Here is a 136,455-nt window from a genome sequence, read left to right as displayed (position 1 = left end):
CATAGTCCAATTTGCAAAAGTCTCCACAAAGAATTATATCCTGCGTTTGGCAAGGGAGGGTGGAAGCGTTTTGTGGAAACAAGATAAAGTCATGTTATTTCCGGATTACATCAAAGAAGTGGTGAATAAAAGAAGGCAATTTATCAAAGCAAAAAATATGGCAAAACAAATGAACTTGCAATATTACTTAAAATATCAATGGACAATGGAACCAATTACCTGGGGAGGTGGTGGGCTCTCCCACACTGGAGGCCTTCAAGACGAGGCTGGACAGCCATTTGTCAGGGATGCTCTGACTTGGATTCCTGCAATGAGCAGGGGGTTGGACTCGATGGCCTTGTAGGCCCCTTCCAACCCTACTATTCTATGACTCTATGACTCTATTCTATCCTGCTACACTTTGTATCATGTCTGAAGGTCAGATGAAGAAGTTTATAAATAATGAAATGGTGGAGGCATGGTTACAACCCCATGAACTGGTTACAACCCCATGAACTGGAATCTTTAAACAAGCTTTGTTAACTGTTTGTGTTTAGTCTACATGATCCAGGCTAGGTCAGAAGATAAATGATTATATATATATATTTGTTTATTATCTTTCACCTTTTGTTTTTTCTTGCTTTTCTTTATTTTTTTATTTCAAAATAGATATGGTATGCTGTATTTAAATTAATTGTTTGCGGGTACAATGTGTACTTATGTATCTAGTATAAAATATGAAATATTTCAACTGACTGTTGAAGGTTTATTTTAAGTTTTATTATTATATAACAGTATATTCCTTTAAAAAATTAGTAGTAGTAGTAGTAGTAGTAATAATCTAGGCTACTGGGAATGAACTGTAGACCTGTTTCTTGGATATAAGATTGATGATATATTGAAATATAAGGTTGTTTATTAAACTGTAAGATTGTTAAGGCTATAGATACAGTTTGTAAAACAGAATGGCATCGGAGGCTGGGGGGGTATTGGAGTTTAAATTTAATTCTTTAAGGGGGAGGGGGGAAGGGGAAAGAATCTTCTTTTTTCTTCAACTCCTTTCCTCCTTCCTTTGCCTTTTTTCCTTTTTTCCCCCTCTTTCTTTTTCCTTCTCTTTTTGTTATTATGGTGTCCTCATCAGAATATTGGATCGTTGGGAAATTCTAGTATTGATCAGGTTGTTGGAATGTTTGGTATTGTATATTTCATTTACAAAGATAAAATAAATAAAAATATATTAAAAAGAAGAGGAAGAAGAAGTCTTCCCTTGGGCCTCATGGGAAAAGAGCCCATCAGGTGCTGTTGACCACCCACACCGCTTGAAGGTGCAAAGACTGCCTACCTGGATCCCGGCATCCCACTGCAAGAATGTGTTGCCCCCTGGAGACGACGTGCCCCAGAACCAGACAATTCTAGATGTGCCCTAACACAGAGTTCATCAGCCCTTTGAGTCATTTTGGACCTGAAAGAGAAGAACATCTCTGGTCGCCATCTTGGTACTGGCTTGTTGCCCTTTTTCCTGCTATCTTCTTAGACTTTTGGCACTTTGGCCTCCTCTGGATTACAAAATAGCCACCTCTAAAGGACTAGTAGTGAGCCAAGCGCTCGCTGGCAAGGTGAGCACAAGCCTAGCTGAGCCCAGCACCTGATAATGAAGGAAAAGCTGTCTCAGCCTCCACCAGAGGCACACTCTCGTGATGCGGCCCACCTGCATCCTGCTCCTGCTTGACATCTTCAGTTCCATGAAAGCAAAGAACAATTTCCTGAAAGTGGTGAACCAGATTCAAGTAGACTTGAATGTATCCAGCTGCTAGATCTGCAGCCATGTGCCAGTCCATGCTCTTAGATGCACTCCAATGATCCCAATTCCACAAAATGAGACTAAAATGATTAAACCTCACTACCTAGACCTACCAGAAACAGCCACCTAGCAAGCTGTACAATGCAATAAGCATAATTGTTGTTTGTATTGTTTTGTTCCATGTGATCATCACTTTGATTAGATGTTGTATCAGATTCCTTACTAAAACTATCCATACAGCTGAACTGCACCAGATGGTCAGTAGAATGCAAAAAGAAACGTGAAAAAGAAGAGAAAGAGAGAGATAAAGAGATTGAACAACTTATAACAATACAAGCGTAGATGGTGAGCATGATAGTCACAAAGGGGGGATTGTGAAAGTAGGACTGACTAGGCCTTGTAAGTAGTTTGGTTCAGGCGAGGTGCCTGATGGGATTGTGTGTGTGTGTGTGCGCGCGCGCACGTGTGTGTGTGCCTGACCATGAGAAGGTAGTGAAACTTACTCATGAGCAGGAATTCCTATCCACCAAAGTAACTCTTCCCTAAAGATAAGAAGGCCACTGTGCTGATAAGACTGTTGCTGAGTACTAATTAGTTTCTGAGCATGTGAGGTGTGTTTTCTGTGTTCTCCAACTTTCAGTTTGTATAAATGCAACCTGTTTTCTTTTTTTGGAGGGAGACACAGTTTCATCTGTCTCCCCCACAGCTGTGATGTGCTTTAATAAATTTCTGACTGTTCAACCTAACCTGCCTTGGATATTTCCTTAACAGGAGAATTTACGATTTATTCCTACTCTGCTTTCTGTTCTTTAACCAGTTATTGATCCATAAGAGGATGATTAGAAGCATAATAGAAATAGTGGCTAGCATTTTCCTCTCAACCAACCCCCCCCCCCCAGTAATCATTGAGATTTTATATTTACCTAGTTGGCAGGCAGAGCTTAGGTAATTATGTTTGGTAGGTTTCTCGTTCTACCAAGATCTCTATGTTCAACCATGTTGAGATCTCACTGTTTATAGCATTCTGTCTAACATTAGCTCCAGTTTCTTATCTTAAACATACCTGTCTATGCAGCTGGACTTAAACAGGAGTTTCAGACTGCCCATGACCTCAGGAGAGCCTTTCCCTAACACAGCCATCTTTCAGCTATCTTCAGAATCACCCTTGCAAAGATCCATCCCCTCAGGGGGACAAAAGCTATTGACTTCCAAGAACTTACCAGCCCACCTGCACAAGCTCCCTTACATCAGTTACAAGAACACAATTTTGCATTTTGCTAGCTCATACCACATGTAGGACAAATCACTTTGCAGTTAGAGTTAGCACACATAGATTCATAGAATCATAGAACAGTAGGGTTGGAAGGGGCCTACAAGGCCATCGAGTCCAACCCCCTGCTCAGTGCAGGAATCCAAGTCAGAGCATCCCCGACAGATGGCTGTCCAGCTTCATCTTGAATGCCTCCAATGTGGGAGAGCCCACTACCTCCATTGGCTACCTGACAATGTACAGGTAGACAATGTCAATGTACAGGTAGACATTGTCTACCTGACAATTCACTACCTGAATTGGTTCCATTGTCGTATTGCTCTATCAGCCAGCCTGATGCTCAGCCGGAATCTGGCTTCCTGTAACTTGAGCCCATTATTCCATTATATTATAACTAATAACACTGCTATGAAATACAATGTATGTTTGTCAACAATGGTGACAGCTGTTCTTGTTTTTTTACTTCTGGCTTTCATGTGGGCATTGTTTGGGGAAAGCACATCCAGTGATCCTTGGGCAATCATTACTCTTGTGGGACTCTTGTGAGCAGCCAAGGGCCCAAATCTGTTTTGCACATGTGATCTGATCCCTGCAACTCTGGGATGGGACCAGGAGCATTGTTAGAATAGGGCCTGCCTGGGCACAGGCCCTGGATCTTTTGAGCTGTCCTAGTTGCCATTTTTTAACATTTTCCCATTGACTTGCATTGGAAAACAGAAATGGCCATAACTTTTTTTATTTTGTATGATAAATAAATGAAATTTGGAGGACTGGTAGCCCCTATAGAGTTGATTGAAACTGCCCAATTTCATGCAGTTAGGTCCAGTGGTGTTTGTGCTAGTCACAGGTAAATATTGCTATTTTCAAGAAACTATCTCAAAGCAAAGAGCTATTTTTGGGGGGTGCTTCCACATAAGTGCATAGAGTTTGGAGACCTGGCAGTCCCTATAGAGCTGACTGAGCCTGCCAAAGTTCAGACAGTTAGGCCTAGTGGCTTTTGTGCTAGCCACAGGTAAATTTTGCTTTTTTCAAGAAAATCTGTCAAAGCGAAGAAGTATTTTTTTGTGTGCTTCCACACACATGCATAAAATTTGAACACGTGACAGCCCCTATAGAGCTGACTGAGCCTGCCAAAGTTCAGACAGGCCTAGTGGCTTTTGTGCTAGCCACAGGTAAAATTTGCTTTTTTCAAGAAAGTCTATCAAAGTTAAGAGCTATAGTGTTTTTTGTTCTTCCACATAAGTGCATGGAATTTGGGGACATAGCAGCCCCTATAGAGCTGACTGAACCTGCCAAATTTCAGACAGTTGGGTCCAGTGGCTTTTGTACTAGTCATTTGTAAAGTTTCCTTTTCTCAAAGACTAAAACAAAAAGTAAAAACTTTCAAGCCACACAGGGGATTAGAGATCCTAATCAGAAGGTGTTTAAGGTGATCATTAGGAGGTCAGTACCCCTAATCTCTGGTGTTTGTTTTTGAGGTGCAAAAACCTCTCTTCTCCTTCTTTTCTGCTCTTACATGTCCGCTGTTGGGAGCTTGCTTGCAATGAAATTTTGAATAGGGAGAGGGAAGGGAAGAAATGTGGGAATGCTGTGGACATAATATACCTCAAATTCAGCAAAGCTTTCGACAAAGTGCTCCATAATATCCTGATGAGCAAACTAGCTCAAAGTAGTCTAGATGAAACAACGATCCGGTGGATCCACAGTTGGCTACAGAATCGGACTCAAAGAGTGCTTATCAGTGGGACCTTCTCAAATTGGGGAGAGGTAACGAGTGGGGTACCGCAGGGCCCAGTGCTCTTCAACATTTTTATTAATGACTTGGAGGAGGAGGTGCAGGGAATGCTGATCAAATTTGCAGATGGCACAAAATTGGGAGGGATAGCTAATACTTTGGAAAACAAACAAAATTCAAAGTGATCTTGACAGACTGGAGCTCTGGGCAGAAAATAAAATAAACATCTGTTTTTATGAAGAGTTACTGGAGGATGGTAGGATGAGGAGGGATGGTTGCATGGAGGGGAATAGAATTGGTAGGGGGAGAATGTAAGTGCTCAGTGGTGAAAGAAAAGCATTCTGCATATGCTCAGAGGCACTCTATGTCTAAGAACATAAGAAGAGCTGTGCTGCATCAGACCAAGGTCTATCTAATCCAGCATTCTGTTTACACAGTGGCCAACCAGATGCCCATGGGAAATCCACAAGCAGGACATGAGTGCAATAGCACCTTCCTACCCTTGTTCCCCTGCTGCTAACATTGGTGAAATGTAAATCAATGTTACTCATTCTAAATTTGCATGCATGTATATCCTTCAGAACCCTTCATGGATCACTGCCTTGCTGTGGCAAAGGGGCTTGCGTAACTCAGTGAAGCCATAAGCTGTGCCGTGCAAGGCCACCCAAGACGGTCAGGTCATGGCAGAGAGTTCTGACAAAATGTGGTCCACTGGAGAAGGAAATGGCAACCCACTCCAGTATTCTTGCCAAGGAAACCCCATGGAATGTATCACAAGGCTAAAAGATATGACACCGGAAGATGAGCCCCTCAGGTCGGAAGGTGTCCAATATGCTACTGGGGAAGAGCAGAGGGAATTTCCAAGTAGCGCCAGAAAGAGTGAAGCGGCTGGGCCAAACCCGAAAGGACACTCAGCTGTGGATGTGTCTGGTGGGGAAAGAAAATCGGATGCTGTAAAGAACAATATTGTTTAGGAACCCGGAATGTAAGATCAATGAATCAAGGTAAGCTGGAGGTGGTCAAACATGAGATGGCAAGATTGAGCATCGACATCTTGGGAATCAGCGAACTAAAATGGACAAGCATGGGTGAATTTAATTCAGGTGACCATTATATCTACTACTGTGGGCAAGAATCCCTTAGAAGAAATGGAGTAGCACTCATAGTCAACAAAAGGGTGGGAAAAGCAGTACTGGGGTACAATCTCAAAGCGATAGAATGATCTCAGTACGAATCCAAGGCAAACCATTCAACATCACAGTAATTCAAGTCTATGCCCCAACCACTGAGGCCGAAGAAGCTGAGGTTGATCGGTTCTATGAAGACCTACAACACCTTCTAGAACTAACACCAACAAAAGATGTCCTCTTCATCATAGGGGATTGGAATGCTAAAGTAGGAAGTCAAGAAATCACCAGGATAACAGGCAAGCATGGCCTTGGTGTACAAAATGAAGCAGGACAAAAGCTAATAGAGTTTTGCCAAGAGAACACGCTGATCATAGCAAACACTCTTTTCCAACAGCACAAGAGACGACTCTACACATGGACATCACCAGATGGTCAATATCGAAATCAGATTGATTATGTCCTTTGCAGCCAAAGATGGAGAAGCTCTATACAGTCAGTAAAAAACAAGACCTGGAGCTGACTGTGGCTCAGATCATGAGCTGCTTCTTATTTCGGCTTAAATTGAAGCACGTAGGGAAAACCACTAAACCATTCAGGTATGACCTAAATCATATCCCTTATGAATACACAGTGGAGGTGAGGAATAGATTTAAGGGATTAGACCTGACAGACAGAGTGCCTGAGGAACTATGGACGGAGGTTGGACTCCTGCATTGAGCAGGGGGTTGGACTCGATGGCCTTGTAGGCCCCTTCCAACCCTACTATTCTATGATTCTATGATTCTATTCTATGATTCTAGGTCCGTAACATTGTTCAGGAGGCAGCAACTCAATCCATCCCAAAGAAAAAGAAATGCAAGAAAGCCAAGAGGCTGTCTGATGAGGCTGTACAAGTAGCTGAGGAAAGAAGGGAAGCGAAAAGCAAGGGAGAAAGGGGAAGATATACCCAACTGAATGCAGAGTTCCAGAGAATAGCAAGGAGAGACTAGAAGGCCTTAAATGAACAATGCAAAGAAATTGAAGAAAACAACAGAATGGGAAAGACTAGACATCTCTTCAAGAAAATCGGAGATCTCAAGGGAACGTTTTGTGCAAAGACGGGCATGATAAAGGACAAAGAAGGCAGGGACCTAACAGAAGGAGATGAGATTAAGAAGAGGTGGCAAGAATACACAGAACAACTATACAGGAAAGATCTTAATGTCCCTGATAGCCATGATAGTGCGGTCACTGAAATTGAGCTGGATATCCTCGAGAGTGAAGTCAAGTGGGACTTAGGAAGCATTACTAACAACAAAGCTAGCGGAGATGACAGTATTCCAGCGGAGTTATTTAAAATCCTATAAGATGATGCTGTTAAAGTGTTGCACTCAATATGCCAACAAATTTGGAACACTCAGCAGTGGCCACAAGAATGGAAAAGGTCAGTTTACATTCCAATTCCAAAGAAGGGCAATGCCAAAGAATGTTCAAACTACCGTACAATTGCACTAATTTCACATGCCAGCAAGGTGATGCTCAAAATCCTACAAGCTAGGCTTCAGCAGTACGCGAACCGAGAACTACCGGAAGTACAAGCTGGGTTCCGAAGAGGCAGAGGAACTAGAGATCAAATTGCCAACTTTTGCTGGATCATGGAGAAAGCAAGAGAATTCCAGAAAAATGTATATTTCTGCTTCATTGACTATGCCAAAGACTTTGATTGTGTGGATCACAACAAACTGTGGCAAATTCTGAAAGAGATTGGGGTACCAGACCACCTTACCTGTCTCCTGAGAAACCTGTACGAGGGTCAAGAAGCAACAGTAAGAACCGGACATGGAACAACTGATTGGTTCCAAATTGGGAAAGGAGTACGACAAGGCTGCATATTGTCACCCTGCTTATTTAACTTATATGCAGAGTACATCATGAGAAACGCCGGGTTGGATGAATCAGAGGTCGGAATTAAGATTGCCGGGAGAATTATCAACAACCTCAGATATGCAGACGATACCACCCTAATGGCAGAAAGCGAAGAGGATTTTTTCTTTCTTTCTTTCTTTCTTTCTTTCTTTCTTTCTTTCTTTCTTTCTTTCGACAAAGAGCCCCATGATATCCTGATGAGCAAACTAGCTCAAAGTGGCCTAGATGAAACAACGATCCGGTGGATCCACAGTTGGCTACAGAATCGGACTCAGAGAGTGCTCACTAATGGGACCTTCTCAAACTTGGGAGAGGTAACGAGTGGGGTACCGCAGGGCTCAGTCCTGGGCCCAGTGCTCCTCAACATTTGTATTAAGGACTTGGAGGAGGAGGTGCAGGGAATGCTGATCAAATTTGCAGATGACACAAAATTGGGAGGGATAGCTAATACTTTGGAAGACAGAAACAAAATTCAAAGTGATCTGGATAGGCTGGAGCGCTGGGCAGAAAACAACAGAATGACATTTAATAGGGATAAATGCCAAGTTCTGCACCTAGGAAAAAGAAAGCAAATGCACAGTTACAAGATGGGGGATACGTGGCTCAACCACACTACAAGCGAGAAAGATCTTGGAATTGTTGTCAATCACAAGTTAAATATGAGCCAACAATGTGATGTGGCTGCAAAAAAGGCAAATGCTCTTTTGGGCTGCATTCATAGAAGCATCGCTTCCAAATCCCAGGAAGTCCTAGTTCCCCTCTACTCAGCACTGGTTAGGCCTCCTCTGGAGTACTGTGTCCAGTTCTGGGCACCACACTTTAAGAGGGATGCAGACAAACTGGAGAGGGTTCAGAGGAGGGCAACAAAGATGATCAGGGGACTGGAAACAAAGCCCTATGAAGAGAGACTGAAAGAACTGGGCATGTTTAGCCTTGAGAAGAGAAGTCTGAGGGGAGATATGATAGCACTCTTCAAGTACTTGAAAGGTTGTCCCAGAGAGGAAGGCCAGGATCTCTTCTTGATCATCCCAGAGTGCAGGACACGGAATAATGGGCTCAAGTGACAGGAAGCCAGATTCCGGCTGAACATCAGGAAAAACGTCCTGAGTGTCAGAGCAATACGACAATGGAACCAATTACCTGGGGAGGTGGTGGGCTCTCCCACACTGGAGGCCTTCAAGACAAGGCTGGACAGCCATTTGTCAGGGATGCTCTGACTTGGATTCCTGCATTGAGCAGGGGGTTGGGCTCGATGGCCTTGTAGGCCCCTTCCAACCCTACTATTCTATGATTCTATGATAGGATCTAAAGAGCCTCTTGTTGAGGGTGAAAGAGGAGAGTGCAAAAGCTGGTTTGAAACTCAACATTAAAAAAAAGATCATGGCATCTGGCCCCATCACTTCCTGGCATATAGAAGGGGAAGAAATGGAAGCAGTGACAGATTTTATTTTCTTGGGCTCCAAGATCACCGCAGACAGTGACTGTAGCCATGAAATTAAAAGATGCTTGCTCCTTGGGAGGAAAGCTATGGCAAACCTAGACAGCATAGTAAGATGCAGAGACATCACCTTGCTGACAAAGGTCCGTCTAATCAAAGCTGTGGTTTTCCCAGTAGTAACGTATGGCTGTGAGAGCTGGACTATAAGGAAGGCTGAGCGCCAAAGAATTGATGCTTTCGAACTGTGGTGCTGGAGAAGACTCTTATGAGTCCCCTGGACTGCAAGGAGGTCAAATCAGTCCACCCTAAAGGAAATCAGCCCTGAGTGCTCATTGGAAGGACAGATACTGAAGCTTAAGCTCAAATATTTTGGCCACCTAATGTGAAGAGAAAACTCTCTGGAAAAGACCCTGATGCTGGGAAAGACTGAAGGCAAAAGGAGAAGGGGATGGCAGAGGATAAGATGGCCAGATAGCATCACTGATGCAATTAATATGGACTTGAGCACGCTCCGGGAGAGAGCGCAGGACAGGAAGGCCTGGCGTGCTATGTTCCATGGGGTCACGAAGAGTCGGACATGACTGAACGACTGAACAACAACATATCCTTCAGAAACTTTGCAGGTTTCTTGCCTGGGGGACACCTCTAATGACCTGTACATTTTCATACAAATTAACCCAAAAACAACTGGGGAAGGGGTAAAGGGAATTGAAAGCAAATCACTCCCTCCTCCAAATCGGAGAACTCCCTTCTACATGAACTGCTGCACCTATCCTTCTGAAACTTTGCTGGTTTCTTACTTAGGGGCAACTCTAGGCTGTCTGTAATTTTCAGAACAATGGTCCACAAGGTAAATAGGGAGATATGTCCTCTTTTGGAGACCTCAAAATGTCAAGGCCATCATTGCACAAAAATCCTTGTGGCAATCATTCTGAAATTTGGCAGACATGATCTCCTCTGATGGGGCAATGAATCCTGAATTTTTTATCTAATTCTTCCAAGTAATAAAAATGTTATTGGCAGTTCCCTTAAAAAAAAAATCAAAATATAAATGCTGCACCTATTTTACTGATATTGGGCAGGTGTAATCCCCTTCTAGGGGGCTACTATGCCTGAAGTTGTCATCCAGTCTTGACCAAGAGAAAAAGGTTACAGGGTTGTTGTTTTTCTAATTTCCCATGGTAGCCAACAGGAGCATAAAGCCTCATTTTTCCAAACCTTGACTCAGGTTTGGTGCTGAGCTGAAGCGGTCCGACAATAAATTGGCCTGAGCAGAAGTGGGATGTTTTCCAAACTGCTGAACTGGGGTCTGAGCTGAAGTGGGGTGGGGGTCAGTGCACACTTCTTATGCATGTATGTATGTAATCTATACACACATGCAAGCACACCACATGCACATGCACCACACACACACACACGCACACTAGAGGTGTGCTTAGACTTGGATATTATACATGCAAATTTGTGTTATTGGCCTGTGCCCCGGATCTTTCAAGAACCTAGCAATTCCCCTGGATGGGGCGATGACATCACTGGCTGACCCATACCCTCCCCCCACCCCCTATCTGGACGGACCCCCCTCTTTCCTAGATCAAGTTGTGGCTGCAGCTAGCCTGTTGGCCAGTGAACAGCGGGGGGGGGGGGTCCTTAGGCCAGGGGCTCTCAGGCAGGGGATGAGAAGCTGCCACTTCAGAGAGCCCAGTGGAGCGAGCTGGCGAAAGACAAGCAGGGCACCTGCTGTGAGGCAGGGGACAAAGGACCCCTCCCGGAGGGGGCGGGGCAGGGGGGCCGTGCCTGACCCCCAGCCTGCGGGGCTGCGTTTGAGACACCGCAGCGCAGCCGTCCCTGCAGCCGCACAGCCTGCCTCCGCTTGCAGATACCACGGCCCCCAACGGTGGTTGTTTGGGTGGCGGTGGTCTGTGAGTGGGGCTGGGGAGGGGCAGAATAGCAGGTGTCTTCTGGGCTGGCCTCTGCTGCTCAGGCCAAGCGCGCCAAGAGGGCCACAGAGGGACACCGCAGGCCTGGGGGGGGGAGATGCCCCCGCCCCAACGCGGCGCCCCTCTGCCTCCCGCCCCTCCCTACGCGCACCTCTTCTGTTTTACCTGACCCCGGGAGGGCGTCTCTAAATAGCAGTGGAGACCCGCAGCCTCCTCCTGCCCTCCCGAAGGCTGCCCTTGAGCCTCCTCCTTTGCCCCCCCCCCCCCGAGCCCTTTTCCCGTGCAGCCGCTCGCTCGTCCGTGCCTGGACACAGCAGAGGTGGGAGCGAAGGACAGGGAAGGGGCGGTGCTGCGGAGCGGGGAGGGGAAAGGCTGGGCTGGGCCGAGCTTGAGGGCAGCCCCCGGCGAGACTCAGCCCCCTCCCAGCAGCTGTTTCCCGTGTCAACTCTCAGCCCTGAGATATGCGAGGCAGCCATAAAAAGGGTATCCTAGAGCATGAGCAGAGTGCCCTTCCTTTCCCTCTCCGGCCACAGGAGGCTTTTAGGGGACTGCGTGGGACCCTGCACCGCTGCGCGAAGGAAAGGGGGTCGCGCTGCGGCGCGGGAAAGGGAGCTGCAGCAGAGAGCGGGGGGGCCGGGGGCGCTGAGTTTCGGCTGTCTGCGTGGATCGTGTTCCCGGGAAGCTCCGGCTGCGCTGCCCTCCTTCCGCCTGCTCGCCTGGGCGGGGGCGCGCAAAGCCGGACGGGGTGGGCGAGAGGCAGACAAAGGCAGACGAGGGCGGGGGGAGCGCAGAAAAACGGGAGCGAGGAAGAAAGTTGGGAACGGCGAAGGGGCGGGGTGAGGGAAGGAGGGAAAAAGTTCAGCACAGCAAGGAAGGGGGAAGCGGACCGGGAGAGGGAGCCGGAGGCCGCCCGGCGCTCCCAGTCTGTCCCTCGCGAACTAACGGGGCTCCCCGCGCTTCCATGGAGTTGGTGCCGCGCGGGTTGCGGGTCTGACGGCGCCCGACCCTTTCCAGGTAAGGCGGGGGCTGCGTTTTGGAGGGGGGACTTCTGATTCCTTCCAGTGAAGGGCACATGCGGGGGGCCCCTCCCAATCTTCCCTACCCGCCCTTCCCGGGGAGCCAGGAGCCCCAGCCGGCCGAGGTGGGCTCGTCTTTGTTGCGTGACCCCCCCCCCCAGACCAGGGCGGAGGGAGGGGCAGCGAAGACCAAAGGAGTCGTGGGGCCTTAAGGGCCAGCTCGAGCTGTGGGGAGCTGGGACCCAGAGCCCGCAGGGAGGAATTGTGTGTTGCGGGGGGGGGGCTCGATGCGAGCGAGCTGTTGCGGGGGGGGGGCTTGGGAGTCGAGCCTAATTTGAGCCACGAGCTGTTGGTCCCAAATATGGCTGGACTGAGGCTACTCCGCAGGGAGGGCGGGCGCTCTGCACGTGCCCAGGAGGCTCGCTTCAGAGCCCTGGCATCGCAAACAGCTTCGGGGCTGAGCCGGGGTCGCCCCACCCGCGGCTCTTGCTGCTGGGGGCGGGCGCGGCGGGCGGCCCGGCCCGGGTTGACTGGCCGGGCGTGTCGTCGCGGGACAGCTGGCCGGCAGCTGCTCTGCGCTGGTGCCAGGGAAGCCGCAGGGAGCCACGTGGGGGGAGGCGGCCCGGATCCCGCCGGCGGCTGCCGAGCGCTCCACGGCCGCGAAGCTGCTTCGGGGCGGCCCTTGTTGGGTCGGGTCCCTGCGGAGCGATGCGGCGGCGGAGCGCGAGCGCGGACTGCATTACCGCGTGGGTCCCCACCCGTAACGCGCACACAGGCGCGCGCCCCTTCTGAAGCCCTCCTGGGGGGCCTTCCGCCGTCGCCCCCTTGCGAAAGGCTGCATGGAAAACCGGGGAGGGCCGAGGGCGGGCACTGCTGTGGGCACCTCGGCGGTGGCCCACGCCCGGGCCGACGGGCCCCGGGCCGCTGCGGCCTTGGGCTCCAGCGCCCCCCTCCCTCTTCCCCAGGCAGCGCGGCCTCCGGAACCATCTGCCGGGCCTGCTCATCCGTCTGGCCGCGAATGAGGAGCGGCGGCCGAAGGCGGCGGGCCAGCCGGGAAGCCGGGCATGGCTGGAGCTGGGCGGCGAGGGCGAGGGGCCCCTCCGCCCCGCATCGTTTCTGCTCCTGGGGTGGGGAGGGCCGGGGAGGCTGTGCGGTGCGTGCAGCATCCGCGAGGAGGGCTTCATTCCTCAGCCCCGCCTCTCCCGGGTGTGGGGAGATAGTTCGGGGCGGGGGGCTGGAACATTGTCCGGCTGCCTCCGTTTGTCCAGTCGGCCTCTTTCTTCTCCCTCCTCTTTCTCCACGTCAGCCTCATAATTCCCGGCAGGGCAGGGCTGGGCTGTATACAGATGGGGCTGGAGAACTCCAGGTGTGGGGCAGGCAGCTTCGCAGGGGGAGGGGGCATTTGAACTGGCTGGGCGGTTGCTCCTGGCCCTCCACATCCCAGAACTGTGCTGGGGAGGGGGGGGGGGTCCAAAGGCCAGGCTCTCTTCCCCACAACACTTCAAGATGCAACCGCTGAGAGTGCCCCCCCACCCCATGCAGACAGTAGGGAGTAAAACAGTGGGGTGGTTGCAGCAGTGGGATGAGGGGACTCCACCCATGGCTGTGCCCAGGTCTGCTTAAAACAAAAAACAAACAGGCCACCTCACACGGAATAGCACCCTTCAACCTAGATTTGCCTAGGACTGGGGCAGGGGTGGTGGTGGGGGAAGTTGTATGTCAAAAGGCCTCTGAGCTGAGACCCCCCCTCTTGCAGGCTCAAGACTGGGCCTGGTGTAGGTCCCTCTCTGCTGGCCTGGAGGCCAGGACAGAGACCATGGGCTTCCTGGGACCTGGAGTCTGGGGCAGCCTACCGGTGAGCCCTCCGAGCCTCTCCCTCCACCCATGGAGTCTAAAAGAGCAGCAGGACACTAGCGTTCCTTTCTAGGGCACCCAAGGGACAGAGGGCTGGCAGAATGTGGGGTCTAGAGAGAGGCTACAGCTGCAGCTTCCTCTGGACTGGCCTGCTCCCCAGGCCAGAGGACTGCTAACCACGTGGTCTCTCTTCCCTCCCCTGCTCCGTCCCTGCCTCCTCCCTCCCCAAGCCGAAGGATGAAGGCCCTTCCTGGCTGCTGCTGCTGCTGCTGCTGCCCCCGCCTGCAGATGCTCTGGGCTGCTCTGGCTGTCTCCATGGCAGTTGGCTTCACCGTCCAGCTCTTCGGGGTCTCCTTTCAGAAGAGGTAACTCCCCATTACCATTTGCTGTCCCAGACCTCATCCCAGGGCAAAAGTGGTCTAGTCCAAGATGCTCAGCGGTGCCACACAGTGGCCTGCAATGAAGAGTGAGGATGAGAGGGGGCTGAGTAGGAAACAACCTCCCTCCACACATCCCCCAACCCTGCCTTGTGCATTACAAAAGAGGCCAGAGTGACTGCATTCTGCAGCCAGGTGATCTCTGTTCTGTCCTCCTCCTCCTCCTCCTCCAGGGTTTCCTTGTCCCAGCTGCTCCCAATCCCCTGGGCCCCTCCAGCTGAAGCTGAGGCAGTGGGGGAGGAAGAACCCCCCAGCCACCCTCTCCTGTGCCAGCCACGGCAACACCTGGTCTTCCTGAAGACCCACAAGACGGGGAGCAGCACCATCATCAACATTCTGCACCGCTTCGGGGATGCACAGGGGCTGCGCTTTGCTCTTCCTGCACGCTACCAGTTCAGCTACCCCAACCTTTTCCAGGCACGCCGGGTCAAAGGCTGGCATCCCAGGGGCCGCCCTTTCGACATCCTTTGCCATCACATGCGCTTCAACTTGCTCGAGGTGTGTGGGGGTGTCAGAAGGGAGGAGGGTTGAGACCAGGTGGGGCACTGCTTGATGATGGGTGTGAAAAGGATTTCATAGAATAGTAGGGTTGGAAGGGGCCTATAAGACCATCGAGTCCAACCCCCTGCTCAATGCAGGAATCCAAGTCAGAGCATCCCTGACTGATGGCTGACCAGCCTCATCTTGAATTTGGGGAAGGAAGATGCAGAGGAGGCCTGTGTAAGAATCTGTACATCCAGCTACTTCTTGGATTCCCAATTTTATTTTTGCTGGTCCCAGGGGGAGGGTCAAGGCAGAGCTCTGAACTCTTCCCCTGCACCCTGCCTCCTTGATCACTGCATGTCATGCTCCCCACACCCCTCTCACCCTCGCTTTCCCTCTGTAGCCACAAGGGCTTCAAACTGGATCTTTTTAAAGTAAAGAGAACAAACATGATTCCAGCACATGTCTGTGCATCAGATAACAAATCCCACAGATGCTTGTGAACAAAGGCACATGAAATTTACTTTGAATGAGTTCAAATCTCCAGGGCCAGATGAACTGCATCCTAGAGTCATAAAGGAACTAGCAGAAGAACTCTCAGAACCGCTGTCTATTCTCTTTGAGAAATCATGGAGGACGGGGGAAGTGCCAGATGACTGGAGGAGGGCTAACGTTGTCCCTATCTTCAAAAAGGGTAAAAAGGAGGAACCTGGGAACTACAGACCAATCAGTCTGACATCAATCCCTGGGAAAATTCTGGAGCAGATCATAAAGCAATCCATCTGGAAGCACCTTGACAACAATGCCGTGATTACTCGAAGCCAACATGGATTTGTCAAAAACAAGTCCTGCCAGACAAATCTGATCTCATTTTTTGATCAAGTAACCTCCCTTGTAGACCGTGGGAATGCTGTAGACATCATATACCTCGATATACCTCGACTTCAGCAAAGCTTTCGACAAAGTGCCCCATGATATCCTGATGAGCAAACTAGCTTGAAATGGGCTAGATGGAACAACGATCCGGTGGATCCACAGTTGGCTACAGAATTGGACTCAAAGAGTGCTTATCAATGGGACCTTCTCAAGCTGGGGAGAGGTAACGAGTGGGGTACCGCAGGGCTCAGTCCTGGGCCCAGTGCTCTTCAACATTTTTATTAATGACTTGGAGGAGGAGGTGCAGGGAATACTGATCAAATTTGCAGATGACACAAAATTGGGAGGGATAGCTAATACTTTGGAAGACAGAAACAAAATTCAAAGTGATCTGGATAGACTGGAGCACTGGGCAGAAAACAACAGAATGGCATTTCATAGGGACAAATGCCAAGTTCTGCACCTAGGAAAAAGAAACCAAATGCACAGTTACAAGATGGGGGATACGTGGCTCAACCACACTACGAGCGAGAAGGATCTTGGAATTGTTGTCGATCACAAGCTAAATATGAGCCAACAATGTGATGTGGCTGCAAAAAAGGCCAATGCTCTTTTGGGTTGCATTCATAGAAGCATCGCTTCCAAATCCCGGGAAGTCCTAGTTCCCCTCTACTCAGCACTGGTTAGGCCTCATCTGGAGTACTGTGTCCAGTTCTGGGCACCACACTTTAAGAAGGATGCAGACAAACTGGAGAGGGTTCAGAGGAGGGCAACAAAGATGATCAGGGGACTGGAAACAAAGCCCTACGAGGAGAGGCTGAAAGAACTGGGCATGTTTAGTCTTGAGAAGACTGAGGGGAGATATGATAGCGCTCTTCAAGTACTTGAAAGGTTGTCACAGAGAAGAAGGCCAGGATCTCTTCTTGATCATCCCAGAGTGCAGGACACGGAATAATGGGCTCAAGTTACAGGAAGCCAGATTCCTGCTGAACATCAGGAAAAACTTCCTGACTGTAAGAGCAATACGACAATGGAACCAATTACCTGGGGAGGCGGTGGGCTCTCCCACACTGGAGGCCTTCAAGACGAGGCTGGACAGCCATTTGTCAGGGATGCTCTGACTTGGATTCCTGCACTGAGCAGGGGGTTGGACTCGATGGCCCCTTCCAACCCTACTATTCTATGATTCTATGAAATGTGCGCTGCTGTTAGATTGGGCTCCAATCTGCTGCTGGGATTCTTCTTTAATGAAAGGGTTTTACCCTGGCACATGTGCAGAGACAGGCCCTTTGAGCCTTTGCCACCATCACCAGCTTGTACACATCTGGAATTAATGACAAGGAATTCAAGACCAAAAAGTGGGAAGTAATGAATGGAGTGTCGCTGAGCACATGCAGAGAGCATTTCCCTTGTCACTGGGGAAACTTGGTCACATTTGGAATTGAAAGAAGAGGGGGTGAAGCATGGCTTCCAGGGAGGCCTGTGCCCCAACACCTGCCCCCCTCAAATTAAGTAGTCAAGACTCCATTCTTTCCACAGGTTTGCGCTCTCTCTCTCTCTCTCTCTCTCTCTGGAGATGCATCTTCACTCACTTCCATGTTTCCTTCTCCAGGTCCAGAAAGTGATGCCCCCAGACAGTTTCTACTTCTCCATTGTGAGGGACCCTGTTTCCCTGGCTGAATCGGCCTTTTCCTACTACCGTGCTGTGGTCCCTGCCTTCCGCCAAGCTGGCTCACTGCCCGAGTTCCTGGCCTCCCCACAGCGCTTCTACCAGCCTGGCGAGCGAGGCAACCACTATGCTCGCAACCTGCTCTGGTTTGACTTTGGCCTCAGTCCCCCCACAGGACCAGGCATGGCCCCGATCAAGGATGCCTTGGTGGGGCTGGAGCACACTTTCCACCTGGTGCTGCTAACGGAGTACATGGATGAGTCCCTGGTCCTCCTGCGGGATGCCCTCTGCTGGAGCCTGGAGGATGTCATGGCCTTCCGGCACAATCTGCGTAGCCCACAGGCAGTGCATACCCTGGAGCCAGCAGATGCCGCTCGGCTCCGGGCCTGGAACAGCCTGGACTGGCAACTGTATGCCCACTTTAACCACACTTTCTGGGCACGCGTGGAGCGCTTTGGCCATGCCCGCATGGCCCAGGAAGTGGCCGTGCTCCGCAAACGCCGGATGGCACTGATGCAGCATTGCCTGCAGGGTGGGGGCCCGCTGGAGCCAGCCCACATCCCTGATGAGCGCATTCGCCCCTTCCAGTTTGGCCAGGCACCGATCCTGGGCTATGCCCTGCAGGCCAGCCTGGCCCCAGGAGCCCAGGAGGCATGCCGGCGCCTGGTCACCCCTGAGCTGCAGTACAAGGACCTGCTCGATGCCAAGCAGTTCCCCCCAGCCCGGCGAGGCAATGGGTCTCAGGCAGGGCGGGTGAGGTAGCCCCAGAAGGGCCTGTGGCCTCAGCAGGGAGGGGAGGGAACACCAGCACCTGGGCCTGGATGCTCCAGAATTGTGCCAGGCACCTGGAGGGTGCCAAATACAGTACAGCCAAAACTGACGCAAGAGGCCACGCCGAGCCAAAAGTTGCTAAGAGGCCCACATTCTTAAAAGAGCAATTTTGGGATGGTTTCAAAAAATGGTCGAACATTTTGGTACAGTTTTAAGACAATCTTAGTGTGCAACATTCCATTGCTTGTGGTCTGCCTAAATCCAGGAGCAGCTCCCTCCTCAGGTATGTGACAAAAGTGTCCAAATGAGGTGACGTTTTGCTAAGAGATTCAAATGATGAGAATTGGTTAGAGGGTTTCCCTAGCTAAGGTGCCCTGCAGTCCTGCCTTCCAGGGTTTTGCTGGGGTTTCCTTTCCACCCATCCAGAGCACTGTTCGAAATCTTGTCAGGGGTGCTGCTCATAGGATGGTCCCTGGCTGCAGGGGGAGAGAGGGAGACCAGAAGAGGCTGCAGAAACTGGCCCCGTGACTGACTCTTTGTACTTTGTACAAAGTTCTTTGTACTTTTGTCTTCCCACTCATCTGCCTTGGGGCTCACAGTACTCCAATCTCTAGAACATAATAACAGAAGAAGAGCCATGCTGGATCAGACCAAGGGCCCATCTAGTCTAGCATTCTGTTCACACAGTGGCCAACCAGCTGTTGATCAGGAACCCATAAGCAGGATATGAGTGCAACAGCACCCTCCCGCCCACGTTCCTCAGCAACGGCTGTACATAGGTGTTAAGGAAAAATAGATCCAGTGCTGGTTCAGTTGAATAGTCAGGAATTTATTAAAGCCCATCACAGCTGTGGGAGAGTCAGTTGAAACAGTCTTCCCAAATACAAGGAACAGAATGCATTTATACAGACAGCTGGAGAAGAAAGAAAATACGAAGAAAACGACGCATGCTCAAGAGCTAATTTGGCTCAGCAACATTCTTATCAGCACAGCTGCATTCTGATCTTCAGGCATCAGCTAACCTGGTGGATAGGAATGTTTTGCTTATAATGAGAAATTTATAATTACCTTCTCATGGTCAGACACATACACATTCTCTCAATCCCATCAGGCACCTTGCCTGAACCAAACTACTTACAAGGCCTAGTCAAGCCCACCTGCACATAGGCATACTGCCTTTGATACTGGAGGTAGCACATAGCCATCAGGACTAGTAGCTACTGATTTATGAGGAATTTATCTAACCCCCATTTAAAGCTATCCAAATTGGTTGCCATCACTACATCTTGTGGTAGCTAATTCCATAGTTTAACTATGTGCTGTGTGAATCGTAGAATAGTAGGGTTAGAAGGGGCCTACAAGGCCATTGAGTCCAACCCCCTGCTCAATGCAGGAATCCAAGTCAGAGCATCCCTGACAGATGGCTGTCCAGCCTCGTCTTGAAGGCCTCCAGGGTGGGAGAGCCCACCGCCTCCCTAGGGAATGCGTTCCATTGTCGTATTGCTCTAACAGGAACTTTTTCCTGATGTTCAGCCAGAATCTGGCTTCCTGTAACTTGAGCCCATGATTCCGTGTCCTGCACTCTGGGATGAGCCAGAAGAGATCCTGGCCTTCTTCTCCGTGACAACCTTTCAAGTACTTGAAGAGTGCTATCATATCTCCCCTCAGTCTTCTCTTCTCAAGGCTAAACATGCCCAGTTCTTTCAGTCTCTCTTCTTAGGGCTTTGTTTCCAGTCCCCTGATCATCTTTGTTGCTCTCCTCTGAACCCTCTCCAGTTTGTCCGCATCCTCCTTCAAGTGTGGTGCCCAGAACTGGACACAGTACTCCAGAGGAGGCCTGACCAGTGCTGAGTAGAGGGGAACTAGTACTTCCCGGGATTTGGAAGCTATGCTCGTATTAAAGCAGCCCAAAATAGTGAAGAAGTCCTTCCTTTTATCTATCCTGAATCTCCCACCTATCAGCTTCCTGGGATGACCCCAGTTTCTAGTATTGTGAGAGGGGGGAGTAAAATGCCTCCCTTTCCACATTCTCCACACCACGCATATTTTTGCAGACCTCCATCATGTCTCCCCTCACCTTCCTTTTTTCCAGCCTAACAAGCCCAGCTGTTAGGCTCATGGGGGGGTGTTGTGCTCCGGTTCTGCTTGTGGAGTTCTCGGTGGGGTGACTGGTTGGCCACTGTGCAAGAGAACACTGGACCCTTGGTCTCACCCAGCATAGCTCGTTTTCTGATGAATTCAATGGCCCTTGCTTGAAGTGATCATGTGTAGGGTCAGGATGCATGAGTGAGAACCCTGAAGTCCCCAGTTCAAGTCTCCTTAGCTCCCTTGAGGCTAAGGAGGGGGGCAAACTCTTGAGGGGGCACCTGCTCTCTCTCAGCCTCATCCACCTCCCCAGTCTGTAACAGGGAGTTCATGGTATTGTCCTGCTTGCAGGTCTGTTGTGTGGAACAAGGAGAGAATGTGTGTGAACTACTTCTAGCGCTTCAAAACGGATGCATACATGTGATTATTGGGAAGGTTGGCTATACTGCAGAAACCATCTGGGTGAGCATTTTCATACTTCCTGCCCTTGTGTCTTCCTGCTGGACAGGGAGTTGCACCCATGGGGTGGCCCTCTGGTTGGAGGCCCGAGGTTGGTTCCTGGCCGGGCTGTGTGTGTCTAGCGGAATGCAGACATTTCTCGCAACCTGGAGTGGCAGAACTGGCAAACCTAGACTTTTCTCTAGAATCATAGAGCTAGAAGGTGTCACAAAGATAATCTAGTCAAACTTCCTGTCAATGCATCCCTGGAAGGGCCCATACAGCCTCTGCATTAGAACCTCTAATGAAGGAGCATCTCAAAAGAATGTTTTGCACTATGAAGCAGAGAAGAGAACCAGATCAAACTACAGAAGTGCCCAGTTAGCCTCTTCCCTGCTGTCCTCAGGCCCCTTCCCATAGCCAGGCCGGCACCCATCGCAAAAGCTGCTATTTGGGCGTGGAGGTGGGAATGCCCCCCCTGCTTGCCACCCCGCCCCTCTTGGTACAATGGCAATACTTATGAAGGTCACCCCTGTGGATCGGTTCTCAAGCACCAATGGGTACCCAGCCAGTTTCAGCAGTTTCTGCTACCTAACCTGTGCCTCAAAAATCACGCTATGATGCAGCGGGGGTGTGTGTGTGTGTGTTACTCTTTGCTGTTTTTTTACAGGAAAAAATAGGTTTTTTTAAAAATAAATGTAAACGTCTCAGCCGTGCAACTGTCCCAGGGTCTTATTTGCTTTCCCTGCACCTCTCACCCCAACTGTTTCTAAGCTGCAAGGAGGAGCTGCAATATAAAAGGGATGATCTGCTGCCCAAGGAGGCGAACCTCTCGCTGCTTTCTCCATGCTGGGGAGGGCCCGGAATGGACCTTCGGCCATTGACCACAGAGGATGGGGAAGCGTGCGGACGGCTTTGACTCCTCACCCTGCCGGACAGCAAAGCTGCAGCGGCGCTCCGCAGAGCCGCCTGCCCTGCTCCCATCTGGCCTGGGGGTCATTGGCCGGAAGGTCGGCCACCCAGCGCTGCGCAGGCCCCCTCAGCCGAGGAGAGGCGGGGGGGGGGCGCCTGGACCCTGCCACGCAAGGAGCACGTGTTCCTTGGCTGCCGCCGCCCTCGGAAAGGCCCTCTGCATGCGCTCAGGGGCGCTCGCTGGCCACTTCAGAGCTTCAGAGCGCTGTTGTGCTGTGCCTGGACTGCCAGGTTCCAACCTAGCCCAAGAGTGCTTATCAATGGGACCTAGTAATGAGCGGGGTACTGCAGGGCTCAGTCCTGGGCCCAGTGCTCTTCAACATTTTTATTAATGACTTGGAGGAGGAGGTGCAGGGAATGCTGATCAAATGTGCAGATGACACAAAATTGGGGCGGGATAGCTAATACTTTGGAAGACAGAAACAAAATTCAAAGTGATCTGGATAGACTGGAGCGCTGGGCGGAAAACAACAGAATGACATTTAATAGGGATAAATGCCAAGTTCTGCACCTAGGACAAAGAAACCAAATGCACAGTTACAAGATGGGGGATACGTGGTTCAACAACACTACAAGCGAGAAGGATCTTGGAATTGTTGTCGATCACAAGCTGAATATGAGCCAACAATGTGATGTGGCTGCAAAAAAGGCAAATGCTCTTTTGGGCTACATTCATAGAAGCATAGCTTCCAAATCCTGGGAAGTACTAGTTCCCCTCTAATCCGCACTGGTTAGGCCTCATCTGGAGTACTGTGTCCAGTTCTGGGCACCACATTTTAAGAATCATAGAACAATAGGGTTGGACGGGGCCTACAAGGCCATCAAGTCCAACCCCCTGCTCAATGCAGGAATCCAAGTCAGAGCATCCCTGACAGATGGCTGTCCAGCCGTGTCTTGAACGCCTCCAGTGTGGGAAAGCCCACCACCTCCCCAGGTAATTGGTTCAATTGTCGTATTGCTCTAACAGGAAGTTTTTCCTGACGTTCAGCTGGAATCTGGCTTGCTGTAACTTGAGCCCATTATTCTGTGGCTCAACAACACGACAAGCGAGAAGGATCTTGGAATTGTCGATCACAAGCTGAATATGAGCCAACAATGTGATGTGGCTGCATTAATAGAAGCATAGCTTCCAAGTCCAGGGAAGTACTAGTTCCCCTCTACTCAGCACTGGTTAGGCCTCATCTGGAGTACTGTGTCCCGTTCTGGGCACCACACTTTAAGAAGGATGCAGACAAACTGGAAAAGGTCAGAGGAGGGCAACAAAGATGATCAGGGGACTGGAAACAAAGCCCTGTGAAGAGAGACTGAAAGAACTGGGGATGTTTAGCCTTGAGAAGACTGAGGGGAGATGGGATAATGCTCTTCAAGTACTTGAAAGGCTGTCACAGAGCGGAAGGCCAGGATCTCTTCTCCATCCTCCCAGAGTGCAGGACACGGAATAATGGGCTCAAGTTACAGGATGCCAGATTCCGGCTGAACATCAGGAAAAACATGACTGTTAGAGCAATGCAACAATGGAGCCAATTCCCTGGGGAGGTGGAGGGCTCTCCCACACTGGAGGCGTTCAAGACGAGGCTGGACAGCCATCTGTCAGGGATGCTCTGGATTCCTTGAGCAGGGGGTTGGACTCGATGGCCTTGCAGGCCCCTTCCAACCCTACTGTTCTATGATTCTAGCCGGGATCCCCACGGCCGCTCCCCGGCAGGGCCCTCCCAGGGCCGAGAGCAGAGGGAGCCCAGGCCACGCCCCGGGGGGGGCAGAGAAGCACCTGAGGGCCGCCCCGCCGGGAAGCCCAACAGAGACCCCCCCTCGGATCCTCGGCACGGGGTGGGCACATCAGGCCGGGGGGCGGGCTTTGCAGGGCGGGGAAGGGGCGGGGGGCTATTGTCCCCCTCCAGCCACGAGGGGGGCAGCGCCTGCCCCCCTCCCCGCCTTCTCCCTCCTCCCTTCCTCCCCGGCTCGCTCCGCCCCGCAGCCGAGGCCGGCCCTGCTCCTCCCCCGCTGCAGCTGCCCCCCCGCACGGGGCGCCCCTCCGGCGCCTTCCTCGCTCCTCCCCCTCCTCTCCTCTCCTCTCCTCTCCTCCGCACTGGCCGCCCTCCGCCGGGATCCCCCCGGCCCGGAATTGGCCCCTGCCCCATCCTCGGGCCTCCCTCCCTCCGTTCTTCCTTCCTTCCTTCCTGAGCCTCCGTGTCCGTCCCAGGCTACGGCCTCCCCGCTCCGATGCTGGGCTCCTAGCCCCCCCCCCGCAGCGCCTCTCGAAGCGGCCGCCAGAGCAACCCCTCCGCCGACGCCCCTTCCCACTGATCCCCCGCAGCCCCCTCGACCGCCCACTCCCGCCATGGAGTCCCAGTGCGACTACTTCATGTACTTTCCCGCGGTGCCCTTCCCGGGCCGGGAGGTGCTGCTGGGGGAGCCGGGCCGGTACCGGGCCCTCCCGCGGAGGAACCACCTTTACCTGGGCGAGACGGTCCGCTTCCTGCTGGTGCTGCGCTGCCGCTCCGGGGGCGCGGGGGGCGCCCGTCCCCCGTGGGGGGAGCTGGCGGGCTCCCTCTCTGCCCTGGCCAGCGTCACCCCCGGGGGCGGCTTGGCCGGGGACGAGGCGGCGGCGCCCCTGGGGGGGGGCACGGAGGAAGGCCCGGGAGGCGGGGAGCGCCCCGCGGCCTGCGGCGGCGGGAGCCTCTTCCGGGCCTGCCGGGCCCTCCTGACCCACGGACACGGACCCCCAGGGAGGCCTGCCGCAGGGGTAAGGCCGGGCCAGGGCCGGGAGGGGCAGGGACTGAGCCCGAGCGGAGAGGCCCCCTGACACCTCCCTGCCCTCCTGCCCGCGCAGGTGCCCATCCAAGAGCCCATTGTCTCCGCCGACGAGGTGATCTTCCCCCTCACCATTTCCTTGGACAGGTTGCCCCCCAGCACCCTCAAAGCCAAGGTAAGCCTCAGGGCGGGCAGAGTGGGCGGCCAGCGGTAGACCCCCCTGGGATGGGAGCCCCCACACGGCTGACCTCTCTTTCCGCAGATTGTGGTGACTGTTTGGAAGCGAGATCAAGAGAAAGCAGAGGTGCGGGAACGGGGCTACCTCAGCATCCTGCAGGATCGGGCCCCTTCCCAGACCTTCCGGGAGGAGCAGGGGGCCTTCAAGGCACAAGGTGAGCACCCAGCGGCTGCGCCCCATGCCCCCGAGCGTCCTTCTGCGTGGCAGGCAGAGCGCCGGTCCAAGGGGCTCGACGTCCTGCGTGTGGGCCGCTTCTCAGCCCCCCTGGGGCTTGGGGTGACACTCTGACCTTTGACCCCACAGTGAGCACCATACTGACCGTGCTCCCGCCGCCGGAGCTGAAGTGCCAGCAGCTCAGCGTTTCAGGGAAACACTTGGCGGTGCTGAAAGGTGTGTGGGGGCGGGGGGAAACCCGTGTTTGGCCTCCGCACGGTTGGAGGAGGCCAGCCCGCGAGGGGGGGCACACTGGAAAGGAAAGTCTGAGGCGCCCGAAGGCGGACCATGTGTGGAGCAGTTGGGATAGAGGCAAGTCTTGGGTGCCTCTCTGTCTTCTGGGGATCTGCCTTTCCCTGCCCCTCCCCTCCTGGAGGCAGCTGCGTGCCCACCCTGCCCAATAAAGCATGGGAGCATTCATCGGCACGGGCCACATCCTGCACAAGCTGAACTGGGGGGCTGCTGCTGCTGGAAGGCAGTTGGGGAGGTGCATGTGGGAGAAAAGGCACGCAGCCTCCCATCTTTTCCACATCATCTCCTTGGAGGATCGGACCTCACTCCATCCCCCTTTTTTGTGTATGCCCCTTCCCCAGTTTTGAATGCAGCTTCCCAGGAAGAGCTCTCCGTGTGGGACGTGCGGATCCTTCCCAATTTTAATGCCAGTTACCTTCCCATGATGCCCGATGGGTCTGTCTTGCTAGTTGACGACGTCTGGTAAGGAAAACGTGGATGGTGGGCGGTCAGAAATGGGGAAGGCGTGGCAGCCTCATGGTCGGCATGCCCACTCGCTGGCCCTCATGGCCTGGAAAGACCTCACTCTGAGGTCTCAAAGACCCTCCGTTATTCTGGGCGCTCCAAATAGGCCCCCGCCTGTTTTTAAAACAGCGGCAGTAATACGCGCCCGTTCCCCTTCCCTCTGCCCAGTTTTCTCCAAGCCCGAGCGTGTTGGGGCGGGAGTCCGCTGGGGGACTTTGCCTCTCCGTGGCATGCTGCTTGGGAGGACGCAGCCCTCGCTTCTCTGGAGGAGCCCATTGCACGGCTGTGGCCATAGCAGCCCCTACTCCTGCCACGCCTCCAGCATAGCTGGCCGTGGCGTGCTGAGCACCTATGGGGAACCCATCCCTTCCCTCGACCGTAGCGCTGCACTGGCTGCAGCGTGAAGCTGGAGCGCCCCAACGTTGCTGTGGAGGCAGAGGGAGCAGGTCTGGGCAGAGTGGGGCAGAGCCCCAGAGCGCCTCCCTGCAGGCCTTCCAGGTGGCGGTGTGAAGCGTGCTCTCGCTCTCGATGCAAACTGGGGCACTCGGCTGGCCTGTGTGCAAACTCCCCTCATTGGCTGCCCTGGGTTGAACACAGGGCATCGGGGAGGAACGGGAACAGTGTCTGGGGATGTTGGGGGGAGGCTTTCCTCCACAGCTCACCCCTCTCACCCCACCGCCCTGCAGCCACCAGTCAGGCGAAGTATCCATGGCTTCGTTTTGCCGCGTTCCCTCTGCAACCTCGGCTTGCCCCTGCGCCCTCCGTGCTCTTGAAGAGCAGAACTTCCTCTTCCAGTTGCAGGCGCCGGAGCAGCCCCCTGACAGCACCAAGGAGGTGAGGGTCACGAGGACCTGGCTGCCATACCAAAGGAGCTTGGCGGGGCTCCTCTTGCTCCGCGGGACAAGGCCTGCTGCCCCCACAGGCCCTGCAGAGGGGAGAGGCTGCAGCTGGTTGGGGAGGGAGCCACGGGCTGCCCCCTGACGGCAGCGAGTGGGCCAGGCGGGGTGGGGAGGCTGGACAAGGCAGTGGGGAGGCAGTGCCTGGGCCAGCGGGTCTGTCGATTATTCTTGCCTGCCACTCACAGGGCCTTGAGGTCCCTCTCATCGCAGTGGTACAGTGGTCGACCCCCAAGCTGCCGTTCACCACAAGCATCTACACTCATTACAGGTGAGGGTCCCTCTGCTCTTGGCTGCCCCCAGCACCTCCCCCAACGCCCATGCGGGGAACGAGCCCCCTGTTTGGCAGCTGCTGCTCAGGCCACAGTAAGATGACCGGTGAGCAGTCCAAGTCCCTCCCCACCCCCCGGGAAATGCAGACAACATGTCACAGGAAAGGCCATGAGGGAGGGATACTGCAACTGAAAAGCCAGGTTGGGTATATGGGCCACCAACGCAGTGGGGAACCCAGCCCCCCTTTGCTCTTGGTGCTATGTTGGGTGAAAGTCTCTCCAGACTGGGGTGATGGACCTCAACAGGGCAAATGCAGTTCAGTGTAAATGATGCATGAGCCAGCATGATGCAGCGGCTAGAGCGTTGGACTGGGAGTGGGGAGAGCCGGGTTCTCGTCCCCACTTGGCCATGGAAGCTCACTGGGTGACTTTGGGCTTGTCACAGACGCTCAGCCCAACCTACCTCACAGTGTGGTTGTTGTGAGGATAACATGGAGGAGGGTTATGTACGCCGCCTTGGGTTCCTTAAGGAGGAAAAATGGTGGGACATACGTAAATGCAATACATAAAAAATAAATTTGGGGGCAAAAACATCCAACTTCACATAAATGTTGATGGGGTCTGAGCTGGTGGTGACTGACCGACCAGGTAAGGGATCTTGTGGTTGCAGTGGACAGCTCGATGGAAACAGAGACCCAGTGTGCAACCACTGAAAAAGGCAGCTTCCATGTTAGGCATAATTAGGAAAGGAATTGAAAACAAAACTGCCAATATCATACTGCCCTTATACAAATCTATGGTGTGACCACAATTGGAGTACTGTGTACAGTTCTGATCACCGCACCTTAAAAAGAATATTATGCAGCTGGAAGAGGGGCAGAAAATAACAACTAAAATGATCCAGGGGCTGGCAACTCCCCTGTGAGGAAAGGTTGCAGTGTCTAGGACTGTTTTGTTTAGGAAAAAAAGCAAGTAAAGAGAGACGTGATAGATGTGTACAAAATTATACCTGGAGTGGAGAAAGTGGATACAAGTTTTTCATCCTCTCCAATAATGCTAGAACCCAAAGGGTCCTCCCATGAAGCTGATTCGTGGGTGATTCAGGACAGACAAAAGGAAGGACTCCTTCACACAGCAGAGAGTTCAACTATGGAATTTGCTACCCCAAGATGTAGTGATGGCTGCCAACTCGGATGGCTTTAAAAGGGGGTTAGACAAATTCCTGGAGGAGAAGGCTGTCAATGGCTACTAGTCCTGATGGCTACATACTATCTCTAGTATCAGAGGCAGAATGCCCCTCAGGACCACTCACTGGAGAACACAAGTGGGAGGGTGCTGTTGTGCTCCTATCCTGCTTTGTGGGGGGGCCTGAGAGCCTTTGGTCTGATCCAGCACAGCTTTTCTTATGTTCTTGCCTTTGCATGGCTAAAATGAAGGGCTAAAATGGCGGTCCAGTGGCTCCTTTGCAGAATCTGAACCCCAGCGGGACTACAGGAGCCCTAGTGCTCGATGCAGCGCTTGCGGCCGGGGCCAATGACGCAGGGCTGCTTCTCCAGCCCTGTTGGTGGACAGGCCCAGCACATGCCCAGAGGCACCTCGCCTTCCCCATAACTGTCCCTTTGGCCTTGGCCTTCTGTCTTTTGCACACCCACAAACTGTCCCTTGGCTGAGTGAGGCAGCATTTTCCAGGTGTAGCTGGAGGTGTTCCTGCTGCTTCAGCAGAGGCGTCCAAGGGCAAGAGGCCACGCTTCAGCTGGGGATGGGCGCGTTGTGTCTTCTGTACTCTCAGCTCTGCTAATGTGGGTGCTTCCCCCGCCCTGCTCCCCGGCGCATGGCTGGGCCTGAGAACTGCAGAAATGGAAAGTGTCACTTGGTTAACGGAGACACTGGATTAATGCAGCCCTTAGTCGAAACCTTAAAAGGAGGGCTTGTGATTGGTGCTGGTGAAACCTCTGAACAATCCAGATAAGAGGAGGAGCAGCCACCCCTCAGAAGGCGCCAGTCGTATGAGATCTGTGCCCCGACTGTGATGAGGATGTCAAAGAGCAGGGGACCCACTGGAATTGGCATGACCCCATCCAAGACATACATTTTGCGTTTCTGTTAAAGATTCAGACTTTGGCCCCGATTCCTTCAGTTGTGTGCTGCCCCTCCCCTTGCATTCACACAGTCATCGCAGAAACGGCGCCTGGCACGCTCCAGAAACTGTCCTGTCCCTCCCCACGCGTCTCTCTCATTCCCCTCAGGCTGCCAAGCATCCGCCTGGCCCGTCCCCGGTTCGTGATGACAGCAGAATGCGAGTCGCCCGTCGATGCGCAGCGCCGCTTCACGGTCGCCTACACCCTCATCAACAACCTGCAGGACTTCCTGGCCGTGCGCTTGGTGTGGACGCCGGAAAGTGCCGCTGCTGGTGAGTGGCCAGGGGGGTGCGCTGTGGTGAGGGTGCTGGCATTGGGGGAGGAGTCTGCCAGTCTTCGCCTGCCAAGATGGGGGTGGGATGAGCATGAGGAGGACCTGTCTGAGAAAACCTGGATTTATCTGGGGCCACTGGCCGTGCTAGTGAGAAACAAAGCCTCCCCGGGGTGAGATGGGCAACTTTCACTGCCAGGGGATCGGGGAGGGGAGCACACAAGAAGGGGGCAGCTGTGCCACCATGCTGCCTGTGGGCTTGTTTAGGGCCTGGGGGGTGCCTTTGCTCTGGCTCCAGGAGGACGGTGCCTGCCCCCTTTTTCTGAGTGCCACATTCTGCCTCTGGACCCCCTGCAGGCAAGAAGCTATCCTCTGAAGAACAGCGTGCTATTCAAGACACTCAGGACGCCATTGTCTGCCACACGCCCCTCAACAACTTGGGATTCTCCCACAAGGGCAGTGCCCGCACGTTCCGTGTCACATTCCAGGCCCTGCGTGCTGGCTTATACGAGGTAACACCACCATGTGCAGACACAAACCTCTGGGCTGTTGGGGCCCCTGTCCTTGGCAGCTGGGTGTCCCCCTTGCTCCCAACTTCCTGCCTCAGGCCGGCAACTGGGCAGCTCCAATTCCCATAGCTGAAGGGGGCTTTTTGGCAATAGCCAGGAGGCCTTGCCAGCTTTCTGTGCAACCTCCCTACACTGGGCAGACCGGAGCATGGCCAGGAGGGTTTCAGGTGTCTGGAAGGGGCGATTCAGGCTGTGTCAGTTGCTGAAAGGGGGGCTTGCAAAAGCATTCCTTAGGGCCCACAACTTGCACTGCTTCAGGGTGCTGCTGAACACCCCAGAAAACCTTTCTGAACCCAGACGACTGGAAACAGCTTCACCTCCCAAGCTCTCCCTGCCAAAGGAAGCGGCCTCTCCCACCCCGCAAGGCTGTTGTGAATGGCAATTTCGGGACTGTATTGCCCTGACAGCAGCTGTCGGCTGGGCTGGGCAAAGATGGAAACGGGGAGATAACCAGACTGTCTCAATCTCTCTCTTGTTCCCACCCTGCAAAGCTGTCTCAGCACATGAAGCTGAAGCTGCAATTCACTGCAAGCGTCTCCAACCCTCCCCCAGAAGCTCGTCCCATCTCACGCAAGAGCAGCCCTGGCAGCCCCGCGGTCCGAGAGCTGGTGGAGCGCCACCAGGCCAGTCTGGGCCGATCCCAGAGCTTCTCCCACCAGCAGCCGGCACGGGGGCACCTCATGAGGTAGGGGCTTTGCAGAGGAGAAAGACAAGGGCCTGCCCCTGCCTTTTGGGGAGTGGGGAGCAGTGGGGGGAGACTGGCTGAACCCTCAGATGTCTCTCTTTCTCTTTGCTCCTCAACAGGTCTGGTAGCGTCATGGAGCGCAGAGCCATCACTCCCCCCGTGGGCTCTCCGGTGGGCCGCCCCCTTTACCTGCCCCCTGACAAGGCAGCTCTCTCCCTTGACAAAATCGCCAAACGGGAGTGCAAAGTGCTGGTGATTGCTCCTGTCACGTAATGGGGGAGGAAATCCCACCCCCTTTCCCCGCTCCCCCAGACAGAGGTGCTGCGCATCCTCCCTGGCAAGAGAACATCCCTTCCCTTGTGGAATGCCCCTTTGCTGCCACCCGCAATCACCCCTCTGCCCAGCATGTGTCCCCAACCACTCCATGTGTCCCCAACCACTCAACCACAGCATGTGTCCCCCGCGTGTGCCAGGCAGATTCACTGCTGCCCACAAGGGCACCGCTGAATCTTGCAGGGCTGCCCCCTCCCCTCCCCACTGTCCCCCTTCCCTTACAAGAGGGGCTCAGAGTGGGGCTCTCTGCTCGGAATTTCCCCCCACGGTGCCATCCCCACTGCCCCAGTGGCTGCCCCTGCTGCAGCCCTGCTCTCCACCCATTCTCTGGGCTTTGAACAGGAACAGGCATCAAAAGGGAGACGCTCCTTCGCCCCACTTTTAGCCCAGGGGGCAGGGGGGTGCTGGAACCAGATTCCCATTTCCTTCACTCTCCCTCTGACTGTGAAGGAGGCCAGGCCCCAAAGCAAGTGGGAGGGGGGCAGCTTCCTCCTCTTTGCTCCCCCCCCCCATTGTCCCAAGGCACAAGGAGCAGTTGCTGCTGCTACAACCTGGAGACATTGAATGATGGACTGCTATGCTGCCTCCTGCTGGCAGAGGAGCCCCTTCACCGCTGGAGGTCCTGGGCAGGTTCCCCATCACACTTCCTAAGTCTGGGAACAGGATTCCTGTCGCCCTGGCTGGGCATGCAGCCGCCCCGCTGGAAGCTGCGCCTTCAATGCAGGGGTGAGCAGGGCAAGGCATGGCCAGCCCCCTCCGCCATCTCAGGCCACAGTGCCCCCATTGCACTTTATCTAGTTTTTGTTATTTATTTATTTTTTATTTGCCTCCAAGCAGCTCCAACTTTGTGTGTGTGAATGTATGTTTGTGAATAAACTGTGCTGGCTGGAAATTGGGCTGAGCTGGTTGTGGAGCCTTCTCTTGTGGTTGTGGAGACAGTGGAGGCTGAGGGCCATGCTGGGGCTGGACAGGGAAGGGTCAGATAACAGTCCCACCAGCCTGGCCTCATTTATCTCCCCCCACCACACAGGAGGAGGGTAGTCTTTTTTTTTCATACCAATGACCCAAAGCACACACAATGCCTTTTTACTCTGGAGTAAGCAAAGGGGTCCTGATCTGGATTGAAACCCAAGCGTGGAGGAACGGGGGCTTTAACTCTTCCCCCTGCACACCCCTCTATTGCAGGGGCAATAGATATTATCAAATACATCACACCAAAAAGATCACACCTGCAATAGATATTATCAAATAGTGATCTCTTCGCATAATGGATCGCTATTTGGCAAGATAAAGTACAGGTGCAAAGGAGTCCTAATTGAGCTAGACCCCTGCATTTGTTGTTGTTCAGTTGTTAAGTCGTGTTCGACTCTTCGTGACCCCATGGACATTTACACTAGAATAAAAAGACAAGATGGGGGAGACGTGGTTCAACAACACTACAAGCGAGAAGGATCTTGGAATTGTTCATAGAATCATAGAATAGTAGGGTTGGAAGGGGCCTACAAGGCCATCGAGTCCAACCCCCTGCTCAATGCAGGAATCCAAGTCAGAGCATCCCTGACAGATGGCTGTCCAGACTCATCTTGAACGCCTCCAGTGTGGGAGAGCCCACCGCCTCCCTAGGGAATGGGTTCCATTGTATTGCTCTAACAGTCAGAAAGTTTTTCCTGATGTTCAGGCGGAATCTGGCTTCCTGTCACTTGAGCCCATTATTCCGTGTCCTGCACTCTGGGATGATCGAGAAGAGACCTTGGCCTTCTTCTCTGTGACAACCTTTCAAGTACTTGAAGAGTGCTATCATATCTCCCCTCAGTCTTCTCTTCTCAAGGCTAAACATGCCCAGTTCTTTCAGTCTCTCTTCACAGGGCTTTGTTTCCAGTCCACTGATCATCTTTGCTGCCCTCCTCTGAACCCTCTCCAGTTTGTCTGCATCCTTCAAGTGTGGTGCCCAGAACTGGACACAGTACTCCAGATGAGGCCTAACCAGGGCTGAGTAGAGGGGAACTAGTACTTCCCGGGATTTGGAAACTATGCTTCTATGAATGCAGCCCAAAAGAGCATTGGCCTTTTTTGCAGCCACATCACATTGTTGGCTCATATTCAGCTTGTGATCGATAACAATGCCAAGATCCTTCTCGCTTGTAGTGTTGTTGAGCCACGTACCCCCCATCTTGTAACTGTGTATATGGTTTCTTTTTCCTAGGTGCAGAACTTGGCATTTATCCCTATTCAATGTCATTCTGTTGTTTTCTGCCTAGCACTCCAGTCTATCCAGATCACTTTGAATTTTGTTTCTGTCTTCCAAAGTATTAGCTATCCCGCCCCATTTTGTGTCATCTGAAAATCTTATCAGCATTCCCTGCACCTCCTCCTCCAAGTCATTAATAAAAATGTTGAAGAGCACTGGGCCCACAATCACAAGCTGAATATGAGCCAACAATGTGATGTGGCTGCAACAAAGGCCAATGCTCTTTTGGGCTGCATTAACGGAAGTACAGCTTCCAAATCTCGGGAAGTACTAGTTCCCCTCTACTCAGCACTGGTTAGGCCTCATCTGGAGTACTGTGTCCAGTTCTGGGCACCACACTTTAAGAAGGATGCAGACAAACTGGAGAGGGTTCAGAGGAGGGCAACAAAAATGATCGGGACAGGAAACAAAGCTCTATGATGAGAGATTGAAAGAACTGGACATGTTTAACCTTGAGAAGACTGTGGGGAGATATGATAGCGCTCTTCAAGTACTTGAAAGGTTGCCACAGACAGGAAAGCCAAGATCTCTGCTTGATCATCTCAGAGCGCAGGGCACGGAATAATGGGCTCAAGTTACAGGAACCAGATTCCAGCTGAACATCAGGAAAAACTTCCTGAGTGTCAGAGCAATACAACAATGGAACCAATTGCCTAGGGAGGTGGTGGGCTCTCCAACACTGGATGCATTCAAGATGAACCTGGGCAGCCATCTGTCAGGGATGTGCTGACTTGGATTCCTGCATTGAGGTTGGATGCCATGGTCTTATAGCCCCCTTCCAACCTTACTATTCTGCGATCATGCTGGATCAGACCAAGGGTCCACGTAGTTCAGCATTCTGTTCACACAGCGGCCGACCAACTGTTGACCGGGAAACCCACGGGTAGGAAGCAAGTGCAACAGCGCCCTCCCACCCACGTTCCCCAGCAACTGGCATACACAGGCTCACTGCCTCTGGTACTGGAGGTAGCACACAGCCATCAGGACTAGCAGCCATTGATAAGCCTTTTCATGCAGGAATATGTCCAACCTCCTTTTAAAGCCACCCAAATTGGTGGCCATCACTACATCCTGTGGTAGTGAATTCCATAGTTTAACTATGCACCGTGTGAAGGAGTCCTTCCTTTTGTCTGTTGTGAATCTTTCACCAGTCAGCTTCATGGGACGACCCCAGGTTGTAGTATTTTGAGGGAGAAAAATCTCTCCGTATCCACATTCTCCACATGCATAATTTTGTACACTCTATCATGTCTCCCCTCACCCTTCCTTTTTCCATGCTAAACAATCCCAGCTGTTGTAACCTTCTCATAGGGGAGATGCTTCAGCCCCTTAATCATTTTAGTTGCCCTTTTCTGCACCTTTTCCAGCTCTACAATATCTTAGTGACCAGAACTGGACTCCGTATTCCAAGTGTGGTCACACCATAGGTTCGTATAGGGGCAGTATGATATTGTCAGTTTTATTCTCAATTCCTTCTCTAATTATGCCTAACATGGAGTTTGCCTTATTTACAGTGGCCGTACACTGAGTTGACATCTTCACTGAGCTGTCCACCACAACCCCAGGATCTCTTTCCTGGTCAGTCACTTCTAGCTGAGGTCCCATCAGGCTATACTTGAAGATGGGATTTTTTTGCCCCCACGTGCATCACTCTACACTTGTTTATATTGAACCACATTTGCCATTTGGATGCCCATTCTCCCAGTTTGAAAAGATCCTTTCGGAGCTCCTCACAAACCCTTGTTTTAACCACCCTAAATAATTTGGTGTCATCTGCAAACTTGGCTACTTCGCTGCTCACTCTTAATTCCAGATCATTTATGAAGAGGTTGAAAAGCACTGATCCCAATACAGATCCCTCTGGGACCCCACTATTTACTTCCATTGGGAGAATTTACCATGTATTCCTACTCTCTGCTTTGTGTTCTTTAACCAGTTACTGATTCATAAAAGGATCGCTCTGTGTGTGTGTGTGTGCGTGCGTGTGTGTGCGCGCGCACCACATTTTCATGTTGTGTGGATTCTCACTTGGGCTCTTGGCTGGGAACTTCTCTAGCGGCAAGATGGCTGAAGAGAATGACACCAGGAAGGCTGTTACTGAGAAATGGAGTGTGACCCTGTGTGCTGCGTGGGACCACCAGAGAACATCACACTGCCAGGAGGGAGGGGGCAGCAGGAGCTCCAGCCTTGCTTCTGCCCATTAACCGGACCAGTTGCCCTGCAGTCCTTGGAATGAAGAAAATGCAGCCCCAAAAAGAAAGCAGGGGTGGGGGGAGCCCTCCAAAATAGCAGGACTGTTGTAGCGAAGGGGCTTGCGTAACTCAGTGAAGCCATAAGCTATGCTGTGCAGGGCCACCCAAGATGGACAGGTCATGGCGGAGAGTTCTGACAAAATGTGGTCCACTGGAGAAGGAAATGGCAACCCACTCCAGTATTCTTGCCAAGAAAACCCCATGGAATGTATCACAAGGCTAAAAGATATGCCGGAAGGTGAGCCCCTCAGGTTGGAACGTATCCAATATACTACTGGGGAAGAGCAGAGTGTATTTCCAAGTAGCACCAGAAAGAGTGAAGTGACTGGGCTAAAGCCGAAAGGACACTCAGCTGTGGATGTGTCTGGTGGTGAAAAGAAAATCCGATGCTGTAAAGAACAATATTGTTTAAAACCTGGAATGTAATGTCAATCAATCAACATTGTTCAGGAGGCAGCAACTCAATCCATCCCAAAGAAAAAGAAATGCAAGAAAGCCAAGTGGCTGTCTGATGAGGCTGTACAAGTAGCTGAGGAAAGAAGGGAAGCAAAAAGCAAGGGAGAAAGGGGAAGATATATCCAACTGAATGCAGCGTTCCAGAGAATAGCAAGGAGAGACAAGAAGGCCTCCTTAAATGAACAATGCAAAGAAATCAAGGAAAACAATAGAATGGGAAAGACTAGAGATCTCTTCAAGAAAATCGGAGATCTCAAGGGAACGTTTTGTGCAAAGAAGGGCATGATAAAGGACAAAGGAGGCAGGGACCTAACAGAAGCAGATGAGATTAAGAAGAGGTGGCAAGAATACACAGAAGAACTATACAGGAAAGATATTAATGTCCCTGATAGCCATGATAGTGTGGTCACTGAACTTGAGCCGGACATCCTAGAGAGTGAATTCAAGTGGGACTTAGGAAGCATTAGTAACAACAGCTAGCGGAGATGACAGTATTCCAGCGGAGTTATTTAAAATCCTAAAAGATGATGCTGTTAAAGTGCTGCATGCAATATGCCAACAAATTTGGAACACTCAACAGTGGCCGCAAGACTGGAAAAGGTCAGTTTACATTCCAATTCCAAAGAAGGGCAACGCCAAAGAGCGTTCAAACTACCGTACAATTGCGCTCATTTCATATGCCAGCAAGGTTATGCTCAAAATCCTACAAGCTAGGCTTCAGCAGCATGTGAACCGAGAACTACCGGAAGTACAAGCGGGGTTTCGAAGAGGCAGAGGAAAGAGAGATCAGATCGCCAACATTCGCTGGATCATGGAGAAAGCAAGAGAATTCCAGAAAAAGTCTATTTCTGCTTCATCGACTACGCTAAAGCCTTTGATTGTGTGGATCACAACGAACTGTGGCAAATTCGTAAAGAGATGGGAGTACCAGACCACCTCATCAGTCTCCTGAGAAACCTGTACGAGGGACAAGAAGCAACAGTAAGAACCGGACATGGAACAACCGATTGGTTCCAAATTGGGAAAGGAGTACGACAAGGCTGCATATTGTTGCCCTGCTTATTTAACTTATATACAGAGTTGTTGTTGTTGTTCAGTCGTTCAGTCGTGTCCGACTCTTCGTGACCCCATGGACCATAGCACGCCAGGCCTTCCTGTCCTGCGCTCTCTCCCGGACCGTGCTCAAGTTCATATTCATTGCATCCGTGATGCTATCTAGCCATCTCATCCTCTGCCGTCCCCTTCTCCTTTGGCCTTCAGTCTTTCCCAGCATCAGGGTCTTTTCCAGGGAGTTTTCTCTTCGCATTAGGTGGCCAAAATATTGGAGCTTCAGCTTCATTATCTGTCCTTCCAATGAGCACTCAGGGTTGATTTCCTTTAGGATGGACTGATTTGACCTCCTTGCAGTCCAGGGGACTCGTAAGAGTCTTCTCCAGCACCACAGTTCGAAAGCATCAATTCTTCGGCGCTCAGCCTTCCTTATAGTCCAGCTCTCACAGCCATACATTACTACTGGGAAAACCATAGCTTTGATTAGACGGACCTTTGTCGGCAAGGTGATGTCTCTGCTTCTTACTATGCTGTCTAGGTTGGCCATAGCTTTCCTCCCAAGGAGCAAGCGTCTTTTAATTTCATGGCTACAGTCACCGTCTGCGGTGATCTTGGAGCCCAAGAAAGTAAAATCTGTCACTGCTTCCATTTCTTCCCCTTCTATATGCCAGGAAGTGATGGGGCCAGATGCCATGATCTTCGTTTTTTTAATGTTGAGTTTCAAACCAGCTTTTGCACTCTCCTCTTTCACCCTCAACAAGAGGCTCTTTAGATCCTCTTCGTTTTCTGCCATTAGGGTGGTATCGTCTGCATATCGGAGGTTGTTGATAATTCTCCCAGCAATCTTAATTCCGACCTCTGATTCATCCAACCCGGCATTTCTCATGATGTACTCTGCATATAAGTTAAATAAGCAGGGCAACAATATACAGCCTTGTCGTACTCCTTTCCCAATTTTGAACCAATCGGTTGTTCCGTGTCTGGTTCTTACTGTTGCTTCTTGACCCTCGTACAGGTTTCTCAGGAGACAGGTAAGGTGGTCTGGTACTCCCATCACTTTAAGAACTTGCCACAGTTTGTTGTGATCCACACAATCAAAGGCTTTAGCATAGTCAATGAAGCAGAAATAGACGTTTTTCTGGAATTCTCTTGCTTTCTCCATGATGCAGCGAATGTTGGCGATTTGATCTCTAGTTCCTCTGCCTCTTCTAAATCCAGCTTGTACTTCCGGTAGTTCTCGGTTCGCATACTGCTGAAGCCTAGCTTGTAGGATTTTGAGCATCACCTTGCTGGCATGTGAAATGAGCGCAATTGTGCGGTAGTTTGAACACTCTTTGGCGTTGCCCTTCTTTGGAATTGGAATGTAAACTGACCTTTTCCAGTCTTGTGGCCACTGTTGAGTGTTCCAGATTTGTTGGCATATTGAATGCAGCACTTTAACAGCATCATCTTTTAGGATTTTAAATAGCTCGGCTGGAATACTGTCATCTCCGCTAGCTTTGTTGTTAGTAATGCTTCCTAAGGCCCACTTGACTTCACTCTCGAGGATGTCCAGCTCAAGTTCAGTGACCGCACTATCATGGCTATCAGGGACATTCAGATCTTTCCTGTATAGTTCTTCTGTGTATTCTTGCCACCTCTTCTTAATCTCATCTGCTTCTGTTAGGTCCCTGCCTTCTTTGTCCTTTATCATGCCCGTCTTTGCACAAAACGTTCCCTTGAGATCTTCGATTTTCTTGAAGAGATCTCTAGTCTTTCCCATTCTGTTGTTTTCCTCGATTTCTTTGCATTGTTCATTTAAGAAGGCCTTCTTGTCTCTCCTTGCTATTCTCTGGAACTCTGCATTCAGTTGGGTATATCTTCCCCTTTCTCCCTTGCTTTTCGCTTCCCTTCTTTCCTCAGCTACTTGTACAGCCTCATCAGACAGCCACTTGGCTTTCTTGCATTTCTTTTTCTTTGGGATGGATTGAGTTGCTGCCTCCTGAACAATGTTACGGACCTCCGTCCATAGTTCCTCAGGCACTCTGTCTATCAGGTCTAATCCCTGAAATCTATTCCTCACCTCCACTGTATATTCATCAGGGATATGATTTAGGTCATACCTGAACGGTTTAGTGGTTTTCCCGACGTTCTTCAATTTAAGCCGAAATTTTGCAAGAAGCAGCTCATGATCTGAGCCACAGTCAGCTCCAGGTCTTGTTTTTACTGACTGTATGGAGCTTCTCCATCTTTGGCTGCAAAGGACATAATCAATCTGATTTCGATATTGACCATCTGGTGACATCCATGTGTAGAGTCGCCTCTTGTGCTGTTGGAAAAGAGTGTCTGCTATGATCAGCATGTTCTCTTGGCAAAACTCTATTAGCTTTTGTCCTGCTTCATTTTGTACACCAAGGCCATGCCTGCCTGTTATCCCGGTGATTTCTTGACTTCCTACTTTAGCATTCCAATCCCCTATGATGAAGAGGACATCTTTTTTGGGTGTTAGTTCTAGAAGGTGTTGTAGGTCTTCATAGAACCGATCAACCTCAGCTTCTTCGGCCTCAGTGGTTGGGGCATAGACTTGAATTACTGTGATGTTGAATGGTTTGCCTTGGATTCGTACTGAGATCATTCTATCATTTTTAAGACTGTACCCCAGTACTGCTTTTCCCACCCTTTTGTTGACTATGAGTGCTACTCCATTTCTTCTAAGGGATTCTTGCCCACAATAGTAGATATGATAGTCACCTGAATTAAATTCGCCCATGCCTTTCCATTTTAGTTCGCTGATTCCCAAGATGTCGATGTTCAATCTTGCCATCTCATGTTTGACCACCTCCAGCTTACCTTGATTCATTGATCTGACATTCCAGGTTCCTAAACAATATTGTTCTTTACAGCATCGGATTTTCTTTTCACCACCAGACACATCCACAGCTGAGTGTCCTTTCGGGTTTGGCCCAGCCGCTTCACTCTTTCTGGCGCTACTTGGAAATACCCTCTGCTCTTCCCCAGTAGCATATTGGACACCTTCCGACCTGAGGGGCTCATCTTCCGGCGTCATCTCTTTTAGCCTTGTGATACGTTCCATGGGGTTTTCTTGGCAAGAATACTGGAGTGGGTTGCCATTTCCTTCTCCAGTGGACCACATTTTGTCAGAACTCTCTGCCATGACCTGTCCGTCTTGGGTGGCCCTGCACGGCATAGCTTATGGCTTCACTGAGTTACGCAAGCCCCTTTGCCACAACAAGGCAGTGATCCATGAAGGGGTATATACAGAGTACATCATGAGAAATGCCGGGTTGGATGAATCACAGGTCGGAATTAAGATTGCTGGGAGAATTATCAACAACCTCAGATACGCAGACGATACCACCCTAATGGCAGAAAGCGAAGAGGATCTAAGGAGCCTCTTGTTGAGGGTGAAAGAGGAGAGTGCAAAAGCTGGTTTGAAACTCAACACTAAAAAAACCAAGATCATGGCATCTGGCCCCATCACTTGCTGGCATATAGAAGGGGAAGAAATGGAAGCAGTGACAGATTTTATTTTCTTGGGCTCCAAGATCACCGCAGACGGTGACTGCAGCCATGAAATTAAAAGATGCTTGCTCCTTGGGGGGAAAGCTATGGCAAACCTAGACAGCATAGTAAGAAGCAGAGACATCACCTTGCTGACAAAGGTCCGTTAAAAACGTGGTTGTTCAGGCAGGCATTTGGCGTGGGCTAGGGTAATTTTTATTTTAGAAATGTGATGCTTTTAATGTTGAATTGTATTGTATGAACTGTTTTTATTGTTTTACATTGCCCAGAGTGGCTGGGTGACCGGCCAGATGGGCGATTGATAAATTAAATAAATAAATAAATAAAGCAAGCAAGGAAGCAAGCAAGCTATGGTTTTCCCAGTAGTAACATACGGCTGCGAGAGCTGGACTATAAGGAAGGCTGAGTGCCAAAGAATTGATGCTTTCCAACTGTTGTGCTGGAGAAGACTCTTAAGAGTTCCCTGGCCTGCAAGGAGGACAAATCAGTCCATCCTAAAGGAAATCAACCCTGAGTGCTCATTGGAAGGGCAGATCCTGAAGCTCAAATATTTTGGCCACCTAATGCAGAGAGAAAACTCACTGGAAAAGACCCTGATGCTGAGAAAGACTGAAGGCAAAAGGAGAAGGGGACAGCAGAGGATGAGATGGCTAGATAACATCACCGATGCAATGAATATGAACTTGAGCATGCTCCGGGAGAGAGCGGAGGACAAGAAGGCCTGGCGTGCTATGGTCCATGGGGTCACGAAGAGTCAGACACGACTTAACAAATCCTGGAGGACAGACAGCAAGAAGCACTTATCTCCCTCACCCCATCACAGCACCTTTTAAAGGTTCCTGTACTCCACCCCCATCCTGGCAAGGGAAGACAGTTCTGCTGCATACTCCTAGCCTGGCCTTAAAAGAAACTTACTTCTTAAGACAGGGGTGTTGAACCTCATTCCGCCCAAGAACAAATGTCAATTTCAGAGAAGCTGGGGCAGGGGGGAGGAGCATGCAGTCCAGTGGTGGATGGAGTTGACAACAAAAGGGGTCGGGCCAAACATACCAGCATATTTTAGCTTAAAAGATATTCCTGCCAGTAACTCCTTTTTGTGAACCGCCCTGAGAGCTTCAGCTAATGGGCAGTATGGAAATGTAATAAATAAACAAACTAAGCCTTAGGAGAAGCATTTCAATCTTTTAGAAAAGGGCAGGGGAACCAAGCAAAAGCCAGGAAACCACCAAATGATTGGTGGTCAGCAGAGGGTGGGGACAGGGGAAAGGGTGTGGCCTTCTGGAGGACCCCAGAGGACCTTCCTTGGAACCCGGGCAGGCTGGATTTGTCCCTAGCCCCAAGGCTCTACACGCCTATCTTACCGAGTGTGACAGGCATCAAAACCCCTTTCCTGAGATAGAGAAAGCCAGACTTGACTTTCTACAGCACTGCAGGAACTGACATAAGTTTCAGGACTTTCTCTGCAGCCATGACATTGGATATTTGGCTCTTAGAAGCAAGCTGAGGTGCCAAGGCCCCTGTAAGCATTTCTCAGCTTCGGTCAGGGGAAGAGACGAAGCTGGGCCTCCTCAGACAGGGAATGCCCAGGCATTTCCTGAAGTCGCTTGCTGTGTGTTAGTTTAATTGCCATTTTTTAAAAACAGATTTTATTTCATGTGGTACAGCTCTGTCAGGGACCCAGCTTTATGTATGAAACCCCCAGTTTGTGCCCAGTGCTTAACAGTATGTAGAGCATCACCAGTGATCTATCCAACCCCCACTTACATTATATATATCACAGACAGGCAAGCCATGCACACAACAGGAAGGGGAGCTCAGCCCTCTGTCCATCCAAGTCTCAGTAATAGCAGCATCGGTGGGCTCAAGCTCAGACCATCACTGGCTCCCGGGCACTATTCTGTCTCTTCACCACAAACAGCTTCTGGCCAGAGATGGTCACGAGGAAGGAGTGTTCCCCAAACACCACTGTGGGGAAAGAAAGAAAGAAAGAAAGAAAGAAAGAGCACCCACACACGGGCTGTCCTGGGCAGATGTCTGTTTACCCCATTGGTCTCCCACCCATCCCTCCAATGGTAGGAGGGAACTTCTGGTTTCATCCTTGCATCACTCTGTACAGCAGGAGGGGCTGTGGGGCTGACAGGTTGCAGCAGTGGCGCGTTGAGCTCGACCCCGCACGGACTGGGCTGTTTAGTAGGCTGTTTGGCCTTGTAGGCCCCTTCCAACCCTACTGTTCTATGATTCTACCGGAATGGGGGTGTAGGCCGGGAAGGAACCAACCCCTGGCCCTGGTGGTAGGGCAGAGCCTTCTCTAGCTGCCCATCCCATCCACTGTGGGGCAAAGGAGAGAAGCCCTTGAGGGGCCATGCAACAGGGAGGACAGGTCTGCCCTCAACAGCTGCTTCAGCACAGGGATGGCCAGCGTCTCTTTCCTCTCCATCCAGAGGCTTGTTCTTCCAAAGGCTTCTGCATCCACCTGGATAGGCTCTGCTTCTGGGGGATCCAGAGGCCTGCAACCAGGGCACCCCTTCTCTAAACTGAGGCCCCTGCCTTTGCTCTGCAGTCCTTCAGGACATTGGAGAAGCAGCTCCCAATGGGTCCATCCTGCCCTGTCCTCGGCCAGAGCTGCCCCAGGTGGCTGTACTACACTGGGGCATCTCAGGCAGGCAGGGAAAAGAAACAGCAGCCATGCAGGGGTGGAGAGAGAATTGAGGGAAAGGTTGGGAGGGGGCACAAATCCACCCTCCCTCTGCAGACTCCGACCCACAGGAACCCCAACGTGAGATGCTGAGCACACTCAAGTCGACTACGCCTGCCGCCCGACACAGGGCTGCCAAGCTCCGCAGCGTCCTCACCTGAGATGCGGCGGAAGGGCACCTCTGGGCAGCGAGGCAGGCGGAAGGCGCAGGCTGTGCTCACCAGGTCAGAGATCACCCCAGCGGTGCGCTCGTCGTTCTCCAGGTCGCCGGCCGACTGCGGAGGAAGAGGACGCGGGGGAGGATGCAGAGGGGTCAGCTGCAGCCCCACGCAGCTGCTGCCCCTGCCCGGCCAGGCCCGGCCCCTCCCCGTGTGGGTGGGGAGCGCCCAGCCGGTCCCGCCTCGCCCTCCTCGGCCCCGAGGGCTGTTGCCGCCGCAGCCCTTCCTGGCCGGCCGGGCGGGCGGGCGGCTCTCCGCAGCCAGAGGCAGAAGCGCCCCCGGAGCGCCTCTCCAGGTGCAGCCGAGCGGGACCCGCCGACTGATTCGCACCGCCCGCCACGGCCCCTCGGCGGCCCCTCGCGGGCACTCACCGCCAGCACCGCCCCGTCGCAGATCACCAGGTAGCCCGTCTGGTCCGGGACGCGCTCCAGGCCCTGCGTCAGCGCCGTCGTCTGCCGGGGGGAGGGGGAGGGGGAGGGTGAGCCGCGCCCCCCGGCCGCCGCGCCCCCCGGCCGCCGCGCCCCCCGGCCGCCGCGCCCCCCGGCTCCGCCCGCGGCAGGCAGGCCGGGCGAGCGCGCAGCGAGCCCCCGCGACCCACCATGTCTGAGGCGGCGGTCCTCTCCGGCCGCGGAAGACGGGCAGGTGCGTCACGCGGGCCAGCCCAGCCGAGGCCCTGCCGTCGGAAACAGGAAGCCGCGCCAGCCCCGCGTGGCGGAAGCCCCTCCCGCGCAGCGGCACGCGGGGCCCGCTTTCACTTCAGGCCGGAAGTGCCGCTCTCGCGGCTCTTCGCCGCCTCAGTGCCAATCAGGCGCTGCGCGCCCACCTCCTCGGCCCCCATTGGGCTGCGCTCCCTGCAGGGCGGGCCGGCGGCGTTTTCCAGACGGGGACCGGAGAGGGTCATTCCGCGTTGGGCGGCTTGAAAATCGTGGCCTCCCTCCGGCGTAATGCAGATTCATCGCGCGCGACCGGGGCGCAGCAGGAGTGTTAATGTTCTGATTACATTTCTATCCCACTTTTTTTCCTCATGCGAGGAGCCCAAGGCAGCTTCTGTGGCCCTCCACCACATTTTATCCTAAGTACCCCTGTGAGTGCTGAATGATATTAAAGGCAAAACTGAAGTACTTTGGCCACATCACGGGAAGACAGGACACCCTGGAGAAGATGCGGATGCTAGGGAAAGTGGAGGGCAAAGGAAGAGGGCCAAGGGCAAGGTGGATGGATCATAGAATAGTAGGGCTGGCCATCGAGTCCAACCCCCTGCCCGATGCAGGAATCCAAGTCAGAGCATCCCTGGCAGGTGGCTGTCCAGCCTCGTCTTGAAGGCCTCCAGTGTAGGGGAGCCCACCGCCACCCTAGGTAACTGGTTTCATTGTTGTATTGCTCTGACAGTCAGGAAGTTTCCCCTGATGTTCAGCCGAAATCTGGCTTCCTGCAACTCGACCCCATTATTCCGTGTCCTGCACTCTGGGATGATCGAGAAGAGATCCTGGCCTTCTTCTCTGTGACAACCTTTCAAGTACTTGAAGAATGCTATCATAACTCCCCTCAGTGTTCTCTTCTCAAAGCTAAACACGCCCAGTTCCTTCAGTCTCTCCTCACAGGGCTTTGTTTCCAGTCCTCTGATCATCTTTGTTGCCCTCCTCTGAGTCCTCTCCAGTTTGTCTGCATCCTTCTTAAAGTCCGGTGCCCAGAACTGGACACAGTACTCCAGATGAGGCCTAACCAGTGCTGAGTAGAGGGGAACTAGTACTTCCTGGGATTTGGAAGCGATGCTTCTATGAATGCAGCCCAAAAGAGCAGTTGCCTTTTTGCAGCCACATCACATTGTTGGCTCATATTCAGCTTGTGATCAACAACAATGCCAAGATCTTTCTCACTTGTAGTGTTGTTGAGCCACGTATCCCCCATCTTGTAACTGTGCATTTGGTTTCTTTTTCCTAGGTGCAGAACTTGGCATTTATCCCTATTAAATGCCATTCTGTTGTTTTCTGCCCAGCGCTCCAGTCTATCCATATCACTTTGAATTTTGTTTCTGTCTTCCAAAGTATTAGCTATCCCACCCAATTTGGTGTCATCTGCAAATTTGATCAGCATTCCCTGCACCTCCTCCTCCAAGTCATTAATAAAAATGTTGAAGAGCACTGGGCCCAGGACTGAGCCCTGTGGTATCCCACTCATTACCTCTCCCCAGTTTGAGAAGGTCCCACTGATAAGCACCCTTTGAGTCCGATTCTGTAGCCAACTGTGGATCCACCGGATCGTTGTTTCATCTAGCCCACTTTGAGCTAGTTTGCTCATCAGGATATCATGGGGCACTTTGTCGAAAGCTTTGCTGAAGTCAAGGTTTATTTATTTATTTATTTATTTATTAAATTTATTAATCGCCCATCTGACTGGTCACCCAGCCACTCTGGGCGATGTACAACCCACCATAAAACAATTTAAAACAATAAAATTTTACCATAATTTTTTTTTTTTTAAATACCCTAACCCACCCCAAATGCCTGCCTGAACAACCACGTTTTTAATGCATGACGGAAGCTCATTAAAGAGGGGGCATGACGGAGTTCCCTAGGGAGGGAGTTCCACAGAGTGGGGGCCACCACCGAGAAGGCCCTCTCCCTCGTCCCCACCAGTCTAGCTGTCCTGGCTGATGGGACAGAGAGAAGGCCATCTGAGGCTGATCTTGTTAAGCAGCCTGTCTGGTGTTGCTGGAGGCGCTCCTTAAGATAGGCTGGGCCGGAACCATATAGGGTTTTTAAGGTCAAAACCAACACCTTGAATTTGGCCCGGAAAACAACTGGTAACCAGTGCAACTCCTTCAGCACTGGAGTGATGTGATTTCGCTGGCGGCTGCCTTTAATCAGGTGAGCCGCCGCGTTCTGTACCAGCTGCAGCTTCCGAACCGTCTTCAAGGGTAACCCCACGTAGAGCGCATTACAGTAGTCTAAACGAGAGGAGACCAGGGCATGTACTACCGATGGGAGCAGATGGTCGGGAAGGAAGGGGCGCAGCCGCCGTATCAGATGGAGTTGATACAGCGCTGTCCGGCTCACAGCTGACACCTGAGCCTCCATGGACAGCTGGGAGTCCAAAATGACCACCAGGCTGCGGACCTGGTCTTTCAAGGGTAGCCGTACCCCATTCAACACCAGGTCAACATCCCCCAGCCTCCTCTTGTCTCCCACCAAAAGGACCTCGGTCTTGTCAGGGTTGAGCTTCAGCTTATTCCTCCCCATCCAGCCACTCACCGTCTCCAGACATTTGGACAGGGATTCTACGGCCAACCTTGGTGAAGATTTGAATGAGAGGTAGAGCTGCGTGTCATCCGCATATTGATGACACTGCACCCCAAACCTCCTGATGATAGCCCCCAGTGGCTTCACATAGATGTTAAATAGCATCGGGGAGAGGATGGAACCCTGTGGCACCCCACAAGTGAGTGGCCACGGGTCCGAAACCTCCTCTCCCACTGCTACCCTCTGGTACCTGCCGGAGAGGAAGGACCGGAACCACCGCAATACAGTGTCTCCAATGCCCAACCCCTCCAGGCGGTCCAGGAGGATACCGTGGTCAACGGTATCAAAAGCCGCTGAGAGGTCGAGGAGAACAAGGAAGGAGCATTCACCCCTATCCAGAGCCCTCCTCATATCATCCACCAAGGCGACCAAGGCCGTTTCTGTCCCATGCCCAGGCCTGAAGCCCGACTGAAATGGATCTAGATAATCAGTTTCTTCCAAGTGTACCTTCAACTGCACCGCCACCACCCGCTCAATCACCTTGCCCAAAAATGGCAGATTTGAGACTGGGCAAAAGTTGTTCAGAACTTGAGGATCCAAGGAGGGCTTCTTTAAGAGCGGTCTTATCACTGCCTCCTTGAGGGCTGATGGCATCACTCCCTCCTCAAGGGAGGCGTTCACCACCGCCTTGATCCCCTCACCCAGTCTCTATCTGCAGCTCATAATGAGCCAAGATGGGCAAGGATCAAGTAAGCAGGTGGTCGGCCTTACAGATGAAAGCACCTTGTCCACTTCATCAGGAGGAAGAAGCTGGAACCGATCCCACAAAACCGGTTTGCCACAGGCAGCCTCTTGCTCACTAACTGTATCCACAGTGTGCAGAGTAACACACCTAATCTGATCAATTTTATCGGCAAAGTGCCTTGCCAAAGCCTCACAGGAGGCCTTAGAATGCTCCAGTGGTTCCAGAGCCACAGGACCGACCAGGCTCCGGACCACTTGGAACAGCCTCCTGGGGCAGCACTCTGCAGACGCGATGGAGGCAGAATAATATTCCTTTTTTGCTGCCTTCACCGCCACGTGATAGGCTGAAGATACAGCTCTAGCCCGTGTCTGATCGTCTTTGGAGCGAGACTTCCGCCACCGGCGCTCTAGCCGTCTCACCTCCTGTTTCAGAGCTCGTAACCGCGGATTGAACCATGGTGCAGTCCGAGCCCTGTTCAGGGGGAGAGGGCGTTTCGGGGCCACCCGATCTAATGCCCCAGTGATTGCGGCATTCCAGCCACCCACCAGGGTCTCGACCGAGTGGCCGTTGGCATGCCCCAGAGAATCCCCAAGTGCGTTCAGGAATCCATTTGGATCCATAAGACGCCTGGGGCGGACCATTTTAATGGGTCCTCCACCCCTGCGGAGGGGTTGTGGAACCGAGAAGTCCAACATCACCAGATAGTGATCTGACCATGACAAGGGGGTGGTGGATATACCCCCGACTTCCAGATCACTCCCCGCTTCTCCAGAAACAAACACAAGGTCTAGTGCATGACCGGGTACATGGGTGGGCCCAGTTAGAATATGGTGCAGCTCCCAGGAGGCCATGGTCTCCATGAAGTCCCGAGGTGCTCCTGTGAGGATGGCCTCCGAATGTACGTTGAAGTCCCCCAACACCAGTAAGTTAGGGGACTGTACACGCACATCAGAGACCACCTCAAGCACCTCGGCCAGGGAGTCAGTCGTGCAGCGGGGTGGACGGTACACGAGCAGAATCCCCAGACTGCCCTTCGGGCCCAACCTCCAGTACATGCACTCAGCAACCTTGGTCTCCCGGAGAGGGGGTCTGGTGAAGACCAAGGACTCTCGGTAGATAACAGCCACTCCCCCTCCCCGATCCCCAGCCCTCGGCTGCTGTGCATACGAAAATCCAGCTGGACACATGGCTGCAAGGGTTGGAGCAGCAGCCTCGGCCAGCCAGGTCTCCGTAATACATGCCAGGTCTGCACCCTCATCCAGGATCATGTCATGGATGAGGGAGGTTTTCTGGGTAACAGACCTGGCATTGCAGAGCAGCAAACGAAGGCCAGAAGATGGGGTCACGCCTCCCCCAGCCATCCTTTGGCTCTGGACAGGCCCGGAGCAGGGGACAGATACTACACATCTCTCCCTTGTTCCCTTTACCTGGCATGGCCTGCCCCTAGCGCTCCGCCAGCGCCTGCCGCCCAGCCTCGGTATGTTCTGGCCCCCAACACTCCCCCCACTGCCTCCATCAGATGGACACATGCCCCCTCGCTCCCGCCTATCAGGCAGGCTACCCACCCCTAAAAACACAACAAAATCCCCCCCAACAAAATAAAACAAACAAACAAAACAATTAAAATCCCCTTAAAAATGCCAGGCAGGAGTCCACAGGGAAGGCCTGGTGGCGGTGGTAGCGGCGGCGGCGGCAGCAGGCCCAGCAGCAGCAAGCACGCCTCTTCCCCAGTGGTGGTGGTGGTGGCTTCTCCTGCAGGCCCTGGCTCTCCCAGGCCACCTCAGCCAGCCAGCTTATGTAGCCCCTCCAGGGAGGGGAAGGTGGAGCAGCACAGCCGGCTCACGGGGGCCTGGTCCTGCAGGGACTGGCGGTCTGCCAGGCAGAAGTCCACAGGGAAGGCCTGGTGGTGGTGGCAGCGGCGGCATATGATGTCTACAGCATTCCCACAAGGGAGGTTACTTGATCAAAAAATGAGATCAGATTTGTCTGGCAGGACTTGGTTTTGACAAATCCATGTTGGCTTCGAGTAATCACAGCATTGTTTTCAAGGTGCTTAAAATGGATTGCTTTATCATCTGCTGCAGAATTTTCCCTGGGACTGATGTCAGACTGACTGGTCTGTAGTTCCCAGGTTCCTCCTTTTTACCCTTTTTGAAGATAGGGACAACATTAGCCCTCCTCCAGTCATCCTGCACTTCCCCCATCCTCCATGATTTCTCAAAGAGAATAGACAGTGGTTCTGAGAGTTCTTCTGCCAGTTCCTTTATGACTCTAGGATGCAGTTCATCTGGCCCTGGAGATTTGAACTCATTCAAAGTAATGAGGTGTTCCTTGACTGTATGCCTATCGATCTCAAGCTGCAATCCTGCCCCTTCAGCCTGTATTTCGCCTTTGCCAGGGGGGTCATAGACCCTCTTTTGGGAGAAGACTGAGCCAAAGTAGGAATTGAGCGCCTCTGCCTTTTCTTTGTCATCTGTTATTGTTTTGCCATCCTTATTTAATAGCTGAACCACCATTTCTTTCCTCTGCCTTTTACTATGCACGTAGCTGAAGAAAGCCTTTTTGTTGTTTTTAGAATCCCTCGCTAACCTCAGCTCATTCTCAGCTTTAGCCTTCCTGACGCCATCCCTGCAATTCTGTGCTACCTGCCTGTACTCTTCCTTTGTTACTTGGCCTTCTTTCCACTTCCTATATGTGTCCTTTTTTGTCTTCAGGTCATCCCTAAGCTTTTTGTGAAGCCACATTGGCTTCTTCTGTTGTCTTCCATCTTTTCTTCTTGTTGGAATTATTTGTGATTGTGCCTTGAGAATTTCCTTTTTTAAAAGCTCCCACCCATCTTGGACTCTTCTCATTAGTGTCGCTTGCCATGGGACCTTACTGATCATTGTTCTGAGTTTATGAAAATCAGCTTTCCTAAAATCCAGGGTACGCCTTTGACTACACTCGGGTTTTGCTTCTCTTAGAACCAAGAACTCACCAACAACGTGGTCACTTTCCCCCAGAGTTCCTGTAACTGCTACTTGATCCACTAAGTCATCTCTGTTGGTTAGGATCAAGTCAAGGATAGCCGATCCTCTAGTTCCTTCCTCTACTTTCTGTAGGAGGAAGTTATCTGCCACACAAGTCAGGAATTTCCTGGAGGGGCCAAGTTTTGCAGAATTTGCCTCCCAACAAATATCGGGGAAATTGAAGTCCCCCATTACTACTATATCATGCTTTCTTAAAACATTGGCTATTTGCTTTTCAAAAGTTTTGTAGCAGCCATATCGGGGGTCAGACTAAGTAGCCTCATGCAGTCTCATGCTTCATGTTCTTGCTGAGCTCTTTCTCCCTTGAATATATTGTTGTAAGCTGACGAGACACAGGAATTCCTTACCTTGTCAAAGGTCATACAATTGTATATCTTGTTCTCTGCTGTTCTCTTCTGTTCTCTCCTTATCATGGCTACCCTATAACCCAGTTCTTGTATTATAAACAATAGTGCTAAGAGAAGAAATGTTGAGGATTGCAACCCCATGCGGGAGGGGGAGGAGGAGCCGTTTCATATGTGTCACAATGTCTATAAAACCAATGTGCTAATGTAAATCGGGGCTTCTGGCTCTTTGGAAATGATTCCAGCCTTAAGCCCGCGCGTTAAAGAATCTCTTTTTCCTTCACTCCGTGGTCTCTCTGACTCTGGGTTCTGCAACATAAATGGTGCCGTGACTCGGATGTGGCAGGCTCTGAGCCAGACAGGTGGCAGTTGCCTGCTCTTGATCGCCGCACCGGGAGGACGAGCTCGGCGCATGCCTCCCTTTCTTGGCGCCACCGACCTTTTTGTCGAGTGAATGGGAGAAAGCCTGCACCGGGATCGCCCAAACGGCAGCGAGCGGCAAGAGAACCTTGGGAAGCGGAGGAAGGAACTTGAGCCCTGCCTGTATCGCAGCTGCAATTGAGTTGAAACCCACATTGGAAGCCTTCAGGAGAAAGGCAAGTATATGGGAAAAAGAGGGCCCCGCCTTTAGGGAGAAAGGCCACTGGGCAGAAAAAAAGAGGGCCCCGCCTCATGAAGAAGGTCAGTGTTGTTGGTATACGTATACAAAAGAACCTACTCCTTGCGAGTAGAAGGGGGGCCTGATCACACCCCCGAGTGGGCGCCAGTACCCAGCACGCCAGTACTCAGTAGGAAGCTGAGGAAGCTGGGGAAGACGTTTTCCGCTCTGGTAAAAAGTGGGAAAAGTGGGTGGCAGGGACATATGGATGCAGTGGAGAGAATGATTGTGTGAGTGGCTACTGCAGTTTCTGAAGCATACCGTTGACCGTCCGGATGCCCAGGCCAGTAGCAAAGTGCGTGGTGTGAAAAATCCTCTTGTGTCGGCCAGTGAGACCCCTTACTCACTGACCAATTCCCATTCCCTAATTGTGTCTGTCTTCAATTTAGGAGGGAGGCTATGGGTGGTGGGGGAAGCAAACCTTGCACCCCCTTGAGATGTATGTCAAACAAAGAAGGAAAAAGGGTTTTTTTAAAAAAAGATTCAGAATAGAAAGAGAAAACAGCAAAAAGCTCAAGGTCGAGCTGAGAGGAAAAAAAAAAAAGATCTGAGGCTGTTAATTAAAAAAATGTTGCAGGACAGTCTGGCTTTTAACAAAGCGTGGGAGCGTGAGAGTGTAAGGCCGAAGACGTAGCTGTTAGCCTAGTGCGCCGAGAGAGGGGGGGCAGGAAAATTGCCCACAACGTTCTGAGTTGTACAACATCATCACCTCGCCTAATTGAGATAAAATCCCTAAGAAATGGAAACTGAAAATGAAGACCCAGAAGATGAAGGCAAAATAGAAAATAAAGGTGAAGAATCAGCCCCCAGAGCACAGGCTAGACCCCTCTTCGAGTGAAAAGTGTGCCATAAGACTGGCCCAAAGCAGAATGAAGCGGAAAGACCACATTGAAGATCTCTGTCAAGGTAACCGTGTTTAGCTTTGAACTGTGTTAAAATTGCATAGAGCCTGTAGCTACTGACCATCAGCTATATGATTTCTGAAGAGCGTAACCATTAAGCTTTTGCCGTGGGATTCCCTGCAATGAAGAAATCTCACCGATTTGAGTGTCCAGTGTTACACTGCCTAAGTGTGTGTGCTGAAGAGACCGAGAAGCCAGACAGCATGTTCCTGGCGAAGCCAAAATCACGCTACTACCATGCTCCTGAAAGCTGCAATAAACTGTGTAAGCTGAAAGACCCAACCTGATTGAGAAGAAAATATTGGAGCAACTGTCTTAAAAAACAATGAGATCTGTGTAGCTGGCTGGCTGACGCTGTCAGTGATGTTACAACTTTAAATTAAGACTGTTTTCCTGTTTGAGACCCCAGCGAAGAAAGCTGACCCGAGTTATTTGTTGCCCGTGCCAAAGCAAGAATTTGGCTGCCCTGTACCTCATCATGTCCTGTTTTAAGCTTGGGATTTACAAATACAGACAAACTGAGAAGCTTGCCTTTGAAGTCCTGCAAATCACCCCACCGCCTCCCCGAAGATTAATGGCTGCCTGAAAAATGCAAGTATAAGGCGATGCCCATCACCCCCCAGCGTCCTGAGTTTCAGCACTCAGTGTTTCAGTGCTTTCGTGTACCAGGTTAGAAGAAAAAAAAAAAAAAGACTAAGTTTTTAAAATGTCTGTGAGAGAACCTGACAGAAGTAAAATAAAATTTACAGAGGAGTTGCCCAAGTTAAAGTGTCATGGCTAGAGAGCTGAGCTGTGCCGCTGTTTAGACAGAGGCCTTGCTAAAAAGTTAAAGGCCCTTGTCTGTCAGAAGGGGTGTAGGGCCACACTTTCCCTTTTTAAACTGATGCAAAAGTGGAGAGCCTTTGCTGGAAACATCGCATCTTCATTGCCCAGAGCCTTCACTGTTTGCCTCCATCATCATCTGAGTTTTTTAGAGACACTCTGCACATGAACTAAAATTTTAAATTGTCAAAAACTTGCCATGGACAGTGCTGTGAAGCTTTTGATAAACTTGAACTCTCATCGCTGTGGACCGTGTGTCTGTGTTTGTAGTCAGCTCAGTGTACAGCAGGCTAAGTTTGATCTATAACTTTTAGATTTCCTTCTGCTAGAACTCATGCAGCATAGAGTTGCCGATGCAAAAATGGTGACCTAGAACTCTTTGCGTGTGTGGGTATGCCCGTCCCTTAATTTTAATGGGCCCTGAGCTTTCAGCCAGAAGAGCAGTATGATTGCTGGATCTGCTCCATCATGCCTTACCATGCAAAAAGTGTTTTCCATTCATTGTGTTAAATTGCAGAAAAAGTTTGTTGTGTATATTTTATGATTTCTTAAATATCATAAAATATATGTGATATTTACAGATTAGTGTTAGTTGCAACTCCAAATGATACTAAGTGTGGTTCCCAATAGATGACAAGGAGAAAAGACAAAAGCAAGTAGAAAAGAAGGAATAGAGAAAGTAGAAGACAGATAGAGAGGGGGAAAAAAAGAAGAAGAAAAAAAAGGCAAGAGGCAAAGAAAAAACATTTGTAGAAAAGAAGTGTGGCCATAGTTGCCCCGAGGGTAAATTAAAAGCAGCTGATTGTGCCTGGAGCTTATTACCTGGGGTAAAGTAGCCACAATAATGTAATAGTTCTTTAAGATAAAGAAAATCTAACTAGAAGGAGAAGAAGAACCTATCCCAAATGTGTGTCATTGGGACTAGTGTAAGGCAGAAAGGTTTAAGTAAGTGAGTTTAACTTGAAAAAGATAAATAAAGAGACAAGGCTGGTGCATGGATCAGAAAGTTTTATATAAAAAGTTTGAAACATGATCTGCAATACAGGCAGATCAGCAAAGAAAAAGAAAGCAAAAGAAAGAGAAAAAATTTGTCTTCCCATACTAATGAATAAAAGTGTTATCAAGCACTTTGGGAAGCGAAGTTGTTTACAGGAAGCTGTGCCTGAGAACCAAACACTTCTAGCCTATGCTGAAAATGCTTGCTAGTGTTGTGCTGCCTCATGGGTAACATGTATGGTATAAATAACCCATTTAGCCCAATAGCTCGTGGTTCAGAGAAGCTGTCTGATCCAACCATTAAGTACGCCTGTGTGCTGTAAGTTACCCAATAAAGTCTCCTTGTAAATAAATCCCCCCCTCGCTGGAATCCCAAAACACAAGTGGGGCTGGAGCGCCTCACCCAGTATCAAACCCTGCTGTTAAAAGCCATGAAAGCAGGTATGAAGAAGTCAGTTAATATGACCAAAGTGTCTAAAGTGCTGCAAGGTGCCACCGAGGCCCCAGAGCGTACTTGGAGCGTCTTTCAAATGCCTATCGCCAGTATACCTCCCTCAACCCAGAGGCCCAAGAAGACATGGATGAAAGAAGAAAAGAAGAAGACCCGGCAGAGGCAGAAGATTCTTAAAAAAGAACCAGTGTGCCCAGTGTGGACAAGATGGACATTAGTAGCATGAATGCCCAAATAAAATAAATCAAATACACAAAGGAAAAAACCAAAGGGGCCAGAATGGGCAAAAAGGGAGACAGCTTGAGAAGGGCCGTGACATTGACTGTGAGGGGCCGTGACATTGACTTCATAATTGACACTGGAGCAGCATCAAAAGCAAGCAAACGTTAGCCTTAAACAAGAAGTTCAAACACTGAGCAAAGTTCTTCAAGCCCAGCGTCGCTTTGTCTTAGAAAATAAGCCATTCCCATCACAGAAGTTCATCCTTTCCAACCAAGAGTTAAAGTATGAGTTAAAGAGGGAAAAATAACCCTTTGACTCCCAGATGGAGAGGACTGAGAACTGTCATACTTTCCACCCCCGCAGCTATGAAAGCAGCTGGAGTTAAACCCTGGATACATTGGACACGAGTCAAGAGAGCGAGAGGGGGAGAATAGACTGTAAACAGAAATCCTGAAAATCCTTTAAAAATCATTCTGAAAAAGCAGTAAGAAGACTCAGGCTAGACCTTACTGTGGACACACCGGGAGACTGTCCCCCTGCGTACGGTCAGACCTGCAACTGGAGAATTGAAGAAGGGGACTAGACCCTACTGCAGCTTGCCAGGTGAATAGCTGCCCAGCGTACGGTCAGATCCCAAAGAAGATCAAACATGTGTGTTGTAGTGTTAGTAGTGTTGCATTGTGTCTCCTTAATAAGGTGCAAAAAGGGGGGCCAGCCCCTGAAAGAGAAAGTTTGTCCCAGGGATTTGCTGATAATTACTGGCTTCACCTGGCTAACATCACGAGAGTAAAACATTTTTGTTTGCCAAGAGGTATACCTGCAAACAGGCTTATTAGCTCTTGCCTAATACCTGTCTGTAGACATCCTGGGAAAATTCAAAAAGATACCATGTTAAGAGTTTATAGTGTAAGTTTAACTTATTCCCAAAATGCTAATTGGGGCGTAGTTGCAAAGATCCTACCCCCTACAGAGTTCACTCTACGCACCCCCATTGTTACTACATGTGCACGAATGCTTAATTGTCAAAAAAATTTCCAGAAAATATAAAGCTATCCCTGGCCCCCTTCCACTGTAATAAAATTCAAAACATATCTTTTAATGATGCCCACATACTTTTGCCTCATGGATGGTTTTAGACATGTAGTTCCCGCACTTGGTCATTCATTCCTGCCAACTTCTCTAATAACCACCCATATTGCCTCAGCTGCCAATTGAACTGGTGCCAATTCTTCCCCTGTAGCCTGAGAAAATCCGTCAATGGCAGCCTCGAGCACTCCAACTAACTAAAAATTGTAATAGTCATGTGCAGTTATATTCTGACTCAGAAAAATTGGCCTTAGCAATGTCACTGGTTAAGGTTCCAGGTTTAGCCTTGGCTGATGGTCTGGAAATCAACCGGTTAGCTTGCAGCTTAGCCAAAAGCATAAATGCCACCTCACGAGCATTGTCATTGTTAAATAAAAAGCTGCGTGATCTAAAAGGTGCAGTTCTAGAAAACAGAGCTGGTATAGATTACCTCTTCCTTCTTCATCATTTAAGTTGTGAGACACACCAAAAGCTCTGTTGTTTTAACTTAACTGATAATGGCAATGCTGTAGATAAACAAATCAACAAGCTGCACAATATAGTAGCTTACAAAACAATAAGACAAAACAATTAGCTAAATTAGTTAACCCCTTGGCTTCCAGATCTTAGCTGGCTTGAAAGCATTGTTCATCCTAATTCTACCAGTGTTGTTCATAGAGATACTGTTATGTCTCTGCGTTCCTTGTCTTATAAGCTGTTTAACCAATCTGTTTTATGTCTCAGCTAGTAAAACTGCTGCCCTCTACGCTCTAATAGCCCAACAAAAGGCTAAGTAATATGTATGTCACAAAAAGCTTTGTATAGTTATCAGAAATGCTATAATTGTAATGAAATTATGCATTTAAGGGGGGAATGTAGCAGCCATATCGGGGGTCAGACTAAGTAGCCTCATGCAGTCTCATGCTTCATGTTCTTGCTGAGCTCTTTCTCCCTTGAATATATTGTTGTAAGCTGACGAGACACAGGAATTCCTTATCTTGTCAAAGGTCATACAATTGTATATCTTGTTCTCTCCTTATCATGGCTACCCTATAACCCAGTTCTCGTATTATAAACAATAGTGCTAAGAGAAGAAATGTTGAGGATTGCAACCCCATGCGGGAGGGGGAGGAGGAGCCGTTTCATATGTGTCACAATGTCTATAAAACCAATGTGCTAATGTAAATCGGGGCTTCTGGCTCTTTGGAAATGATTCCAGCCTTAAGCCCGCGCGTTAAATAAAGAATCTCTTTTTCCTTCACTCCATGGTCTCTCTGACTCTGGGTTCTGCAACAGTTTCATCCTCATCTTCTCCTTGATTGGGTGGCCGGTAGTAGACTCTGACTACCAGGTTCCTTTTATTCTTTGCTCCATTTATTTTGATCCAGATGCTCTCGATGGGGCTACCAAGCTCATCCTCCTGTATTTCTGTGCAGGGATACGTGTTTTTCACATACAGTGCAACCCCACCTCCCTTTCTGTTCCTCCTGTTCTTTTTGAACAAGTTGTATCCTTCAATTGCTGTATTCCAGTCATGAGAGTCATCCCACCAAGTCTCAGTTATACCTATCAAATCATAATTTCCCTCCTGTATTAAGAGTTCAAGTTCGTTCTGTTTGTTTCCCATACTCTGGGCATTAGTATATAGACCTCGAAGACCATGTGCTTCATAGTCTGGCTTTCTTCCTACATGTGTCTGAAGACTATTATTGGGCGCTATCAGAGCTGTTCTCTCGGTTGCAGTGCACGCGCCTTCGTCCATTGTTACCCCCAACATTACATCTCCCTTCCCCATAGGATTCAGTTTAAAGCCCTCCTGATGAAGTTCTTCATGCTGTGGCCAAACACATTCTTCCCATCCTTTGTGAGGTGCAACCCGTCCCTAGCCAACAGCCTATCTTCCAGGAAGTATAGCCCGTGGTCCCAGAATCCAAATCTCTCTCGTCGGCACCACCTTCGTAGCCAGTCATTCACCCGGAGTATTTTTCGTTCCCTTTCTATCCCTCTTCTAACTACTGGAAGGATGGATGAGAAAACTATCTGGGCCCCAAAGTTCTTGAATTTCCTTCCCAAAGCGTCAAAGTCTGACCTGATCTCTTCGTAGCTCCGCTTGGCGGTATCATTTGTTCCCACATGGATGAGAAGAAAGGGATACCTGTCAGTGGGCTTTATGAGTGCAGGCAACCTTTCAGTCACGTCTCTAATCCATCCTCCCGGGAGACAACATACCTGGCGAGTCCACGGGTCTTCGCGACATACTTGGGTCTTGATCCCACGCAGCAAGGAGTCTCCCGCTACTACCACTCTTCTCTTCTTGTTGTAGGTCTGGGTTTCATCGCCTCTGTTTCACTGACCTTAAGCCTCTTGCTCACTCTCATGTAGGTTCCCCTGTGATTCTTCCTTTGCAGGCTGTCCTCCAGTCTCATCCGCAAGTACTTCCACTGGTGCAGAGTGGCGTCTAGTTCTTCTTCTCCTGTCACCGTTTTCCAAGGAGTATCCTCTACTCCATTTTTCTTCACCTCAGCATTTCCCACTGCCTCATCTTGCTGTTGCTTTTCAAGCTTCTGGTCTTCCCTTTGCTGTTGTAGTTCCCCCATTCTGTCTAAGAACTCTTCGTGTTCTCTTATTCCCCGGAGGGTCGACAGTCGCCGCTCCAGTCCACTTACTTTTTCTTCCAGCAGTGTGATCAACTTGCACTTGTTGCAGGTGTAGGCCATGTTGTTCCCAGGCAAGCAAACAAACCTTGCACAAACCTTGCAGGTCACCACCACTGGAGAGTCTTGTCCTTCCGTAGCCTTTTTGTGTCTAGCTTTGTGATTGTTCTAGACTAGCCTGTTCCTGTACACAGTAGAGGTTAAAAGCAGAGTCCCACTTGTGTGAAAGTGGGTGTTACAAGACAAATAAATGGAAAAAAGTTAGTTTAAAATAAAATAAAAAATGAAAAAAAAAACCTTAGCGGCCTCCCCCTTGACCTCCCCTGCTGAACTCCCCTGGCCAACTTTATGGCCCCTGGCCAACTTTATCCCCATTATGTTTAATGAGGCTTACCCTCAGGATTCCAGCACAAGTTACTTTTGCAGGGAAGTTTGCAGTCTGATCTTCATAGAATCATAGACTAGTAGGGTTGGAAGGGGCCTACAAGGACATCGAGTCCAACCCCCTGCTTAATGCAGGAATCCAAGTCAGGATGTCTTCTGCATGTTTACTCAGAAATAAGTCCTAAGTTGTGAGCATAGTACTGCAGACTTAATACACTGGCCACCTGATTCCAATCCAATGAATTGACCACCGTTTGAGCTCAGTCCTATGCATGTTTTATCATTTGTGTGTGTGTGTGTGTGGGGTCTTCATTTTGCATGGACTCTAGCTTCAGTGGTGAGGGAAAGGCACTTAGTACATGCTCAGAGTTTCTCCAGAACTTAGCCTTAGTTTTGAAAACAGGCTCCTTGGCTGAATCTTGGTGAAATCTTGGAATGATTGAAGTTATTGGGCAAAGATACAATGACAGCTTGTGCATAAAGAGGTAGAGGAGAGTTGCACAAAACAAAACATCTGTTTTTTTGAAGAGTTGCAGGAGGATGGAAGAATGAGGAGGAATTGTTATATGGAGGGGAACAGAATCAGTAGGGGGAGACTGTAGGGCTCAGTGGTAAAAGAAAGCATTCTGCATATGCTCAGAGGCACTCCAGAGTTAAGAACGTAAGAAGAACCATACTGCATCAGACCAAGGTCCATCTAGTCCAGCATTCTGTTCACACAGTTGTCAACACAGTGCACTTTATGTTAAAAATATCTCTGCATAGAAACACAGGAGGATGAGCTTGGTAGCCCCATCGAGAGCATCCAGGTTAAAATAAGTGGAGCAAAGAATAAAAGGAACATGGTGGTCGGAGTCTACTACCGGCCACCCAACCAAGGAGAAGACGAAGGTGAAACTTTTGAAAAGCAAATTGCCAATGTTTCAAGGAAGCAAGATGTAGTAGTAATGGGGGACTTCAATTTCCCCGATATCTTTTGGGAAACAAATTCTGCAAAACATGGCCCCTCCAGGAAATTCCTGACTTGTGTTGCAGATAACTTCTTCCTACAGAAAGTGGAGGAAGGAACTAGAGGATTGGCTATCCTTGACTTGATCCTAACCAACAGAGATGACTAAGGGAGCAATCCTACAGCCACTAGACACTGTCTAGAGCACCATAGGATATGCTGTTTTCGAGAAACTGACCTCGCCCCATCCTCTGTGCTCAGAAGAGGAGCGTAGAGCGACTGAAAAGGGGTGTTCCGGGCGGGTGTTCAGGGGGGGGAAGAGAGTGGAGCTGCGTGTACGACTTACTCAATGTGTTGTACAGCAGCCTCCTCTCCTGGTTGGCCCCCCCAAGATGATCAGGGAACTGGGAACAAAGCTGTATAAGGACAGACTGAAAGAACTGGGCATGTTAGATAGGCCGCTCAACAAGATCAGCCTTGGATGGCCTTCTCTGTCCCATCAGCCAGGACAGCTAGGCTGGTGAGGATGAGGGAGAGGGCCTTCTCTGTGGTAGCCCCCACTCTGTGGAACTTCCTCCCTAGGGAACTCCGCCATGCCCTCTTTAATGAGTTTCCGCCATGCATTAAAAACATGGTTGTTCAGGCAGGCATTTGGGGTGGGCTAGGGTAATTTTAGAAATGTGATGTTTTTAATGTTGAATTTTATTGTATAAACTGTTTTTATTGTTGTACATCACCCAGAGTGGCTGGATAACCAGCCAGATGGGCGATTAATAAATTAAATAAATAAAAATGTTTAGCTGTGAGAAGACTGAGGGGAGATATGATAGCACTCTTCAAGTACTTGAAAGGTTGTCACAGAGAGGAAGGCCAGGATCTCTTCTCGCTCATCCCAGAGTGCAGGACATGGAATAATGGGCTCAAGTGACAGGAGGCCAGATTCCGGCCTAACAGCAGGAAAAACTTCCTGTTAGAGCAATGCAACAATGGAAGCAATTACCTAGGGAGGCGGTGGGCTCTCCCACACTGGAGGCATTCAAGATGAAGCTGGACAGCTATCTATCAGGGATGCTTTGACGTGGATTCCTGCACTGAGCAGGCGGTTGGCCTTGATAGTCTTATACGCCCCTTGCAACCCCACTATTCTATGATTCTATGGCCTGTGTATTTTATACAAATTTACCCAAAAACCATGGGGGAAGGGGGGGAAGCAAATCACTCCCTCCCCCAAATTGGAGAACTCCCCTTCCACATGAACTGCTGCACCTAGCCTTCTAAAACTTTGCTAGTTTCTTACTTAGCAACATCTCTAGGTTGTTTGTAATTTTCAGAACAATGGTCCACAAGGAACATAGTGAGATAAACAATATGTCCTCTTTTAGAGACCCTCAAAATGTCAAGGCTAGCCTTGCACAAAAACCCTTGTGGCTATTGTTCTGCAATTTGGCACACATGATCCCCTCTGATGAGGCAACAAATTGTGAGATTCTCATCCAATTCTTCCAATGAATGAAAAAATTATTAGCAATTCCCTTTAAAAGAAAATAAAAATATAAAGGCACATAACACAAAAACCCTGCACCTATTTTTCTGACACTGGGCAGGTGTAACCCCCTCCTAAGGGCTACTATGCCTGCACTTATCACCCAGTTCTGACCAAGAGGAAAAAGTGAAGGCATCTTTTTAATTTCCCATGAGAGTCAACATGAAGCCTGAGTTTTCCAAACCTTGACTTGGGTTTGGTACTGAGCTGAAGTGGACCATTTCCAAACTGGCCTAAGGAAAACAGGATGTTTTCCAAACTGCTGAACTGGGGTCTGAGTTGAAGGGGGGAGGGGGTGTCAGTGCATGCCTCTAATGTATATACGTGTGTGTGTGTGTGTACACCCCCCCCCCCCGATATTAGAGGCGTGTACTGCTTCAACTTGGGCATATACACCACATGCAAATTTGTGTTATGGGCCTGTGCCTGGGATCTTTTAAGAACCTAGCAATGCCCCTGGGAGCCACAGAGGTGCCTGCAGTCGGTCCATGGGCCATAGGTACCACTGGTGAGCTGTGCACGCTCAGAGATACTTCCATATTTCTACTTTTTGTAGAGGAGGGCTGAAGTTGGGAAGAGATGTTGCCCAACAGATACAGCTCAGGCCCCAGGCTGCAGGGTCAGCCAGAGCCTGGAAGCTCTTGGGCCATGTGTGTGCATGTCTGCACACGATTTTGGGCCAACAGATACAACGTAGACACACAACAGTCTCTGAAAAGCTTGTGACAGTAAAGGTTCTTCCCCCTGTTCCTGCTTTAGCTTCTGTCTGTCCACTCAAAAAAACATACAGGACTAACAGGATGCAGTTTCAGAAGCGGGGGGGGGGGGAGAGAAAGAAAGAGGAGAAATGGGTAGCAGCACAGAGGCTGGCACTGCTGGAGGACAGCACAGGGTGAGTGGGGCATGCAGCGTGTGCTATGGGGCTGTCTCCGCCCAGGACGGCAAAGGAAGGGCGATTATGTATGGACATATCAGCTTTATTAAGAAAAAGGTCCAGCCACACCAAGAGCCTCGCTCTTTCCACACACTCCTCCGCCACCCCGCGCACCCAGCCCCCAACTGCTATGGGCCCCCTCGGTAGCCGTGCCCACCGTAGGGCAGGACAGCGTCAACCATGAATATGCCTGTGAGGACACAGAGGGCGAACAGCAGTGCCACTGCCAGGGCAGCGTAGGCGGCGGTGGTGACGCCAAAGGCGAAGAGGAAAAGGGTTTGCTGGCAGAAGCCAGGATGGCCACGGGCCTCGTAGTCTGGTGGGTAGATGGAGTAGACCCACACGGTGCCTGTTGCAGGAGGAACAGGGAGAGAAGGAGAGGTTAGAAGGGGTGCACAGACACACATGCCCCCCGTCGCCCGGAAGGTGCCTCGGGCCAAGCCCAGCCCTTGGCCCCTCCGGGCGGCGGCGGCTTTCCAGGGGCTGCCCCTGCCAGATCGGGGATGCTGCTGCAGGTCCAGCCCGCAACCTTCTGCATGCAACGCAGGGGCTCTACCACTGGAGTTGCAGTCCCTTCGTGTGCACTTCTGCAGACCCCCATCCCAAGCCCTGGGGAGAAAAAACCTGTACGGAAATTTCTCTTGTATTTCCCAAACAGAGCCGTACAGTCATGGTGCAGGAGAGTAACTGTGTGCTTAAGCATCAGCAGAAGACTACTGAAATCTCAGCAGCGCCCAGGAAGTAAGCTCATCCAAAACAATTTACGACTGCCAGTGAGAAGTCTGGCAGAATAGCCCTTGTTAACATATGACATGAATGGCAGCCATCCTGTGCCAGGATATTGGCCAGGGGCACCCATTGCATTAACTGGCCCCTCCCCACCCCAAGCTCATGAATCTCCCAGACAGGCGGGGGGGGGGGGGAGTAGCCAGACCCAGGGGGAGCAGGGGTGAACAAGGGTGGGGAGGTGTGAACAGGATGCCCCAGAGCATCTGCAGGCAAGATGACAATAAGCAGTGAGGCCCCCCCCCCCCACGGCCCTTTCGAGGAGCAAAACACCCACACACGCTGGCAAATACATCTCTTCACTGACGGGACGGGTCAACTTGATTCGACGCCCCCTGACTGCTTCCATGTCGGATTTTTGGCCTATTTACTGGAGGTTCTGGGAAAGTGCCGCTTTTCAAGCTTAGCGAGAGACTAGCGGGACAGGCCCTGTTCTGGGGGCGGGGACGCATCACGGACCATTGCTGGGCCGGGGCTGCGCAGAGCCGGCCACAGGAACGGGGGGGGGGGGGGCGCCAACAGGCATCCAGGCGCAGCGGAGCGCAGGGGAAGGGAGCGGCTCACCTGCAATGAACCAGGCGCAGAGGAAGAGGAGGCAGGCGGCTCGGCAGCGGCGGGTCCAGGCGCTGGGCTGGTCAGTGCCGTCGCCGCAGGGGACGCAGCTGAGGGACAGCAGGAGCAGCACGACGACACCCAGGACAACCACGTAGATGGGGAGGAGCGGCTGCCGGGGGCACTGGCCCAGGTAGACTGCGCCTGCGGGCGGAGAGGCGGCAAAACAGGCTCAGCAGCAGCTTGCAGCGGCGGGTCGGGGCGAGGTGGGCAGCCGGGGGGGCTGCCCACCTCGCCCCGACCCGCCGCCGCCACGGCCCCGTCCGGCTAACCCGCCCACCCAGCAGTGGCCACGAGCCTTTCTTGAGGCAGCAAAGGAACCCCGCCAGAGGGGCGGGGGCCGTTCTTGCCCCGGCGCGGGCCCAGCACGGGCCTGGTGGCCTTTGAGCGCCTCCCGGCCCGGCACAGCGGCGCCAGGAGAGTCCAGCGCAGCCTCGGGTCAGGGCGGGAACTACTGCGCCCTGCGCCCGCAAGCAGCCTCACGCCGGCGGGCTGGGCAAGAGCGGGGCAGGCGCTCGCCGCTTACGTCGGAGCTTCGACACGGCGGCCTGCGGGGGCGCTCCCCCAAAGCCGGAGAGGGGGGGCTGCCCGGGGGCCGCGGAGGCAGATCTGAGCAGCGCCCCAGCGCGCATCGCGCAGAGGGCCCCGGGTCGACCCGATTCCGGGACGCGCAGGCGCGGAGCCTCGCCTCTCTCGAGCAAGGGCGGCCACGCGACGGCCGAGGCAGCCCGCGCGCGGCCGTCCCGCCCCGTCGGTCGGGGGAGGCCGCGCACGGCCACGGCGCCTCGCGGAGCCGGCGAGAGGCTCGGCAGCGCTCGGGGGCGCCCCGCCGCGCGTTTGACGGGGGTCCAGACGCCAGCGCCGCCCCCGCCCCCTCCGGCGCGGCGCGGCTGGCAACGCCGCCACTCACCGACGACGATCCCAGCTACAGGCAGCGCCGCGAACAGGGCCTTCCCCAGCACTAGAGGAGACAGAGATGCGCGTGTGCGATTACAAGGGCGGGGCCCGCAGCGGGCAGCGGGCAGCGGGCGGGTGCTCACCCATCAGGAGAGAGTGCCCGGAGGAGGAGGGCTCTTCGGTGGCCGCCAGGAGGGCCGTCCTGGCCGACGGCGGCTGCTGTTCCTCCGACATGGCCGCTGGACGCGGGGAGAGAGAGCAGTGGGGCAGGGGTGTGGGGGCGAAACCAGCGCAGCGACAGGCGGCCCTCGGCTCTCCCCGGCCTTAAGTAGTGTTTGCCTCTTAATGGCCACCTGAGCTCAGGCGCAACCCACCCTCCTCGCCTGCTCCCGAGGGGGAGCTAAGGCAACTGCCGCCGCCGCCTAGGCGCGCTCTGCACGAGCAGGGCCCTGAATTCTGGCCGGTAGAGGGGGAAGGAGAAGGGGCTGCTCCCTCCCCTGAAGGACCTGTGCAAAGGCAACTCAAGAGCCAGCGTGGTGTAGTGGTTAGAGCGTTGGGTACTCGGGAGATGCAGGACTGGGCCGTGGAGCTCCCTGGGTGACTTTGGGCCAGTCACTGCCTCTCAGCTTAGCCTACCTCAGAGAGTTGTTGTGAGGATAAGAGGGAGGGGAAGGGAGGGGAGGGGGACCACCTAAGCTGCCTGGGGTTCCTTGCAAGGGGAGAAAATGCAGCAATAAACAGCCATGTGATGTAATCTAGGCTCCAGCTGCACCTGGGGAACAGGTAAGGAAGGACGGAGCCTTTCCTGGTGCTGAGGCTGGTGGTGTTGCTGAATGTGAACCTGATCCAGGAGCAGCTGCACTGAATGTCTTAGCAAGCAGTTGCTGGCACAGTGCCCTTGGACGTGAAGTTCCTGCTATCAGCACTCAGTTGATGATGCAGTGATGAGGGAAATGCACTCTGCACATGCAGAGATGGCACCCAGTCTTCATAATTCTGCACCAGCCTTAGTGGGCACACCAGGTTCCAGGGCCAAGTCCAGTCACCAAGTAAAGCCTGGAATTTGTGCACCTGCTGGGCCTCTTGGGGGCTCTGTAGTTTCCATAGGAGCAGAGGAAGCTGCCTTAGACTGAGTCAAACCTGCCTTGGCCCTTCCCACCCTCTATGGGCAACACTGACTGGCAGCAGCCAAGGCTCTCCCTCCCTCCAGGGCTTCAGGCAGGATGCCATCCTAGCCCTCCCTGGATGGAGATGCTGCTGGGGACCCAGGACCTTCTGCAGGCCAAGCAGGGGCTCCACCGCAGGGCTATGGCCCCTTCAGCTGCTCTGCCTTTGGGGAGCTCATCCACATAGATTTGCCGCTGAGGCACCCCTGAATCCTGACTCAGAAACCCACTGACTTCGGGGCACAGCCCAAGGTTCCCCCTGAGTTCAGGCTGACCATAGCTCCCCATGGCCCTGCATCAGACGGGAATGCCACTTGGACTGTCCCCACTTGCTCCCGGGGGGGCAAGCCCCCCTCCATCGAGTGCCCCTCTGCCTGCAGACAGAGTTCCTGGGCAGGCGTGTGCAGCGCCCTGTGGATGGACGAGCTGCTCCATACAAGGTGACGACGACATACGAGATCTAGATGCCGGCTCCGTTCTGCCTCGCCTGTTCACAGAGTTCCTGTTCACGGGACGCCATTGGCAGGCCAAAGGCCCAAAGCAGGGGCCGATGCCTGATGCGCCCGGGCTGAATTTCTAACCAAAGGTGCTGGGGCTCAGGTCCGCCAGCCCCAAAGCTGAGAGCTCTTCCCCAGTCCCAGACAGGTGGGGAGTGGTGAAGGCTGTTCAGTCATGAGGAAAGGCATTCTGCCTGCGCTCAGGGGTGCTGTTGGGATTATTTCCTGTGTGCCTGGGCTAAAGAGCACCACAGCAACGGCTCTGGGGGCAAGCCTTGGGCTAGCCTGCTCCTGGCCACCGCCTCCGCCTGTTTGTTTCAGCATCCCCCTTCCCTGCTGTCACGGGTTGGATCCTGCTGCCGCCACCACCACCCTCAAGGGCCCATCCACCCTAACGCAGCGCACTTGGCCCCTTCACCTGGAGCTCACCCCAGTTGATCCAGTGCGTGAGACTTGGGACAGGATGGCACTCTTCACACGCTTAACAGCACTCTCGTCGTAGTTATTCCTTCATAGATTGTGGCTGAGCCTTGGCATGCAAACACTTCCTAGGTTGGACCCTGCCTCAAATTTATTCCTCCTCTGGTCTCTCCATAGAGGTGTGCAACCTCTACACCCCTCGTCCTGCCAACGACACAGCTGGGGGCCTGGGCAGTCCAACAAAGTTCACTCGCTAAGGAAATCCTCCTCTGCCCCTTGCAGCAAGCAGAGCAAAACACATGACCACGTTTTCCTGTATTCGCCACACAGTCACCACCAGTGCAAAATGGAGCACATGATCTCCCCAGACACCCAGGCGCAAACCTTAAAGCGGCCAGTTTTTAAGCAAAGGGATGTCAAAGGCCGATTTCAACACAGAACAGCTGACCCATGATTTGTCAAGAGTTTCAACCCTTTCTCCAGTAGCCTGCACAGGACAAAGGCCTTTTATCACACTATAAGCCTTGGTCAGCTCACCAATGCAAGATCAGTGTTCTCACCTGACAACTGCTTTGTGAATGGCCAGTTTGTAAGGTAATTATGTTGTAAAGCTGCCCTGAGTCCCACTATTGGGAAAAAGGCGGATATAAATAAATAATAATCCTGTCTGTACTTTCTGTATTTCAGTTCCCTCTGAACTCCTTGCAGTCCCCCCTCCCCCTGCAACCATGTGTGTGTATACTTGTAATGCAAGATAACATCTGAGGAATCTGATGGATCAGGTGCCTGATGAAGTGGGCTGCAGCCCACAAAAACATGCCACAATAAATGGGTTAGTCTTTAAGGTGCCATCAGACCTGTTTGTTATTTTTGGTGCAAAATTAATGAAGGAGGTTTTACCCTGGGGGGCACCGGGGGGGGGGGGGAGATGGCAGCAGGAAACGGTATATGGCTATGGGAACAACCCTAACACATTTGTGTTTGCTGGACGTCCATCCACCACAACCCCTTTCTGTGTGGCATGACCATCCCTGCCTCCTTCCCCCCCACCCCACTTCTCCAACACCACCCAGACCACAGTGCTCCAAGCAGAGAGGACGTCTGCTCCAAAGATTGCCAGCTAACTCTGAGAAGCGACCCTACATTGCAGGGAGGGTGGAACCCAGGATTGATGGGAGGGGGCCCAGGGGCCGCCTATTTACCTATGTCAGCGGAGCATCCATCAGCAGGGGCACCCGCCCAGAAACAGAGCCTGGGACCTCAGCCCCCAGAGGCAGCCCAGGCAAAGCTTCCAACCCCACCCCCTCTTCCTCTCCAGCCCAGAAATGCAACTGCCCACCCACACACACACACACTTCCTGCAGGACAAAGTCCTGGTCACAGGCTGGGCTGAGGCTTGGGGAGGGGGCTTGCAGTCTGCACTTCTGGGAGGGCCTCTGCAGCTGTGACCCAGCCACTTCATCGCCACCGCCTGTCAACACTTGCCCAGCCAAAGTCTGTTACCAACTTTTGCTTGGCTCTTCTCCAGGACCCCTGAATGAATCATGGCCACGTGCTCAGAGCAGGAAAGAGCAGCACAGGGGGGCGGGGGTCAGAGCAAAAGGTTTATTGCAGCCGCAGCAGCGACTCGGATCTGTGGGTGCTGCAGGAGAGGAAAAGAAGGTGCTTCCCAGCTGTGTCTCTGGGACATGGGTGGCTCTTGGGGAGAGGAAGATGAATCCAGCCGGGGGTCAGGGTGGCGGGGTGCACAGATGTGCTCTCAGGTGGAGATTCAGGGCAGGTGGATTTCAAGAGACGCAATGGGGTCTTCGTGGTCTCAGTGGCAGGTTTGCTGGAGGAAAGACAAAACCAGGCCCAAATGGGAATTTGGTGCAGAGGACGGGATCACCCACTCCGGGAGAAAAACTGGCACATGGGGGCGGGGGGGACTGCTGCTCTTTGTGCAGGGTCCCCTCTAGCATGGGTGTGCAGCTGCCTCGGCCCAGGGCCAGCTCTTGCTTTGCAAACAGAGTGAAGTGTCACTCAGCGTTGGGCTCTCTGCAACTCCAGCTGCTTGTGCACTTCAAATGCCCTCTGGACATGCTCAGAGGCAGGCAGCTGACAGGTCCAAAGTCCCAGGGCAGACTCAGTCCCTCCTTGCTTTCAGCATGCCCTATTACTGCCACCATCGCAGAGACTTCGTTCAACTCCTCTCTTAGAACAGGGGCTGCCGTGAGAAGGTGCAAGCCTCGTCCCTGCGAAAGGAGTGTGTGCTTGGCTCCACGGCCACATGGGAGAATGGTTCAGAGCCCTGGGGGAGAGCCCCTCAAGGGGCTGGGCTCTACAGGAAGCTCCTATATCCTCTGTCCAACCAGGCAGAGGAGGTGGCTGCTGCTGCTGCTCCCCCCTGATTCTGCAATCCTGTGAACTCGGTGGATCCACCACCCTTTGGCCTGGGAGGCAGAGGCTATTTCGGGGGCAGGGAGGAGGTGCTCACCGGATCCCGGTCCTTCTTATCATTGCAGGTGCCACAGACGCAGCCAAAGAGACCGTTGAACATCTGGACGAAGCAGAGGCCCAGCTCCACTAGGCCGGAGCCCAGGAGGAGAGAGAAGAGGATCACATTGAACCGGGTGACACTGGGGGGGTCTAGGCAGGTGTCCCACAGATCGGTGTGGAAGAGGTAGCTCTCCTTGCTGCAGGTGCGGGGGAGACAGAACAGGGCATGAATGCTGACTAAGGACCCCTCCTCAAATTCACAAAGGTCACTATTATGCAACTAGCTTCATACCACCACCCCCTGCCCCCGGGTCCTTTGGGAAGCCCTCAGGCCTCAGGCAGTCACTGAACTTACATGGAATTCCCTGTGAGTTCATGGGAGTTTGAGGAGGAGTCCAGGAGGGGGGCTTGTGAGGCAGTTTTTAAAGCTCTCATGGGTTATTCATTTTCTTTGTTACGGTGTTTAAGTTTGTTGAAAGCTAGTTTTTTGCTTGCTATTGTGTTGCAAACTGCCTTGAGGATTTTTCACAGCAGAAAGGCGGAGTATATACATCTTTAAAATGCATAAACAAATGCATCTTTCAAGGCCAAGCTCAGAGGCTGCAACCAGCAGAGGGGAAATGTGCCTATGAGCAGAGAGGGCCTGGCCCAGGGCACTGGGGTGAGGGGCTTGCCTCAGCCTGGCATAGCTCAGGCTCCCTCATCTGGAAGCCCGGCTCCCCTGCCCTCCCCAAGGGAAACATTGGCTCTTTGGCCCTGGAACGAGGTGCAGACAAGGACCAGATATGTATTTGCTTCAATTGTCAACACTTTTATAGTGCTGCGTCCTTCTTGCAAGGAAAAATGAGATTATGTGTAGCAATTACAAAATTAGTACTGCAGTCCTGATTCCTTTGCTAGGCAGGATGGACATAGAATCATAGAATAGTAGGGTTGGAAGGGGCCTACAAGGCCATCGAGTCCAACCCCCTTGATGATTCATCAGTGTTTTAAGAGACAGGCTCCTGATAGCTGGAGATCTCTCTCAAGTCCTTGGAAGGAGACACTCATGACAGCTAGGGGTGGGGGAGAAGAGGTGTGTGTGACAAAGAGAAATAGCAGTGAATCATGGGGGAAGGGGGTTGGGGGCGGGGGGGGAGAGAGTTGCAAGTTAGCTGGAGGCATCTTGGCAGTGCAAGACTCTTTGGGGATTTGAAGTGGGGTAGCCAGACTGCTGCCGTCCTGGAGTTTCTGCTCTCTGACTCTACTGATGCTCAGTTTGGGCATTTGTGAGGAAACTAACTATTACAAGAATGCCAGGCCCCTCCAGCACCTCATCCTCCAAAGGACATCAAACCCTGGGTAGTGCTGTCCCTGGCCTGGAACTCCTTGCTACCTGGGGAGCTGCCTCACATGCAACATCGCACCTTAAAAAACGAACAGTTAAACACGTTCCCCTGAAGGTGCCATCCAAAGCCTGTTTGTTTGTTGTTTTCTAGATCAAAACTCCAAGGGGAAAACATCAAAAATCCACACTTAGACAATACCTTGATTAAGTTCAATCAAAATGCCACAAAATACCGTGCAAGCTTGCAAGTTATCCAGAACTTTACATCAAGCTGGGTGGCGAAACAATGGGGGATGGGGGAAGAAACAGAAATATTCAAAAATTAGGCCTGATTAGAGGGTCTGCAGTAGAGGGTCCTTTTCAAATGGTGACTGCAGGATGACTAAATTAGTTACTGGGAAGTGTTACAGGTATCAGCTTACACCTGGGAAAAGAAGCAATGGCTGAGCTGCCATGTCTGAAAGCATAAAGGCCATCTGCAGCTCAGATCAGACTTGCCTCTTGCCCTGGCTGAAACACAGCAGGTGGAGCACAGAAATAAAGAGAAGCATGGCAGTCTGTACATTAGCAAAGACAGAGATTAATTTTAGGTGGTGCACGGGTGAAAAAGTCAACTGGGGCCAAGCTGTATAGAATTACCTAGTGGTTGGAGGGCATGGAAACCTCAGGGCTTAAAGTCCCTCTTCAGGTGGCTTTAAAGCCTTTCCACAAGCCCAAACTCGGCCTCACTGCCCCACTTCTCCCTTCCCAGACAAGCCCCCCATCTGCTCCAGCCGGTTCACTCACCTGAAAGACTCCTTGTTGTTCCAAAAGGGGCGCCCCCAATCTGACAAAGTCCCATTTTCCCGGTATCTGCAGAGTGGCCCGTGCACCAGGCCCAGCATGGAGACGCCGATGGCATAGATGGCGCCCGCAACCCCTGTTGCTGCGAACAGCACCGAAAGGCACATCTGGAAGAGGGCAGGGAGGGGAGAGGGGGGAAAGGGCGTGTCACAGACCCCAAAGGCAAGAGGAGGGGATTGGTTGGCAACACCTCCACCCACGCCTGGCAGGGGTCCTCCGGGAACGGTGGCCAGGCAAAGGGCAGCAGCCCTGCCATAAGGCACGTTTTGAGAGACCAGATGTCAGGATTCTCTGCAGCTGCCATGGCTGTTGTACTTTGCCCCCCACCCCCCCAGCCACAACTCCACGCTGATCAGGCAGGCAGGCAGGTGGGCCAGGGGCAGAAGCAGGCTAAGGGCACGCCTCACAGCTCACCCCACAGCGGTTCCCGCAGCACCCGTCACGGCCGGTCGCCTGGATGTGCATGGCCGGCACCAGCACCTGTGGGACCAAAGGGCCATTCAGCCTGAGCAGCAGAGACTCAGCACACCAGACCCAGCCTGTGCCTTGTCCCCCACTGCCCCGGAGCCTCTGCCTGACCCACGGCCAAACCGGGGTGCAGGCAGGGAAACACTGGACACGAATGGGCCCCCTCTTCCACAGACAGGTTGAGGAAGACACATGCCCCACCCCCAGCCTGAGCACCCCTTTTTTCAGGGGCTGTTTTAATGACCCCCTCTGCAGGGTTGTCATGCAGGTGGAATCACAGAATCATAGAATAGTAGGGCTGGAAGGGGCCCACAAGGCCACCGAGTCCAACCCCCTGCTCAATGCAGGAATCCAAGTCAGAGCATCCCTGAGAGGTGGCTGTCCAGCCTCGTCTTGAACGCCTCCAGTGTGGGAGAGCCCACCGCCTCCCTAGGGAATGTGTTCCATTGTCGTATTGCTCTAACAGGAACTTTTTCCTGATGTTCAGCCGGAATCTGGCTTCCTGTAACTTGAGCCCATGATTCCGTGTCCTGCACTCTGGGATGAGCCAGAAGAGATCCTGGCCTTCTTCTCTGTGACAACCTTTCAAGTACTTGAAGAGCGCGATCATATCTCCCCTCAGTCTTCTCTTCTCAAGGCTAAACATGCCCAGTTCTTTCCGTCTCTCTTCATAGGGCTTTGTTTCCAGTCCCCCAATCATCTTTGTTGCCCTCCTCTGAACCCTCTCCAGTTTGTCTGCATCCTTCTTAAAGTGTGGTGCCCAGAACTGGACACAGTACTCCAGATGAGGCCTAACCAGTGCTGAGTAGAGGGGAACTAGTACTTCCCGGAATTTGAAAGCTATGCTTCTATTAATGCAGCCCCAAATAGCATTTGCCTTTTTTGCAGCCACATCACACTGTTGGCTCATATTCAGCTTGTGATTGACAACAATTCCAAGATCTTTCTCGCTTGTAGTGTGGTTGAGCCACGTATCCCCCATCATGTAATTGTGCCTTTGGTTTCTTTTTCCTAGGTGCAGAACTTGGCATTTATCCCTATTCAATGTCATTCTGTTGTTTTCTGCCCAGCGCTCCAGTCTATCCAGATCACTTTGAATTTTGTTTCTGTCTTCCAAAGTATTAGCTATCCCTCCCAATTTGGTGTCATCTGCACATTTGAACAGCATTCCCTGCACCTCCTTCTCCAAGTCATTAATAAAAATGTTGAAGAGCACTGGGCCCAGGACTGAGCCCTGCGGTACCCCACTCGTTACCTCTCCCCAGTTTGAAAAGGTCCCATTGATAAGCAACGGTACATGATCATTACTTTACAGATTTATTGTCTTTCAATATCCCACATTTAAGGATAGAAATCTTTCCAGGGTGGCTTACAAGTGAAATAAAAACGGAATAAAATCACTGCTTGACTGTACTGGGAGCTTCTCAGCGCCTTTCCCACAGGGCAGGCAGCGTCAGTTCACCCAATCTGTGCATGGGGAAGACATCTGGGGGCGGGGGTAGATTAGCAGCTGGAACAGGCCCCGGGGCATTCTTTGCCTACCTCCAGATTATTTCAGCTGATGCAACAACTGGATAAATGACCAATCCCGCTGCCTTCCCATTCATCTATCCCCCCCCCCGCCTCGCCCCGTCCTTACCATGACACCACCTCCAACGAGCCCCCCCAGGTAGAGGACCTCAGGTGTCAGGTGGCGGCCCCAGGCATGAACATACTGGGTCTTCCAGTCTGGGAATGCGAGGAGAATGTTGACCACAATGCACAGGAGGGCGAAAGGCCAGAGAGCCGCCCCCACCACCTTGGAGCAGGTCCCTGTGCACATGGCGGCAGCGCTGAGTGGGGCTCCGTGGGGCAAGGAGAAGGCTTACACGAAAGGCAAGGGAGGGGCTGCAACCCTGGGCTGGCATCGCCCAGACCATCATGCGAGGCCAGGAGGATGACGGCGAAGACAATGGCCCGTCCCACCAGCCAGCCCAGGGCTGTTCCCTTCCCGAGGCCATAAACGCCACCTTTGTCCCCAGCGCCAGCGGGCAACTTGGGGGAGTGGATCACAGTGCTGGGGGCAAGGAGCTCTTGGGCAGTGACATGTGCAGAATCCTCTGCCCCAAGGGATGAGCCGCAGCAGGGAGGGTCCCAGGTGGGGGTGGGCCTTGGCCGGGGTGTGTGTGATGGCATGCCTGCTCCCCTGCCAACCCTCATGCAGAGACCCCAAGGCCTGCCCCCTGCTGCCCCTGGAAGTTCCCCACAGGACATCGTGTCCTCCGTTCAGACCAAAGCAGAAAGGTGCCCTCAAAAGTCAAGAGGTCAAGGGGACGCCAGCGAGTGAGCCAAGCCACACGCAGAATAAAACTCCCGCAGTCACTGGCCAACCAGACCAAAGCGGGGGCGGGGCAGTCCTTCCCTGGCCGCTAATGCCTTCGGTCAGCCTCACCCTCTGGGGGAAGATTACTGGGTTCAATTCCGCCCCCAGCCCCCTGGCTCCAAGATGCAAGGCCACATTTGGTTCACAGCTCTGCCACCCCAACAGCCCCAAACTGCGCCCCAGTTCTGAAATCCAGCAGAACCCCCTCTTCCCGGACCCTGGCCAAAATAAATCCTTTGATTTCACACCATTTATTGGGACTCCGCACCAGCTGGGCACACAGAGGTTCTTGGGTCTTTGCTGAGACCACAGACATCATCCAGACACACACCTTCCTGACCCCCAGGACACCCTGTCCCCCCCCGGAAGACACGGAACGGTGCCCCATGGCCAGGCACGATGACATCAGCGATGCCGAGAGCATGTGCCCGGCTTTCCGCCTGCCGTGCTGGGTCTTCGCTGAGGGGCTGCCACTGGCCGTCGTCTCCCTGGCGCTCAAAAAGGTCTCCAGCCACCAGGACGTCTCCCTGGGCAGTGCCTCGCACCATGAGGCTGACATCGCTGCCCGTATGGCCAGGCGTGGGCAGCACTTCCAGATGCCCTGCATGAAGAGGGTAGGGGACGCCTCGGGGCAGCCCTGTGGGGAGGTAGCGCCCATCGGGCTGGCTGACGTCGGTGCCCACAATCAGCTCTGCCAGGGGGAAGAGGTTCAGGTTGCCCACGTGGTCAGAGTGGCCGTGGGTGCAAACAACATGCTGGATGTCGCCTGGGGACACGCCCTGCTTGGCCAGCCCTGCCAGCAGCTGGTCCCGGCCCCACGGCCCCCCCGTGTCCACCAGGGTGAGGTGCGGTCCCAGAACCAGAGAGACTGTCCCATCTGCCCGGCTGCTGCCATCGGGCAGCTCTTCAGAGTAGCCCTCTTGCAAGACCAGCACCGAGTAGGGGCAGCCAGGGATGAGGGGCCCCACGAGGGGGGCTGTCTGCAGCACGGCAGGGTCGGAGGTCAAAGGGCAACGGGCCATGAAGAGTGGAGGGAGTGGTGCCGGAAGAGCAGAGCTGGTGGCTGTGGGTCACTGCTGGGGCTTCGGGGTGCTCTGGCAAAGAGCCCTGCCTGGGCCTGATGCAGAAGGAGATGGAGGGACTCCAGGCAGATGCGTCCAGCACTTCCCGGCCAGGCCGACTCAGAACGCCTTCAAGAGAGGAGAGGGGGAGACAGATCAGGAGCCTAGGCCCTGACCGTTGCCCGCTCCACCAGGACCACTTGGGCTTTGCTTGCCAAGGGCACAATCCAGGATTGCGTTCTGCGGTGCTGAGCGAGGCTTCCAGGGCACTGCAAAGGGCAAATGCCGAGGGGGCCAATGATGCTGGCTGGAGCACTGGTGCCTTACACAGGAGACACTCTCGGGTCTGATACCAGGGTGGGGCGCAGAGGGGCACCCCTGCATTCTGTCCCTGCGCCCCATTCCACACCCTCTGGGAATCTACTCCTTGCTTTATTTGCAGCTTGCCTTTCTTTCAGTTTGACATTCATTTTACCATGTCCTGCCTAGGGGTGTTTCTCTTCCACCCCCACCCCAAACAAAACAAAGTTGAAACAAAAGGGGATGTGACTTAGGGATGGGGGGCATTTATCTTTAACAAGTTCTCCAATCCATCTTTATTATGTCTGTATTGCAAGTGTTGAGGCTGAACATGGCTTGCAACAACCCTGCAATATTGTCCACTGTTCTTTTCCCCAAATTGTAGAATCTGTGTATGTGTGTGTGCACGGGTGGGGGGAGATTCAGCCCCCCCCATTATGAACTGCCGCTTCTAGACTATTTTTGAAAAATTCTCTACTGCCCTTCAGCATAGCTTCCAAGGTTGATTGCAAAATCAAGATAAACATTTTAAAAAACATATTTTAAATCATCATTACATTCAGGTCTGGGAAAATAAAAGCATCCTTGCGCAGTGCAGAGAAACCAACAATGTCAGGACTGGGCCAGCTTCTCTGGGGTGGGAATTACACAAATGGGGGGCCAGCACAAAGGACATCAGAACAGCCTTGTGCTGGATCAGGACAAAGGGGCCCCAGCTCATCCATCATTCTGTTTCCGCAAGTGGCCAAGCAGGGGCCCCCGTGGGAACCACACAAGCAGGACAGGGGGTAATAACAGGACCGTCCCGCTCGCATTCCCCAGCAACAGGGGTACACAGGCATACTGTCTATGGCAAAGGGGTTAATATCTAGCTCTATTTATATCTGCCACAAGACGCAGTGATGACCACCATTTTGGATGGCTTTAAAAGGGGGTTGGACGAACTCCTGGAGGAGGAGGAGGCTCTCCATGGCCACTAGTCCTCATGGCTGTGTGCTGCCTCCAGTACCAGAGGCAGTCTGCCTACCTGCCTAAACAACACTACAAGCGAGAAAGGTCTTGGAATTGTTGTTGATCACAAGCTGCATATGAGCCAACAATGTGATGTGGCTGCAAAGAAGACCAATGCTCTTTTGGGCTGCATTCATAGAAGCATAGCTTCCAAATCCCGGGAAGTACTAGTTCCCCTCTACTCAGCACTGGTTAGGCCTCATCTGGAGTACTGTGTCCAGTTCTGGGCACCACACTTTCAGAAGGATGCAGACAACCTGGAGAGGGTTCAGAGGAGGGCAACAAAGATGATCAGGGGACTGGAAACAAAGTCCTATGAAGAGAGACTGAAAGAACTGGGCATGTTTAGCCTTGAGAAGACTGAGGGGAGATATGATAGTGCTCTTCACGTCCTTGAAAGGTTGTCCCAGAGAGGAAGGCCAGGATCTCTTCTCGATCATCCCAGAGTGCAGGACATGGAATCATAGGCTGAAGTGACAGGAAGCCAGATTCCGGCTGAACACCAGGAAAAATTTCCTGACTGTTAGAGCAATACGACAATGGAGCCAATGACCTGGGGAGGTGGTGGGCTCTCCCACACTGGAGGCCTTCAAGACGAGGCTGGACAGCCACCTGCTAGGGATGCTCTGACTTGGATTCCTGCACTGAGCAGGGGTTGGACTCGATGGCCTTGTAGGCCCCTTCCAACCCTTGTTGTTGTTGTTCAGTCGTGTCCGACTCTTTGTGACCTACATCAGTTGCTGGGGAACGTGGGTGGGAGGGTGTTGCTGCACTCGTGTCCTGCTTGTGGGATTCCCGTGGGCCGCTGGCTAGCCACTGTGCAAAGAGAATGTTGGGTGAGATGGGCCCTTGGTCTGATACAGCTCGTGGGTTGTCTTATGTTCTACTCATCAGGACTAGTAGCCACGGATAGCCCTATCCTCCTCCACGAATTTATTTAACCCCCTTTTAAAGCCATCCAGTTTGGCGACCGTCACCACACCTTCTCGAAGCAAATTCCGGTTCGACTCCGCGCGTGTTCGGAAGTCCTGCCTGCGACGTGCGCGGAGTCCCCCGCGATCAGCGTCGCGGGACGCCCCCGGCGGGCGCTGGTGCTCCGGGAGGGAGGGAAATGTCCCCCTCCCCACCTGGCACCGCTGTGGACGCCGCCTCTGGCCTGCCCCGCTCGCTCGCCCGTTTCCCACGCTGAGCGGCCCCGGGCCTTGCGACCTCCCCTCCCGGGCGGGCGCTGCGGCCCCGGGGCCGCCCCGGTGGCGCCTTCGGCACTCCCCGCTCCGCAGTACCCTGTCTCGGATCTTGGCCTGTGCGACCCTGGCAGCCTCGTCTTCGGCGCCTTTCCGATCAGGCCCGACGGGGAGTTTGCTGCCTCCACAGCGGCGCCGCCGGGAAGGCCGCCCGCCCGCCTCGCCCGGCCCGGCCCGCCGCCCGGCGGAGGCCCTGCGCGCGGCGCGGGGAGCTCCCGCCCGCCGCTCGGGGGTTCCGCGAACGGCGCCTCCCGCCGCGCCGCAGAGCCGCGCCTGCCCTCGCGGGCGCGCGTCACACGCGCCGCTGCTTCGCAAGGGGCGGGCGCGGGCCCTCCGGACCGCGAAGGCTGCGCTCCCTGCAGGCGCGCGGGGTCGGCCCACCTTGCTCCGGGGAGCCGCCGCCGCACGGGCCCGCTCACGAGTCGACCCGCATTCCGGACGGGCCGCCCCGCGGACTCCCCAGGCCCAGCCGGAAGTACAGGGCCGCCTCCTAGTGCACCGCTCTAGGACCTTTCCCTCTCTTCGGCCTCGGCTTCCGGCCTTCCTCTGAGGCCTGGCAGGGTGCAGCGCCTCAGAGGAAGAGCGCGCATGCGCCTGAAGCCTCTGGCAGGACCGGAAGCGGAAAAGGGGACGGGGCGAGACGGCGGCCCCGACCGTCCTGGGCGCCAGAGGCGTCGCCGCCGACGCGATCTGTCCGGGTAAAAAGGGGGCGGTGGCGCCGTTTTGGCCGTGACGTCACAGAGGGTCTGCTACCGTATTGGCTGGCGGAGGCGCCCCCGGGGGTGCCCCGCCCTGGCTGTAAGTCTCCGCGGGGCCCTTCGCGCTCTGCACATGCTCGGGGGCGCTCGTCATTGTGCCTCGTTTGCGGGGGCTTCCCTGCAGGGCGGAGCTGCCGGGCGACGGGGCGGAGGGTCCAGATGGGCTGGCCCTGCCCCACGATACAGACCCGGGAGGCCAGGGGGTCTCTGGCCCCCCACTCGAGCGGGGGCGCCGCCCGCTTCCTTCCTTGGAGGCATTTCTTGCCATTCTCTTCGGCCCAACAGCTGCGGATCTCCGGGGGGGGGGGGGCGGTGTTTCAGAAAAATTAGAACCGCAAAATGCAACATGATGCGGCGGGGGGGGGGGGGGAGAATATTCTGAAACCTTAAACACACAAAAGCGTAAAGCAATTTGAACCAGATAAAAGCAACTAATAATAAACCAGCAGGAGCCGAGAAAACAGCAACAGATGTTAAGAAGCCCTCAAGGGCCCCACAGAATTGAAGGTCTGCCACAGAGGCGGCCACATTGGTGCCCATGGCTCTGGCTGGGACGTGGCCCCTCGCACAGCTCCCCATCCTGTGGCGCTGCTGTGGGGAGGCCAGCCACGAGTGGGGCTGTGGTGTCTCTGTCCCCTGCTGCAGGCCGCCTTCACCGCTGGCTGGGGCCACATGACCTCCCACCGCCAAGATGGCAGAAGAGAAGAAGCTGAAGGTGAGCAGCACGCAGCTGCCAACCGAGTCCATGAAGGCCATGGCTGAGTCGATGGGCATTGGGCAGGTGCCCGAGGAGACCTGCCAGCTCCTGGCGGACGAAGTCAGCTACCGCATCAAGGAGATTGCGCAGGTGGGTGGGGAGGGGGAAGCCCCTGCTTGGGGGAGGGCATCTCCGGCACCCCTCTCCATCCGCCCCTCCCCCTTTCAGGCCTGCCATCGGGGCATTTGGTCTGTCCGGGCCTGTGGGTGCCCCCTTTTGCTCCGTACTGTATCTGCACTCATCCTCCCCAGGATGCGCTGAAGTTCATGCGGATGGGGAAGCGGCGGAGCCTCACAACTGGGGACATTGACTGCGCTCTCAAGCTGAAGAACGTTGAGGTGAGCGCCGGAGGGCCTCCCCCCTACCTGGGGGTTTTGGCAGGGCTGGGGAAAAAGCCATCCCAAGTGTCTGCATTAGGAGGGCAGGCAGTGTGTGTGTGTGGGGGGGGGCTGGCAGGGCATGTGCCCTGAAAGCCTGGATTTCTTGTGGATTGAAAACATTACTGGGGCAGGCAGCTGGGAAGACCTAGTCTACCAGTGGTTTTCCCCTGAGGAATACTGGGCAGGGAGGGCAGGTCTCATATTTGGGACTTAGGAGGGCTGCGGCTGGCAGGTTGGGTTAGGAGGGGCACCTGGCTGGTTCTGGGGTGATGCTGCTGCCTTCTGGGTCCTCATCTCTTTGCTTCTCTATTCCTGACCCTGTTGCAGCCACTGTACGGGTTTCACGCACAGGAGTTCATCCCATTCCGTTACGCCAGTGGGGGAGGCCGAGAGCTCTACTTCTATGAGGAGAAGGAGGTGGACCTGAGTGACATTATCAACACACCTCTCCCCCGTGTCCCCCTCGATGTTTGCCTCAAGGGTGAGGGGAGGGGAAGGGCGGGGGTCGGGCGGGGATTCTCTGGGCGGTGTATCCACAACCTGTTGAGGGAGGGCTCTGAGATTCATTTCTGCTCTTATTCTGGTAGCACACTGGCTGAGCATCGAGGGGGTTCAACCTGCCATCCCAGAAAACCCTCCGCCAGGTGAGTGGCAAGCCCCGGCATCGGCCTTTGGGGTGTTTCTTTGTGGGCGAAGGCAGCTTCCTGTCCAGAGACAAGGAGGGCTGTTCACAAGCCATGGCTCCTGTACCCCGGCAGGTGTGGGTCAGCACAGGCAAGGCCCTCGGCCTCAATCCGTCCCTCTCTCCTCCACAGCCCCCAAGGAGCAGCAGAAAGCTGAGGCCACGGAGCCTTTGAAAGCCACGAAGCCTGGCCAGGAGGACGAGGGTGCCCTCAAGGGCAAAGGGCAAAGTGCCACGCCATCTGAGGGCAAAGGTCAGCCACGCTGCAGTCTTGAGGAAGTCGGGGTGGATGGAAGCCAAGATGGCAAAGGGTTTCACCCAAGATGGTGCGCACATGCCCCACTCAGTGCGTTTGTGCATCATCCAAGCATCCACTTGGAGCGGTTGTTGCACTTTAGAAGCTTTTATGAAAAGAGGGGGAGTTGTTGAGGGGAGTGTGCAAAGAGCCCACGGGGCTATCTGCCAGAGCAGAGCCTTTTATACTTTTACATTCGGATTCCTTCCGAGTGTTGCAGCAGCCTGTCGTGGGGGGGAATAATCTTTGGCTGGCACGTGGAAGCAGTTTGCAGAGTCCCTTCTTGCACCTTCACATCTTGGCCTTGTTGCACCTTCGTATTTGTTTGCGCCACAAGGGATTTCCTGCAGCCATATTTCATGGGCAAAAGGTTTGTGTCCCTCTAAACGGGCTCCCAGGGGCAGGAGGAGGTTGTCAGGAAAGAGCAGTGCAAGAGGGAAGGGGGTGGGCTGGGAGGACGCTTTGTTCCTCGTAACACTGCTTATCTGGCTTCTCCCCCACCTCCAGGTAAAGAGAAAAAAGCCCCCCTTCTGGAGGGGCCTCCCTTGAAGCTGAAGCCACGCAGCATCCATGAGCTCTCAGTGGAGCAGCAGCTGTACTACAAGGAGATCACCGAGGCCTGCGTGGGCTCCTGCGAGGCAAAGCGGGCGGTGAGGAGCCAGGCCCGCCCGCCCACCCACCCCCAGCTCAGAATCCCAGCTCAGCTGGCTTTGCCCTATGCCCCCGCCCCCCCGCCCCCCCGCCTCGTATCTGGCCAACCTTTTGCTGTCCCTCCCCACCCCACCCCACCCCACCCCACCCCACCCCCGATGGCAGAGAACAGTCCACAACTTGCTCCGGACTGTGCCCCCCCACATACGCACTTGCTCCTGTGTGGCCGATGCGTGAGCCCCGCCCTTTCTCTTGCACGGCCGATGCGTGAGCCCCGCCCTTTCTCTTGCACGGCCGATGCGTGAGCCCCGCCCTCTCTCCTGCCCAGTCTTCCCAGCCCCACTGAACCTGCAGCTTCTCACAGTCCTCCATTCTCCCCACAGGAGGCCCTTCAGAGCATCGCCACAGACCCTGGCTTGTACCAGATGCTGCCTCGGTTCAGCACCTTCATCTCTGAAGGGGTAAGGAGTGGGGAGTGGAGCGCAGGCCTCCTACCCTGCGTGCCTCTGGCTTCTTTCCTCCAGAAGGTCTGTTTTGCCCCCAGTGGCGTTTTGTTTGGAGTGGGGGCGGTGTGAGCCCCAAGGCCCTGGCCCTTCTCTCTGCGCATAGCGGCGCAGCGCCACTTCCCTGGTGGTAGAGTTGGACTCTCTCCCAGGCGCTGCTGCACCCAGCCCCAGCTGTAAGGTGAGGAGCTGCAGGCCCCCTGAGGCTGCTGGGGCTGGACCCGCCTCTCCAGCCTGAAAGCACTGCCCAGAGTAGTGCTGGAGGAGGAGGGCGCCCTGCCGCCTTCTCCGAGGTGGTGTGCTCGACCTCCTAGCTGGGCAGGGGGCAGGGACACAGCCAGCCAGCCCTCCTCTAGCAGTGTTGCCCCAGGCACTGGAGAGGAGTCGGGGGAGGCATGGGCAGGCGCGGGGGCATCTCTGTTCCTCTCCCACTGAGAAGCTGCCTTGTGCTGTCTGGAGAAAGGCAGCTAGACTGGCCCTGCTGGCCACAGAAGCCTCCCCTAAAGGTGACAGGTGCGCTCAGCAGATAAACTTTCACACTCTTGGTATTCAGATAAATCATAAGTGGCTCAGCTAACGGATAATATTTTGGTTCCATGAGATTTTGTGTTCTCCATACAAGTAGTTTACTCTTCTTTAAACATCAAAATAAGCAGAGGAGTTATAGGATATAAAATGCATTGCATACCACCACAAAGCACTCAGTGGCTCAGAGAATGACTGAAAGGGCTTCAGACACCATCTTAAGCGGCTTGTCTTTATTTAGAATCTTATCACAGCTAATGGCAGCAGTCCCACGGAAGAAGCAGGCTTGGGTTGCTATTGCCAGAGCAGCCCGGGTCAGTTCAGATCCCTCAGTTTTCAGTAGTAAAATGTCTCTTCAGTGTACAAGAATCAGATGCTAGAGAGCTTCAATATCATAAACAAGATTATTTCCACAAATACTTTTCTGCCTGATGTTCCTATTGACTCCTCATCTCAGACTTTGTCCTTTGCCTTAATCTTTTCCTAAGATGTAGGGAGGCAACGCAGGAGAAAATAAGAGGGAAACTATTTTCAAAGTGCCTAAGCCATTTTTTCATGCCCAACACATTTTGGAATAAGATTCTTCAGTGGCATCTATATATATATATGAAATACCTATAATCATGTACTTTGGGTCATAAAGACACAATTTAAATAGTTTAAAATGCTTCTTAACAAGCTGATTATCCTGAATTTTGTTCAGAAATGCCTTGGGAATGAATAAACCCCTTAGGTGCTTGAAGGAGAGATTCTCTTGTGTTGTGTTTTTCCTGAGATGAAGAGAGCACAACCAACTGGGTCAGAAAGCAAGGACGTTTGCTTGGGGCAAAGTTGAAGAAGGCAGTTGTTAACTAGGAAAGGTGAGAGAAGCAAAAATGGAATGGAGCCCACATTTCCCCGTCCCTCTCCACTCCAGGTGCGAGTGAATGTAGTACAGAACAACCTGGCCCTTCTTATCTACCTCATGCGGATGGTGAAAGCTCTGATGGACAACCCCACCCTCTACCTGGAGAAATACGTGAGTGGCTGCGTCTCGGGGACACTGGGGGGGGGGGCGGGGGCTGTGGGGGCAGAGGCCTGCTGGTGCTGACCAGCCCAGTGTTCTGCTCTGCCACGCTGCAGCTCCATGAACTGATCCCCGCCGTGATGACCTGCATCGTGAGCCGGCAGCTGTGCCTCAGGCCTGATGTGGACAACCACTGGGCATTGCGGGATTTTGCTGCCCGTCTCATTGCACAGATCTGCAAGAACTTCAGCACCACCACCAACAACATCCAGTCCCGGATCACCAAAACCTTCACCAAGGTGACAGCATGGGACCCGGGAGGGGGCATGGAGGAGGACCCTCCCCTCACACCAACTCCTCTCTCCCTTTCCTCTCCTCCACCAGAGCTGGGTGGATGAGAAGACGCCATGGACAACGCGGTATGGATCTATTGCTGGCTTGGCTGAACTTGGGCACGATGTGAGTAGCACCATGCTGCCCTGGGGCATGCTGGAAAGGCCTCTTGGGTGGCCTGTGGCTAGCGGCGGCCTTGAGTCTCTGCTGGAGCATGTTCACTCCCCGCAGGTGATCAAGACGCTGATCTTGCCCCGGCTGCAAGTGGAGGGGGAGCGTGTCCGCGCCGTGCTGGAGGGACCCGTGGTCAGCAACATTGACAAGATCGGGGCTGACCATGTCCAGAGCCTCCTGCTGGTAAGGGGGCAGGAACCCCGCTGCAGGGAGGCATGCCAGAGCCCCTGACCCACAGGCTGGCCGCTTCCCAAAAGGGGCTGGGGTGGAACCTTCTTTCTTCATGTGCGGAGACATGTAAAGCACCCATGTTCTGGGATGGCGGGGGTCCAGTTTTCCATGTCTTGTGTGGAGGATGGGGGCATTTGACTCATTTGGGGGTTGGACTCGATGGCCTGGGGCTGGACTCGATGGCCTTGTAGGCCCCTTCCAACCCTACTATTCTATGATTTGGAGAGAAGGAACGCGGACGTTGCCCTATGGGGAGGGGCGGTTCCCCTTGGTGTGGTTTGGGTCTGCCTGCTCTTCTCAGCCCCTGCATCTATCCGTCCCCTGCAGAAGCACTGTGCTCCAGTCCTGGCCAAGCTGCGCCCTCCACCTGACAACCAGGAGGCCTACCGGGCCGAGTACGGGGCACTGGGCACCCTCCTCTGCACCCACGTGGTCAAGGCCCGGGCCCAGGCTGCCATGCAAGCCCAGCAAGTGAACCGCACCACCCTGACCATCACACAGGTAACAGAGCCAGCATCCCACCCCGTACTTCCTTATGCCCAGGGAGGGAAACGTGTGGCCCTCCCCATGTTGTCGGGCTGCAGTGCCCATCAGCCCTGGCCAGCCTAGCTGGGGGGGATGATGGGAGTTGCAGTGCAACTCTCCCCACACACCCTCAGTGTAGCATTCTGCCACCCCAACAACCTTTGGCTCCCAGCCTGGTGATTGGGGTCCCCTCTGACTTCAGAAGGTGACCCTCCCCAGTTTGCCCACTGTGCCTCTCTCTCTCTCCCCGCCCAGCCCCGCCCGACGCTGACGCTGTCCCAGGCCCCCCAGGGGGGGGGCAGCAGTGCCTCACGGGCCCCCAGCATCCTCAAGATGCCCAGCTCCATCACGCTGCCCATGCAGACCCTCGTCTCGGCCCGGCCGACCACCCCCACGCAGCCCTCGCCGCCCCCCACCAAGTTCATCGTCATGTCCTCTGCCTCCGGCACCTCCACCTCCCAGCAGGTATGGAGGGACCGGTGGGGGGGCTGAGAACAGCTGCTGTTGGTGGGAGCAGGGGGTTGCTGGAGGAAGCTGCTCCTCCTAGGGGGGGCAGACTCTTCTGTGACTTTCTCTCCCCCTCCCCCCCAGGTGATCACACTCAGCGGTGGCCCCGCAGCCACCTCCACCTCCCCGGTCACCACCACGGTGCCCAGCACCCAGCCCCTGGTGAAACTGGTTCCAGGGAGCCAGGCGGCCCCCAGCCCCGCAGTGTCGGGCAGCCTCCAGAAGTACATTGTGGTGTCCCTGCCGCCCGCCACAGAGGGCAAAGGGGCGGGCGCCCAGCTCTCGCCCTCCACCGGCCCCCCCAGCCTGGCCCTATCCGCTGGCAGCATCAAGCAGGAACGGAGCGACAGCCCGCAGCCCCCGAGCAGCGCGGGCACCACGGCTGCCGCCGCCTTCCTCGCCAAGGCGAATGGGGCTCCAGGGCTGGTGCCGGCCTCCCCGCAGCCCTCCTTGTGAGGCTGGCTGGCCGGCGGGCGGGCGGGAGCATAGCCTTTCTTCACGTGGGCGTGGCAGTGGCAGGCAGGCTGGGCGCTTCCTTCACCCAGGTGGACGGCCTGCCCAGTGCCAAGGGGAGCCAAGCTTTTCTGAGGAAGACACCCTCTGCCATCATCTTCCGCCTGCCACTTGCTTTCTGGACTCCCCGTCTGAAATGGGCAAAGATGTACTCTCAGCATGGCCTGCACATTGGCCACCCCAGGAATCTGTGGGCTACCAAGGGAGACTCACTGAGCCAGAGAGAAAAGGGGGGGGGGGAATACTGGGATTCCTCGCTGTAGCATGAAGCAGGCATGCTGCCGCCACTCCCTCTTCCCTGTCCCTCCAAATATAAATGTACACAGGTGCTCTTTGGGATCCAGTAAACATGCCTCTTCTACCTCTTGTCACGTGTGTGGTGTTCCCTTGCAGACCTCCCCCCCCATGTGGGACCCAGGGAGGTCTCATGCAGGCAGTGGGGGACCAATCTCCACCACCACGCAGTTCATAATGACGTCTGATTGCAACCTGCGTGGGAGGCGGAGATTTCAGAGGAGCCAGCCCCAAGTACAATGCTGCAGCTGGTGCAGCTCACACAATCCCCACCTGCGAATAGAGGGGAAGGCGCAGGAGGGAAGGTGGTTCTCTGTTCCCCCAGTGGCTTTTGTTGGGGGATCAGCCCCCAGCGGATGGTGCAGACTCTGCCACAGCACAGGCTGGTATGCTTGCTTTGGGGTTGCTTCAACTCGGCGATGCATTTGGAGCCTCCAGGGCATGTGTTCTGGGCGTGGGGATCCCCAACCGGTTCTGCCAGCTCTTGCTGGGCTGTCTGCGCAAGTTCAGTCTGATACCCGCGTGGGAGGGAGCTCTGTCCGCCGGACCCAGAAATGTGGCAGGTAGGGGGCCTCCCCCACTCTTGCCCTTGGGTTGGTTTCCTTGTCCCCAGAGAAGGGGGGTGGGGGCTCCCCTTCTCCTGGGGCCAGCAGCAGAACAGGGGCCTTGACCAGCACTCCTGGGTGGGGGGCAAAGAGAGGAGACCCCCAGCAGCTGCAGCTCTTTCGACTGCGCTGTAGGGAGAAGCAGCGTCCTGCGAACTCCTGGGTTCCTTGACGAGGAGGGTCACGCGGCGGGGGGGGGCGGAAGGACTCCTGGGCGCTCTATGACGAGCGAGATGCTCGGGGTTGCTGGGGGGGGGGGCTTCCTAAGGGCTGAGGAGGGAGCAGAACTTAGTAGGGGACGGACACAGGCGAACCCTCCGCGGCTGCTTTACTGGCCGAAGCGGCCTCCCGGCTGCCGGCGAGGCGAGGCGGCAGCGGCCTTGCGTCGCCCGCGCTGCCCTGGCCACCCCGGCGGGGGCTCCCTGCGCATCGCGCGCTGCAGCCGGCGGGCGTCGTAGGTCACCTGCCCCCGCAGGGGGGCGCCAGGAGGAGGCGGGGTCCGGGGCCGCCGCCCCTTGGGCCGGGGGCGCAGGATCAGGACGCGGGCGGGGAGGCCCGGCGGGAGGCTGCTCCCCCGCGGCGAGGCCGAGCGGCTCCGGGGCCGCCTGGAGGGGGCGCGCGGCGGCGTCCTCTTCTCCAGCACGGCGAGCGGCGGGCCCAGCCAGCAGCTGCCGTGCGCGTCGTCAGAGGAGCGGCGGGTGCGGGTGCGGGCGCTGCCGGTCGGGGTGGCCTCCGGGCGCTGCGCCTGCTGCGCCCCAGCCCGACGCCGCCCGGGCCGGGAGGCGCAGCGGCAGGTGCTGCAGACGCGCTTCGCGGGGCGGCCGCCTCCTGCGCGGGGAGAGAAGGGAGGGTGGAGGCGCTCGAGGACGCTGCGCCCTGTCCCGCGCCCGCCCCTGCCTGGGCCTGGCCGAGGCGGCGGAGCCCCCGCGAGCCCGGCGGGACCTCCCGGAACGGCCCGGCCCGGCCCTCCGATGCGGGGGGTGGGGGGGATGCTTGGCATTCTTGGGGGGAGCACTCTGCGCGTGCTTCGGGGAGCTCTGCTCTTTGGCGCCGTTTCATCTGTTCAGCGGCTGCGCCCCGGGATCGGTTCAAAGGGCCGGCGGGGGTCTGCTGAGCTCCGGCAGAGGTGCCCCCCCGCGCCCTGGTTGGCATTGCAGCCAAGCCCTGAGCGGGCATTTCTGCCCTTCAGTGTTGCTGGACTCGCGCTTCCCCCTTCGAAGGGCGGGCGGGCCGTAGCTCGGCGGCGGGGCCCCTGCGGGGCACACCGAAGGGCCCTGGCCCGACCCCGGCATGCCCAGCTCGAAGGACCACGGAACCGGCAGACCAGGGGCCGCTGAGAGCCGCTGCCGGTCGGCTGCGGGAGAGCCTGAGCTGGGCGGGAAAGGCCCTTCCCCGCCGGGGACCACGCAGGCCCAGCGCCGGTCGGAGGGACGAAGCTCCTCTGGCCACGAGCCCACCCGCCTGCTCAGGCCCCTCCTCCCCGCTCCACCCCGCCGCTGAGCTCCCGGAGGGTCCGGCTCCCAGACCTCGGCTGCCGGCGGGCTCCCGGCTCCGGCGCGTCTGGTAGCGAGCGCTGCGGCTCCTTGCCCGTCTTGGCGGTGGTGGGGAGAGCTGGGGGGGGAACGGGACCGGATCAGCGGGCCGTCTGCATGAGATCCAGCAAGGAGTAGCGCGCCAGGGCCTCGCCACCCCGAAACGTCCCTCGCTGCCCTCCTCACCAGAGAGACGGCATTGCTGGCGACGCAGAGCAGGACGATGCCGCCCAGGATCTGGGCCGCCACGTTCCCGACCTCCTGGCAGGAGGCTTGCTGCGAGGACATGGCTGGTGGCGGCTCAGAGCTCCCTGAACGGGGGTCGGGGGAGGGAAGAGGGGGAATTGTGAGGTGGCTGTGAGCTCACAGTAGGAGAGCGTGGGGCTCTGGAGGGACGCTCAGCCCTGAATTTGGCGAAAGCTGGAGATGGAGGAGAGAGGCTCCAGAGCTCTCAGTTGCCTGGGCCGGACTGGGGAGGGGTCTTCCCGCCCTGCTTCCTGCCCCAGTGACCAGAGCTAGACCTAGTCCAGCTGTCAGAGACAGCAGCTGTTTGTGGTGTCATTTCTCTAAAGGAATTAATGTAAATGTGAACAGTAACATAAAATGCATTTATTTTTATTTATTTATTGTATTTTTATACTGCCTTTCTGTAAAAAAAACAAAACCAAACCCCAAGGTGATTCACAGCAGATCAAAAACTATAAAAACAGGAACATCATTAAAATACTATAAACAGTAAACCTAATTAAAGACATCACAAACAACAGCACTACTCAGAAAATGTAAAAGGCTATGTTAGAACGATAGATCTCTCTTGACACCGTTTCTGAAAGCAGGGAGCCCAATCATTGCTTGGAGGGGAGTGCCTCTCACAGTTTGGGCATGGCCCAGAAGAAAGCCCTTTCATGTGGCCACCATGACTGGAAGAGCCTTCAGAAGGGCCTCTCCTGCAGATTGAACTACCCAGACAGGTTCCTAGTGAGACAGGAGGTCCTTTAGATAGCCACACCCTCAGCCATTTAGGGCTTTCAAGGGTAAGGCCAACACCTTGACTTGAGCCTGGAAAACGTTTGGTAACCAGTGCAGATCTTTCAGTATTGGGGTGATATGATCCTGATAACGTGCACTAGTTAGCAGCCTCACTGCTGCTTTTTGCACCAGTTGGAGCTTCCAGATGATCTCTAAGGGTTGCCCCATGTGGAGCCCATTGCAGGAGTCTTAACGGTCAGGTAACCAACACATGAATAACCGTTGCCAGATCAGACTGACTCTGGACAGGTCGCAGCTAGTGCACTAAATCAGAGAATCATAGAATAGTAGGGTTGGAAGGGGCCTACAAGGCCATCGAGTCCAACCCCCTGCTCAGTGCAGGAATCCAAGTCAGAGCATCCCTGACAGATGGCTGTCCAGCCTCGTCTTGAACGCCTCCAGTGTGGGAGAGCCCACCACCTCCCTAGGGAATGGGTTCCATTGTCATATTGCTCTGACAGGAAGTTTTTCCTGATGTTCAGCCGGAATCTGGCTTCCTGTCACTTGAGCCCATTATTCCGTGTCCTGCGCTCTGAGATGATCAAGAAGAGATCCTGGCCTTCTTCTCTGTGACAACCTTTCAAGTACTTGAAGAGCACTATCATATCTCCCCTCAGTCTTCTCTTCTCAAGGCTAAACATACCCAGTTCTTTCCGTCTCTCTTCATAGGGCTTTGTTTCCAGTCCCTTGATCATCTTCCTTGCCCTCCTCTGAATCATCTCCAGTTTCCATCCTTCTTAAAATGTGGTGCCCAGAACTTGGACACAGTACTCCAGATGAGGCCTAACCAGTGCTGAGTAGAAGGGAATTAGTACTTCCCGGAATTTGAAAGCTATGCTTCTATTAATGCAGCCCCAAATAGCATTTGCCTTTTTTGCAGCCACATCACACTGTTGGCTCATATTCAGGTTGTGATCGACAACAATTCCAAGATCTTTCTCGCTTGTAGTATGGTTGAGCCACGTATCCCCCATCGTGTAACTGTGCCTTTGGTTTCTTTTTCCTAGGTGCAGAACTTGGCATTTATCCCTATTCAATGTCATTCTGTTATTTTCTGCCCAGCGCTCCAGTCTATCCAGATCACTTTGAATTTTGTTTCTGTCTTCCAAAGTATTAGCTATCCCGCCCCAATTTGGTGTCATCTGCACATTTGAACAGCATTCCCTGCACCTCCTTCTCCAAGTCATTAATAAAAATGTTGAAGAGCACTGGGCCCAGGACTGAGCCCTGCGGTACCCCACTCGTTACCTCTCCCCAGTTTGAGAAGGTCCCATTGATAAGCACTCTTTGAGTCCGATTCTGTAGCCAACCGTGGATCCACCGGATCGTTTCATCTAGCCCACTTTGAGCTAGTTTGCTCATCAGGACATCATGGGGCACTTTGTCGAAAGCTTTGCTGAAGTCGAGGTATATGATGTCTACAGCATTCCCACGGTCCACAAGGGAGGTGACTTGATCAAAAAATGAGATCAGATTTGTCTGGCAGGACTTATAGAATCATAGAATCTTAGGGTTGGAAGGGGCCTACAAGGCCATCGAGTCCAACCCCCTGCTCAATGCAGGAATCCAAGTCAGAGCATCCCTGACAAATGGCTGTCCAGCCTCGTCTTGAAGGCCTCCAGTGTGGGAGAGCCCACCACCTCCCCAGGTCATTGGTTCCATTGTCGTATTGCTCTGATACTCAGGAAGTTTTTCCTGATGTTCAGCCGGAATCTGGCTTCCTGTAACTTGAGCCCATTATTCCGTGTCCTGCACTCTGGGATGATCAAGAAGAGATCCTGGCCTTCTTCTCTGTGACAACCTTTCAAGTACTTGAAGAGCGCTATCATATCTCCCCTCAGTCTTCTCAAGGCTTGTTTTTGACAAATCCATGTTGGCTTCGAGTAATCACGGCATCGTTTTCAAGGTGCTTCCAGATGGATTCCTTTATCATCTGCTCCAGAATTTTCCCAGAGATTGATGTCAGACTGACTGGTCTGTAGTTCCCAGGTTCCTCCTTTTTACCCTTTTTGAAGATAGGGACAACATTAGCCCTCCTCCAGTCATCTAGCACTTCCCCCGTCCTCCATGATTTCTCAAAGAGAATAGACAGTGGTTCTGAGAGTTCTTCTGCCAGTTCCTTTATTTCTCTAGGATGCAGTTCATCTGGCCCTGGAGATGAACCCAGTTCATCTGGCCCTGGAGGTAAGCTCCCAGAGGGAGAGCGAACGGAGCGAGCGAACAGGAGTTGGCCAGGGGAGTTGCAGGGGTTAAAGAGACAAAGGAGTCCAAGGAGACAGATGCTAAGAGGTAAGTGGGCTGCAGGAAGCCCAGGGGGCTGCCCTTTATCCTTCTGATTGGCTGTGAGCTCACCAGGTGCTTCTGAGAGCTCCAACTGAATTGGAGGGGTGTGGCCTGAGTACTCCCAGCAGCTGAGTGGGCAGGAAGCTTCAGTCTGTTTCCCGCCTCCCAGCTGAGCAGAGCAGAGCGGAGCAAGCTGCTCCAGCTGGTCCAGGGACTACAGAAGCAGGCAAGCTCCCAGAGAGCGAGCGACCAGAGCGAGTGAACAGGGGGAGCAAACAGGAGGCCAGGGGAGTTTGGCAGGATGAACTGCATCCTAGAGTAATAAAGGAACTGGCAGAAGAACTCTCAGAACCGCTGTCTATTCTCTTTGAGAAATCAGGGAGGACGGGGGAAGTGCCAGATGACTGGAGGAGGGCTAATGTGGTCCCTATCTTCAAAAAGGGTCAAAAGGAGGAACCTGGGAACTACAGACCAGTCAGTCTGACATCAATCCCTGGGAAAATTCCGGAGCAGATGATAAAGAAATCCATCTGGAAGCACCTTGACAACAATGCAGTGATTACTCAAAGCCAACATGGATTTGTCAAAAACAAGTCCTGCCAGACAAATCTGATCTCATTTTTTGATCAAGTCACCTCCCTTGTGGACCGTGGGAATGCTGTAGACATCATATACCTCGACTCAGCAAAGCTTTCGACAAAGTGCCCCATGATCTCCTGATGAGCAAACTAGCTCAAAGTGGGCTAGATGAGACAACGATCCAGTGGATCCACAGTTGGCTACAGAATCGGACTCAAAGAGTGCTTATCAATGGGACCTTCTCAAACTGGGGGGAAGTAACGAGTGGGGTACCGCAGGAATCAGTCCTGGGCCCAGTGCTCTTCAACATTTTTATTAATGACTTGGAGGAGGAGGTGCAGGGACAAGTGCATCTGTCAGGAATGCTCTGACTTGGATTCCTGCATTGAGCAGGGGGTTGGACTCGATGGCCTTGTAGGCCCCTTCCAACCCTACTATTCTATGATGATTCTATGATGATTTGAACTCATTCAAATTAGGTGTTCCTTGACTTTATGCCTATCGATCTCAAGCTGCAATCCTGCCCCTTCAGCCTGTACTTCGCCTTTGCCAGGGGGGTTATAGACCCTCTTTTGGGAGAACAATTGAGCCAAAGTAGGAATTGAGCACCTCTGCCTTTTCTTTGTCATCTGTTATCGTTTTGCCATCCTTATTTAATAGCTGACCCACCATTTCTTTCCTCTGCCTTTTACTATGCACGTAGCTGAAGAAAGCCTTTTTGTTGTTTTTATCATCCCTCGCTAACCTCAGCTCATTCTCGGCTTTAACCTTCCTGACACCATCCCTTCAATTCTGTGCTACCTGCCTGTACTCTTCCTTTGTTACTTGGCCTTCTTTCCACTTCCTATGTGTGTCCTTTTTTTGTTTTCAGGTCATCCCTAAGCTTTTTGTGAAGCCACATTGGCTTCTTCTGTTGTCTTCCACCTTTTCTTCTTGTTGGAATTGTTTGTAATTGTGCTGTGAGAATTTCCTTTTTTCAAAGCTCCCACCCATCTTGGACTCCTTTTCTCGTTAGCGTCGCTTGCCATGGGAAAAATTCCCTCCAGTGTAGGAGAGCCCACCGCCTCCCTAGGGAACGGGTTCCATTGGAAGTTTCTCCTGATGTTCAGCTGGAATCTGGCCTTCTGTCACTGGAGCCCATTATGCCATGTCCTGCATTCTGGGATGGTCGAGAAGAGATCCTGGCCTTCGTCTCTGGGACAGCCTTTCAAGTCCTTGCTAAGCGCTCTCCTGTCCCCTCAGTCTTCTCAAGGCTAAACATGCCCAGTTCTTTCAGTCTCTCTTCATAGGGCTTTGTTTCCAGTCCCCAGTCCAGTATAAGCCAACTCCCTGGCTATGAACCTGATCTTTCAAGGGGACCCCTTCCAGAACAGGTTGAACCCATGAGCTAAACTTTCTACTGCCCAACAGCACCCCTGTCATCCAGTCCATTATGGAATGCAGGCAACTTTCAAGGGTCTTGGCTGCTTCCTTGGTATTACAGGGCATCCATGTGTTGGCAGCGCCTCACCTTGAAGCCTACCTAGTGCTTTTGTTTGGGTTAGACAATCCCCCTCCCCGATTCTGACATGAATAATAGAATCATAGAATAGTAGGGTTGGAAGGGGCCTACAAGGCCATTGAGTCGAACCCCCTGCTCAATGCAGGAATCCAAGTCAGAGCATCCCTGACAGATGACTGTCCAGCCTCGTCTTGAATGCCTCCAGTGTGGGAGAGCCCACCACCTCCCCAGGTCATTGGTTCCATTGTCGTATTGCTCTAACAGTCAGGAAGTTTTTCCTGATGTTCAGCCAGAATCTGGCTTCCTGTCACCTGAGCCCATTATTCCGTGTCCAGCACTCTGGGATGATCAAGAAGAGATCCTGGCCTTCCTCTCTGTGACACCCTTTCAAGTACTTGAAGAGCGCTGTCCTATCCCCCCTCAGTCTTCTCTTCTCAAGGCTAAACATGCCCAGTTCTTTCAGTCTCTCTTCACAGGGCTTTGTTTCCAGTCCCCTGCTCATCTTTGTTGCCCTCCTCTGGACCCTCTCCAGTTTGTCTGCATCCTTCTTCAAGTGTGGTGCTCAGAACTGGACACAGTACTCCAGATGAGGCCTAACCAGTGCTGAGTAGAGGGGAACTAGGACTTCCCGGGATTTGGAAGCTATGCTTCTATGAATGCAGCCCAAAATAGCATTGGCCTTTTTTGCAGCCACATCACATTGTTGGCTCATATTCAGCTTGTGATCGACAACAATTCCAAGATCCTTCTCGCTTGTAGTGTTGTTGAGCCACGTATCCCCCATCTTGTAACTGTGCATTTGGTTTCTTTTTCCTAGGTGCAGAACTTGGCCAGAGTGAGTGAACAGGGGGAGCAAACAGGAGTTGGCCAGGGGAGCTGCAGTGGTAGAAGAGACAAAGGAAACAAAGGAGACAAAGGAGACAGAGGCTAAGAGGTAAGTGGGCTGCAGGAAGCCCAGGGGGCTGCCCTTTATCCTTCTGAGTGGCTGTGAGCTCACCAGGTGCTTCTGAGAGCTCCACTGAATTGGGTGTGTGTGGCCTGAGTACTCCCAGCAGCTGAGTGGGTGGGAAGCTTCAGTCTGTTTCCCGCCTCCCAGCTGAGCAGACTGGAGAAGATGCTGATGGTAGGGAAAGTGGAAGGCAAAAGGAAGAGGGGCCGACCAAGGGCAAGATGGATGGATGATATTCTGGAGGTGACGGACCCGGCCTTGGGGGAGCTGGGGGTGGCGACGGCCGACAGGAAGCTCTGTCGTGGGCTGGTCCATGAAGTCACGAAGAGTCAGAAGCGACTGACCGAATAAACAACAAGCTGAGCAGAGCAGAGCAGAGCAAGCTGCTCCAGCTGGTCCAGGGACTACAGAAGCAAGCACGGTCCCAGAGAGCGAGCAACCAGAGCGAGCGACCAGGGGGAGCAAACAGGAGTAGGCCAGGGGAGTTTGGCAGGGGAGGTCAAGGGGGAGGCCCCTAACATTTTTTTAAATTTATTTTTTAACTAACTTTTCATTTATTTGTCTTGTAACACACACTTCCACACCAGTGGGACTCTGCTTTTAACCTCTACTGAGTAGAGGAGCAGGCACAGGCTAGTCTAGAACAATCACGAAGCTAGACACAAAAAGGGAAAAGAGGCTATGGAAGGACAAGACTCCAGTGGTGGTGACCTGCAAGGTGTGTGCAATGTTTGTTTGCTTGCCTGAGAACAACATGGCCTACACCTGCAACAAGTGCAAGTTGATCACGCTGCTGGAGGAAAAAGTAAGTGGACTGGAGCGGCGACTGTCGACCCTCCAGGGAATAAGAGAACATGAAGAGTTCTTGGACAGAATGGGGGAACTACAGCAGCAAAGGGCAGACCAGAAGCTTGAAGAGCAACAGCAAGATGAGGCAGTGGGAAATGCTGAGGTGAAGAAAAATGGAGTAGAGGATACTCCTTGGAAAAGGGTGACAGTTAGAAGATCTAGACACCACTCTGCACCAGTGGAAGCAGTGGAGCTGTGGAACCGATTCCAGGCACTTGCGGATGAGACTGGAGGACAGCCTGCAGAGGCAGAATCACAGGGGAACCTACATGAGAGTGAGCAAGAGGCTGAAGGTCAGTCAAACGGAGGCGATGAAACCCAGGCCTACAACAAGAAGAGTAGTAGTAGTGGGGGACTCCTTGCTGTGCGGGATTGAGACCCAAGTATGTCGCGAAGATCCGTGGACTCACCAGGTATAGACGTGCCTGAAAGGTTGCTTGCACTCACAAAGCCACTGACAGGTATCCCTTTCTTCTCATCCATGTGGGAACAAATGATACCGCCAAGCGGAGCTACGAAGAAATCACATCAGACTGAAGCTTTGGGAAGGAAACTCAAGAACTTTGGGGCCCAGATAGTTTTCTCATCCATCCTTCCAGTAGTTAGAAGAGGGACAGAAAGGGAATGAAAAATACTCCGGGTGAATGACTGGCTACGAAGGTGGTGCCGACAAGAGAGATTTGGATTCTGGGACCAAGGGCTATACTTCCAGGAAGATGGGCTGTTGGCAGGGGATGGGTTACACCTCACAAAGGCTGGGAAGAATGTGTTTGGCCACAGCATGAAGAACTTCATCAGGAGGGCTTTAAACTGAATCCTATGGGGAAGGGAGATGTAATGTTGGGGGTAACAATGGACGTAGGCGCATGCACTGCAATGGAGAGAACAGCTCTGATAGCGCCCAATAATAGTCTTCAGACACATGTAGGAAGAAAGCCAGACTATGAAGCACATGGTCTTCGATGTCTACATACTAATGCCCAGACTATGGGAAACAAACAGAACGAACTTGAGCTCTTCATACAGGAGGGAAATGATGACTTGATAGGTATAACTGAGACTTGGTGGGATGACTCTCATGACTGGAATACAGCAATTGAAGGATATAACTTGTTCAAAAAGAACAGGAGGAACAGAAGGGGAGGTGGGGTTGCACTGTATGTGAAAAATACATATCTCTGCACAGAAATACAGGAGGATGAGCTTGGTAGCCCCATCGAGAGCATCTGGATCAAAATAAACGGAGCAAAGAATAAAAGGAACCTGGTGGTCAGAGTCAACTACCGGCCACCCAATCAAGGAGAAGACGAAGATGAAACTTTTGAAAAGCAAACAGCCAATGTTTTAAGGAAGCATGATATAGTAGTAATGGGGGACTTCAATTTCCCCGATATTTGTTGGGAGACAAATTCTGCAAAACATGGCCCCTCCAGGAAATTCCTGACTTGTGTGGCGGATAACTTCCAACAGAGATGACTTAGTGGATCAAGTAGCAGTTACAGGAACTCTGAGGGAAAGCGACCATGTTGTACTTCAATTCCTGGTTCTAAGGGAAGCAAAAGCTGAGTGTAGTCAAACGCGTACCCTGGATTTTAGGAAAGCTGATTTTAATAAACTCAGAACAATGTTCAGTAAGGTCCCATGCCATGGCAAGTGACGCTAATGAGAAAAGGAGTCCAAGATGGGTGGGAGCTTTGAAAAAAGGAAATTCTTGGACTTGGATTCCTGCATTGAGCAGGGGTTGGACTCGATGGCCTTGTAGGCCCCTTCCAACCCTACTATTCTATGATTTTGATTTATCCCTATTAAATGACATTCTGTTGTTTTCTGCCCAGCACTCCAGTCTATCAAGATCATTTTGAATTTTGTTTCTGTCTTCCAAAGTATTAGCTATCCTGCCCCATTTTGTCATCTGCAAATCTTATCAGCATTCCCTGCACCTCCTCCTCCAAGTCATTAATAACAGTGTTGAAGAGCACTGGGCCCAGGACTGATTCCTGCGGTACCCCACTCGTTACTTCCCCCCAGTTTGAGAAGGTCCCATTGATAAGCACTCTTTGAGTCCGATTCTGTAGCCAACTGTGGATCCACCGGATCCTTGTTTCATCTAGCCCACTTTGAGCTAGTTTGCTCATCAGGAGATCATGGGGCACTTTGTCGAAAGCTTTGCTGAAGTTGAGGTATATGAAGTCTACAGCATTCCCATGGTCCACAAGGGAGGTGACTTGATCAAAAAATGAGATCAGATTTGTCTGGCAGGACTTGTTTTTGACAAATCCATGTTGGCTTCGAGTAATCACGGCATTGTTGTCAAGGTGCTTCCAGATGGATTGCTTTATCATCTGCTCCCGAATTTTCCCAGGGATTGATGTCAGACTGACTGGTCTGTAGTTCCCAGGTTCCTCCTTTTTACCTTTTCTGAAGGTAGGGACATTAGCCTTCCTCCTGTCATCCGGCACTTCCCCCGCCCTCCATGATTTCTCAAAGAGAATAGAAAGCGGTTCTGAGAGTTCTTCTGCCAGTTCCTTTATTACTCTAGGATGCAGTTCGGCCCTGGAGATTTGAACTCATTCAAAGGAATTAGGTGTTCCTTGACCATATGCCTATCCATCTCAAGCTGCAATCCTGACCCTTCAGCCTGTACTTCACCTTTGCCAGGGGGGCCATAGACCTTCTTTTGGGAGAAGACTGAGCCAAAGTAGGAATTGAGCACCTCTGCCTTTTCTTTGTCCTCTGTAATTGTTTTGGCATCCTTATTTAATAGCCGAACCACCATTTCTTTCCTCTGTTTTTTACTATGCACGTAGCTGAAGAAAGCCTTTCTGTTGTTTTTAGCATCCCTTGCTAACCTCAGCTCGTTCTCAGCTTTAGCCTTCCTGACGCCATCCCTGCAATTCTGTGCTACCTGCCTTTACTCTTCCATTGTTGCTTGGCCTTCTTTCCACTTCCTATATGTGTCCTTTTTTGTTTTCAGGTCATCCCTAAGCTTTTTGTGAAGCCACATTGGCTTCTTCTGTTGTCTTCCACCTTTTCTTCTTGTTGGAATGGTTTGTAATTGTGCCTTGAGAATTTCCTTTTTTAAAAGCTCCCACCCATCTTGGACTCCTTTTCTCGCTAGCATCGCTTGCCATGGGACCTTACTGATCATTGTTCTGAGTTTATTAAAATCAGCTTTCCTAAAATCCAGGGTACGCGTTTGACTACATTCAGCTTTTGCTTCCCTTAGAACCGAGAACTCAAGTACAACATGGTCACTTTCTCCCAGAGTTCCTGTAACTGCTACTTTATCCACTAAGTCATCTCTGTAAATGGGCTCCCTTGTTTCCCCCAGTGCTGGAACCCCGTATTCTGCCCCCCCTCCCATGCCCCCCTCCATTTCTCCTCCAGGCCATGCCATCCGGACCAACATCTTTCCGGGGCCAGCAGTATCAGCGCTTGAAGCGGGGCTGCCTCCAACAGCGAGGCCTCTTCCAGGACCCAGAGTTTCCAGCCACAAATGCCTCCCTCTTTTACCATCGAGACCCCCCGGATGGGGTCTCCTGGAAGCGGCCTGGGGTAAATCGTTATTTATTTACTTGCTTTATTGAGCTGCTTCTGTATCATTTGACATCCCAGGGTTTCTAGCGGTTTACATAAAAACACATGGTGCAATATAAAAACCAATCTAAAAACAGTATACATCAATGCCTTAAAAGCACTGTGACAAAAGCAGTAAAACAGAACAGTGTCATGAGGCCTTGTGGGGGGTCCCCCAGCACTTGAGCTCCCCCAACCCCCAGAGAAATGGGATCTCTCCAAGTGCAGAGTGCCTCCTTGTCCCAGAGCCTCTGGGGCTGTGTGTACAAAGGGGGCAGGGGGCAAGGAACGCTGGGGAGACATTGGGGAGCTGAGGGGTACTTGTCCATTGTCCTGGTCAGACATCAGCTGCCGCCTCCACTTGCAGCTTCTGCCGCAGACATGGCAGGTCACTGGCTGGGGAGGGAGGCAGGGAGGGCGCAGGCCATGTCATCTCCCCGCCGCCGCCTGCCCCGGTACGCCTGAGACCAGACCGCAAATGGGCCCTTCTTTGCCCGGGGCTGAACTCAACGCAGCTTCCCCCCGCTCCCGCCGTCTGCTGCCCAGGAGCTGTGCTCAGACCCCTGGCTCTTTGTGGATGGCATCAGCCCCAGAGACCTACACCAGGGCAGCCTCGGGAACTGCTGGTTTGTGGCAGCTGCTTCCTGCCTGGCCAGCGAGCCTGCCGCCGTCTGGAGGAAGGTAGGAGCGGGGCCTCCGGGCTCTCTTCCGCTGGCCTCCCACCAGCATCTGGCGTCGGGGCTGGCTGGGGCTGCGTTTCTCTGCACACGCAAGGGGCCCCCGGGAAAGCGCAGAGCGCCTCTCGACGCCAGATGCAGGCGCGTCGCGTGGCCTGGCCCACGTTCGCCAGGTGCTGCCGCGACGGGTGCGCGCAGGCGGGGGCCTGCCTCCCCCAGCCCCGCCCTCCCTGCCTCTCCCTGCCTCTCCCTGCCTCAGGTGATCCCGAAGCCCCGCGAGCAGGACTGGGACCCGCGTCGGCCGCAGAGATACTGTGGCATCTTCCGCTTCCGGCGCTGGACGGAGGTCTGCGTGGATGACCGCCTGCCCTGCCGGCATGGGAAGCTCCTTTTCTGTCGCTCCGCGGATCCCCGCGAGTTCTGGAGCGCTCTCCTGGAAAAGGCCTATGCCAAGTATTTCGGAGCGGGGGCAGGGCTGGGGGCTGTACCTCTGTCTGGGAGGGGGCCCTTGCACACAGGCATTCTGCGATCCTTTCAGACACACTCTCAGCGTCACCACAAGGGGCTTGCGGAATGTCTTCTGAGCCCGTGCAGAGTGTTCTCGCCTTACCATTGGGTAATTGCACCCAGTTAGCTGGGATTGGGGGAAATTTCCTCCAGCTCAGAGGCAGAGTTTGTAGGCGTCTCCTTCTCCTGCTTTATGAATGGGGTTTTGTGCAGAAGTGAAATCAGCCCAAGGAAGTGTGCGGCATACGTCGAGCAGGTCCAGCCAGCGAAGGCATCAGCAACCCCTCCGTCCCTGCGGGCTGGGTGGCTGGCCAGTGCAGGTGGCCCTTGCGCAGTTTCCGGAGGGAGGTCAGGGCATCCCAGGGCCACCAGCCCTTGGGCCCCTGGCTGGGAAGGCCCAGCTCCTTCCTGATCACCCAACAAAGGGGCAGCCTTTCCAAAGCTGGGCCTGGCGTGGCATCGCCAAGGGATGCCTGCAGCATGGCTAGGCCCAGAGTCCAGCCCAGCTGAAAGCCCAGCTTGGCCACCATGTCCCCTTTCTCCCGCCCTGCAGGCTGAACGGCTGCTATGAGGCTCTGGAGGGTGGCAACACGGCCGAGGCATTGGTGGACTTCACAGGAGGCATCTCGGAGCCATTGGCCCTGGATGAGGGGGGCTTTGGTGGTGACCCTGAGAAGCAGAAGCAGCTCTTCCAGGAGCTGAGGAAAGTCCGTTCCCGTGCAGCCCTCATCAGCTGCTCCATCCGGGTGAGGAGCTGAGCGGGCCCAAATGCACAGGAGCGCTGTCGGGGCTGGACTGTGAGGCTGAACTTCAGGGACCCCAAATGAGCACGCAGAGAATGGCAGGAGATGGGACAGTGCCCCCCCAGCACCACCGCCAGTGTGGCCACGCTGGTGCACCCCAGGGATTGCAGCTGCTCTCTGCACCATCCTTCTTTTAAAACACATTTTATAGTCAGGGTGGGTATGCTTATTTGAGGACTTCTACTTTTAAAAGAAATTAACCTTTTCTTCCCAAAAAAGAGAGGCTTGTTCCCCAGCAAATGCATTTAGCATCGGGGCAGCAGGCTCCATTTCATTCCTGTAGAAGCTGCAGAAGTCTTTTCTGCCTGGGTTGGCAAAGCGTGCGTGTTTGGAACAGCGGGGTGGGAGTGGGGGTACAGGGGATGGGGAGAAGATCAGTGTCTGCTGTGGTGCTTCGCCATTGCCATGTCTCGGGGGAGGCCCTGTAAGACCATGAAGTCCAGGGTCGAATCACCCAGCTGCTCTCCATCAATTCTTGTGGATTTTCTCCTTCTTTGCTCCATGTACAGCTGTTTGGCCATGCAACTAAGGGGCAGGATGCAAGGGTTCGTATGCTCAAGAACCAAAGGGAGCACCTGTGTATAACGGCCTCCTCACGCCATGCTTGCAGGAGGGGCTGCAGATCTTGGCAGAGTCCCTGCTTCGCATGCAGGGGCCCCAAGTGGCAGCATCTCCAGGCAGGGCATGGAAAAGCCCCTGGAGAGCCACCCCTGCTGGTCAGTGCTGACAGGACTGGACTGGGCAGGCCAGGCGCCTGGCTCCACAGAATGCATCAGCCATGTGCCCAGTGGAGCTTCTGCTCTTTGTTACTGGGGGGACAGGGCGGCTGGCCCTTCTCCGAATGTCTCTTCCCCTGCCCCACCCTTAGGCTGTGCCCGGCGAGGGTCCTGAAGCCCAGCTCTCGTGCGGCCTGGTCCGGGGCCACGCCTACGGCATCACAGCTGTCCGGAGGGTTCAGCTCCGCCGGCGCCTCTGTGAGCTCTTCAAAACCAAGACGCTGCAGCTGCTTCGCCTGCGGAACCCCTGGGGCACCATGGAGTGGGACGGAGCCTGGAGTGACAAGTAATCCGGGCGGGAGTAGCAAGGCAGCAGGGATCCGGCAGGGCCCTTTGGGTCAGGACAGAGTGAGCGAGGTGTTCTTGGGAAGGGGACAGAGGGATGGGCGGAAATCACAGGAAGGCAGGAGAACGTTCAGGAAAGTTCCTCCCAGGCAAACATGGTGGAAAGAGGGGCCTTGAAGGCTCTCGGGGACAGGCAGAGGAAAAGGACAGACTCTGGAGAGACCGAAAGACCAGGAGGCGGCAGCAGAGGCCCAGACATCCGTGGCTGTGCAGTAGTGCTGTGGGGCCTTGGAGGCACCATCCTGGGGTCTGGGTGGGACCTGATGGGTGGAGGAAGCGTAACATGAGAAGAGTCCTGGAGTGGGATGAAAGCAAAGGTCCTGCTCCCACCGTGGCCAGCCAGGTGCCCAAAGTCCACAAGCAGGATGGGAGCACAAAGGAACCCTCCTGCTCATGCAACGGATTCAGGGGCATGTGGCTACCCATGCTGGAGGTCACCTGTCACCGTTGACAGCGTTATCCCCCATGAATAGGTCCAGCCCGTTACAGCCATCCAGGTTGGTGGGCATCACTGCCTCTTGTCATGCAAATTCCCTCAAGGAGGGTGGGGTTTTTGATGGAGGGCAGCTGCAGCCTGTTTCACTTCAGACCTTCCTCTCTGCCCTTCCCACCCCACCCCACTTTCCCCCAGGTCTCCTGAATGGCAGCAGGTGAAACCGCGACAGCGACAGCAGATGGGGGTCACTGTGCAGGATGATGGCGAATTCTGGTGAGTCCAGTGCGTGCATGCGTCTCTGTCTGCAGGAGGTTCTGGTGCCCCTTGGGGCTGCATCCTGAAGGCTCTGTCTCTGGTCAGCGGTAGATTCCTATGATCCGGAGAGCCCCAGAGGCTATCTGGTTCCTCCCCCACCCCAAGGTCTGCACCATCCCTCCAGTAGGACCTGTCCCCATAGATTGCTCTGTGCCTCTCAAGCCACCCAACACTCACAGCTGAGAGAGTGTGCTTGCAGAGCAAAGAGCTCCAGGTGACTCAAGGAAGTGAGCCAATCCATATGCTGGATGAGGAAGCAAAAGGTTCCTGACTAAACAGGCCCTTGGTCCTTGACTCCTGTGTCCTTCCACCTGTCTGCCAGGATGTGTTTTGAGGACTTCTGCACCCATTTCACAGACATCGTCATCTGCCGGCGCATGAACATGGCACGTTTGAGCTGCCGGCGGAGCTGCGTGGAGAGTCTGCAATTTGGGGAGTGGGATCCCCAGAAGGGGCATGCGGGTGGCTGCCTGAATCATCCGGAGACCTTCCTCAACAACCCTCAGGTGGGAGGAATTGCAGCTGTAATACTGAAATGTTGTACACGTCTGAACATCAGTAAAAAGAATAACATTAAGAACTGACATTCATTTTGCGAACCACTTTCAGAAACCTTAGTGATGGATTTGAAGTTGGTCATCAGAAGACGGGACTGCATGGTTCATTTTTAACATTGAGATCTTATTGTGAGGCATCCCGGGTGGCTTATATTTAATAGGCTTTCTACCCCCTCCTCACTTTGTTCTGGCAGAGCACAGGGTTCTCAACTGGTCTCTCCCATCCAGGCACAGGCACTCAGACCTGCGCAGCGTCAGGCAGGTGGCATGGCTGTGTCACACGCGCCGCTTCCTCACTGTCGGCTCCGGGGTGCCCTTCGGAGATGCCTCTGCCGGACAGAAGTGCCCGGCGTTCCTTGTGGTGTCCCCCACCTGGAGCTCTGAGCCTAGGGTTAGGGTTATCGCCATCTTGTAAATGGGCAGTTGGTTTCTTTTTCCTAGGTGCAGAACTTGGCATTTATCCCTATTCAGTGTCATTCTGTTGTTTTCTGCCCAGCGCTCCAGTCTATCTAGATCACGTTGAATTTTGTTTCTGTCTTCCAAAGTATTAGCTATCCCGCCCCATTTTGTGTCCTCTGCACATTTGATCAGCATTCCCTGCACCTCCTCCTCCAAGTCCTTAATAAAAATGTTGAAGAGCACTGGGCCCAGGACTGAGCCCTGCGGTACCCCACTCGTTACCTCTCACCAGCTTGAGAAGGTCCCATTGATAAGCACTCTTTGAGTCCGATGCTGTAGCCAACTGTGGATCCACCGGATCGTTGTTTCATCTAGCCCACTTCGAGCTAGTTTGCTCATCAGGAGATCATGGGGCACTTTGTCAAAAGCTTTGCTGAAGTCGAGGTATATGATGTCTGCAGCATTCCCACGGTCTACAAGGGAGGTGACTTGATCAAAAAACGAGATCAGATTTGTCTGGCAGGACTTGTTTTTGACAAATCCATGTTGGCTTCGAGTAATCACGGCATCGTTTTCAAGTTGCTTCCAGATGGATTGCTTTATCATCTGCTCCAGAATTTTCCCAGGGATTGATGTCAGACTGACTGGTCTGTAGTTCCCAGGTTCCTCCTTTTGACCCTTTTTGAAGATAGGGGCATTAGCCCTCCGCCAGTCATCTGGCACTTCCCCCGTCCTCCATGATTTCTCAAAGAGAATAGACAGCGGTTCTGAGGGTTCTTCTGCCAGTTCCTTTATTACTCTAGGGTGCAGTTCATCTGGCCCTGGAGATTTGAACTCATTCAAAGTAATTAGGTGTTCCTTGACCATATGCCTATCCATCTCAAGCTGAAATCCTGCCCCTTCAGCCTGTACTTGGCCTTTGCCAGGAGGGTCATAGACCCTCTTTTGGGAGAAGACTGAGCCAAAGTAGGAATTGAGCACCTCTGCCTTTTCTTTGTCATCTGTTATTGTTTTTCCATCCTTATTTAATAGCTGAGTTATTAAATAGCTGAGTTATTGAGTCAAAAAGTGAAAGGGATTTTTGACAAAGCTACATTTTGGCTGCTCATCAGAAAGTGAACAGTGAGGCAAACCTGGACCTTGTTAGAAGAGAGTGTTCCACAGCCAGAAACCGCTGCTGAAAAGGCCCTGCCTGGTGTGTGTGTCCCCTCCCCGACACCACACCTCAGACAGAGTTGAAACTGTGGCTGTGCTCAGACCTTGGAACGCCCTGCTGAGGGAAGCTTACCTCACCCCTTCATTGAGGGCCTTCCACCAGCAGGCAAAAATCTTTGATTTTAAGCAAGCCTATGGAATCACAGAATCATAGAACAGTAGGGTTGGAAGGCGCCTACAAGGCCATCGAGTCCAACCCCCTGCTCAATGCAGGAATCCAAGTCAGAGCATCCCTGACAGATGGCTGTCCAGCCTCGTCTTGAATGCCTCCAGTGCGGGAGAGCCCATTATTTCCCTAAGTAATTGGTTCCATTGTCGTATTGCTTTAACAGTCAGGAGGTTTTTCCTGATGTTCAGCCGGAATCTGGCTTCCTGTCACTTCAGCCCATTATTCCGTGTCCTGCACTCTGGGATGATCGAGAAGAGATCCTGGCCTTCCTCTCTGGGACAGCCTTTGAAGTACTTGAAGAGTGCTATCATATCCCCCCTCAGTCTTCTCTTCTCAAGGCTAAACATGCCCAGTTCTCTCAGTCTCTCTTCATAGGGCTTTGTTTCCAGTCCCCTGATCATCTTTGTTGCCCTCCTCTGAACCCTCTCCAGTTTGTCTGCATCCTTCTTAAAGTGTGGTGCCCAGAACTGGACACAGTACTCCAGATGAGGCCTAACCAGTGCTGAGTAGAGGGGAACTAGTACTTCCCGGGATTTGGAAGCTATGCTTCTATGAATGCAGCCCAAAATAGCATTTGCCTTTTTTGCAGCCACATCACATTGTTGGCTCATATTCAGCTTGTGATCGACAACAATTCCAAGATCCTTCTTGCTTGTAGTGTTGTTGAGCCACGTATCCATCTTGTAACCGTGCATTTGGTTTCTTTTTCCTAGGTGCAGAACTTGGCATTTCTTTCCTCTGCCTTTTCCCATGCACGTAGCTGAAGAAAGCCTTTTTGTTGCTTTTAGCATCCTTCGCTAACTTCAGCTCGTTCGCAGCTTTAGCCTTCCTGATGCCATCCCTGCACTTCTGTGCTACCTACCTGTACTCTTCCTTTGTAGCTTGGCCTTCCTTCCACTTCCTGCATGTGTCCTTTTTTGTTTTCAGGTCATCTCTAAGCTTCTTGTGAAGCCACCTTGGCTTCTTCTGTTGTCTTCCACCTTTTCTTCTTGTTGGAAAGGTTTGTAATTGTGCCTTGAGAATTTCCTTTTGTAAAAGCTCCCACCCATCTTGGACTCCTTTTCTCATTAGAGTCGCTTGCCACGGGACCTTACTGATCATTGTTTGAGTTTATTAAAATCAGCTTTCCTAAAATTCAGGGTACGCGTTTGACTATACTCGGCTTTTGCTTCCCTTAGAACCAAGAACTCAATTATAACATGGTCACTTTCCCCCAGAGTTCCTGCAACTGCTACTTGATCCACTAAGTCATCTCTGTTGGTTAGGATCTAGACAAGGATAGCCGATCCTCTAGTTCCTTCCTCTACTTTCTGTAGGAAGAAGTTATCCATCACATAAGTCAGACGTTTCCTGGAGGGGCCATGTTTTGCAGAATTTGTCTCCCAACAAATATCGGGGAAATTGAAGTCCCCCATTACTACTATATCATGCTTCCTTAAAACATTGGCTATTTGCTTTTCAAAATTGTCATCCTCGTCTTCTCCTTGGTTGGGTGGCCAGTAGTAGACTCCGACCACCAGGTTCCTTTTATTCTTTGCTCCATTTATTTTGGTTCAGATGCTCTCGATGGGGCTACCAAGCTCCCCCTCCTGTATTTCTGTGCAGAGATATGCATTTTTCACATACAGGGCAACCCCCCTCCCTTTCTGTTCCTCCTGTTCTTTTTGAACAAGTTATATCCTTCAATTGCTGTATTAAGAGTTCAGGTTCGTTCTGTTTGTTTCCCATACTCTGGGCATTAGTATATAGACCTCGAAGACCATGTGCTTCATAGTCTGGCTTTCTTCCTACTTGTTTCTGAAGACTATTTGGAACTGGAGCTGATATGGTCTTCTCTACTGTTCTGGGTTTTAAAATGCATTTGAATTTTTAATTATGTTTTGAAGTTCCTGCCTCTTTCTAATTTTTTATCTGCTCTTACCTGATTTTTATTCAGTTTTATTGTGTTTTTGCTTATTATGCTGTGTGGATTGGTTATTTTCAATGGTGGACTTTATTGTTATTAGTGCTCTTGAGCATTTTTTATGGAAAAGTGAGCAAATTATAAATAAATATATATATATATATATATATATATATATATATATATATATATATAAATAAATAAATAAAACAATCCACAGGGCCTCAGTGGTGGAGAAAAACAGTTGCACAGGGTTGCACAGAAGGAGGTAGCCCCAAACATCCCCTGGTCCCAGGAGGCGTAGAATCTCCTTTGCTGGTGGTATTTAAGCCAGGGTGCCCTCGCTGCAGATTTCTGATGTTGGTGTGGGGTTGGGCTAGATGGCCTTTGAAGGCACCTTCCAAGTCAGTAATTAAGACCATCATCTGGAATCAAACTTGCAACTGGTCAACTGAAACAGCAACCCTGGGGAGATAGGGCTGTGCGTCATGCCAGACAGCTGGAGTTTCTGGGCCCCACCGATTTGCTTTCCCTTTATTCTTGCATTGTGCCCCTTCTACGCCTGAAGAAGTGTTCTGTGTGGCCAAGAGCCTTGTATCCACCACTTCAAATGTGACTTGGTCCCCTAGAGAGGCAGCATCCCTTAGTCCCCAAGACACTGAAAAGCTGCAGTGGGAAAGGACAGACGAAGGGGAGCAGCCCCCCCTTTCCGCACTGTTTGGCTGACACCGTCCCTGTCCCCCATCCCCCAGTTTTTCTTTGAGGTGCCGAGGGCTCCAGACTCAATTCTGATTTCGCTGCAACAGAAGGACACGCGACAGCTGCGGGGATCCGGCTCTGGAGGGCACAACCTCCCCGTGGGCTTCGAGGTATTCAGGGTGAGTAAGAGTCCCAGCTCTGGGCTTGGGGAGGGGTGGGTGCAGGAAACTATTGGGAGACGTCTGAGCTGCAGGGGGAGCAGGGAGGGCTGGGAGTGTGCTATGGGGAACTTCAATCTTAACAGGGTGCTGTGATCTGCACTGTTAACGCTGTCACCGGCCGACGAAGTTTGGTAATGGACAAGCCCTACGTGATGAATGGCTTCCAGCTTCCTCCACCTGTGGGGCAGAGGGCAGCCGGGCAGCCCCCCCTCGGTGACCTGGGGGCCTGGGACAGAGCCATGTCCTTCTCCAGCGGTGTGGGGGGAGAGGGGCCGCCGCTCGTTGGCTTCACTCACACCTGGGGGAGCTGCCATTTCCCCCTGGGCCTCCGCAGGGCGCCTTCACTGAGGCCTGGCAACCTGTCAGTATGTTGGCGTAAGCGCTGCCTTGGTCAGCTACGAGCCAGAGTGCAAGGAGGCCGTCCGTGCCCTGGGGCGAGGGGCTGGCCTGCTCCCAGGGGCCATTCTTGCTCTTGCAACCAGGCCTGGCCCGCGTGTGCCCAGAGGGAGCCGTGTCAAGTGGGCTCAGGGTCTTCAAGGGATGGATGGGCAGGATGGGAGCCGCTGCCACAGGGGAGCTCCCTGGGCTTGGTGGTCTGGCGGGAGGGCCTGGCGGCTGGCCGGCACTGGGCTGCTTCCTCATCCATGCTTGTCAGGAGAGTCTGGTGCCCAAAGCAGGCCTTGGGTCGGATGCTGCTCTGTGCTGTCTGAGGGAGAACACTCTCGGGGTGGGGGGTGATTTGTGGTGGCCCAGACCTTCGCTTGGGCTGCCCCCCCCCCCCCGGTTCCTTATTGGTTTCCACATCCTTGGGCTGTCCTGGACATGGGCACGTGCCCAGGGGAGAGTCTCGCATGCATCCAAGTGTAGCCTGGGCTGGATGCGATGCAGTGGCATCTCACAGTGAGGCCCCCCCAGACATGTGGCTGCCCCAGAGCTCATGAGGGGGGCACACGCTGAGTCCCGTACTTGTCACTGTCATCAGGGGCCATTGTGCATTACTGAGCATTGCAGAGAAGCAACAGTCTTGATTGGAGATCCTTATTATGACTCTCGAGGGAGACCAGCGCCGGAGGCAGCTGATATGGGGCAGTCCATGGGTGGGGAGCTTCTTTCAGCCCAAGACCCAAACTGCCTTGCAGAGATGTTCTCAGGGGCTGCGCTCCAGAGGGGGGTGGGGCTGAAGACAAAAGGGAAGAGGGCAAAAATACAAAGAACATCTGCATATTGTAGCTTAAGAATCTTCTGGCAAGTCATTAGGAGAGGCAGCTCAACCTTTTAGAATGGGGGGTGGTGCACAAAAACTGGAGCCACCACCAAACAGTCCAGTGGCTAGGAGAAAGAGGATGGGGGCACGGAGAGGCCACCCAGAGAACCCTAGAGGGCTAGCTTGGGACCAGACAGACCAGATTTGGCCCCCGGGCCTGAAGTCCCCCCCGCACCATGGTGCAGTCTAAGGCTTATTTAGGGAGACCAAGGTTGCTGAGTGGAGGTTGTATTGGAGGTTGGGCCCGAAGGGCAGTCTGGGGATTCTGCTCATGTACCGCCCACCCTGCTGCACGACTGACTCCCTGGCCGAGTGTCAGAGTGGAAATTGAGCCTATAGAGCCCCAGAGCAGTTCTGATTCTGAGGAGGAACAGCAATCTGTGGGAGAGGAGCTCACTCATCTCTCACAAGCACAGCAGCTGGCAGAGATTCCTCCTGCCAGCATTCCTGGGATAGATAGTGACCCTGGCAGCGAGAGAGCACTGGAGGGGGGTTTGCTGGACACTCGGTGCAGATGCAGGGAGTGACGAGAGATGGAGGGCACGGAAAGGAGGCGTAGCGCTCGTTTGGTGCGCGAACAACGATCGCGTCCCGAGGACCCAAGGGAAAGAGGGAAGATCTCTCCCTAGCCCATCAGGGTCTTCCCATGATTCTCCTTCAAACGGGGACCAACTGCCTTACCTGGAGCTTAGGCTACTCTGCTATCTTTCCCCAGTGCTGTTCCTTGCTTTGTCGCTAGTGATTAGTATCTGAAAGAGTCATAAAGTAATAAAGGAATAAAGTCTCGGAAAGAATTCCTCGTCGTCTGTGTCCTGAGTTGGCTATTGGTGGGGACTGCAAAAGGCAGCTAGGGTGCTCCTGACACCGAGGTGTTTGAGGTGGTCTCTGATGTGCATGTACAGTCCCCTAACTTATTGGTGTCGAGGGACTTCAATGTACATTCAGAGGCTGTCCTCACGGGGGCACCTCAGGACTTCATGGGGACCATGGCTTCCTGGGAGCTATACCCTACTCCAACTGGGCCCACCCATGTAGCTGGTCATGCGCTAGACCTGGAGAAGCGGGGAGTGATCTGGAAGTCGGGGGTATATCCACCACCCCCTTGTCATGGTCAGATCACTATCTGGTGACGTTGGACTTCTCGGTTCCCCAACCCCTCTGCAGGGGTGGAGGACCCCTTAAAATGGTCCGCCCCAGGCGTCTTATGGATGCCTGAACGCACTTGGGGATTCTCTGGTGCATGCAAACTGGCACTCAGTCGAGTGGTGGGTGGCCGGAATGCCACAATCACTGGGGCATTAGATCGGGTGGCTCCAAAACGCCCTCTCCCCCTGAACAGGGCTCGGACTGCACCATGGTTCAATCCGCGGTTACGAGCCCTGAAACAGGAGGCGAGATGGCTAGAGCACCGGTGCCGGAGGTCTTGCTCCAAAGATGATCAGACATGGGCCAGAGCTGTATCTTCAGCCTATCATGTGATGGTGAAGACAGCAAAAAAGGAATACTATGCTGCCTCTATTGCATCCACAGAGTGCTGTCCCAGGAGGCTGTTCCAAGTGGTCCGGAGCCTGGTCGGTCCAGTTGCTCCAGAACCGCTGGAGCATTCCAAGGCCTCCTGTGAGGCCTTGGCAAGGCACTTGGCAGATAAAATTCATCGGATCAGGAGTGTTATTCCGTGCGCCGTGGATACAGTTAGCGAGCGAGAGGTGGCCTGTGGCAAACCGGTTTTGTGGGATCGGTTCCAGCTTCCTCTTTCTGATGAAGTGGACAAGGTGCTTTCATCTGTAAGGCCGGCCACCTGCTTACCTGATCCTTGCCCATCTTGGCTCATTATGAGCTGCAGAGAGAGGCTGGGTGAGGGGATCAGGGTGGTGGTGAGCACCTCCCTTGAGGAGGGAGTGATGCCATTATCTCTCAAGGACGTAGTGATAAGACAGCTCTTTAAAAAGCCCTCCTTGGGTCCCCAAGTCCTGAACAACTTTCACCCAGTTTCGAACCTGCAATTTTGGGGCGAGGTGATTGAGCGGGTGGTGGCGATGCAGTTGAAGGCACACTTGGAAGAAGCCGATTATCTAGATCCATTTCAGTCGGGCTTCAGGCCTGGACATGGGACAGAAACGGCCTTGGTCGCCTTGGTGGATGATATGAGGAGGGCTTTGGATAGAGGTGAATGCTCCTTCCTTGTTCTCCTCAACCTCTCAGCGGCTTTTGATGTTGTTGCCCACGGTATCCTCCTGGACCACCTGGAGGGGTTGGGCACTGGAGACACCGTATTATAGTGGTTCCGGTCCTTCGTCTCCGGCAGGTACCAGAGGGTAGCACTTGGACAGGAGGCTTTGGACCCATGGCCACTCTCTTGTGGGGTGCCACAGAGTTCCATCCTCTCCCTGATGCTATTTAACATCTATGTGAAGCCGCTGGGGGCTATCATCAGGAGGTTTGGGATGCGGTGTCATCAATATGCGGATGACACGCAGCTCTACCTCTTGTTCAAATCTTCACCAAGGTTGGCCGTAGAATCCCTGTCCAAATGTCTGGAGACGGTGAGTGGCTGGATGGGGAGGAATAAGCTGAAGCTGAACCCTGACAAGACCGAGGTACTTTTGGTGGGAGACAAGAGGAGGCTGGGGGATGTTGACCTGGTGTTGAATGGGGTGCGGCTACCCCTGAAAGACCAGGTCCGCAGACTGGGGGTCATGTTGGACTCCCAGCTGTCCATGGAACGCTGTACCAACTCCATCTGATACGGCGGCTGCACCCCTACCTTCCCGACCATCTGCTCCCATCTGTAGTACATGCCTTGGTCTCCTCTCATCTAGCCTACTATGATGCACCCTACATGGGGTTACCCTTGAAGATGGTTCAGAAGCTGCAGCTGGTGCAGAATGCGGTGGCTTGCCTGATTAAAGGCATATAGGGTTTTAAAGAGCTTTAAAACCCTATATGGTTCTGGCCCAGCCTATCTCAAGGATCGCCTCCAGCACCACCAGACAGGCCAATCAACAAGATCAGCCTCGGATGGCCTTCTGGTGAGAAGGCCAGAACAGCTAGGCTGGTGAAGACAAGGGAGAGGGCCTTCTCTGTGGTGGCCCCCACTCTGTGGAACTCCCTCCCTAGGGAACTCCGCCATGCCCCTTCTTTAATGGGCTTCTGCCATGCATTAAAAACACGGTTGATCAAGCAGGCATTTGGGGTGGGCTAGGGTATTTTTAGAAATACGATGTTTTAATGTGGAATTTTATTGTCTTAAACTGTTGTACATCATCCAGAGTGGCCAGGTGACCGGCCAGATGGGCAATTAAGAAATTAAATAAATGAATAAATAAAATAAAACATGGGGAACTTAAGCGCCCGTTTCTTATTACGCATAGAGACTGAGCTCTGTTTGTTCAAAGAAGGGCCTGGGGACTGACAGCCAGCGCCAGCGTCGTGGGGCTGGCTGGAGCCCCCGCCCGCCAGCAAAGTGCGGTTCGAGGCCCGCTGATCTTCTTGGAGTGACGCTTTGGGCTCGGGGCCTAACTGGGGGGTGGGTTCCTCATTCTCCCCACAGGTGGAGCAGAACCGGCGTTGGCGCCTGCACCGCATCCCGCCCCGTGTCGCCGGCTCCACCTACACGGACTCGCGCAGTGTCCTGCTCCGTGCAGAGGTGCCGCCGGGGCGCTATGCCCTGCTGCCCACAACCTTCGACCCAGGCCAGAGCGGCTCGTTTCTTCTGCGGATCTTCAGCGAGCGCCCAGCCCGGCTGCGGTGAGCCCCCCACCCCGCTCCAAGAGCTGCCCCCTCACCTTCTGGCTGAGACTTTAATGCTGACCCTCAGGTGGAGGAACGAGGATGAGAGGAAAGGGCTGTGTGCGTCAATCAGAAGGATGGGAGGAAAGAGGCTGTGTCGCTCTCTGAGCACATGCAGAGTGCCTTTCCCTTGCTTGTCAGGCCTGACCTGGACTCGGGCTCAATCCCAGGAGCTGTTCTCACCAGCTACAAGGCTGAAATGAAAGTGTCGCGCTGAGCGTGGGCAGAGTATCATTCTTTCACAAGGTTGCGGAGATATAAAGATAGGGGTCTGTGGCCAGAGGGGTCCGTGGCCCTTTGTGCTCAGAACACCCCATGCAGCTGCCCTGATGGGGGGGCCTCTCCCCGACTCTTCACTTGCCCCCCAGTCCACTTTCTCTCTCATCCCCCTGCCCAGAGCGGTCGGCCATGATGAGCCCCCGAGCCTGCGATGTTGCAGTTGCTGTGCCAGCTTCCCCCAGCTCATCACTTCCACCTGGGTCCAGCGGGCTGTGGGGCTGGCGCTCCCCAACTCCAGCAAGGATGAGTTCAAGCCCTGCACTTCACGGGGGGCACCAACGCCCTCGAGGCCCACAAGGGATGCCATGTGGGGATCAGACCCCACCAACCCTCCTCAATGCTGCCTGACTTCTTGTCTCCCATTGCAGAACATCCCCCCACAGCCCCCCCTGCCGCCCCCCCCCGCCGCCCCAAGGTCGCGGAGCAGGAGCTCTGGCACATGGTCCCGGCCCGTGATTGATGCATGGGACTCATGATGCCACGAGCTGGGAGGCCTCGTGCTTTCGTGCTTGCTGGAGGCATCTTGCCAGCCACAGCGGGAGCAGGCCACAGAGCTACGTGGGCCAGCTGCCAGTTACCCTGGCTGTAGGGTGCTCCTGCTATTCTTAGGAACCGGGTGAGAACCCCCCCGCCCGGTTGGGCAGTCCCCCCAGACACTCCTTCCTGCCCACTGTTCCTCGCCCCTCAGTTGAACTCATTGGAGCAGCCCATCGGAGGGCTGGGACTGACCGGCTTGGTGGGGGTCACCTGTTCCCCCACCATTCCCCCGGATGTCTACGTGAAGGTGTGCTGTGAGGGGGAAGAGGTGAGCTCCGGCATCCACAAGGCCACGTCCAACCCTGACTTCAACTTCAGGGCCATTTTCTGCCGCCGGCGCCCACAAAGACCCCTCCGCGTTGAGGTAAGGAGGGCCTTACCCAGGCCTACCCCCACCCCCATGGCTCCATCCGCTCTTCTCGGCATACCCCTCCGAAGCCCTGGGGAGTGGGGGGGTCTGGACTGCAGGCCTGAGAAGCAGGGGCTTGGGAGGGGTCTCCGGGGCATCTTCCCTGATCCCTCCGCTCATGGGGAACGGATCTGTGCTGCCCCATTGGCTGAGCCCAAGCAGAGCTTGATGCGGTCGGGTGCACAAGCCAGGAGGGCCCAAACCGGGGGGGGGGGGGCGTCCCTGCTGGCCTCCCTGCCCCCAAATGCCCTTCAGCCTGCTCACTCATGCAGCAGCGCGCCTTTTGCCAGCTGGGCTTCCCAGGACCCAGGGGCTCTCACTGCCTCCGCCTCTGCCCGCCAGCCCTCGGCCGCCAGTGCCGGCTCCCATCAGCGCCTCGCCTCCCTAGGAGTTGCAAGGGGGTCCCCAAGTCCCGTTGGGGCTCCCGCTGGCCTTCGGTGCTTGGGCCCCTTTCTAGTCCCACAGGGTGGGCGGAGGGAGGCAGCTGCCTCGGGCGTCCTGAAATGGCCGCAGACCGAGAGTCCCTTAACAGATTGCCCTGGAACAGCTACTGCCCAGGATGGGGAGGGACATATGTGGGATTTTCAGCCTCTGGTGCCAAAATAACACGACAGGCCCTGGAAGCGATACGCCTGCACTGGGCAGTGGAGGGGCAGTCGGGAGGAGCCATGCCCCCCCGCCGGCAGCCACGTGTCCTGGGCCAGCTGGCCACTCTGTGTCCCGCCTCAGCTCACGGCCCCCACCCCACCCTGCTCTGGGCCTCCTGACCTTCCCCAGGGCGCTGCGGCATCATTCTGTCATTCTACGCCCTCCATCCTCTCCCAGGTCTGGGCCAAGCAGTTTCTGCACAGCACACAGCTGGGATACATCACAGTGTCAGCAGACAGCTCCACAGAGGTGGGCCGGGCCGAGGTGCTGCAGCTGGAGGGGTCTCTCCAGGCCTCCCCCGCTGGTTCCATTCTGGTGGAGACCTCAACCAGCGCCGACTTCTTGGCCCTGTGAGCTTGGCCCCCTCGGGCACAAGTGATCGTGGCAGCGGGGGGGGGGGGCGGTGTAGGAGGAGCACTGCACAAGCAAGCTGGGAGTTGTGCTCCATTCTGTGGTGAGATTGCAGGAAAGTTCCTGTCCCGAAGAAAAATGTAAAGCTGTAAAAATTAAACATCTATTTGATGAAGGTCTGAAATTTGGATATGAAACTTTCAGATTTTGATTTTAGGACTTGATTTGGAGCTTGATGTGTTAAAAAAAAATTCCTTGCTTTACAACTGTCAATATTAAGTTTGGTAAACTCCAGTATGTTATATTCTGTTAATTTTTAAATAAAATCATTTAAATCCAACAGCATTTTTCTCCGATAATGTAAACAAAGGACTTAACTATGTTAATATGTAAGCTTGAATTTTTACAATCAAATTCACACTGGAAAGACTCGGCGCCCTACCTCAAAAACAATTCCTTCTCACATTTCTGTTGAGAAGGTTGCTTTCCTGCCTGGTCCAGGAGTTCCTCTTCCTCTCTGCTGGGCTGTGGAGGCACAATTCAGATATCCAGATCAAAATCCCACCCGCAGGGCCCGTTCCAGAAGTGGTGATCATGGGCATCTAAAAGATGGTGGCAGTCCCATTATTCAGAGCTTGGATGTTCTGGATCAGCCTGCAAAGGACAGCAACAAGGAAAAAGTCAATGCCCCTGTAAGAGTAGGGGGGCAAGGGGAGGGTGACCTTCCTCCTGCCAGCTGAGGTGCCTGCCTGGCATCACTGGCCCTATTCTCACCCCACTTCAACTCCCTCATTCCTCTGAGATTCAAGATGAGCTGCGGAATTGCTCAGGGACCAAGTCACAAACTATTGGCGCCTCATTCCCCACCCCTTTTCTTGCCCAATTTCCTTGGACTCTCAACCCAACTTCACTTGGGGGTGGTGGGGCATGGATGCCAAGGGAAGTCTGGTGTCACCTGAGGCACAGGACTGTGGTACGGCAAGAGATTAACAACCTGGTTGGGGGCTCTTCCTTAGCCCCTCTGCGCTGCTGTGTTGGAAGAGCAGCGGTCTTTGGGACAGCCTGTGTTTTCATGGCTCCTGGAAACAACAGCCAGAAGAAGCAGAAGGGAAGCTGAAGGCCGCTCTTCAAAGCGGGGGTGATTGGAAGGCAACTCTCAGGATGTTAGCACCCAGCTGGTGGCTCAAGGAGACGGGACTTATCTGCGTGCCGTGGCGGCAGGCCCACCACGTATCTGCCTGTGTACAGAGAAGGGTCTTTCGTGGCTGAGGTAGGCCTGGGAGTCTGTGCTCAGCAGAACGGAAGAAGAGCTGGGGGTGATCGGGCCGGAGGGGTCCAGCTCTGGTCCAGCACTCTGCTCCCCAGTGGCCAAGCAGATGCCCCATGGGAAGCCCACAAGCAGGACGTGAGCACCAGAGCACCTTTCTGCTCATGCTCTGCAGAAACCAGTAGTCTGAGGTCTCCTGCCTCTGACACTGGAGGCAGCCTAGAGCCATCAGGACTCATAGCCATCGAGATCCCCCTCTTCCTCCTCCATGGATGTGTCTAATCCCCATTCAAAGCCATCCAAAGCAGTGTCCATTGCCACATCCTGAGGAGGCGAGTTCCATGTTCACCTCTGCTGTGTGAAGGAGAAGACGTTCCTTCACAGGCCTCCCCGGTCGTAACACAGCATGGCCCTACAGGCTCCTTGTCAGCATGTGCCTGATGCTCCTGGGCGCAGTGGAAACCCCCAGAAGGCTGTTGTACATCAGGGCATTCAGCTGGTGTACAGCAATTGCTCCTTGCATGCTGGAGCCTCCTTCTGGCTCCTGCCCCCTTAAATGGCCTGCAAGCCTTCTTTGTTTAGGTCAGCTATCTGTCCAGGAGGCAGCACGGTTTGCCTCCTGGCTCCTCTTTGCAAGACCAGTTATCTGTCTGAGAGAGCACATGAAACATCTCAAGGTCAACCGCCTGCTTAGGGAGTATTGAGATGATCACAGAGTCCTCAAATTGGCTGCTGGCCACATATTCACTTACCTCTGCAAGAATATATAAGCACGATCAAGTCTGTTGCGTAACCAAAACAGCAGGGGTGGTTAAGCAGTGTAGCGAGCAGGACCCAGCAAAGGGCACGATGGTTCACGGGGCCAAACCTACATATAAGCCCCAAGGGCATGTCTTGCGATGGAGCCTCGATGCAGGCTGGGATATGCTTGCTCCCCAAGGGAGTCCGACAAGAGGGAGGGGAAGGGGGCTGCCTGCGGATGTCTTGGTCCAGCCTTTTGTTTGCCAGTCAATAAAATCTGGAACCCTGACCCACTGGCGTGTTCATTGTCTCTGAGTCCAAAAGAACCATTGCCGCTTGGCAATGCACTGGTGGGGGCGACCTCCCTGCCAGCCATCTTTTGCCCCTGCTCAGTCCCCCCAACCAACCCCCCACGGCCTACCGCTTCCAGGGCGCAGCACAGCAGGCATTGGCTGCGGCTCCTTTCTCGAGGGCTGCCCTCTTCCCTGGGCCCACCAGAGCCACAGAAGGTGCGTGGGCCAAAGGCGATGCTGGTGCTGGGGGCTGGCCCTGCTCCGCCAGCATGGAGGTAAGTGGGGGGCAGGGGGGCCCTGCGGTGGCCGGCAGTGGGGTGCAGACAGCAGCCCAGGAGCGCCTTTGCAGCGTGAGCCTCGGCGGGCTGAATGGGACTTGCTCCAGAGGAGCCACACAGAGGACTGTGCTGCAACACACCTAGTGGGGCTTTTGAGGACCAGGGGCAACTTCATTGGTGCACTGGGCTTCCCAGAGGCTCAGTTCTATCGCCTGGGGCTTGGACTGCGATAACCGGGTTTACCTGTCCATTTGTCTGCTAATGCAAGGACGGTCTTGTTCTCAACACCGCTTGGTGAAATTGTTTTTCAAACATTTAAGCTTTAACATCATTACCACTGTCTCTATCTTTTTGCATTTCATTCCCCCCTGAATTAATACCGTAGCGCTTACTCTCTCTATACCCGTTGTTGTTGTTCAGTCGTTCAGTCGTGTCCGACTCTTCGTGACCCCATGGACCACAGCACGCCAGGCCTTCCTGTCCTCCGCTCTCTCCCGGAGCATGCTCAAGTCCATATTCATTGCATCGGTGATGCTGTCTAGCCATCTCATCCTCTGCTGTCCCCTTCTCCTTTTGCCTTCAATCTTTCCCAGCATCAGGGTCTTTTCCAGGGAATTTTCTCTTCGCATTAGGTGGCCAAAATATTTGAGCTTCAGCTTCAGTATCTGTCCTTCCAAGGAGCAGTCAGGGTTGATTTCCTTTAGGATGGACTGATTTAACCTCCTCGCAGTCCAGGGGATTCGTAAGAGTCTTCTCCAGCACCACAGTTCGAAAGCATCAATTCTTCGGTGCTCAGCCTTCCTTATAGTCCAGCTCTCACAGCCATATGTTGCTACTGGGAAAACCATAGCTTTGATTAGATGGACCTTCGTCGGGAAGGTGATGTCTCTGCTTCTTACTATGCTGTCTAGGTTTGCCATAGCTTTCCTCCCAAGGAGCAAGCATCTTTTCATTTCATGGCTACAGTCACCGTCTGCGGTGATCTTGGAGCTCAAGAAAATAAAATCTGTCACTGCTTCCATTTCTTCCCCTTCTATAAGCCAGGAAGTGTTGGGGCCAGATGCCATGATCTTGGTTTTTTTAGTGTTGAGTTTCAAACCAGCTTTTGCATTCTCCACTTTCACCCTCAACAAGAGGCTCTTTAGATCCTCTTCACTTTCTGCCATTAGGGTGGTATCGTCTGCATATCTGAGGTTGTTGATAATTCTCCCGGCAATCTTAATTCCGACCTGTGATTCATCCAGCCTGGTGTTTCTCATGATGTACTCTGCATATAAGTTAAATAAGCAGGGCGACGATATGCAGCCTTGTCGTACTCCTTTCCCAATTTGGAACCAATCAGTTGTTCCATATCTGGTTCTTACTGTTGCTTCTTGTCCCTCGTACAGGTTTCTCAGGAGACAGGTAAGGTGGTCTGGTACTCCCATCTCTTTCAGAATTTGCCACAGTTTGTTGTGATCCACACAATCAAAGGCTTTAGCGTAGTCAATGAAGCAGAAATAGACTTTTTCTAGAATTCTCTTGCTTTCTCCACGATCCAGCGAATGTTAGCTATTTGATCTCTAGTTCCTCTGCCTCTTCGAAACCCAGCTTGTACTTCTAGTACTTCTCGGTTCACATGCCGCTGAAGCCTAGCTTGTAGGATTTTGGCATAACCTTGCTGGCATGTGAAATGAGCGCAATTGTGTGGTAGTTTGAACACATGTTGGCATTGCCCTTCTTTGGAATTGGAATGTAAACTGACCTTTTCCAGTCTTGTGGCCACTGTTGAGTGTTCCAAATTTGTTGGCATACTGAGTGCAGCACTTTAAGAGCATCATCTTTTAGGATTTTAAATAGCTCAGCTGGAATACTGTCATCTCCGCTAGCTTTGTTGTTAGTAATGCTTCCTAAGGCCCACTTGACTTCACTCTCGAGGATGTCCGGCTCAAGTTCAGTGACCGCACTATCATGGCTATCGGGGACATTAAGATCTTTCCTGTAGAGTTCTTCTGTGTATTCTTGCCACCTCTTCTTAATCTCATCTGCTTCTGTTAGGTCCCTGCCTCCTTTGTCCTTTATCATGCCCGTCTTTGCACAAAACGTTCCCTTGAGATCTCCGATTTTCTTGAAAAGATCTCTAGTCTTTCCCATTCTGTTGTTTTCCTTGATTTCTTTGCATTGTTCATTTAAGAAGGCCTTCTTGTCTCTCCTTGCTATTCTCTGGAACGCTGCATTCAGTTGGATATATCTTCCCCTTTTCCCTTGCTTTTTGCTTCCCTTCTTTCCTCAGCTACTTGTAAAGCCTCATCAGACAGCCACTTGGCTTTCTTGCATTTCTTTTTCTTTGGGATGGATTTAGTTGCTGCCTCCTGAACAATGTTATGGACCTCCGTCCATAGTTCCTCAGGCATAGTTCCTCTATTGGGTCTAATCCCTTAAATCTATTCGTCACCTCCAATGTATATTCATAGGGGATATGATTTAGGTCATACCTGAATGGTTTAGTGGTTTTCCCAACGTGCTTCAATTTAAGCCGAAATTTTGCAACAAGAAGCTCATGATCTTCATGATCAAGACAGCTCCAGGTCTTGTTTTTACTGACTGTATAGAGCTTCTCCATCTTTGACTGCAAAGGACATAATCAATCTGATTTCGATATTGACCATCTGGTGATGTCCATGTGTAGAGTTGCCTCTTGTGCTGTTGGAAAAGAGTGTTTGCTATGATCAGCGTGTTCTCTTGGCAAAACTCTATTAGCCTTTGTCCTGCTTCATTTTGTACACCAAGGCCATGCTTGCCTGTTATCCCGGTTATTTCTTGACTTCCTACTTTAGCATTCCAACCCCCTATGATGAAGAGGACATCTTTTGTTGGTGTTAGTTCTAGAACTTTTTGTAGGTCTTCATAGAACCGATTAACCTCAGCTTCTCTGGTCTCAGTGGTTGGGGCATAGACTTGAATTACTGTGATGTTGAATGGTTTGCCTTGGATTTGTACTGAGACCATTATATCGTTTTTGAGATTGTACCCCAGTACTGCTTTTCCCACCCTTTTGTTGACTATGAGTGCTACTCCATTTCTTCTGAGGGATTCTTGCCCACAGTAGTAGATATAATGGTCCCCTGAATTAAATTCGCCCATGCTTGTCCATTTTAGTTCGCTGATTCCCAAGATGTCGATGTTCAATCTTGCCATCTCATGTTTGACCACCTCCAGCTTACCTTTATTCATTGATCTGACATTCCAGGTTCCTAAACAATATTGTTCTTTACAGCATCAGACTTTCTTTTCACCACCAGACACATCCACAGCTGAGTGTCCTTTTGGCTTTGGCCCAGCCGCTTCACTCTTTCTGGCGCTACTTGGAAATTCCCTCTGCTCTTCCCCAGTAGTATATTGGACACCTTCCGACCTGAGGGGCTCATCTTCCGGCATCATCTCTTTTAGCCTTGTGATACGTTCCATGGGGTTTTCTTGGCAAGAATACTGGAGTGGGTTGCCATTTCCTTCCCCAGTGGACTCAGGAGAAGACTCAGATACGGGGAGGAGGGGGAGGGGGAAGGGGTGGGGGAAAAGAAAGGCAAAAAAGGGAGTAGTTGTGTTCCTGCATTTAAAACAGAAGCAGAAAGCTCCCTTTTAAATGCAGGATTTTAGGCTGGTGTAGAGATGCCCTGGGAGTGGAGGCCCATCCAGCACAGGCTAAGTCCCTATTCCAAGTTAGCCATTGGGCTTGGGGGCTTCAGGTAGCCTTCATGGCTAATTCATAGACCATATTGGCCACTGATAGACACATTCATGATGGAGGAGGAGGGAGTCTAATCACCTTTTAAAGCCATCACAGTCAGAGGCCTTTAACCCTTCCTGGGGCAGCAAATTCCATAAATTAATGCTGTGTGTGTGTGAAGTTCTTGCTTTGGTCTCCCCTGAATTTCCTGCCCATTAGTTTCACTGGATGGTACTAAGTTCTAGAGCTGTGTGTGTGTGACAGAGACAGGGGGGGGAGAGGGAGGGAGAGAGAGAGAGAGAGAGAGAGAATGTCCCATCCCAGCCCCATCTCCAGGGCTCCCCGCCTGCTCTCTCTGGCAACTGTCTTTCTCTCTGTCCTTTTCCAGGTTGTTGCCAAAAGCGCTCTCCAACTAGGTGAGTCCCTTTGGATAGCCCCGCTGTACCCCACTGGCACCCTTGCTCTTGTGAAATGGGTCCTGGGCACATTTACACAAGTGGAATGTGCTCAGCTCCATGCTGCCATTCAGCCTGGATGCCCTCTCTGTCACTGGGCTGCAGTAGGCCATAATAACGTGTGGTCAGGAGACCAGACAAACGCAGCCCTGGCAGCAAGAGTGGGCTCGTTGTGAGAACAAAGTAAAGATGGCACGAAATAATGGCTTTGGAGCATTTGTTTGCACCAGATCCCCTTTCCTGTGTTGGGCACCCAAGAACATCACTGCATGATGCTTAAATTGGCTTTTTCACCCGGGACTGGTCCTAATGTGCAACACAGTGAAGCAATCTCCTTCAGGCAGTACCGCCAGGAGGTGGAGGGAGAGAGGTGCCATTGAGGCTGTGCTTCAAGTAGCAATAGGTCTTGGCCCGGCGCTGGTTTCATTCCCCACACCTGTAATGCCTGTGTGAGCTCAGATGTACTTCCAATGTGGAAACTGTCCTGCTTCCTGGTGCTCATTAATGATGGCTCAGACATGGCACCAGGTTTGAGATGGCCCTTGGCAAGATGCCCTCTGGAGTGCCCCCCTGTGTGACACAATACGCCCCCCGGGCAGGTTTACCTGGCAATGCCAGCACACATCAACAGCTGCAGTGCTCTGCTAAGTGCCAGGCAACCCCCCTCCCCCAGCATGGGTCTGGGAGGTGGCACTTAAATTTCCCACAAGGCTCCTGCACAGCATCACTCTGGGGCATTGTGGGGAATAAAGCGGTGGCCCAGCACTGGGAAAAATCAATGGATTTGGCCATCAGGATTCTGGGCGCCAATACAGGCTGGGCATACATTTGTGCCCCCCCCCCCTGAGAGTCACAGGAGTGGTGGCCCTCCTGTGACTCTCCACGGTTCGTCTTTCAGGAGAGCAGTGGGCAAAAGCAAGGACTAGTCAGCGGCCAAATACGGGGAGATCAGCTACAACGGCGAGCCCGGGGTGGGCACGCCCATCCGCCCCTGGCCCGCCTGGCGCTCCTCTGGGGCGGCGGCTCCGCTGGCCTTTCTCAAACGAGTTCCTCCCTCCTCGCCTTCGAGGCGCCCCAGCACCCCATCCTGGCGACCCCCAGCCGCCTCCCTGCCCACCCCCACGTCCTGGGGAGTCCGGCCACCGCGCCATTACCTGATGCCGAGGGCCAGAAGATGGCGCCACCTTTAAGAGCGCCCCAGGTAAGCCATGAGGCCCCGGAGGCGTCCTCCAGCAGCACCGAGGAGGCCTGCCACAGACGGCCGGGGGAGCGTCACTTGGCCACCTCCAGTCTGCTCTGGGGCCGCCTCTCCCAGTGGGGCCAGGGCCCGCAAGACAGAGCAGGGCCCCGAGCTGACGCCCCAAGCCTTGCACGGAAAGGGCGGCGGGGCTGCGAGCGCCAGCCTACCTGCAGGGGGGTTGCAAGCGACACTGGGAGGACGCGCGCACAGCACTTTGGATAGGGGGGGAACCTTCCCGCAGGAGACAGGCGCAACCCCGCTGTTGCTCGTGCCCCCTCCCCGCCCCACCGCCAGGAAGAGCAGCATGTGAGCGGGCGCATAACGCTCCGGGGGGGGCGGCTTTCTTGATCAGCATCAGAAACCCGTGTACCCCGCCCCCCCGGTTACCGGCTGGTGTGCGGGGCCTCCGTTGGAGCCATCTGCAGAGCCCGAGATCTCTACATCGCACCCCACGGACTGAAATTATGGGGTAGATGGGGGGGGGAGGGAACCACACCCCCGCACCTGATGCCCCCCCTCTCTGCCCCCGTCTCTGGGGAGGGGCTTCAGGCGGCGCGAACAAGCCGCAGTCGGCCGCCTGCGCTCCAGGCTGAGCTCCTGCAGGACCTGTTTCTAGGGCCAGTGGTCACCTCTGCGACAAGTGACATTGTCAGCATAAGGAAGGCGTGCCTCTGGGCGTGTACAAAGAGGCTTCCTTCTCGTTCGCACAGAGGACGCACCCCGCGGCCTTGAGCCCCCGCTTTGGCTTGGCCGTTTAGGCTCCTCCAAGGAAGGCGCTGAGCCCCTCACCTGCATGTGCCCACGCGGCGGCCGCAGTCGCCAATCCCGGGGGTCGACGACGCCCTCCGCTCTGGCGCGCGGCTACAGACCAAGCGCCAATCCAGCAGACCGGTGGGACTTCGGCCTGTCCGATGAAGCCGTGGGGGGAGGCGGGCGTGGCCGCGGCCTCGGCTAATCCGCGCTCCGGGGGCGGGGCCGCGCCGGACCGGGGGCGGGGCGGTGTCTTGATAAGCGCCGGCTCGGGCGCCGCCGCCTCCCTCTCTTGCTGCGGTCTCTGCCCCGCTGCGCCCGCCCGCCATGTGGATCCAGTTCGCCCCGCTGCGCTTGCCCCTGAGGCGGCGCCTCCAAACCGCCGCGGTCCTGCAGTGGGTCTTCTCCTTCTTGGCGCTGGGTGAGGACGGGCGGGGGTGCCGCCAAGAAGGGGCTGGGAGGGGGGCCGCCTCTGGTTGCCTGGACTGATCAGCCCTTGCGGAGCGGGGATGATCCTCCCTCGTACATCTGGGGAAGGGTTAGGGCGGCCCTTGCGGGGGGTTGCTAGAGGTGCTGCCTTTGGAAAGACTTGCGGGGGGCAGGACGGCAGCCCTTTCTTCCGTGGTGGTGCTTAGTTCTGCCATGCAGCTTCTGGGTTTTCTGTCCGGAAAAAAGTCGCGGGGAGGAGGTGTCGGCTTCTCTCGGGGAGGCTCCTCTAAGTGCGGGGCCACCTTCCTGGGAGAGAGGGGCGTTGCCTCGGGCCCCCGCTAGGCCAGAGGGTGCCTCTGTCGGGTGGGGGGACTCTCTGGCGCATCTGTGCCGCGCTGGTAGGTCTGGGGCGGCGCTTTCCAGACTGGGCCGTGGGGCTAGGAAGCTGCAGGTTAGGGGGTGGGCGGGAGCTTGGAGAAGCGCCCCTTCCCTCCGTGGAAGCGATATCCAGACAGTGTCTGATCATCGAACCCCGGGCCTGTTTTCTGGGACCTGGATTGTAGCAGAGGGCTCCTGAGCATGTGCAGACAGAGGGCTCTTTAGCGGGCCGCTGAGCTTCCAGTTCCCTGTTCGGTTGTTCGGGTGAGGCTTGCGGGGGGGGGGGGGGGGGGCTGACTCACTACCCCTTCCGTAAGTTAAAAGTCTTCAGGCGCTTGTGCCGTGGAGTCTTCTGGCGTGGAGAGGGGGAGGCTGATCTTCCGGGGGGCGTTGAGGGTCGGCCCCCTCCCCAGGGAAGGCGACACGGCCCTGCCTCTGCCTCTTTCCCCAGCTCAGTGCTGCCTGGTGCTGTATCTGCTGCTGCTGCTGGGGGATGGCTGGGCGCTGGCTGCACTCTACGCTGCCTGGCTCTACCTGGACTGGGACACCCCTGCCCGCGGGGGCCGCCGCTCAGCCTGGGTGCGCAACTGGGCCGCCTGGCGATGCTTCCGCGACTACTTCCCCATCACGGTGAGAGGGGGGGTGGGGGGCTGCCCCATGCCCAGGGCTGCCCCGAACTGCGGCGAAACTCCTGCTGCCGTGGAGCCGCTCCCCCTGGCGGGGCAGAAGGTTCTCCTACTGCCTCCCCGCCTTCCCCTTCTTCCTACTGCTGCCCTTGTAGCCTTGAGCTAAGTTGAGCCCAAACTCTGCCTCCTCACCTGATCTGAACCCCAGAAGTTCAGCCCTGGAAATGGGAAGCTGCTGGAACCGGGGATGAGAAAGCCCGAGCGTTGCACTGCTGGGGGCTTACCCAGCCCTGCTCCTGAGCGCTTCACCGACAGCCCTGTGCAGCAACGGCAAGGCTGTGAGGCCAGCCCTCGCCCCACGTTGCAGGCTGCCACTCGGCAGCCCTGGCTGCGCTGGCCCCAGAGCCCCTGCCCACGGCCACCACCCAACTGTGACTTTGGTGTGTGCACGGTGCCTTCCCTCCACAGCACCACTCGGGGATTGCAGCTTTCCATGGGCGGGGGGCTCCCAGGGAGGGCTGCTGACCCCCGGACTCCCAAGAAGTTCTGTCTTCCTGGCTGCAGTGCGTTGTTCGGGAGGGGGGCTGCGGCTCAGTGTCCCAGAGCCCTGTGTCAGTCTCTGGTGGGAAGCATCTTGGGAAGTGAGTTGTGGGCAGGGCCTCTCTTTGCCTGGGGTGGCCCTGGAGGGCAGCTGTCAGCCAAGTCCGGATGGCCTCCATGGGTAAAGGGCTGACCACGTGGTCAGACCGCAACTTCTTGGGCAATCGTTGCAGGGGGCAGCAAAGAGACACCAGCCAAAACTGGTTGGCTCTTGCCGACTGCTTTTCCCCCCCCCCCATGACAGCTGGTGAAGACGGCGGAGCTGGACCCTTCACACAACTACCTCTTTGGCTTCCACCCACACGGGGTGCTGGTGGCTGGAGCCTTTGGGAACTTCTGCACAGAGGCCACGGGGTTCTCCGAGCTGTTCCCGGGACTCACCCCACACCTGCTGATGCTGCCCTTCTGGTTCAAGGTCCCCTTTTTCCGAGACTACATCATGAGTGGGGGTGAGGCTGCGGGCGGGGCGCATTCTGGATCAAGGTTCCTGCATCGGGACTGTCTTCCGCTGGGCTTGAAAGAGGGGGCAAGAGGCGTCTCCTCCGGCCCCTGCTCTGAGCCAGCCTCTGGCTTCTTTCTTCAGGGCTGGTTTCCTCAGAGAAGGCCAGCGTCTCATACCTCCTTGGCTGTGAGGGGGGGGGCCAGGTGGCTGTGATCGCGGTTGGGGGCCCGCCGGAGTCGCTGGATGCCCGCCCGGGGGCTTTGACTCTCCAGATTCTCTGCCGCAAAGGTTTCATCAAGATGGCGCTGCAGCATGGGTGAGGGGAGAAGCATTGCGGGGGGGGGGTCTGGCCTTCTTGCTGGGCAAGGCGGCCAGACTGCAGCGGGAAGGCGCGCCGTTTGCGAGTGGCTCCCCTTGCCATGCTTCTCGGTAGCAGCCTGTGGCCCATGACCCGGACACGGGCTGGTGGCCGGAAGCAGGCGTTTGGCTGCAGCCGCTTAGTGGCACAGCCTCAGGGTTCAGTGGCGGGCTGATTCAAGCCAAGGTCTGCAGCCCCCCTGACTCCTCCGTCTGCCCTCCTTCAGAGCTGCCCTGGTCCCCGTCTTTTCCTTTGGGGAGAACGAGCTCTTCCACCAGGTTTCGAACCCGCAGGGCTCCCTAATCCGCACCGCGCAGGAGCGGCTCCAGAAGGCCATGGGGCTGGCGCTGCCCCTCTTCCATGCCCGGGGTGTTTTCCAGTACAGCTTTGGGCTTCTGCCCTTCCGAAGGCCCATCCACACTGTGGGTGAGTAGCACAGCTGGCTCTCAGGACTGGGCTGGTGGGAGGCGGGGGGGGGGGGGCTCTTCAGAGGCCTAAGACAGATCTGAGCTGACGTCGTTTGTGGTTGGCACTCTTCTGCTGCCTCTCCTGATCCCCCGATTCCAGCCCCCCCGATTCCAGCCCCCGCCAACTTGTACTGGCACAGCCCTCTCCTTGCAGCGTGTCTCGGTTCTCCCCCAGCTACAGCAATGTCTGTACCAGTCTGCTGCCAGGCTGACCATGGGCCTAGCTGACGCAACACTCTGCCCCGGCCACTGGGCCACAGTTCCACCCCCGAATTTTGCAACTGCTGCTAAGGGGGCCCCGTCAGTGCGTTTGCAGCTTTGGACTTTGGCCGGGGGGGGGGGGGCTCTGAGCTGGCTCTGCCTGCTGCAACTCCCTGAGGCTGGGGCTAGCTGAACTCTTGCACAAACGTGTGCAAGTCAGGGTGGGTCCCCTGCCGCTTCTGCAAAATTAGAGCAGGGGGACCGGGATGGGGGGAGGCTTAAAAAGCAAGCCCCCTCCCCCCCCGGTGTGTGTGTGCTGGACCCCACCTGCCTTCAGCTGTTGCCTCCCCTGGTTCCCATTAAGTTCCTGTGTTGCTCTTCCTGGCCCAGGTGGGGCCCCCAAATTCAGGTTCCTCTCTCCAGACATGCAGCCTGAATGCTGGAGCGTCTGGAGCTCTGCCCCCCCCCCCCACAGTGGGTGGATCTGAGGGCTCTTCCCCCAGGCGGGATCCTCACCTTGCAGGTGTGTTCTGGGGCTGAGCCTGGCTCTGCCCAGCCACCGCCTGGCCCTAAAGCGAGCAGTCCATGCGGGTGGGGAGGCCAGGCCCCAGAGCAGGGGGGGGATGCGTGGCCCTCCCCTCAGCCCTTGCCAGCATGGCCACTGGTGCGGCTGATGGCAGCTGCAGTCGAGCGACGTCTGCAGAGCCCCGACCTGCCCACCCTGCCCTAGAAGAGTGGGGCCCTGCCAGATGGGGGAGCTCTTGACATGATGGGCCCCCACTCCCTCTGTCTCCCCCACAGTGGGGGCCCCCATCCTTGTGCCAAAGACGCCGCATCCGTCCCGGGAAGCCATTGACGAGCTGCACAAGACCTACCTGGAGAAGCTCATCCAGCTCTTTGAAGAGAACAAGGCCAAGTACGGGCTGCCGGAAGAGAAGCACCTGCAGCTGATCTAGAGGGGGCGAGAGCCGTGGCCAGCGTCTCCCTCCATGCTGGGGTCATCACAGCCACCTCCTTCTGGACTGCATTAAGGAACTTCTGGGTAATGTGGCTGAAGGGGCTCCTTGTGCACCCGCCTCACCATGGGGGGGGGGGCGACGATGACACAGTAAGCGGAATGGTGAACTCTGCAAATTTGGCCCAGTGCTCTGTAGAAGGATGTGGGGAGGGGGAGCTGTGTACACAAGAGGGTGGGCAGGAATCCTGCCTGAAGCTGGGTGGGCGGGTTGGGAGGTGGGCTGCTTGCCTATGTTGGCAGGGGGCAGGGTCTATTTTAAAAGGAGTCTTGCCTACTGGGGAGTGACTTTCCACTGCTGTAACCACCTCAGGTGTCTGAAATGCCGACTCAGTATAAGCAACCACATCATTTCATCTTGTACAGAAATAAAGTGGTGAACCTCCCATGTGTCAATGTCGGTGAATTTCTATTTGGGCAGAACTCATGCAGGGGCTGGGAGTAGCCCATTCCTTCTCCCCCACCCCCAGGAATACTCTTGTGTGTGTCAGGGGTGGGGGCTTCTGTGCCTCGCCCAGCTGGGTTCTGCTGCCTCCTGGGTGGGCTTTCTGCCTCTCTCACACTCTTCCTATGGACTGTGGGAACGCTGTGGACATAATATATCTCAGCTTCAGCAAAACTTTCAACAAAGTGCCCCATGATATCCTGATGAGCAAACTAGCAAAAAGTGGGCTAGATGAAACAACGATCATGTGGATCCACAGTTGGCTACAGAATCGGACTCAAAGAGTGCTTATCAATGGGACCTTCTCAAGCTGGGGAGAGGTAAGGAGTGGGGTACCGCAGGGCTCAGTCCTGGGCCCAGTGCTCTTCAACCTTTTTATTAAGGATTTGGAGGAGGAGGTGCAGGGAATGCTGATCAAAGTTGCAGATGACACCAAATTTGGCAGGATAGCTAATACCCTGGAAGACAGAAACAAAATGCAAAGGGATCTTGATAGGCTGGAGGGCTGGGCATCTCGGGAGAGCTGTCGTGGCCACCAGGGCTAAAAATAAATGCTTGTGCAAGAGCTGTCTGGCTTGGCTGGCAGGCAGGCAGGCAGGCAGGCGAGGCATGGTGGGTCCTGGATGAGCAGTTCTTGCATTCAGAACTAGCTGGGCCAAAGGGGTGCCGAGTGTTGGGAAAGGTGGGGGCACACCTTCCCTTCACCCAGTGGCTGCCTTTTATTTAGTATTTATTTACTGTATTTGTATCCCACTCCTCTGCCAAAAAAGCCTCCTGGAGCAGCTTACAATCAATGTACAAAGAAGATAGTCCCTGCCCACAGGCTTACAATCTAAAAAGAACCACTGCGGTCCTTAATCCTCGCTGGGTGGGGCTGGTGAAGGAAGGGCAACTCTGTACATGCTCAGAGGCATTCTTAGTTCACTTGTTCCAAGGCTGAGCAAAAGGTTCATAGAATCATAGAAGAATAGGGTTGGAAGGGGCCTACAGGACCATCGAGTCCAACCCCCAGCTCAATGCAGGAATCCCAAGTCAAGAGCATCCCTGACAGATGGCTGTCCAGCCTCGTCTTGAATGCCTCCAGTGTGGGAAAGCCCACCACCTCCCCAGGTAATTGGCTCCATTGTCGTATTGCTCTAACAGTCAGGAAGTTTTCCTGATGTTCAGCCAGAATCTGGCTTCCTGTCACTTGAGCCCATGATTCGGTGTCCTGCACTCTGGGATGATTGAGAAGAGATGCTGGCCTTCCTCTCTGTGACAACCTTTCAAGTACTTGAAGAGCGCTATATCTCCCCTCAGTCTTCTCTTCTCAAGGCTAAACATGCCCAGTTCTTTCAGTCTCTCTTCATAGGACTTTGTTTCCAGTCCCCTGATCATCTTTGTTGCCCCTCCCTGGACCCTCTGCAGTTTGTCTGCATCCTTCTTAAAGTGTGGTGCTCAGAACTGGACACAGTACTCCAGATGAGGCCTAACCAGTGCTGAGTAGAGGGGAACTAGTACTTCCCGGGATTTGGAAGCTGCTTGTTGTTCAATCATTAAGTCGTGTCCGACTCTTCGTGACCCCATGGAACAGAGCACGCCGGGCCTTCCTGTCCTGCGCTCTCTCCCGGAGTGTGCTCAAGTTCATATTCATTGCATCGGTGATGCTATCTAGCCATCTCATCCTCTGTCATTCCCTTCTCCTTTTACCTTCAATCTTTCCCAGCATCAGGGTCTTTTCCAGGGAGTTTTCTTTTCGCATTAGGTGGCCAAAATATTTGAGCTTCAGCTTCAATATCTGTCCTTCCAATGAGCACTCAGGGTTGGTTTCCTTTAGGATTGACTGATTTGACCTCCTTGCAGTCCAGGGGACTCATAAAGAGTCTTCCCCAGCACCACAGTTCGAAGGCAACAATTCTTCTGCGCTCAGCCTTCCTTAGAGTCCAGCTCTCACAGCCATACGTTGCTACTGGGAAAACCATAGCTTTGATTATATGAATCTTTGTCAGCAAGATGATGTCTCTGCTTCTTACTATGCTGTCTAGGTTTGCCATAGCTTTCCTCCCAAGGAGCAAGCGTCATTTCATGGCTACAGTCACCGTCTGCGGTGATCTTGGAGCCCAAGAAAGTAAAATCTGGCACTGCTTCCATTTCTTCCCCTTCCATATGCCAGGAAGTGATGGGGCCAGATGCCATGATCTTCGTTTTTTTAGTGTTGAGTTTCAAACCAGCTTTTGCACTCTCCACTTTCACCCTCAACAAGAGGCTCCTTAGATCCTCTTCGCTTTCTGCCATTAGGGTGGTATTGTCTGCGTATCTGAGGTTGTTGATAATTCTCCTGGCAATCTTAATTCTGACCTGTGAGTCATCCAACCCGGCGTTTCTCATGATGTACTCTGCATATAAGTTAAATAAGCAGGGCAACAATATACAGCCTTGTCGTACTCCTTTCCCAATTTTGAACCAATCGGTTGTTCCATCTCTGGTTCTTACTGTTGCTTCTTGTCCCTCGTACAGGTTTCTCAGGAGACAGGTGAGGTGGTCTGGTACTCCCATCTGTTTCAGAATTTGCCAGTTTGTTGTGATCCACACAATCAAAGGCTTTAGCGTAGTCAATGAAGCAGAAATAGACATTTTTCTGGAATTCTCTTGCTTTCTCCATGATCCAGTGAATGTCGGCGATTTGATCTCTAATTCCTCTGCCTCTTTGAAACCCAGCTTGTACTTCCAGTCGTTCTCGGTTCGCATACTGCTGAAGCCTAGCTTGTAGGATTTTGAGCATATCCTTGCTGGCATGTGAAATGAGCACAATTGTGCGGTAGTTTGAATACTCTTTGGCATTGCCCTTCTTTGGAACTGGAATGTAAACTGACCTTTTCCAGTCTTGTGATCACTGCTGAGTGTTCCAAATTTGTTGGCATACTGAGTGCAGCACTTTAACAGCATCATCTTTTAGGATTTTAAATAGCTCAGCTGGAATACTGTCATCTCCGCTAGCTTTGTTGTTAGTAATACTTCCTAAGGCCCACTTGACTTCACTCTCGAGGATGTCCGGCTCAAGTTCAGTGACCGCACTATCATGGCTATCGGGGACATTAAGATCTTTCCTGTAGAGTTCTTCTGTGTATTCTTGCCACCTCTTCTTCTTCTTGCCACAGTAATCCCCAGCTTTCACCACCAGACACATCCACAGCTGAGTGTCCTTTTGGCTTTGGCCCAGCCGCTTCACTCTTTCTGGCGCTACTTGGAAATTCCCTCTGCTCTTCCCCAGTAGTATGTTGGACACCTTCCGACCTGAGGGGCTCATCTTCCGGCATCATCTCTTCTAGCCTTGTGATACGTTCCATGGGGTTTTCTTGGCAAGAATACTGGAGTGGGTTGCCAGTTCCTTCTCCAGTGGACCACATTTTGTCAGAACACTCTGCCATGGATGACCTGTCCATCTTGGGTGGCCCGGCACAGCATAGCTTATGGCTTCACTGAGTTACGCAAGCCCCTTCGCCACAACAAGGCAGTGATCCATGAAGGGGATTTGGAAGCTATGCTTCTATGAATGCAGCCCAAAAGAGCACTGGCCTTTTTTGCAGCCACATCACATTGTTGGCTCATATTCAGCTTGTGATCAACAACCATTCCAAGATCCTTCTCGCTTGTAGTGTTGTTGATCCACGTATCGCCCATCTTGTAACTGTGCATTTGGTTTCTTTTCCCTAGATGCAGAACTTGGCATTTATCCCTATTCAATGTCATTCTGTTGTTTTCTGCCCAGCACTCCAGCCTATCAAGATCACGTTGAATTTTGTTTCTGTCTTCCAAAGTATTAGGTATCCCACCCAATTTGGTGTCATCTGCAAATCTGATCAACATTCCTTGCACCTCCTCCTCCAAGTCATTAATAAAAATGTTGAAGAGCACTGGGCCCAGGACTGAGCCTTGTGGTATGCCACTCGTTACTTCTCTCCAGTTTGAGAAGGTCCCATTGATAAGCACTCTTGGAGTCCGATTCTGTAGCCAACTGTGGGTCCACCGGATCGTTGTTTCATCGAGCCCACTTTGAGCTAGTTTGCTCATCAGGATATCATGGGGCACTTTGTCGAAAGCTTTGCTGAAGTCGAGGTATACGATGTCCACAGCATTTCCACAATCCACAAGGGAGGTTGCCTGATCAAAATTTTTATTTTGATCAAAATTTTGTTTATTAAAATCGGCTTTCCTAAAATCCAGAGTACATGTTTGGCTACACTCAGCTTTTGCTTTCTTTAGAACCAAAACCTCAAGTATAACATGGTCACTTTCCTCCAGAGTTCCTGTAAATGCTACTTTATCCATTAAGTCATTCTGGTGGTTAGGATCAGGTCAAGGATAGCCGATCCTCTAGTTCCTTCCTCTACTTTCTGTAGGAGGAAGTACACAAGTCAGGAATTTCTTCGCAGGGTCATGTTTTGCGGAATTTGTCTCTGAACAAATATCGGGGAAATTGAAGTCCCCCATTACTACTACATCCTGCTTCCTTGAAACACTGGCAGTTTGCTTTTCAAAAGTTTCATCCTCGTCTTCTCCTTGATTGGGTGGCCGGTAGTAGACTCCGACCACCAGGTTCCTTTTATTCTTTGCTCCATTTATTTTGATCCTGATGCTCTCGATGGGGCTACCAAGCTCCTCCTCCTGCATTTCTGTGCAAGAGATATGTATTTTTCACATAGAGTGCAACCCCACCCTCCTTTCTGTTCCTCCTGTTCTTTTTGAACAAGTTATATCCTTCAATTGCTGTATGCCAGTCATGAGAGTCATCCCACCAAGTCTCAGTTATACCTATCAAGTCATCATTTCCCTCTTGTATTAAGAGTTCAGGTTCGTTCTGTTTGTTTCCCATACTCTGGGCATTAGTATATCGACATCAAAGACCATGTGCTTCATAGTCTGGCTTTCTTCCTACGTGTCTGAAGACTATTATCAGGCACTATTAGAGCTGTTCTCTCCGTTGCAGTGCATGAGCCTACGTCCATTGTTACCCCCAACTTTACTTCTCCCTTCCCCGTAGGATTCAGTTTAAAGCTCTCCTGATGAAGTTCTTCATGCTGTGGCCAAACACATTCTTCCCAACCTTTGTGAGGTGTAACCCATCCCCTGCCAGCAGCCCATCTTCCAGGAAGTATAGCCCGTGGTCCCAGAATCCAAATCTCTCTCATCGGCACCACCTTCGTAGCCAGTCATTCACCCGGAGTATTTTTCGTTCCCTTTCTGTCCCTCTTCTAACTACTGGAGGGATGGATGAGAAAACTCTCTGGGCCCCAAAGTTCTTGAGTTTCCTTCCCAAAGCTTCAAAGTCTGATGTGATTTCTTCATGGCTCCGCTTGGCAGTATCATTTGTTCCCACATGGATGAGAAGAAAGGGATACCTGTCAGTGGGCTTTATGAGTGCAGGCAACCTTTTGAGTTACATCTCTAATCCGTCCTCCCAGGAGACAACATCCCTGGCGAGTCTACAGGTCTTCGCGACATACTTGGGTCTCGATCCCACGCAGCAAGGAGTCTCCCACTACTACCACTCTTCTCTTCTTCTTCTTGTAGGCCTGGGTTTCATCGCCTCTGCTTGACTGACCTTCAGCCTCTTGCTCACTCTCATGCAGGTTCCCCTGTGATTCTTCCTCTGCAGGCTGTCCTCCAGTCTCATCCGCAAGTACCTGGAATCGGTTCCATAGCTCCACTGCTTCCACTGGTGCAGAGTGGCGTCTAGTTCTCCTCCTCCTGTCACCCTTTTCCACGGAGTATCCTCTACTCCATTTTTCTTCACCTCAGCATTTCCCACTGCCTCATCTTGCTGTTGCTCTTCAAGCTTCTGGTCTGCCCTTTGCTGCTGTAGTTCCCCCATTCTGTCCAAGAACTCTTTGTGTTCTCTTATTCCCCGGAGGGTCGACAGTCGCCGCTCCAGTCCACTTACTTTTTCTTCCAGCAGCGTGATCAACTTGCACTTGTTGCAGGTGTAGGCCATGTTGTTCTCAGGCAAGAAAACAAACATTGCACACACCTTGCAGGTCACCACTGAAGAGTCCTGCCCTTCCATTGCCTCTTTTCCCTTTTTGTGTCTAGCTTTGTGATTGTTCTAGACTAGCCTGTGCCTGCTCCTCTACTCAGTAGAGGTTAAAAGCAGAGTCCCACTGGTGTGGAAGTGTGTGTTACAAGACAAAAAAATGAAAAGTTAGTTAAAAAATAAAATAAAAAAATAAAAAAGTTAGGGGCCTCCCCCTTGACCTCCTCGGCTGAACCCCCATTTGCTCTCCCTGTCCACTCGCTCTGATCGCTTGCTCTCTGGGAGCTTGCTTGCTTGTATAGCCCCTAGACCAGCTGGAGCAGCTTCCTCTGGTCTGCTCTGCTCAGCTAGGTGGGAAACAGGTTGTCCAAGCAGGTTCTGGGCCTCAGGCCAACATCTTCATGTGGCGAAACCACTGCTGCTCCTTCTAGCTTTGTTACTGACACATGCATATGGGAGTAAAAAGCAACAAGGGTTTTATTTGTCCCTGACATTGGCCTGGACAAACCTGGCATGCAATTTTCGAAGTTCAAGGCCTTGACAAAAGAGAAAGCGATGAATCACTTTTTGGTCTCTTATACCGCTACCAGAACCCTCAATGACTCCGAGGTGCTCCAAAATCCAACAGTACCCTTGTGGGAGCATGGAGGAAAGGCGCAGGCAGTGCTGAGTGGCTAGCGGCTCTGCCCCCAAGCCCTGGAAGGTGTGGTGAACCCAGTCCCAGGGCAGGGAGCGCTACCTGGGTGAGGAGAGCGCTTGTGCCCACGCCGCCTCCTTCACCAAGCACCTTTGAGAGAGGGTGGGACTGGGCAGCACTCCCAGAAGTGAAGGCCGGCCAGCTCCTGTCTTTGGCACTTACCTGGCCCCATCCTGTCCCCTCAGAGCAGCTAAACAGCAAATGGAAATGAAAGAGGCTCATCTAGTTTGCTGGGGTGGGGTCGGGGGCAGAAAAACGGACCTAGGCAGTGCTGGCTGACCCTTGTCAGATTTCAACATGTACGGGCAGAGGCACGTTTTTAAGTGTCTGCCCTGCTGTGTTCATGTGAAACTGCAGAACATAGGAGATAAGGCGAACACCAGAAGGGTGCTGGGCCTATGAGCACAGGCCTATTGGCCTGTCCCCTTGAGTGCTGAAGACGCTGCTGACAAACATCGGAAGGCAAGCTGGGTGCTCCTCTGTTTGTAAGCAGTGCTGGGAGTGTGATTGAAGGGCGGCATAAAAATATTTGTAACAAATAATGAGGACTTTGTGCCCTGCTGGCTTGCGCCCTGAGCTGGCTGCTGTTGGGAATGGCCCTTCAACGAACAAGGACCCCAACTCTGACTTACCACAAGGCAGAGCCCTTCTGCTTCTGCACTGGGCGCTGTGCTGAGGAGGCTGGGGCGAGGCAGGCAGAATGGCCCCCAAAGCGGATGCTTCTTTGAGCCCCTGGCGGCTCTTCACCAGCGTGTTTGACTGTTAAGGTTTTGCCGGAGGCGGGAATCCACTCCTGCCATCTTGGAGAGCAGCTCCTATGGAACCTGTGGGCCACCTTCGCGAGGAAGTGGGCAGCATCTGGCCCTGCAGGGGCATCTTACTGCGGCAGGCCACACTTCTGCGCGGTAGTTGCACACATTCACTCCCTGAACAGGCCGTCATGGCCCCCAAAG

General features: G+C 53.4%; 9 protein-coding genes across 14 annotated transcripts; 5 read left to right on the top strand and 4 right to left on the bottom strand.

Annotated features, from left to right (window-relative positions):
* The first annotated feature begins 12,033 nt into the window (after window positions 1-12,033).
* On the top strand, window positions 12,034-21,540 carry GAL3ST4 (galactose-3-O-sulfotransferase 4). The gene is made up of 4 exons (XM_084808710.1): window positions 12,034-12,209; window positions 14,296-14,430; window positions 14,676-15,000; window positions 17,474-21,540. Exons 2-4 carry the CDS (start codon window positions 14,303-14,305, stop codon window positions 18,290-18,292), a joined length of 1,272 nt encoding a protein of 423 aa, XP_084664836.1. The 5' UTR covers window positions 12,034-12,209; window positions 14,296-14,302; the 3' UTR covers window positions 18,293-21,540.
* A 2,292-nt stretch (window positions 21,541-23,832) lies between these two features.
* TRAPPC14 (trafficking protein particle complex subunit 14) lies at window positions 23,833-31,818 on the top strand. Its single transcript, XM_084807028.1, has 11 exons — window positions 23,833-24,539; window positions 24,627-24,722; window positions 24,810-24,939; window positions 25,089-25,175; window positions 25,592-25,712; window positions 26,441-26,588; window positions 26,839-26,921; window positions 29,169-29,332; window positions 29,689-29,843; window positions 30,392-30,585; window positions 30,705-31,818. Exons 1-11 carry the CDS (start codon window positions 24,135-24,137, stop codon window positions 30,856-30,858), a joined length of 1,737 nt encoding a protein of 578 aa, XP_084663154.1. The 5' UTR covers window positions 23,833-24,134; the 3' UTR covers window positions 30,859-31,818.
* Window positions 31,819-40,432: 8,614 nt separating this feature from the next.
* LAMTOR4 (late endosomal/lysosomal adaptor, MAPK and MTOR activator 4) lies at window positions 40,433-44,065 on the bottom strand. Its single transcript, XM_084807029.1, has 4 exons — window positions 43,958-44,065; window positions 43,731-43,811; window positions 43,299-43,416; window positions 40,433-42,411 (listed from the first exon to the last, which is right to left on the bottom strand). Exons 1-4 carry the CDS (start codon window positions 43,958-43,960, stop codon window positions 42,314-42,316), a joined length of 300 nt encoding a protein of 99 aa, XP_084663155.1. The 5' UTR covers window positions 43,961-44,065; the 3' UTR covers window positions 40,433-42,313.
* Window positions 44,066-60,478: 16,413 nt separating this feature from the next.
* Window positions 60,479-66,950, bottom strand: LOC146343267 (transmembrane protein 272-like). Of its 2 annotated transcripts, XM_084807027.1 has the most exons (5): window positions 66,684-66,950; window positions 64,735-64,830; window positions 64,605-64,655; window positions 63,647-63,838; window positions 60,479-62,645 (listed from the first exon to the last, which is right to left on the bottom strand). In XM_084807027.1, exons 2-5 carry the CDS (start codon window positions 64,823-64,825, stop codon window positions 62,425-62,427), a joined length of 555 nt encoding a protein of 184 aa, XP_084663153.1. In that variant the 5' UTR covers window positions 64,826-64,830; window positions 66,684-66,950; the 3' UTR covers window positions 60,479-62,424. The 2 variants fall into 2 exon arrangements, with proteins under 2 accessions (XP_084663153.1, XP_084663152.1); XM_084807026.1 differs by lacking the exon at window positions 66,684-66,950 and having other exon boundaries at window positions 64,735-65,062.
* Window positions 66,951-68,265: 1,315 nt separating this feature from the next.
* On the bottom strand, window positions 68,266-78,620 carry LOC146343265 (uncharacterized). Its single transcript, XM_084808141.1, has 6 exons — window positions 78,522-78,620; window positions 77,808-78,458; window positions 71,737-71,802; window positions 71,266-71,429; window positions 69,151-69,349; window positions 68,266-68,505 (listed from the first exon to the last, which is right to left on the bottom strand). The coding sequence occupies exons 1-6, from the start codon at window positions 78,618-78,620 to the stop codon at window positions 68,491-68,493; spliced, it is 1,194 nt and encodes a 397-aa protein (XP_084664267.1). The 3' UTR covers window positions 68,266-68,490.
* Window positions 73,430-78,265, bottom strand: MBLAC1 (metallo-beta-lactamase domain containing 1). Its single transcript, XM_084807025.1, has 2 exons — window positions 78,150-78,265; window positions 73,430-75,342 (listed from the first exon to the last, which is right to left on the bottom strand). The coding sequence occupies exon 2, from the start codon at window positions 75,172-75,174 to the stop codon at window positions 74,404-74,406; it is 771 nt and encodes a 256-aa protein (XP_084663151.1). The 5' UTR covers window positions 75,175-75,342; window positions 78,150-78,265; the 3' UTR covers window positions 73,430-74,403.
* Window positions 78,377-85,969, top strand: TAF6 (TATA-box binding protein associated factor 6). Of its 4 annotated transcripts, none has more exons than XM_084807019.1 (15): window positions 78,377-78,466; window positions 79,172-79,373; window positions 79,535-79,621; window positions 79,991-80,144; window positions 80,251-80,307; window positions 80,479-80,598; window positions 81,148-81,290; window positions 81,675-81,752; window positions 83,236-83,337; window positions 83,442-83,624; window positions 83,710-83,784; window positions 83,890-84,015; window positions 84,391-84,564; window positions 84,844-85,053; window positions 85,180-85,969. In XM_084807019.1, exons 2-15 carry the CDS (start codon window positions 79,218-79,220, stop codon window positions 85,549-85,551), a joined length of 2,037 nt encoding a protein of 678 aa, XP_084663145.1. In that variant the 5' UTR covers window positions 78,377-78,466; window positions 79,172-79,217; the 3' UTR covers window positions 85,552-85,969. The 4 variants fall into 4 exon arrangements, with proteins under 4 accessions (XP_084663145.1, XP_084663144.1, XP_084663147.1 ...); XM_084807018.1 differs by having other exon boundaries at window positions 78,377-78,566; XM_084807021.1 differs by lacking the exon at window positions 84,844-85,053.
* An 8,308-nt stretch (window positions 85,970-94,277) lies between these two features.
* Window positions 94,278-115,442, top strand: LOC146343263 (calpain-5-like). 2 transcript variants are annotated; one of them, XR_014784016.1, is made up of 13 exons: window positions 94,278-94,365; window positions 98,617-98,784; window positions 99,352-99,486; window positions 99,742-99,935; window positions 100,543-100,735; window positions 101,302-101,337; window positions 101,661-101,854; window positions 102,545-102,622; window positions 102,987-103,170; window positions 107,660-107,785; window positions 112,642-112,838; window positions 113,278-114,060; window positions 114,931-115,442. XR_014784016.1 is itself a non-coding variant. In XM_084807023.1 (13 exons), the coding sequence occupies exons 2-13, from the start codon at window positions 98,620-98,622 to the stop codon at window positions 115,105-115,107; spliced, it is 1,905 nt and encodes a 634-aa protein (XP_084663149.1). In that variant the 5' UTR covers window positions 94,278-94,365; window positions 98,617-98,619; the 3' UTR covers window positions 115,108-115,437. The 2 variants fall into 2 exon arrangements, 1 of the variants encoding a protein (XP_084663149.1); XM_084807023.1 differs by lacking the exon at window positions 101,302-101,337 and having other exon boundaries at window positions 113,278-113,402; window positions 113,924-114,060; window positions 114,931-115,437.
* An 8,678-nt stretch (window positions 115,443-124,120) lies between these two features.
* Window positions 124,121-128,744, top strand: LOC146343262 (2-acylglycerol O-acyltransferase 2-like). Its single transcript, XM_084807024.1, has 6 exons — window positions 124,121-124,255; window positions 125,093-125,271; window positions 126,112-126,316; window positions 126,451-126,625; window positions 126,894-127,093; window positions 128,137-128,744. Exons 1-6 carry the CDS (start codon window positions 124,162-124,164, stop codon window positions 128,289-128,291), a joined length of 1,008 nt encoding a protein of 335 aa, XP_084663150.1. The 5' UTR covers window positions 124,121-124,161; the 3' UTR covers window positions 128,292-128,744.
* Window positions 128,745-136,455: the final 7,711 nt, after the last annotated feature.

Source organism: Heloderma suspectum, chromosome 6, assembly GCF_057233095.1.
Source record: "Heloderma suspectum isolate Gila_16-S chromosome 6, 16-S_ref, whole genome shotgun sequence".
Classification (NCBI taxonomy): Eukaryota; Metazoa; Chordata; class Lepidosauria; order Squamata; family Helodermatidae; genus Heloderma; species Heloderma suspectum.
Note: the sequence above shows the minus strand (reverse complement) of the source record. Positions and strands in the feature narration are given on the sequence as shown.

Excerpts from the sequence above, each read along its gene's own strand:
- LOC146343262 (XM_084807024.1), top strand. The coding sequence starts at position 124,162 with ATGTGGATCCAGTTCGCCCCGCTGCGCTTGCCCCTGAGGCGGCGCCTC. Across the intron at positions 125,272-126,111 it reads GCGACTACTTCCCCATCACG|CTGGTGAAGACGGCGGAGCT; the intron begins GTGAGAGGGGGG and ends CCCCCATGACAG. Across the intron at positions 126,317-126,450 it reads AGACTACATCATGAGTGGGG|GGCTGGTTTCCTCAGAGAAG; the intron begins GTGAGGCTGCGG and ends TTCTTTCTTCAG.
- LOC146343267 (XM_084807027.1), bottom strand. The coding sequence starts at position 64,825 with ATGTCGGAGGAACAGCAGCCGCCGTCGGCCAGGACGGCCCTCCTGGCG. Across the intron at positions 64,656-64,734 it reads CGGGCACTCTCTCCTGATGG|TGCTGGGGAAGGCCCTGTTC; the intron begins GTGAGCACCCGC and ends TGTCTCCTCTAG. Across the intron at positions 62,646-63,646 it reads CTGCGCCTGGTTCATTGCAG|GCACCGTGTGGGTCTACTCC; the intron begins GTGAGCCGCTCC and ends CTCCTGCAACAG.
- LOC146343263 (XM_084807023.1), top strand. The coding sequence starts at position 98,620 with ATGCCATCCGGACCAACATCTTTCCGGGGCCAGCAGTATCAGCGCTTG. Across the intron at positions 99,487-99,741 it reads CTGCCGCCGTCTGGAGGAAG|GTGATCCCGAAGCCCCGCGA; the intron begins GTAGGAGCGGGG and ends TCCCTGCCTCAG. Across the intron at positions 113,403-113,923 it reads GCTCCCCAACTCCAGCAAGG|CCCCGGATGTCTACGTGAAG; the intron begins ATGAGTTCAAGC and ends CCCCCACCATTC.
- TRAPPC14 (XM_084807028.1), top strand. The coding sequence starts at position 24,135 with ATGGAGTCCCAGTGCGACTACTTCATGTACTTTCCCGCGGTGCCCTTC. Across the intron at positions 29,333-29,688 it reads GCCGGAAAGTGCCGCTGCTG|GCAAGAAGCTATCCTCTGAA; the intron begins GTGAGTGGCCAG and ends GACCCCCTGCAG. Across the intron at positions 29,844-30,391 it reads TGCGTGCTGGCTTATACGAG|CTGTCTCAGCACATGAAGCT; the intron begins GTAACACCACCA and ends CACCCTGCAAAG.
- LAMTOR4 (XM_084807029.1), bottom strand. Across the intron at positions 43,417-43,730 it reads GCGACGGGGCGGTGCTGGCG|TCGGCCGGCGACCTGGAGAA; the intron begins GTGAGTGCCCGC and ends CTTCCTCCGCAG. Across the intron at positions 42,412-43,298 it reads GCCCTTCCGCCGCATCTCAG|TGGTGTTTGGGGAACACTCC; the intron begins GTGAGGACGCTG and ends CTTTCCCCACAG.
- LOC146343265 (XM_084808141.1), bottom strand. The coding sequence starts at position 78,620 with ATGACGAGCGCCCCCGAGCATGTGCAGAGCGCGAAGGGCCCCGCGGAG. Across the intron at positions 78,459-78,521 it reads CGCCTCCGCCAGCCAATACG|ATCGCGTCGGCGGCGACGCC; the intron begins GTAGCAGACCCT and ends TTACCCGGACAG. Across the intron at positions 71,803-77,807 it reads AGGCCAAGATCCGAGACAGG|GTGCTGGTGCCGGCCATGCA; the intron begins GTACTGCGGAGC and ends TTGGTCCCACAG.
- GAL3ST4 (XM_084808710.1), top strand. The coding sequence starts at position 14,303 with ATGAAGGCCCTTCCTGGCTGCTGCTGCTGCTGCTGCTGCCCCCGCCTG. Across the intron at positions 14,431-14,675 it reads GGGGTCTCCTTTCAGAAGAG|GGTTTCCTTGTCCCAGCTGC; the intron begins GTAACTCCCCAT and ends CTCCTCCTCCAG. Across the intron at positions 15,001-17,473 it reads TGCGCTTCAACTTGCTCGAG|GTCCAGAAAGTGATGCCCCC; the intron begins GTGTGTGGGGGT and ends TTCCTTCTCCAG.
- MBLAC1 (XM_084807025.1), bottom strand. The coding sequence starts at position 75,174 with ATGGCCCGTTGCCCTTTGACCTCCGACCCTGCCGTGCTGCAGACAGCC.
- TAF6 (XM_084807019.1), top strand. The coding sequence starts at position 79,218 with ATGGCAGAAGAGAAGAAGCTGAAGGTGAGCAGCACGCAGCTGCCAACC. Across the intron at positions 80,599-81,147 it reads CACGCCATCTGAGGGCAAAG|GTAAAGAGAAAAAAGCCCCC; the intron begins GTCAGCCACGCT and ends CCCCACCTCCAG. Across the intron at positions 81,291-81,674 it reads CCTGCGAGGCAAAGCGGGCG|GAGGCCCTTCAGAGCATCGC; the intron begins GTGAGGAGCCAG and ends TTCTCCCCACAG.